Below are 116,111 nucleotides of genomic sequence, written 5' to 3' on the forward strand. Positions count from 1 at the left end.
CCACGACGCGGTTACACCACACGACGTGCGACCCGCAGTCGTGGAGCTGCTCCAGCGCCGCGGTGCCGCCGTGGTGGCTGCTCGACGAGGCGCCGCGGCAGCGCCGCCGCAGCGGAGACCAGCGGAGCGGCGCGACCCGTACGCGATTTGGCGCGATCGGGTTTCACGCTTCACGCCGAAAACAAGACCGTAAACCATGCATTTTACAGCCCCGGGGCAGCGGGCTGGCGGCCCACTGGCGGGCAGGCGGCGGAGGGGTCGGCGTCCGCCATGCGACCGCCAATGGCGTCGCAAGCGACGTCCGCAGCCCTGCGACCTGCGAGCCGAGCGGGGACGGAGACACACTGCAATTGCAGGCCTCTCGCCCCTCTAGCCTCGCACCAGTCCGCCTGCGAAGACACCACTCTTCAGCATCGGCGAAAGTCTTGGCTACGAACCCCCCTGAACAGGCTGCGCGTCCCGCCGCGTTTCGCGGGGTTTCCGACGAAGGGGGTTCCTTACCTCTCTGGAAGTCTCCGTCTTATTTGCGTACCGCGAAGAGCGCGAGGCCCGTCCGAGTTTTTCTGTGAGTGCCGCTGCCGGTGTTGCCGGGCCGGGAGTGTGTTTGCTGGACGGCCTGGCGGTGCCTGGATGGCGGCGGCGGCGTCCCCGTGGCTCCTAATATGGCCGGCCGACCCGCGGCCCGGCTGATTCGATGGCCGGCTCCCGGGCACCGCCACCGCCAGCACCGCCAGCAGCGCGCAAAAGGGCCGGACTATCGCCGCTCAGACGTGCCGGATAAGCACGCACGGCACTCAAGGCATCGTGGGACTCAATCTTTGCACGGTGGTGAACCACGGGGCGGTGATGGTGGTGACGAATCACCGGGGCTTCACCATCACCATGGCTGGCTTCCGGTGGATCGGCGAGGAATGCTGCCCCCGCTGCGTGGCGCCACCACCCTCTTTGGAAGTCACTTTGGCTGGGCAGTTGGCAGGCCACACACACACACACACTCACACACACACGTGCGCGCGCTCCGCCAGCTGCGATAAGCCTACTTGCCTGTGTTTCCTTTGCCCCCACGAAATAGGGACTCAGAGAGAGAGAGAGAGAGAGAGAGAGAGAGAGAGAGAGAGCATATTCGACTTTGTTGTTTGTTGTAGTTGTTTGTTGTTGTTCTGCTACGGGTCTAGTCTTTCCATTTTCTAATTTAGAAGCGTGCGACTCACCGCCCGCCTTCCTTGGTGGGCGCGCTGGGCTGCTGCGATCACCATGTTGTGAGGGCTACCGTACGAACGCTAACAAATTAGGCCCTCATCGCGTTGGGCCGGGTCTCTCTCTCTCTCTCTCTTCCCAAGGCGAGACAGAAGCGGGCATATTCGAACACGCCTCCGCGCGGTGGTCCCGCCCGGTAGCATGTTCGATTAATTACCCATAATGCAAGGCGATATTACCCTGAGCACACCTCGAGTGTGGTCCCGGCCTTCAAAGTCGCGGGGACGAGGCTGTCGAGGCCGCTTGCCACAAGCCACATATCATGCCGCTTGGCCCAAACGCATCCCTTGATGTTTCTCGCGAATTCGGACGTGATGGTCACACTCATCCCAAAACCCGCAAACTTTTCCGCATGTTTTTTTTTTCTCCGTGAATTTGGCTGACGAAGAGACCGAGTTGTCGTTGAAGCGCTGCCACTGGGCTCAAGCAATTTGTCGCCGGGCCGCTGCCCACTCGAGTCGCGAAGCACGGCCAGCACGGCCAGCACCCCAAGCACGTCGTTCTGGCGGATCAGTCCTCCCAACGACGGCCTGAGCGAGGCTAACGCAGGCTAAGCAGGCTAACGCCCCCCGAACGGGTCCGGCCGAACCCGAAGCGCGCCTGCAGGCTGATTCCGAACAGTGTTTGCGTCGCTCTGCCTTTCTCGCCCTCGTCCCGAAGGCACGCGAGAGAGACAGAGCGCTTCATCGGCCCGCTGGAAGACGGCCGCCATGTTTGTCGCCGCGCACGCGGTGGCGGTGGAACAAAGGACGATATCCGGTGGCCGTCTAGAGTGGCCGCCCCGCGCTAGCATGGCACTAGCCCGCACCCCAAGGCCTCGGAAGTGGAAAGTGGCAACCTCGCCGCCGCGCCGCGCCACGCCGCCGAGCCGCGCTGCGCTGCCATTGGCTGGCGCTGGCTGCCGCCCCCACCAATGGGCGCGCGGCGCGGCCGAGCGGCGAAGCAAGGCGAAGCTAGCGGAAAATGGCGAGTCGACCGCCACCGCCGCCACCGCCGCGGCTAGGCACGGCCGAGCGGCCAGCGCGTCCCATCGGACAGACTTTATTTCCGTCCCTTCCTGTCGCCACGATTAGCACTGTCGCTGCGACGTGACGCGGTGACGCGGGGCCCGTTCCAGAAAAAGCAATACGGACCAAACACTTGTCCGTCGGGACCTCGCAGGCCTCGCCGGGCCTCGCCGCCCGGCCGGCCCTGCCTCGATAAGATACGGAGCGCCGTTCAAGGAACCGAGGTGGCCGACGTAAACACGCACCGGCAGGGCCAGGCAGGGAAGGAAATTCCGTCATTTTCACGCAGGACTCGGCAGGATCGCAGCAAGTGCGCGATAACAAAGCAACAAAGCGCGATATTTCACCTACCGATATTTTGCCTATCTTTAAAATGGGGCAAAAAGGTTCACCTACCTTGCTTTTCGCCAGCCTGGCTGGTACTGTACAGACTGGCTGGTACAGACTATGCACAGCGCTCACCCCATCGCCGAAGTTATAATTTGTCCAGCATCAAGCAAGATGGGTGGCTATTCAAGTTTGGCGCTAGGTACGTGGCGTGCATAGCAACCTGGTAGCGCAGTGGTTAGAGTGCTGCGTTACTGACTGGCAGGTCTCGGGTTCGAGACTAGTACCTTGACTATATTTTTCGGCAGAGGCAACCGACTTCTTGACGAGGTCTATCCGGAGAGGATTGAGTACCAGCGCTGGCAATACGGGACCTAAGATCTTCCGGTAGCTCAGTGGTTAAGAGCATGATGTGGGAAGCGGAAGGTCCCGGGTTCGGGACCGGTAGTATACACAATTTTTTCGGCGACCAATTGCTTGGGGAGGTATATCCAGAGAAGATTGAGTACCAGCGCAGGCAGGGCGGGTGCCACGGCGTCCCGGTGGCTCAGTGGTTAAGAGCATGATGTGGGAAGCGGCAGGTCCCGGGTTCGGGACCGGTAGTATACACAATTTTTTCGGCGACCAATTGCTTGGGGAGGTATATCCAGAGAAGATTGAGTACCAGCGCAGGCAGGGCGGGTGCCACGGCGTCTCGGTGGCTCAGTGGTTAAGAGCATGTTGTGGGAAGCGGCAGGTCCCGGGTTCGAGACCGCTCCAGGTACCCTTTTTTCGGGACCAGATTTCTCGAACGGCAGCTCAAGAGGAGTTGCGACATCGCCGCCGACAAGCTGGTTCGGTGGCTGAGCGGTCAGGGTAGAGGAGTTGACTAGACTCGGCACTCGGGGTCGCGGGTTCAAATACCCAATGTGACCCCTCTGAGGTAAGGCCTCTGAATCTGGACTCTCACTGTACCACAGAAACCGCGCGCACTTCGGGTGGGCCAGCCCAATACGAACTCCACTAATCTGTCGAATTGCGCGGCAGGGATGCGTCGGATGAAGGCCCGGTTCCCATAAGAACACCGAAGCTGATCGGCGGGTCTCCTTGAGACTTTCGTATTGCCACTTTTTGCCGCCGATTTTTTCGTTTTTTTTTGTTGAATATTTTTATTTAATTTTTTTATTAGGTACGTAGGCGAAATATAGGCAGGCGAAATAGACAGGTAGGCGAACATTTAGGTAGGAGAAATGAACAACTCCCGCGAGGGCTGATTCATTCGGTCGGTTTCCTTCCAATCTGCTCCTCGCACGGATTAAAAGACAAGAGTAAATAAACGCGCGAAAGGAGACAGAGAGTGAGAGAGAGAGAGAGAGAAAGAGCGTTACGCTGGCGAAGGGCTTCGGGCCAACAGATAAGAAAAAGGAGTAAAATCCAAAGACTCCATAAAACTGAGTGTGACATTTAAGACGCCGTAACGTCTTTTACGATCTAGTTGCTCGCGGTGCAGTTAGGCCCTTCTGCCCAGTAAACTGCCAACATGTCGGGGGTCTGGACGTCCCTCGGGACGTCCGTCTGCATATTTGCCTGACCACTTTGAATGAGCCTGCTGTTTTCCGCCTCCCCCTCCCCCCCTTTCCCCCGGCAGCCTGGAAGGCCTGGAAGGCCTGGAAGGTGGTGGCTATGCGCGAGGCGCGAGCGCGAGCCCGCATGTGCTGCCTGGCTGTTAAAATCCTGTGCATGCAAACAAACCACCGCACACACACACACACACACACGTCGTACACATCCATACACACACACGCCGAGAGACCTTTAGGTACTTTTCCTGCCCCTCCTCTCCTCTGTTGAGTCCCTTACTCGCGCGTCCTTCGAACAACCAACGCTAATTTTGCAACAAAAATAAATGAAAAATGAATGAAGGGAAGCCACGGTGTAGGCAGCACGTATGCACAAAAAAACAACAACAGCAACAACAAGCCGAAGCAGAAAATAACAAAAACAATACTCGTGAGGTACCGGCCAGGAGAGAAAGGACGATGAGTGACAGCGAAGAGTGGTGAGAGTGAGGAGGAGGGGGGACGGAGAGGAGACGGAGGGGATGGAGCCACAGAAGGGGCCAGCAAGGAAAAGAGAGGGGGGGGGGGCGATGGAAAGATAAGTCTGATGGATGAACACTTCAAAGAGCTTAGGATTACACGCAGGAAACAGGGATAGCTGATAAAGAAGCCAGTTCATAGCAGCGGGAAGAAGAGGAGGAAGGAGGACAAGAAGACCATCAGAGTGCAAGCCAACTGAGGGAGACGGACTGCCGGCACTGCCGCGTCGCACCGCGTCGCGCTGCGTCGCGCTGACGATTCCCAGCACGCGCCATTTGAACGCACCTTGCGCCTGGAAGAGAGAAAGAGAGAGACTGGGAGCAAACGGCTCAGATTTCTTGCTTTGAATGCCGAACAAAAGACAACTGGGAAACGCGGGCAGCATGGCCAAGGCGGCAAGGAGTCTGGATCAGGCACGCCGAGGCACGCGGCGCTAGAACGCACTTCACTCGCGACCGAGTAGCAGAAACTTCCTGGTGGAAAAGGATGTTTTACTTTTGCGTTTTGAGGAGGCCGCCAAGAAGTGCCACCTCGTTTCGCGGTACTTCTCGCGGCAAAGTGATCTAATTTAGATTCCCCCGGGGCCCTTGAGACGCCGCTGACGCGCTGACGCACGCGGCTATCGGCAGCCAATCACTCCGAAGGAACCTTCGTTCCGGCCGCAATCTATATTCGCGCGAAAACAGCGCGAATCATCCTCGATAAGGACGGGCTGGATCAAGGCCCGCCGGATGTGCGCACTCGAGGGGCTCGCCGCGGCACGCCGAGGAGCTCGCGTAAAATTTGCCGTAAATCGGCATCGAGTGGTGCCGGGCCGTGCCGGGCCGTGCCGGGCCGCGGACCGCCGGGTCGAGGACGGGGCACATCCTGTATGGCCCGCGCGGCCTGTGCGGCCTGTATGGGGGTCCGAGTCATCTTTAAACATCACCCGCCAAGCCCGCCGTCCGTCCGGCAGTCACAGACGACGCCGGCGAAAAGCTTCTCCCTGTCGGTTTCGCTCACTTTTCTGCGGGACGAACGATTTTGAGAAAAAGAAAGACCAGAAAAAAATACGCCACCGGTGATGCATCACGCGCCTCGTCAAAGAGGATAGTGACGGACGGCGCCGTCCTACATTGTTCCGGGAAAGAGACATTCTGGGCAATACGTTAGTTTTTTCGCTCCGGGAGCGAAGCAAAGCAAGCAAAGCAAGCAAAGCGACGCAGCCCGTTCCGTTTTCGGGAGCTCCCTGGCCGTCCCGTCCCGCCATTCATTTCCCGGGACTCGCCAGGAATGCCGGGAGCCGATAGGACAACACTATAAACACAATCTGGCGCAAAAAGGGGAAATCAGAGAGTTTTCAGCAGCACGCTGCTCGCCGCTGTGTCCCTCTCGCACCCGCGGCGCGTCCAGTGGGGGTGCGAGAGAGACAGAGCGACGAATCAGTCCGCGACGGCCCGGCCGAAAGGTTATTGGCTTGTGGCGACACTGCTTGACTGCGTGACCTTTGGCGGCCTGCGAGGTCCGCGAGGTCCGGGGGGGAAGGCGGCGCACTGCCAAAACCTGCGGCAGGCCAACCAAGGGAAAAGGGGGACGCGAGCGAGTCCCAGACACTTCGCTGGCTTCACTAATCACTGCAGCCGTTGCCTCCCCTTTTTGTTTTGCCATTGTTGCGGACACTTACCACCGGAAGCAACGACCCATATATCACTCCTCGTTACTTTGCCTGCCAAATACCAGCAGCGCGCCACGCCACGCCACTACAAGGCGCCGGGCGGGGCTGTCTGGCGGGGACCCCCGGCTGGCGGGGGCTCCAGGGTGCGTCGTCCTTGTCATCGGGCCGGCCGGCGCGTGGGTGCGAGGGAGACGGAGGGCGGCGTGAGGACAATAAACTGCACAGCCCTGGCGCCTCCGCTGCACTGTAAGTACGGTGGCGCGGCCTGGCGCGGCCTGGCGCCACCCGCCCGGGGAGTCACTGCCCCGTCGACAAAGGCCGCTATCGAGGCGACACGGCGACACCGGCCGTCCGGCCTGTCCGAGCCGACCGGAGGAATAAGCCACCACCTCGGCGTCGACGCCACGACGCCGTCCTCGAGGCCGCCGTCGGCCCCCACTGTCGCGGCAATGCTACTCTCAACCCCCCTTTTGGGGACGTCGGAATGTCTCAACCCGTGATTCCACTAGTCCAACCCCCGCGCCATTTCGAATCTTCTGTCTCCCTCTTCGCAGCAGGAGCAGCCAGGCGACCAGAACAGCAAAGACCAATCGGGATTTTATTTATGGTCACATGCTCTTCCCTGGGCTTCGGCCACTACTATACGGTAGCAGGGAATACGAGGGCAGCCCGCTTAGGGCCGAGCCCCCTGACAGCGTGATCCTGTGTACCCACGGTGTACCCACAAAACATGCGACAACGTGCTCGACGGCCACGTACAAGTTACAAGCACTCCCCCCCCCCCTTTTCCAGGCGCCTGCGCTCATTGACTGCAGCATCCTGCGTGGCCCGGCGGGGCGGGGCGGGGCGGGGCGGGCTCGCGCCTCCCTGGCCCGCCCGGCTGCCCCCCGCGGAGCGCCTGTACGTGCAACAGGAAGAGATAGAGGGGCGCAGAAACAACCCGGGGAGACTCGGGCGACGCGAGGAGACGAGCTGATAAGACGGGTAAATATTTGAGATTGCGTGTGGAAACGAAACGCAGAGACACACGGGTCGAGTCCGCACGCGCGGACGCGCGGTGGCAATTAGTGTGCGAACCCTAACTGAAGCGCGCCGTGCCCGTGCCTCGGTGTGCGTGCGTGCGTGTGTGTTCGTGTGTGTGTGTGTTTGCGGACGGCGCGCCGAAATTTGAAATTCCCGCCCGGAGCGCGCGCCTTTGGTTCGGGGAGACGCATAACGGGAACGTAGAGGACGGCGACGCGTCCTGCAGGACCTGCCTGCGAGTCCTGCTGGAGTCCTGCCGCGAGGACCGAGTCATCAGTCATATCTCCCATCTCACTCCGCCGCAGCCGTCGCTCGGATGCCGTGCCGTGCCGTGCTATGCACCCGCCCTCCCCCGCCCGCTCTTGCCTGCTTTCGCACTGCGCGGTGCATACCACAGCGAAGTGCTCGTGCGTTGCAACAACACACAGACTTAGGGGAGACAATCATGTTCAAGTCGCTCAAACAAGGAAAACCGGTGTGCAAGCCAAAGAAAAATGATTTCAGTATCACGGTAGTTTCCCCGACCGACTCTTTGTTTACTTGAGAGAATTTCTTCCTCGCCCCCGCAGGCCGCGTGAACTAAGGCTTAAGATTAGTTATGGCGGTCGCGAGGACCCACGCGGCCGATAACTATCCGAAAGGCAATTACTTGAGGCCGTCTTCAGGCCGGCCCGAAGCGCTTCGCCGCCCCGCCTGCCTCAGGAGTGCGCTTCGACAACATGGCGCGTTTTTGGCGGAAAGGAAAAAAAAGGATGTCCAAAAGTCTCCAGATTAGTTTCCAATTTATTATATTGTAGAAAAATGGCACGTGCGGAGGGCAAGGTGGCAAGGCGCCAGGGTCCAATGACCCGCTAGGCTAGCCTTTACGAGTGTGCCAGTGTGTGCGTGTGTGTGCGTGTGTGTGCGTGTGTTTGCTCCTCCGCTGTATGTACCGTGCATTGCCGTGTTCTGCCGAATGGAAAACAAAACACTTACTTCGCCTTTCCAACGGCCCCGCGGCTCCCCAAGTCGGCCCTTGTCGCGGTGCTTGTCCAGGCAGCAGCGAGGCGCTGGAGTGCCTTTTCCCGGAAAAGCGGAGAAACCGAAGCAGCCGACCCAACGGGCCCGTCAGTGTCAGCAAACGCGGCACCGAGCAGTGCCGCGCTGCGCCGTGCGTGCGGGTAGGCAACCCTTCGGGTCGTTTCTGAATTTATTTCTGGAAGCCTTGTCGACGCGGTGCCCGGTCGGGCCGCGGAGCCGCGGTGACCTGTCCTGGAAAAAGCAGTCGTGCCCCCATGCGGCCATCGGCCAGCCATCGGCCAGCCATCGGCCAGCCATCGGCCAGCCATCGGCCATGCGGGTCCGCGGCCACGGCGGCGTCCAAACCCGAAGGGGTTTGAGTTCGGGTTTGAGCTGGAAGCTGGAACGAAACGCGGACCCGAGCCGGGTCGGCGGGGCGCGGGGCGCAGGCCGCGGGGCGCGCTACAGGTGGCTTAGCCTGAGTTCTCCTCTCGAGGGGCTCTGGTCTTTCTGAATGAGTTGGGAGAGTGAATGAGAGAGTGAACCGCGTGGCTGCCAGCTCGGCCGGCCCGCCTGGCGGCCTATACGCGCGTATACGAGTGTGCGAGCGGGACGGCGGGACGGGCCACCCGATAGACGAGTCTCCCTCTCTCTCTTTCTCCGAGCCCCGCCGTGGCCCCCGCCGCGGCCCCCGCAGCCCCGGCGCCCCTCCACCGGCCCGGCCGGGCGGCGCGCGGCGGGCCCGCTATGCTGTTGCCGCTGCGCGGCGCAGTGAGGCCCCGACCATCGCCGTGTCGCCTGTGCAGCGCGGAGTGCCAGCAGCCAGCCGCACGACGACCAGCACCTCGTGGAGGCACCTCGCGGAGGCACCTCGTGGAGGCCGAGACCCAGGCCGCGCCAAGCCAGAAGCCAGTGCAGTGCGTGTGACAGTGTGTGTGCAGTGCGGTGCAGTGCAGTGCGAACCCTCTCCCGAACGGACCTGCCCTCTCGCGTGTCCATGCCACGACCGGCATGGAGTCGGCCTTGGACGACGACCAGATAGTCCCTGGGCACCGCGTCAGCGCCCCAGCCTGCTCCTCCCCCAGCGCCGACCTGGATCCCTGGCTCATGCAGGTGAGTGATTGAGCAGCAGAAGCTCTGCAGCCCCGACGACACGAGTCCGACCGACACAGCGTGCCGACTGCCGTGTCGACCTTCCCGCGCGGTGCGGTGCGCGGTGCGCGGCGCGCGCGGCCGGCTCCAGTTTCCTCGCGGTCCAGGCGGTGTCCGGGGTGTCCGGTTACAGTGGCGCGCTAGACGCCACGCCGGCCTGCCTGCCTACCACCGTATCGCGCCGGGATGGAAGCAACGCAGGCGCGCGCGCTTACATAGCTGTGGCCAGAGAGCCAGAGCGAATGGCCAGGGCAGCCGAACAACGCCGCCCGCCGCGGTTTCGCCGAATCCGATACGCCGGGCCGGTCCAGCGGCGTAGGGCCGCGAGCCCGGCAACTCGCCACGCGCGCGGGGTGTTTGGACTCAGCGATGAGTGACTCGAGACCAGCCGGCGCGCTGGTCACAGCCCTGGTCTTCCCTGGGCGCGTGGAAATATGGAGCAGTGTGCACGTAATGACCGGGTTGTTGTCTATAGTGTAGGGCCGCGCGACGCCGCCGTCCGTAATGCGGGGTAATGTCGCCACTTACTATTCGGCTGGCGGTGCGAGACGAGACGAGCCCGGTCCGCGCCTCAACGGCGCCCTGCGTCCCGACGCCCGGACCCCCCGACGCCCCGAACGTGAGCCCGCTGCCAAGCGGCCAGCGTTTCGGGCGGTGCGCCCCGCGACGCCGCAACCTCTGCCTCAGTACCATTTAGTTGAATGTTTAAGTTTTCGGCGGCGTCCCTTCACGCCGTGGCCGCCGCCACTGTACCCACGACTGGCTATCTCGCTTGGAGACAGGCGGCCGGGGGTCGATGACTCGTGCTCGCCACAAAAGGGCCCCGCTGGCGCCGCCCCGCGCCGCCCCTGAGGGCTGGGGGAGGCCGTCCTCGAACGGGAAACGGACAACAGGACGTGCGTCGATGTGTACCCGGAACCTTTGGCGGCGAATCGCGCGCGTTTTCGAAACACCTCGCAGATAAGCGGCCAAGGAAACGGCCGCCTCATCCTCATCCGGCCGCTGAGCGCGCTGAGCCCTTTACGACCTCGCATCGTATCTCTCGCGCGACTGTACGGACGACACGTCTGAACACGTCGGGCGCCGCGTCACCGCTGCGTCGCGGATGAAAAATTCGGCTGCTAACTGGACCTTGATGACCAGCAGCGCGCGTGTGTGCGAACTGCGAACGCCGCCAACGCCGCCGACGATGACGGGCCGGTGAGAGGTCGTTAAGTCGGCAATAATAAAAATTAAGTTCATTAAAACGTAAAAACGAAAATCATTAGGCGCGCATCAAAAAGTTTTGGGGGCTGGTCGGTCCCGGTGCGCTGATGCCGGCTGATGGCCGATGCACGGCGATGCACGCACGGGACGCGCGGCTTGCTCAACACGCAACCCAATTTGCCGCGAGCGGGGCAGCGCCGGCAGCGGGCCGAATGCACTCTGATATCGTCGCCTAATTACACCAAGCATGTCGTCGGAGGGGAGGGCCGGGCCCGGCCGGCAGAGCGGAGGAGAGGAGAGTCCGGAGAGAGGCGAGCAGACGATTCGCAGAAAAACACATTATTCACGCTTCTTATGGCCCGTTTGCTCGGAAAAGAATGTCTCGAGGCTGCCGGCGCAGCGCATGGCCTGCATGAGGGAGAGAGAGGGGTTGTGCGGGATTAGGCAGAGAAAGGGAGAGACGCTGGTCGAGGAAACGGGCCAGCATGCACAAGAAGGAGAAGAAGAGGGAGAGAAAAAGAAGACGACGGGGTTGATGCCGAAATAATGCCAGAGTGTCACTTTTGCGACAATTACCCGCAAACACACACGCACTCACACACTCGCGTGGCAAAGTGAAAAGTTCCGAACACTGCGGCATTAACGAGCGTGAGAGAGCGAGGTGCAGCGGACTGGCATTTCCGCTGTATGTCATAATTACTCACTCTTGGTCGCTTTGCGAAAACACGGCGTTGGCGACCGTTTCGGCGTCCCGGACGACGCCTCGTCCTCGTTGGCGGCCTTCCGGACGAGGGCCCTGCCGTGGGCCGGCGCGGCCGGCGCGGTGATCTCACTGCGGTGCGTCGAGCACGTCGAGCACGCCGGGCGCCTCTCAGCAGGCGGCACGCGGCGGAAGGCGCCTCTTGAACCTAAATTCGGCCCGACGCGGAAAAAGAGCGTTGGCCTAAAACGAATATGCTGTGCCCGGCAAAGCTGATCTGGGCAAACTCAATTTTCTCGTTACCACCACAGACTCTTTTATTTTTGTTTCTCCGTGTCAGAAATATAATTGAGAGGGTAGCTCAGCAGATCGATCATCCGGAACAAAAACAACAACAAATATTTTTTGCGACGCTCTAAGCCGTGTGTTGGAGAGGTGATCTGCAGAGCGCGCCGGATAGTCGGATAAATGACTTGTCTTTATGTAACGCCGCGCCGCCCGAACCACTCCGTATTGCTGGGTATTGCTCTGGCGACGCCGCGGACGCATTTGCATCTTAATTTCACTCGCTGCGGTGGATCCACCTAACTTGACTGCGAGTGCGACAAGGACAAGGAGCCGGTGCCGGCGTCGACGGGGAGGCCATCCGCGGGGTGACGATGCTGGCCGAGTAGCAGGTGACCGATAGAGTGCTATCAGCCTGGGAAGCGGCCGCGCCGCGCCGCGCCGGACTCACGCACAGTGCCTATTCGCGGATCGCTCTCCGTTTGGATAAGGCGGTCAATGTTTGCCGGAGATACGGGCGGGGCGGACGGCGACGGCGACGTGTGTCGTGTGCGGTTCACTCTTCTGGAAGGCGGTGGACGCTCCGCGGCCCTAGGACGGCGACGACGGCGGCGGCGACGCCTATCGCGGAGTGATAGCCGCCAGTGCGGCGCAGGTGCGACGGGATTAGTCCGCGTCACCGCCAGATAGCGCAGCGGGCACCTTCGGCCCTTCGGCCTTCGGGGGGAATAACAAGGGGAATAGCAAGCGCGGAGTGGTGGTGACAAAAAATAAAATTACTATTTTTAAAAAAATAATTTTGCGGCGTAGTGACCCTTACCCTTGGCGGCGGCCAAAAGGGTTGTCTCCTCCTTGGCGCCGTCGCCGTGTCGTGCTGGGGGTCTCGGGCGCCACGGCGCGCACCCTGGGTTTATGGCGGCCTCGGCGGCCTGCTGGTCGGCGGCGGGGTGACTGCCTCCCCTGTCTCCCCTTTCTCCGGGCCTCGTTCGGGGCCTTGCACCTCGCCGCCGTACGCCGCCGCCGTCAGGCCGTCGGGGCCCCGGAAATTCTCCGGCGCCAAAGGTATGCCGCCTGCGCGCTTGCGCCACGCCGCGGGGCTGCCTCTACCTGCTCCACGAAAAGAAAGCCCCGGTGACGTCACGAATAGCTAACTTTTGGCGGCGATCGTTGGGATCGCTGTCTGTTTCCAGCGTGCCAGTAGTAGTGCCGGTCTTCATTCTTGAAGCGGGAAGGGCGTGAGGATGGTGCTGGCGCTCAGCTGCAAAATTGCGGCCAAGCGTGGCCCGGGGGGAAGGGGGGGGGGGGGGGGCTCAATAAGATGCACCGCACGTCCGGGGCTCGGTGCAGGCCGCGGCAGGCGGGGCCTACCAAGACCTGCAGGGCCTTCCAGCCTTGCAGCGCGCCCCGTGAAGACCGTGGCCGACTACGGCCGACTCCCGACTGTCCCCGCCATGTCAAACGCGTCCGACACGCCGAAACTCGCCGGGTGGTCCAGCCCCCCCCCCCCCCCCCCCCCTGCCCCGCCCACGCGCCGCGGCCTGCATGTGGGGCCTTGTGTGGGGCACGGCGATCTGCCTATACCCCTTTCCCGCCGCATTAAAAGCGGCTTCGCATTACCCCACAAAATTACCCCGGGTAATCAGGCGCGAGGATAATCAGAGCACCTACATGCAAATTTCTACCGCGGGGAAAAAAAAAATCGGCGAAAAAAATAAATACCACGGCAAGATTTAGGTTGGCCGGTTTGAATAACTTGCGGTGAGGCTGCGCTACCCGCCCGGTAAGTCCTGGAGTCCCGGAAAGTCTTCCGATCTGACGTGTCTGACGTGTCTGACGTCCTGCGGCCGGGCGGCGAGGTGGCGGCCCTGGTGGTGCCTCAGAGCGGTGCGAAGGCAGCGAGGCAGGAGCAGGCACGCGCACGAATGAATGTCCCCGACAGTGCCAATGCCAGACTCCGACTCTCTTTCCATAATTCGGGATTTAGAGTCAGCCGCGGCTCGGCACGCGATCGGGACAAGACGAGGAGGTTGCTGCTGCTGCGGGACAGAGGTTCGTCTCTCTCGCACCGTTGGAGCGACGAATCCCTCGTCGAGAACCAGCCCGCTGCTCGTCCGCCGTCCGTCCGGCGGCCCGGTGGCCTGCAGCACCCCGTCGACAATTTGTCGCTACACTGGCGGGCGGCCGGGCGAGGCAGGCGGCCCGCGAAACCATGGCGATGGATTATGCGGCCGCGTTGGGAAAGTCGGAACCGCGGGATTTATGCCTTTTCTAAATTCAGACATTTCCGTGGGTTTCGCAACGATCTTTAGGATGCTGTAAATCACAGACCGACAAGCGTTTATGCATGTCTTAGCTCCATAAAGGAAAATAAAAATCAAATTTTGAATTTAATTGGCGAAATCCTGATGGCTGGCCCGCAGCGCCTCCGCTTGGGGGTCTCGGGAGTAGGTCGCCGGTTCTCGGAAACAAGGCGAAAACATGAATGGACGTGGCATGAATGAATGAAGGCGCGTACGCGGCGCTTATCTCGCCCCGGCCGGTATTTGCGCGCACCAGTCATGCTTTTAATTAGGGCGAAGAAGAGGCTTATCACCGGATGGGCCTGTTTATTTCACGTGAAGGAGTGCGATAGCGATGCTCTTAGAACTACCGACTCGCCGTTCCAACATTCGTTTTCGCCTCCATTTCGCCGCCATTTTGACCACAGCACAAAAACCAACTGGAAAATTCATTTTATGAAGAAACGCCGAGGGTTTTTGTAGCGGAAAGAAAACAATGAGTCAAAATTTGGTCTGGCGGTTTCATTGCGACGTTGTTTGCGGATGACTTGTTTTTTTCCGCTGCGCTCCGCCGCGTGCGTCACTGTCGTGTCACTGCAGTCGCGGGCAAAACAAGCCGAGCGCTTTTCCTCCTTCGGCAGCCCTAAACGGAGATAGATAGATAGATTAAGAATACCCAGCCTAGCCGTTTTGCCAGGAACCGCACGAGTCGCACCTAGGAAAGGCATTGTCGAGTGCATGTTTGTGACACGGTTTGCTTTTCATCTGATGTCCAGGAAGCCACGATGGGGTTCGTACTACAGCCCGCGTTTTCGGGAACCTAGCGACGACCCGTCAGCCCCTTCCCCCTCTCCCATTGGCTGACGACAAAGCCCCCGCGCCTAAACACGCGATTATGCCCCGTTGCCGTATCCATTTGAGTCTGTAACATCGTCGGCCAATTAAAAATAATCACGTCGGAAGTGAGGAAGAAGTAGTACGCGCATTCCGTCTTTCTTTTGATGTCCTTTTCATCAGAATTTCCATTTCCCCTGGCGGACGACGTAGCGACGCAGCGACGTAGCGGCGCGATCGGTGTGCCCACTGCTGATTAGCGCCTCGTCTGGATGCGTGTCCGTTCACGCACGCACGCATCGTGCGCTGACTCCTTACAGCTCGCTGTCTCTCTCGCGGACCCAGGGACGCCCCGTCAGTGTGAGAGAGACAGCGCGCTGATCGGAAGCAGTCCGCTGTACGCAGTGGCTGCCGCAACGCCCAGTAATTATTCGCAGCGATGGGATTATCGTGCGAATAAGTCGCCAATCGTGTTTCCCTCCCTTGTTGGTGTCTTTCCTATCTCTCTGCTGCGCTGGCTCCGCCTGCTCCGGTTGCACCAGGTCCCGTAACCACGGCAGGAAGCCGACAAAGCTGTGCACTTCCATGTGACGCATTGTGTGCTGGACTTGACCAAAGTTCCAACAGCAGGCAAACTGTTAGCGCTTGTAATGCGTCAGACAATCGACGAACTCAATTTTTAAAATGCGTCATTTCAAGCCTTGCGCTTGCACCACTTTCCATTTATTGAAGATAAAAGACTTCTGCAGTCTGAACTTTGGCCAAGTCAGCACTCAAACAAGTTCGCGTTAATCCAGTTACAAGCCGTTGTTGCCGCGTGGACCGTTGATCGCTGCCGCGCCTCGCGACACTCGATGGGGCGCGCTAACGTCAACCGCTATCTAATTCGGCCAGTTTACGCAACCTTGCTCCTGTCCTTGGCGCGAGTCTCAAGTTCGAACGCAAAGTGTCAAATGTGTTTTGCACGGCGACGTTGGCAGGCCGCGGGGCGACGCGGCGCCGCGCGAGGTCGGAATCATTCCGATTTGCAATTGGCTGCGCGGCGCTGCGCGGGGCCTTCGAGTGTGGCTGCGACTAGCCGACTAGCTGCGGGCAGCCTGGCAGCGCCTGGCAGCCTGGCGGGATAACTGTTAGATTATAGAGGACTGGCGGCGGGCCTGACGGCTGCCTGCCCGCCTGCCTGCCTGCCTGCCTGCCTGCCTGCCTGCCCGCCTGCCGGACGGCATGGCGGCACCCACGCGGCCTGTCACCGGCAATACGCCGGCCTTTTTCAGGAGCCCATCTCCGCTGAGTTAGTGGGACACTTGCCAACTGGGAAACAACAACGCCGCTGCTGCCTCGGCACAAAAAAGTAAACAACGAAACTGGGGGGGCGCTAGAAATTGCGCGGGAAAACAGTTGGAAGCGCGGGGGGAAAAAACGCTGTCATCGCGGTCTGGCGGCGCGGCCTGCGCGTTCCGGCCATTCGCACGTCGCGGTTGGCCATCCTGGCCGTCCAGGCCGGCGGACTCTGCATGCCGCGCTGTCAAAATTTCCAGGCGGGAGGCACGCGCCGCCAGCGCCGCCAGTCCGGAGGTGTGAAGTGAATGCGTAAGCGGCCGCGTATTGTTTGCTGCCGGAATGCTCCTGCCTTTGCCGTCCGGGCGAGGCGGGGGACGGGGGTCCTCCAGGATTGGCTTTCGGGCCTTTTCGTCCTGGCGCTGCCCGGTCAGTGGGGCCGCAGCAAGCGAGCTGAAGCCCCACGGGAGGAGTCACGGTGCCCGTGTCGTTATTTCCAGACGGCGTGGGCAGAGTGTCTGTCTAAGCTAGTCCAGCTGCAGGCCCCCTCCCCCTCGCGGCCACGCCAAACACCTGCTTCCCTGGCGTGTTCTACACGGCGCTCGCTGCGCACGCGGCTGGCCGAGTGGCTGCGAGGCATTGAGCCTCTGAGCTCGAGAGGCGCTGCCAACAATTGAGTGTGGGCGCCACCGCAGCGCGCGAGCCGCGAGTGTCTGTCTGTCCGTCCGCCCGTCTGTCAGTCTGTCTGTCTGTCTGTCCGCCTGTACGTCTGTCCGCTCGCCCTGTGTGTGGCGCAGGGCTCCGAAAAAAAGTCACGTTAAAGAAGGAGCTGGGTGAAAGCGAATCGTGTAAAGCCCGCACGTGCGACTTGCTCATTTGTCTGCCTTTGGCTTGCTTTTGGTTGCCCTCGGCTGTCTGTAGCCGTCTCTGGGTTGCCGGTGGCTTGGTCGGCTTCCGTGGCCTGGAGCTTGGATCAGGCCGCCGAGTCGCGCCAGTTTTTGTCCCCCGCGGTCGCGGCGAGCAGCTGCGGAGGCTCGCAGCGAGACTAAAGCGCCGAACCGGACAGTTCCAATCTCCAAGTTCCGATCCTCGATACACTTGGCTTCGCACCGGGCGCCGCTATTCCTTCAGCACGGCGACAGCGGCGTGTTGCGCGAGGAAGCACGCCGCAGGAAGCACATGTTTTTCTGAATTCAGAGTACCGTGTGAATGAGCCAGCCGCCTAGTGAAAACGCGTCCGTTCGCGGAGAACCAAGTGCAAACCATGCGCGTCTGTGCGGCGCGGCGGCACGCCAACTTTTTTTGTCGCCTTTTTCTTCCCTCTTCGCGTCGAATTCTTGCGCGCGGAGTGTCTTCATTACCCGTCTCGAAAATGAGCGCAGCTTATCAAAATTCCATTGGCGGCATTGCGGTGTGGATGCGCTGCGCTGCGACGCGGCGTCGGCCGGCCGAGAACGCCCGGCAGGCAGGCCGCCCCGCCGAACAGGGCTGTCCTCGTGCGGCCTACCCCGCAGGCGCTCCCCGCCCGGCCGTCACATTGGGAAGCCGAGGCGGAGGACCGCCACTCTGGGGTTCCTTACTACTGTCACTATGGGTAGCCGAGGTGGAGGACCGCCACTCTGGGGTATCCTTACTACTGTCACTATGGGTAGCCGAGGTGGAGGACCGCCACTCTGGGGTATCCTTACTACTGTCACTATGGGAAGCCGAGGTGGAGGACCGCCACTCTGGGGTATCCTTACTACTGTCACTATGGGAAGCCGAGGTGGAGGACCGCCACTCTGGGGTATCCTTACTACTGTCACTATGGGAAGCCGAGGTGGAGGATCGCCACTCTGGGGGATCCTTACTACTGTCACTATGGGGAGTCAAAGTGGCGGTCCGCGTCTAAGGGTCTTACTACTCTTTTTCCTGCAAAGTGGTCTGGGCACACTGGCGATAAAGCAGGTGCACCCTTATCGCGCACAAAGGATGCGCCCCGGTTGCACCATCTTGCGGCCAAACACAATGAGTCACGGTGCGTCGCTGGCCTCGTCGCGGGCCGCGGACTGATTGGGTTGCAGTTATCGGCCGTGATCGCGCGGCCCGCGCGGCCTACACGCAGTCCAGTGGCGCGGAGTCAGCGCCACCACTAACTAGCCTCATGAGCACTCGGCCAGGGAAAGCGAGAGAGAGACAGACAGGCGGACGCAGCCGCCGGTGAGCGGTCCGACGGTTCCTCGCGCGGCGTGCCAGGCATTCCATCCTGACCCCCTCCCCCTCCTCCCCTCCGCGCGGTCCCCCAGTCCGCACGCGGAGTCTCCGGACAGGTCCCCAGCCGCATGGCTGCCAGCCGGGCTGCCGGGCTGGTGCGGGGTAGAGTCCTGGCGCGCTGGCGCCCCACAGTCTCACAGTCCCAGAGGCTGCAGCCTGGCCGCGCTGGGCCGCGCTCCTCGCCCATTCATTCTCAACAGGTTCTAGTCTTCCAGTCGCCCCCTGCAGCGCCTGCAGCGCGAGGCCCTCTGTCCGCCCTGCTCCGCCCTGACCCTCACCGCGCTCGCCGCTTCCCCGGCCAGCACTCATGAGATAGGAAAATATTTGTCGCCAGATATAGCTACGCCAGAAGCGTGACGCAGGCACAAGAATAGCCCAGTCTGCGCGCTGCTGCCGCCGTGGGGATGTTCACACTTCGCACCTGCCGATAGCCAGGCGATAGCCATACGTTTCTAATCCGGTTCAATTTCGTTCCCCGCCACCGAAATGAACATGCCGCCTTTTGTCGCGTTCGTGCGAGTGACAGCGATGGCGTCCCCATCCGGTTATCAGCGCCGGCTTATCATCCTTATCCTGTTCCACGGAGCGGGGCGCGCGGGCTGCCTACCCGCGATGGTGCAACGCACTTTCCAACTTGTCCGACCGGTACGCCGCGCTGCCGCGACGGGCAGGCGGCTGGCGGGGCTGGCTGGCAGCCGCGCTGATAGAGGAGCTTTTGTGACCCCGTGTTTTGCAACTTCCTGTTCGCGCCTCGCGACCGGCCCGGCCGCCTGACGGTGCCTTTGAGTCCTGGGCCGGCCGAAGCACCGAGCGACACGGCACCGACACGGCACCGACACGCCGAGCGGACGCTTTGATTGGCCGTAAAGCAGCTGCTGTCGCATTTCCAGATTACCAATCAGGATCTCGTTCGCATGGAGTCGCGTGCCCGCCGTCTCTCTCTCTGTCTCTCTCGCACTCTTTATGCCCGCGCTGTCCGCCCGGGCAACATGTTCGCGTTTTTGTTGTTCGGCCGGCGATCGAGTCGGGCGAGTCGTTCGGGCAAAAGCGGCGCCCGGTTCAAATTTTGGCCGCTGTGCCCTGGCTGTGCCGCGGTGTCCGGCCGGCCGATTTTGTGTTTGCTTTTATTGCTGGCGTGGTGCCGCCCCTGTCTATTCCCGTCTTTATGGCCGATGCGTCGTATCGCCGCGGCCCTGAGTCCCCGAGTCCCTGAGGAGCTCTTTGCCCGGACACCGATACCGCCGGGCCCCGCCGGGCCGAGCCAGGCCTCGGGCCCCTGGCCGCGTGGCAAACAACAGGTTCCGTCCCATAGCCAACGCGCCGGCCAGTCGCAGTGCGAATCCGATACCCCGATGGAGCATAAAGCCGCCTTTTATTGCTATTTTTATCGATCCATTTTTTTCGAAATGTGTTTTTAACCGGTTTGTTTCCACAGGTAAAAGGTTTTTTAAATTTATTTCTTGACGCTTGGTGCGCGCTCTCGGTGCTCCAGATAATTGCGGCGAGGGCCCTGGCGGTACTGGACTGCCTGGTGGACTCCAGGGTGCCCATTGTGTTGCGACAGACATACGGCTAGGAGACAGGTTGGCGACTAACCCGATTATTTGGGCGATAATTCAAAACGCGTGTCAGAATTCATCCGAGAGCGTCGTCGCCGTGCTCGCCGCTCCGGCGGACGGTCTGGCCGACGACGGCCGGGCCGCGGCGCACGCGTCGAATTGACTTTCACGATCACGGAGAGCGAGGGGGGCGGAGAGGCACGGAGAGCACGCGCACTTGCACCGAAATTAGGAGGCCGGCATAAATAAGAAACACCAGGCGCGGTGCCCGCCGCCCGCCCCGCTGCACGCGCGCGGCCTCGTCATCGAGTGACGCGTCGTCTCCGCCGCGGCGCTGCACCAAAAAACCATCATTTGCTCGGTTCGCCAAAAATGACGTGTGCATCTTCCCACGGCCCCGGGGCGGTGGCCCGCACGGTGCCCCGCACGGTGCCCGGCAAGCCAAGCCTTCCGCAGGATGCCGCCGTTGGCCCCGGGGCCTCACTCCGTCTCCGTCTGCGTCTCTGTCGCTCGCGGGGACGACACCGAGCGGCTAAGTGGGGAGGCTGACCGGAGCAGTGGCTGACCGGAGGGACCGGAGGGACCGGAGGGACCGGAGGCTGAGGGGAGGAGAGGAGAGAGGTTTGGCCGGCCTGCCGGAAGCCGCGCCGCCCGAGGCGATGCATTTGCAGGACACACACACACATTCACTCACTAACACACACATACGCACACACACAAACAGGTGTAGTTGTGTGCGTGTTCTTGCACCCGTTTTATGAATCGTACGCGAAGGAGAGTGGGTTCGAACCCCTGGCCGCTCTGCAGAATCCACTTCCGCGCAGGACGCGACAAAGCCCCGCGAGGGCCTCCGTGCCTCGCCGTGCTTCGCGGTGCTTCGCGCTCCGTGTCGCCCGGCCGGCCCATTCATGCAGGGATGCACTGATGGCAGGGATGCGGCCGAATGATTACCGATGTGCGTGTGTGTGTATGTGTGTGTGTTTTCACGGCGAGACCTGGGCGTGCAATCCCCCTGCGTGCGTATGCGTGCGTGCGTGAGTGTACTTGTGCATGTATGAATACGTGTGTGTGTGTGTGTGTACGCGCACTTGCGAATGTATGAATATACGCGTGTGTGTTTGTGCGTGCGTGTGAGCAGCCTCGTCACCGCACCAGCGAGGAGGAAGTGATCGATCAGCAAGGAATTGCGTTTGGCTCGGAGCGAACTGCATGCACTGTGTGGTCTGCCCGTCTGCAGCGTGTCGCGTGTCCGGGCACGGCACGGCACGGCACGGCAGGGCACGGCAGATCGGTCGCCGATGGCGTGATAATGGTGCTTGTTGACATCCCCGCCTGGCTGGCCAGCAGCGAGAGGGGCTCCAAAGGAGCTGCTCTCTGAGGGGCGCGAATCTGTGGCCGCAGAAAGAAGGTCCCAGTGGCCGTGGTGCTAGCGAGGTCCGCCTGGTTGCTATTCAGTGGGCGGTGGCCCGCGGTGGCCCGGGCGGCGGCGTGTGGGGCCCGATTAGGCTCTGCCTGGCACCCCGGTCCGTGCGTAGCCGCCACGGCCTAGCCTGGCGCTGCCTGGCGTGGCTGGCGTGGCCAATCAGAGGCCCACGGGGGCCGCGAAGCGAAGACAGCGGCGACAGCGGCGACCATGGCGGCGGCGACAGGACGCGGCGCCCAGGGACCATTATTTTCCCTGCTTGTTCCTCTCGTTTTCGGCCCACTTCACGCCGTCTTTGTGTGAGTGTGGACCAAAAAAAATTGCTTGCCACAAAAAAGTTTTTATTTTTCAATCAGAAAATCCAATAACGGAATAACAATCAAGCGAATGGTCCATTGCTTGTTTTCTTTCCACGCGGCGTCTCCGCAGCATCTTCCTTTTTTCCGGAAATGTCATAAACACCTCCTACTTCCGTTTGCGTTTACGGCATGAACTCACCTCGCGTGCGTGAATCACTCGCCACGTATTTATTGACCCCTCCGTCTCCGCGCTCCGTCTCCTCGCTCCGCGCCCCGCCACCTCGCCGCCGTGCCGCCGTGCCGGTTTCGCGGAATCCAGCGCGTGCGTGGCGCGAGGCGCGAGCCACCGCGAACCCGCGGTCGGGTCTCCATGAATGACTCAACGGATGAATGGGTGAACCACCACTGGTACCGCGAGGCGCACTTCAAATATTCCGAAGAAAGTGCCCTCCCAAAAAATTGCAGCCAGGACAAAAAGCACAAACAAGAAGTTTGCAAAGCAAAAGGGATGCGAAAAGAGACCTTATTTGTTGTTTTTCTAAACAAGAATAAAAATTGGCTCCACTTTCCCAATCAAGAGGCTGACGGCCTCAAGCGACCTGCCCGGCCCCGTGTCAGGTTTCCTCCGAAAACCGATCTCATTATATTTGGCCCGTCGCGAAATTTATTTATTGCCCCTCTTTGTCCGGTGGATGTGGACACACGCGCGTGTGCGGCTAGCCGCTAGCGTGACGTCACGCGGCCCCGCAGCCACGCGGACAGCGCCCATTTATTGACTTCCAGCCGGAAGGCGCGGACCGAGCCAAGCCAGCCGAGGGGCCGGGGCCTGGCCGGGCTATCGCCGCATCTCTGTCGCTCAGCCACTCGGATCGCTCTCGTTTCATTTCCCCTCCTTGTCCTGATTGGTTATTACGCACTCTGTCTCTCCTTTCTTCTCCTCCTCCGCCTTCTCCGCGGCCGCGTTTTCGGCTCTTTTTGCCGCCACACGACGGCCTGGCTCGGCCTGGCTGTGGCTGTTTTGAATGACGCCCGCGCGACGGACAGAGACAGGGAGCACGTTCCAAAGGCGTTTCAGGAACGGACCTCTCTTCTCTTCCACGAGAATCCGTCACGGCCCGCGCGGCGAGCCCGCCCGATGTTTTATGTATCGCCACAAAAGTTTCGCTGCACCGGGCCGCGGCGAGCCGCATCGTTCCGCGGGGCGCCATTCCTCAAATTGCCCGTCATTCAGCGAGTTACGAGGCGGGGCGGCTCATTTTGTCTTTTCGTCTTTTTGTCGCGGCGCCGCGATAGTGCTGTGCGCCGTTAGTTTGTTTGCAGGCTTGGTTTCTGTTTGCTCGGCACTGCCGCCTTCCCGACGACGGCGTCCTGGAGGTTTTTCTCTGGCGGACACGTGTCTGGCCGCGGCGCCGCGGCGTGGCGATGACCATCATTACGGCGGCCGCGAGCGCCACACCGCGCACACCCCGGAAAGGCCTGCTGCATGCTGCATGCGGCCCTCGCCGTCTCCCTCCCACTCGTCTCTCTCCGTCTCTCCTTTCCGTTTCCGTCGCGCACTCTGCATGCGGTGCACGCGGCGCGACATGGGCTTCTTCAATCACCTTAATACGACTCCACGCCGCGCCGCCATGAGCCGGCCAACAGAGGGGCCGCTCGAGCTCGGAGAGCTCGGAGAGGCGATACAGCGTGGGAAGCCCATTGTCACCGCCGGCAGCTGCGCGGCCTGCCTGCCTGCCTGCCTGCCTGCCTGCCTGCTTGCCTGCCTGCCTGCCTGCCTGCCTGCTTGCCTGCCTGCCTGGCGTGCATGGCCCGGTGGACCCCATTGTCCATGCCAGCGAAATCATGACTCCTATGGCGTCCGCGGCGTCCGCAGCGTCCGCGGCACGGCGGCGCCGTGACTAGGAAGGCGGAATGGCGACTCCGCGGCGTTTAATGACGCACTCAGGGTCAAGGGTGCCCCGCGGTGCCCGGGACAGATTTTAAGCAGCTGCAGGTGTGAGTGGCTGGCGCGCTGGCGCCTCGGTGCAGCTGCAGGTGGCATTGTGAGGGGCTCAGCGTGGCCGGCCCGGCGTGCCGGGGTTTAGGCAGGCCAGCCTTGACCTTTGCAAGCATCCAACGAGGACGGTTCTCCCAGCGCCGCGCTGCAGGTGTGTGGACTGCAGGCGGGGCCGTGTACGTAGTCGCTCGGCCAGGCAGTGTACTAGTTCGGTCGTGCCGCCCCGCCCGGGCCGCCCGGCCGGACTAGACAGCCTCTGACTCACCGCGGCCGAAGCAACGCGAAGCAGAGCGGAGCCAAGCAGAGGACGCACTTCGTACTTCGTCATCAATGCATCCTTGTGTTGGCGGCGCGAGGCGCGCGAGGCCGGCCGGCTCCTCTAGCGAAGGCCGCCGCATTCAGAGCACACGCACGCACTCACACACTCTCACAGGGCAGCGGAGGATCAACAGGGCCCTCTCTGACGGGGCCGGCCGCCCAGCGGCGTGGATCGTTTCCAAACGCGCGTCTTCCTCGTCGTCGTGTCCGCGGCCCGCCGGTGCGTCCGGATGGTCCGGATGCAGTGGTGCGCCGCGCTACGCCACGCCGCGCCAAGGCCAAGCAGTGCGGCGTGGACGTCGTGTACAACACGACGCGATTTTGGGCGCGCGCCAACCTCATTTACGGCGTACTCGTCGCATGTGCGAAGTGCGCGCTCGTCGGCCGGCCGCGGGGGGAGGGGGAGGGGACTTCCCCCGCCATGGCGGCGGTGGCGGTGCCTGCGCAGCACGACGCAGCAGCAACAGGCGGTTCGGGAAAATGTCACCTCGTCTCGTCTCACTTCCGAGAGGGTCCGCGATGGATTCCGAGGCGAGCCACGCCGGCCGTGCGCCGCCATGGCGCGGCTTCCACGAAGCGCCCCGTTATACTTTTAGCACGCCGCGCATGTATGAATTGGGCGCGTGTGTGTGTGTTTGCGTGCGCCTGTCTGTGTGCGTAATCGGCCGTGGGTATCGCACTTGGTGGCGGCAAGGAGCCGCGCGAGCCGCAGCTAGCCACTTCCGAGTTCATGGCTGCGTCGCTCCGTCTCTCTCGCACCCCTGCGAGGCGACCCACGAGTGCGGGAAGGACGGCGCGACGCACCACGCCCCAATTATTGGCTCGCTAACGACGCGTGCCGAGATAGCATCCAGCACACTGTTATGGCGGCCCCGTGCGGAAAGCGGCCAGCGGACGGCCGTGCGTTATTGCAATATCGGATTATCGGTCCGTTTAATTAAGTCGGACGCCAATTAAAGACCGCTTTAAAGAAATTGAATCTGCGTTATTGAATCCATTTTAAACAGACACGCGAAAACGTTCGCTGAAAATGGTGCGCTGGATTGCCCTTCGTGTCGTAGTCCGCCGTAGACTCGGTCGTAGACCGCGCACGCACGCAGTGCCACGCACACACACGCATGCCGATATTCGGCCATCCGCGCCATTAGAACCTCTTTCTCCGGCGCCATTCAATAAGGTGCGACTTCTTGAGGTTGGTGGGCATTGTTAGTGGAGAAAGGAGAGAAGTGCTGCTCGCTCACACGCGCACTCACACTCACACACGCACACACTCGGAGACGAACACATATCCAGGGGGCAATGACAATAGCTCATAGTGCATGTGTGTCGAGTCGTAAAATGTTGGTTAGCTTTTAACTTTATTGCGCTTATTACGCTGCACCGCCTCAGTGTGTGTGTGTGTGTGTGTGTGTGTGTGTGTGCGCGCGCGTGTGTTTGTGAGTGTGAGTGTGTGTGTGAGTCTTCCCCGCGGAGACGAGGCCACCGTCGCAGTATAGCGCCCCAGCTCCCCGTCGTCATCGAGTGTCTCTCTAACGAATCCATTCCATGTTGCAGGTAATTATCAGTGGGCCGTCCGGACGACGTCCACGGCGTCCGCGGCGTCGCGGTGAGTTTGTCGCCGCCGCCTCGTTCCTTCGTTAGGCGTTTTACTATCGCCGAGAATCGCCATCGTGCCCTCGTTCGCCACGCCGACGGCAGCAGCGGCAGCGGCCCGTGTCGTGTCCCCTAGCGCCAGGCCTTGCGCCGAGCCTTGCGCGCCGACCGCGGCCCTGTACGCACGGGCAGCGCGGGCACCTTGCGGTGGCGGGTGGCGAGGCAGGTGCGCGGGGCGGGGCGGCGCGGTGCAATTTCCCTAGACGCCTGGTCGCCGGCGGCGCTGTCTGCGTAGCTGATGATCACTATCCACTACCGTGTGTGTGTGTGAGTGAGTGTGTGCGCAGGCCTCCGCATGTCGGCCCACGGACTGTCAGAGGAAAGGGCGGCAGCGGCACGTCGTTAGGAATGCGCGGGAAAATGACGACTGCGAACGCGCGAACAAGGTGCCGCGAGCACCCGCCACCCGGAGCACCGCGTCGACGTCGTCGCCGCCACCTCGAGCACGGCGTCGACGTCGTCGCCGTCGTCGTGGCGTTCTTCGCAGGAATGCGAGTGTGCGTTGCGGCGGGGCAGCGCGACCGATGGCGGCGCGGCGGCCGTAAAAACGCGCTGCGGCGGACGGCGGCGCGGCCAAGGAGTGCGCAGTGCGTTCGCGGAAAACTTTCTCCGTGTACAGTGTAGTGTACAGACGCGGCTCGGGTGTGCGACTACTGGCAGCGCTATCGCGTGCTGTCGGTTGGGGCGCGGAGGCCGGCTTGGGGGCGGCGGGGACTGCAAAGTCCCTTCCAAGGACGAGCCGTTGGAGACTTGAACGCCCGAGCCTGGCCCCTGGTCGCCATCAGGGCCCGGTCTGCCGGCCGGGCGGCCGGTTCGTCGGTCAGCCATGTCGGCGCTGACGGGACGGACGCGAAGTGGAGCACCACGTCGAAGCGGACGGTCCGCGGCGACACGGCGACGCGACGCAGCGCTTCAATTTATTTGTCAGCAGGAATTCCCCCACATGGCATGGCCGCCGCCGCCCGCCCCGCCTTGCCTCGCCCCGCGAACACGCCAGCCAACACAGACCGTCCATCATAATATGCCTGCTGGTGACTTATTGACTGGGGTCGTCCCGGACCGTCCTGGTCCGAACACGTCCTCCAAGGACCACCGCCCGCCTGGACCCTGGGCCTGGGCCGAGTGCGCCGTGCTGGCTGCTGGTGCCGGCTGCCGTGTCCAGATGTCCAGATGCACGATATTGGGGGACATGGCCTTCGGCTCGGTCTTCGGGGAGGCGTTTGGTGTGCCGGCCACTGCCGTTACCGTTAATGCGTGCCTCTTGTTCTACGGGGGTTCGACTTCACTAGACTTGGCCGGGTCACGCCGGGGTTAAAGACTCCGAGGCCCGGGCCGACAGGCAGGCAGGCAGGCCCGATTCATTATGCCCCTTTACGACCCGAGACAATGTTGTGTCTCTCGTAAAGCCCGTGCAACAGAGACAGTGTCACACACTTGCCGTCCTTGTCGCGCGGCTTTTGTGGCTCTAGTTGTTGTTGTTGTTGTTGTTGCTGCATAGGGGTGCCAACCGCTCGGCCGGCCGGCCGGCACTCTCACGGACGCATACTCATGGTGACGAACAAAAGGGGTCGCGCACCGGATGACACTGGAGAGTGAGAGAGAGAGACAGAAACAGGAGGACCACCGCCGGTACAGCTCACACGTGTCCCATACACAATATGCGTCGGCCTGTGACCTACTGGAAGCAAAAGGCTGTTGTGTGTATGTGAGTGAGTGAGTGTGTGTGTTGCACCGTGTGTGGCAGCGCGCGTTTCGAAACCACTGCCGCCACTGCTGCAGCGCTACAAGTCCGTGGCGCTGCAGGCCTGCGCGTTCGGCTGTCGCGCGGAGGGATGGCACACGGCGCCCCGCCCCGCCCCGCCCCGCCCCGCCCCGCCGCGCGGGGAATGCAGTGTGAGTAGCCGCGGCGTGTGCGTGGCCGGGAAGGCGGGGAAGGCCGCGGGATTAGAACCACCTTCCGTCAGCCGCCAAACCGTTTAGCGGCGACACCGTAAAACTGGCGCGCGTCGTCCCACTTGCCGTCTTCCTCCTCCTCCCCGTGTTTGTGTTCGCCTGCCCCTTTTCTGTTCCACCGCTTTGACCCTTCCTCCGCCCTTTCCGCGTGTTGCAAAAGTGCGTGGAGTACACGAGCCTCAGAGAGAAATACGCTTTGTGGAAAACGCATTCCTCGGTGTTGGTTTCGGTACAAAGTGGTGGGGCGGGACGTGGCCGACATGAAAATAAAATGCGCCTCTTAGCCGTCGCCGCATTCAGCGGCACGCGTCGCGACGATGCCGGCTTCACCGGCACAACACCGCGGCACGCCACTGGCACGTCAGCGCTGCTTTACGGCTTTACGCACTTCTCGAAAACAGTTTCGAAAAGGACGAACAGAAACCGTCTCGAGTTCCGCAAAACGCGTCGTTGCGCAGTGTAATGATATGTTGGGTTGACACTGGGCACTGCATGCAACGGCGGCGGTGGGGAAAAAGGGCTTAAAGGAGGAACGGCGAGTAGAACGCGCGACTGTGACTGTTTGAACTGTACTCCCAGACCAAAAATTGGTGTCGCTCCGTTCCGCTAACAGCCGATAATGAATGGCCTGTTTTCGAGCGCGTGCACAAAACCCAACGGGGACGGGTGCTGCTGACGTTCGCGGGGAAGCCCTCACACACACAAACACACACACACGTACTCATACTCGCTCGTGGCGGTGCGGGTGGTGGTTTCGACACGTGGTTGTATGGTTAGGTCCTTTTCAGCGTGGCCATGCCAACGAGCCGAGCATAATGGGTTGTTATTATCGAGTAAAATGCATACTGACCGCGGTGGCCGCCCCGCCCCGCCCCGCCCCGCCCCGACCGCGCGGAGGCGATGCCATTCGGGTGTAGGTAATTAATAATTCTGCGTCCGCGTTAGCTGCGCTAGGCTGCGGTCTGGGGGTAGAGGGGAGGGGAAGGGAACCACTTGCCCAAATTGAGATTCTAAGCGACTGGCCTCCTCTAGGCCGAGGCCGCTGGGCTCCTTGTATCGATTAGACAACGAGCAGCCATCATCGTCGACGCCCACCCGCCTCGACGCGCGCTACGCTGGTACGCTCCGGGCGCCTGGGAGGTAGACCGCCCCGCCGCACCTCCGCGCGTGGCGGGCCGGCCTATGCTGCGTTTCGCAGGCGCTCCGCAGGCGCTCCGCAGCGGTAGGCGCATTCTTTCTTGTCTTTCCTCTCCGCTGCGATTCCCTTTTAGAAGCAAATGCGTTCTCGCGCGCCGAAGGCGGACGGCATTATCACTCGAAATATCGAGCGACATTTTACGAGCCACTTTGTTGGCGCTTTTTTTTTTTTCCTCTTCCTCCTTTCGCGCAACATGTAAGCAGCGCGGGCGCAGGGAGCCGCGCGGCATCGCGGCGTGGGCACTGCGGAAAAAGGGGGGGGGGCGTCATCGCCGCGTCACGCTCAGATCCTCGCTCGTTTGAAATTCAAATCCGCTGAATCCCGAATCCGCCATTGGTTGCCATCCTGGCCAATCCGGGGATGAGGATCCACCAGCCTCCCGTGAGACCGCTCCTCCCCGCCCCGCCCCGCCCCGCCCCGCCCCGCCGATACCACCCAGAGAACAAATCCGACAATTTATGGACAGCTGCAAATTCTTTCAATTTTGTTTTTAAATTTTTCTTTTGTGGCTGGGTTTCGCCGTACAAGGACGCGCGGCTCGCGCAGGCTCGCGCCCGGAGCGAGGCTAGCCAGGCTAGTGAGGCTGTAGCGAGGCTAGCGGCGAGGCGCCGTGCCGCTGGAACAATGGCGCCGGCGGAGCTAAAGCAGGCAAAAGTCGACTTGAATGGCTCAATTAGGAATTTGCCGTCCTTGAACTTATTTATCTCCGAGTCGTCGTCTTGGTCGTCGTCTTCATCGTCGTGGCGGTGGGAACACGCCGGCCTATGGTCAGCCAGCCTAAAGCGCAGCGGGAAAGAGTCAGTGTGTGTGCGCCAGTGTCGCAGTCTGCGTTGTCTGTGTGAGTGCCTGTACTGTGTTTTTCGAGCGTGCTTTCCTCGGCGCCACTGCTCGACAGGAAAAAGGGGGAGGGGGCGATGATTAGAGTAGCGAAGGAAACCCAGAGCGGCAACTGGGCTTCCCAATTGCATCAGCCCGTCCGCTCCGCGGCCCCGCGATACGGCTGGCCCACTGCAAGGCGGCGCGACGTGTTGTCGTCCTTTATTGAGGCGCGCGGGCCGGCCAATCCATCGCGTGTCAACCGGCCGGCGGACCGCACAGTGGGCCAGAAGACCGGTGGAGGTGGCAAAAACTCTCGACGCGTTTACAGCTGCAGAGTCGCTAAGTAGGACTCGAACCGAACGTGTGACCCCATCAATGGATTGCGCTCCGAACGAGGAATCCATTGGTGGGGTCACACGTTCGATTCGAGGCCTGTTTAGTGACTCTGCAGCTGAAAACGCGTCGAGAGTTTTTGCCGCCTCCACCGGTCTTCTGGCCCACTGTGGACCGCCGCGCGAGTGCGAGGGAGACGACGGCATGATGGAAGCGCCGCTTCCGTCCGGCCGGCGCGGTAATTGGGGGCGCCACTGTGGCAAGGCGGGCAGAGCGGGCAGCCCCGTCCCGCCAGTGTGGTGGTGGTTGGCGCGGGAAATATGGAGGCAAAACGGAGTGGAGTGGCGGCGGACCCGCGGACCGGGCGAGCCAAAGAGCCTGGCCAGCCTGCAACATTTAACGGCGCCTTGCATCATTTCAGATTAGCCGCGACGCGAAGCAGCGAGGCGACGAGGAGAAGGAAGGCGTCGCGTCGCGTCGCGCGCCGTCTGAGGACGGCCCGGCCTACTCCGCGGCGTGCGCGTGTGTGTGTGTGAATGTGAGAGTGAGTGCGGAAACCACTTCGTAGGGCAGTGGTTCTCAACTCAAGTGGGGTCGCGAAAAAATTTTAAGGGGTCGCGGCGAGGTAGCTGGGGTCGTGTTTTGGGCCGATTTTAAGCAGCCACTGCGTCTGATCCGAGGCGGGCATTTTGCTCCCTCAACCGGCAATTGGTCTTTGAACCTTCCTTTAGCATGCCTTTGTTACGGAGTGTGATTATCAGTCTTAGTTTGGGAGCAGTATTGTCTCAAAGTTTACCAAAACGGTCAGAAATGTCTTTGAAAAATCGTGTTTTGGGCCTATTTTAAGCAGCCACTGCGTCTGACCCGAGGCGGTATTTCGTCCTCCTTCAACGGGCAATTGGTCTTTGGACCTTCTTTTAGCATGCCTTTGTTACGGAGTGTGATTATCAGTCTTAGTTTGGGAGCAGTATTGTCTCAAAGTTGGCCGAAACGCTCAGAAATGTCTTTGAAAAATCGTTGTGCCTGTTTTGGTCAACTTTGAGACAATACTGCTCCCAAACTAAGACTGATAATCGCATTCCGTAACAGAGGCATGCTAAAGGAAGGTCCAAAGAACAATTGCCCGTTGAGGGAGCAAAATGCCCGCCTCGGATCAGACGCAGTGGCTGCTTAAAATCGACCCAAAACATGATTTTTAAGACATTTCTGAGCGTTTTGGCCAACTTTGAGACAATACTGCTCCCAAACTAAGACTGATAATCGCACTCCGTAACAGAGGCATGCTAAAGGAAGGTCCAAAGACCAATTGCCCGTTGAGGGAGCAAAATGCCCGCCTCGGATCAGACGCAGTGGCATGCTAAAGGAGGGGTCCCGTGGAGTCGCGAAACTTTTCCTGGGGGTCGCGGAAATTTTTGGCTACAAATTTGGGGTCGCGAGCCGAGAAAGGTTGAGAACCGCTGTCGTAGGGTGCTGCTGGCAACGGCGCGTGGCGAACTTTGAAGCAGCGCTTGCTTCTCGGCTTGCTTGCCCACGGTCTCTGGTGTCGCTCAAACCCAACCTAACCTCACCCAACCTCACCTCAAGGAATCTGGGCCGTGGAACGTCTGCCCTGCACCTGCATCTCGAGCAAGCGAGGCCCACGGCTGCAAGCGCTGCATCTGCCGCCTTCGCCGAGCCCTATGCATCATCGGGGTGCACCAACGAGCAGCTTTCACTACCCCCTGCGCCATTTCGATCGTATCTCGGCTCTCGGCGCGTGCGCGCGTGTGTGTGTGTGTATGTGTGTGCGTGCAATACGCAGCGTGTTTTATGCCCGCCAAATGCATAACGGTGTAGCGCTGCACCGCGCTGCTCTCGGCCAATAGCGTCGCAGTAAAGATAAGCGATCGCTAAAGTATCCCTGGACATATTAATCGCTTCGTCCTTCCGATAGGCCCATCACACACACACACACACACACACACACACACACACACACACACACACACACAGCCGCAGCGCGCCGGAAGTGCCCCGCCATGTTTTGAGAGTTTTGTTGTTTTCTCCTCGCAGTCGAATGAGCTGACTCTGGACGCGCTGCTGTGCCGGCCCGACCTGCGGCCCGACTTGGAGCGACTGCAGAGGCTGCCGCTGCCGTTCGACAATGACCTGGACAAGCCGAGGCGGCAGTCGGCCTCCACCATCGACGAGTTCTTCGAGTGGCCGCGACCCCCGCCAGGGCCTCGGCTCGCACCCCCAGGTACGGTCCGGCACCGCCAGTGCACCGCCACTGCAAAAGGGAGCGGCGCGATTTGACCGCCACGTTTGCCGCAGGTTCCTGCTCCACCAACCCGCAGCACGACGATGAAGTGTTCCTGCGGCCGCCCGCGCTGTGGGAGGACATCACCTCCTCCATCCAGAAGCTGGACCCGGACAACGCCGAGATGCTGGGGCTGCCCTCGCTCACCGGGCTCACGGGGCTCACCTCCATGTCCGCCATCAAGATGGAGGTGATGGAGGACCCCATGATGGGCGAGGTGCACCAAGTCCCCCAGCAGCAGCCCGCCGGCCTGCAGCCCCTACCACCCCCTCACCTGCAGCCGCAGCCCCACCCCCTCGCCGGCCCCGCGGGCGTGCTGCACCGGCCGCACCCCATGCAGTCGGTGAGGAAGAACGAAACCAAAATCGACGGCTCCGACTCCGGTATTCGAACCCGGCACTAATGGAACCCTTTCCTTTTCGCAGCCACACCCCCTGCAGCGGTTGCCCTTCCCCCCGCCCCCCACGCCGCCGGCCTCCGACCCGGGCTCGCCGAGCAACAGCGTGCCCCGGCGGACGCCGCCGCCCCCCTACCCCTCCAGCCTGCCGCCGCCCCCGCCGCCGCCCCCCGCGCGGCCCCCGCCACAGCGCGCCCCCGGCAGGGGTAGGCAGCCCGGAAGGCCGGCCGCCCCCGCCAGCAGCACCCCCGCCACACCAAAGTACAACAGGAGGAACAACCCGGAGCTGGAGAAGAGAAGAGTGCACCACTGCGACTTCCCGAGTGAGTACCACCTTCGTCTGCATTGTGCTTGTGACGCAACAGTGATGCTCGCCGCCACGCCGCAGCCCTTGCCGCAGCCACGCCACCGGAGGCGGATCGAATATCGAATGACATGTGGACTGTGTTGCAGGCTGCACCAAGGTGTACACCAAGAGCTCCCACCTCAAGGCCCACCAAAGAATCCACACGGGTGAGTATCATATCATGGATATGACTTGGACACTTCCGCCAGGCGCCTTCGCTCCGCCTGTCGCCCGCCTGCCTGCCTGCCCGTCTGCCCGGCGGGCTGCCTCCGAAGAGTGCCGTCTCTCTCGCGCACCCCAGAGAGGACGCAGATGGACGCGAGTTCGGAACGAGCGTGCTGTCGGTCTGGCCGCCTCCGATCCAATCCAATGCGATGCAGCCACTTCGGCCCGCGTCGGCCTTGCTGCTCCGCGCTCCGCGCCGCGCCGTGGGGCTCCCATTGGCAGTGGCGCAGCGGGCGCAGCCTGACATTCTGACAATGGGGCGGCAGAGGCATGGCCGAGGCCTGCACTTCGCCAAGCAGCCATGGGCCTGCGGCTGGATTCCGAACGCGGCGTTTGTCGCTCCGTCTCCGTCGCACTTTTGCTGGCCGTCGTGCGGGAGCGAGAGAGACAGCGCGAATCAGCCTCCGCGCGATCGTGGCGTCGGCCACACTGCGACCCGCGCGTGCCATGGCGGGCTGGCTAGCGCTAGGGCAGCAGCACAGGACGGGACGGGAGGAAGCAGTGGTCGGCGGTTCTGATTGAATAGAACCCTTGAAAGCCTTTTCACGGCCCGGCCGCTACGCTCCGACTGCTCCGACGACCCGTCCGGTCCCACTGGTTGGTAGTGGTACCGGGAGGGGGGGCAGACTGCTGCCGCGGTCCATGGTCCATTCATAGTCCGCGTGGTGTAAGTTGGCTCACTTGTCGCTGCCGTCCACTGCCGTCCAGCCGTCCCCTCCCCACCCCGACCCGTACCGTGAAGGGGCCGTAATCTGGCCCTGTTTTCGGGAAGTGCTCCGAGCCGCTTCCTCCCTGCGTCTGTGTGCGTGAGAGTGTCCCCTGTCCTTTGACCCCGCCGCGTCCCGCCGTGTCCCTCCACGCCCCGCCCTGCCCTCACCTGGTTTTTATTGGGCCCACCGCCGCGTCGCCGCGTCGCCTTGTCGCCGCGTCCGGCCAGGGCTGCGTTTCAAACGGCCCACACCGCGAGCGCGCGCTTTTATGAGAATTTGATGAAGAGGCGGCACCCTTTTTCGGCGCGACACGGACTGCGTTGCACTGCCCGGCACACTGCGACGCACTGCGTCAGATGATCCCTCTGGTCGTGAAATCCTCCCACCAAGGGATAGAGAGTGCGGCCCACGTCGTTCGTAGAGCGGGGAAGCCCTTTTGCCCACAGCCCTGCGGCTAGCCCCGCGGCTGCGCTGGCTCTTCTCGCTGTCTGCCTCGGCCCTCGCCTTGCCCTCGCCTCGGCCTGCAACGGAATGGAACGAGGAACGGGCCGATGCGATGTCAACTCGGCCAGGAACCTGTTTGTTTGGTGATACTACTCTGGCTTGCCCCTGGCCTGCCCCGGCCTGCCCCGGCCTGCCCTGTACGGTCAGACTCGCCTCCACCGTTCGGTTCGGTTCTCATCAATGAGACTGTCGTCGGCGCTGCCGTCCCGGAGTGGAGTGTTCCGGAGAGTGTCCCGACCGCCGCAACCAACGGCGGACCTTAATTTCGTCGCCGTGCTATTCGGCTCGCTCTGCTTCTAGAACGAGCGGCGCGGGTACCTCTGTCTCTCTCTCGCGCCCTCGCGGAACGCGCCTTGAGTGCGAGAGAGACTTCCTGTTCCCGTGTGGGATTATTTAGCACCGCCACCCTGGTATAAGTCGTCCGCGTTCGAACGAGCGTGAACAGCGACCCCCCGCACGGCCGCTAGTTGGACGGCTGGCGGCCAGGCGGGCAGGCAGCGGCCAGGCAGGCAGGCGGCCAGACAGGAGGCCAGGCGGCCTGGTCCTCTCCAACACCGACACACCGGCAGGCGAAGGCAGCCGCAGGCAGTGGAAGGCGGCCGGAAGGCATCCCACTGATCGAGGCGCGAAATCGGAATCGGGGTCGCGGCTGTCGCGGTCAGGCACCCGAGCACCTCGTTACTAGCCAAGGTTATGCGCGGGGGAAAGGACGACAGGGCGACGTCATCGGAATGGTAAAAATGTGTGCCCGTGTCTGTGTGTGCGTGTGCGTCGTTCGATTCAGTACTACTCCTGCTGACTCGGGAATGGCTTCGGGGGATGCCGGCGCTAAGCCCGTGCCAGTGGCGTGGCTTGCCAGTGGCGTGGCGTGGCGTCCGTGCCGCACATTCCTCGCACAGAGTACGTCGGCCGTCCAGTCCAGCGCGTTGCAGCCCCGTCACTTCGGCGCCCCGGTGGCGGCGGCGTGGCGGCTCCGCCTGCTCCGCGTCAACGCGATGCAGTTAGTGTCGTCGACGACGGCTCGGGACGAACACACTCTCCGCGACGTTCACCCGCGACCAACACACCGACGGACATCGGCTCTAAAAATGTTGTTGCCGGCGCGGTCCCGTTTTTCGTCGTAAAAAGATTGTTTTTCTCGTACGCCGTACGCGCGGCTTGTACGTCATCATCGCCGTGGTCGTCGTCGGTCCGCACGGCGCCGCACAGTGTGCTCCCTCGGCCGGCCCGTTACGCCGTTCGAAGTCCTCATCGGCTTGAACGCCTCCTCCCTCCCCCTCCCCGCCTCCGCTTGCAGATTGCCGGCAATGCGCCGTAAATCACGACGACGGGCTTCGCGTTGCCTGCACTGCCTCGCGCTGCCTCGCGCTGTCTCTCTCGCACGCACGGGGCGCGCCGCACGCGTGCGAGAGAGACAGCGCCGCGAGAACACCGTTCGGCCGGCGAGGCGGCCAGGCGGCCGGCCCGTGGACCCGTTTTGTCTACTTAGTTGCCGCTTTGCCTGCAAATGAGGCGGATTATCGGCCGGAAATGAAAATGAAATGGAAAGAAATGACGCGTGGCGCGAAGCCGAAATGCGTGGCGGTGCGTGGCGGGGCGTGGCGTGGCGGGGCGGCCAGTCGAATCGAATGCCGGTGTGCGAGGCCCTCGGCCAGGCTCGGGCCGCCCCGCCCCGCCACGCCCGAACCCTTGTTAATTGTTTTTGCCTTTCGAGAAAAGCCCCAACCCCGAATCCCGAATCAAGGGGCCATTCGTGCGCGGGCCCACGTCCGCGTCCACGGCCACGTCGTCCACGTCGTCCACCTCGCTCGGCGCAGCGCGGTCGGGCCGCAACAGCCTCCGCCGAAAACCTCCGGCCGGTGCAGCAGCCTCGCTCGGCCAGGCTCGGCCCCCCTCGGCTTTTTTCGCCAGTTTTCGACTGGTGGCTTGCCTGTTGCCTACCGCTGCCGCGCATGTTTGATATGCGGCGGCCGTCCCGCTGGCTGGCTACCGACTGGCCGCCTGGCTGGCTGCTGGCTGGCCGCCTCGGCCGTTTGGCCGTTCTCAAAACCGCAGCCACGGAATCGCTCGGCGCGCTTGGCTCCCTGAGGGAATGCCGCCCGCCCTAAGCGGTCACGTGCGCGTCGTCAACGCGGGGAAAGTCTTTTGTGTTCCGTTTTGACCGTTTTCGCAGTTTCGTGTGTTTTTCTAATCCTCTTCTTATTCGTTCGTTTTGCTTTTCCGCCCTCCCCATTCTGCGTGACGCTGGTTCGATTCCCAGCCGGCACTGCGCGATTTTCGTACTTTCGATTCGCCAAGGCCGCGCTACACTACACTGCGAATGCAACGACGCCGCCGGACAATGCTGGATGTTAATTCCGGTGTGCCGACAAAAGAAGGCCATAATCCTAATTGGCCCTCACGGTTGGCGACGTGGTGGCAGTGCTGCAGCGCAAGTGCGGCCCCAGCCCTTAATGGTAATGGTACCCCGCCGCAGCCTGCAGTGTAGGCCGCTCTGTCGCGGCGCGCGGCGTGGCGGGCTGGCCTATCCCCTCTTTGGCGGGCGCTCCGGCGGCTCGCCAGCGAGCGGTGCAGTGCAGCAGTGCGCTCGGCGTTCGGCGCTCTCCGCTCGCTGTCGGTCTATCATAAGAGGGCCGGCAAGCCGCGGCGAGCCGAGGACCGAAAGAAAGAACTGCAGAACGTGTTACGTGTTTCCGGTAAAGTGGCCGGGCTCATCAGATAAGCCGTCCTGCCGTATTGGCCGCCACGCCGCCAAGCTACGCCACCCACCATCGCCGCGCTCTCTCGCACTCGCAGCGCGGCCCGGCGACATAATTTATTTCACTTTACGCACACGTGTCAATACAATCCCAATAAGTGGATTAGGACACGGCGTACCGCCGTCGAGTGGGGCGAGTAGGCGATGGCTGGGGCAGCGGGGAGGCCGGGAGACGGCGCGGCACGGCACGGCGCGGCACGGCACGGGCGGCCAGCAAATAAATATCCATTTCCATTCATCCCACTTATGCAACGCTATCTAAACGCGGCAGGGCGGTAAGGCATCGGCGGTATCCCGGCTCGGCTCGGCCCGGCCCGCGCGCTCCCGGGCGGCTCGGCTCGGCTCGGCGGCCCCCTGCTCCCCTCGTCCGTCTCCGTCCGCGCAAGGGGCGGCTCTGGCGGCTCGAGGAGAGAGAGAAAAATACGGAGAAATATAAAGGAAAACCATCAGTCGGAAATTTACAACCGAAGTGATGCGGCCGCTCTATCCTACGTCGAATCGGAAAGCCATTCTCTTCTTCCCTTTGTCGTACATTGTGTCGGTGTGCGTGCGTGAGTGTGTGTGGGTGTGCGTGTCGGTGTAGGTGTGTTTTCGCCCCCACGCGGTTCATCTCCGTCTCCCCCAAATCCTCCTTTTATGGCGAACAGATTAGCGGTACAATCGACACATCCCACCTCGTTTCTTTTCCTTTACCCAATCATGTAGAATTTTTTTTTCCGTTTTTTGTTTCTGTTTTGTGAGTGTGTGTGTTGTGAGTGGAAATGTCGCTAAGCCGAATCGCGTGCTAGGCGTCGCCATATTTGCGTCCGTGTGTGTGCGTGTGTGTGTTTGCGTATGCATATGTGTGCGATGAATCCAAAAGCGCGGCGGTTATTTCGGAGGCGGAATTGTAATCCCCCTCTGAGTGTGTAATTTTCCATCGTTTGAGAAAAAGGCCTATCTTTAGGCGGTCCCGCATTCCTCGCTCTGGTGAGAGTATAATAAAATGTTATTGCTAATACACTTCACTTCTCAATCAGAGGCGGCGCGGCCCGACTGGCCCGTGCGGGGCGGGGCGGGGTGGGGTGGGGCGGGGTGGGGCGGGGCGGGGCGGGGCGGGGCGGGGTGGGGCGCGGCGCCCGATTCGGCCACTGGCGGGGGGCTTCCCTGTTAAAAACGCGCCGCGCGTCTTGGCTGTGATGTCGCCGCGTTGCAAATTAGCGTACACTGTTTTCATTCGATCTCTTTTCAAAATTAAAATACCCCGTCTGTTTGCAGCAGCCTGCCTGGAGTGACAGGCAGAAGGAAGGGGCATTTAAAAATAATAAGAGTGGCATCTGCAGGGCGGGGGCCGCGGGGGGCCGCGGGGGCTTCGGGTCACTTTGCAATCTGGAGCTCGCTGAATCGATGGCTTTATTGGGCGAGCCGGCAGAGCCGCTGCAGCCTGCAGCCTTTTGCCGCCAAGAGCCCCGGCAGCCCCGGCAGCCCCGGCGGGGCGGACCAGTCCGGAGCGCGCTCTTGTCCCTGTCTCTCTCGCACTCTTGCGGCGTCCGGCACGCGTGCGAGAGAGACGGGGCGACGATAAAGCGGTGTTTGGAATCGCGCTGCCGGCCCTGCAATGCCTTCCTGGAAGCTGGCGGCGTCTTGACGGCCGAGACGACGGCCTGGCGGCGCGCACCGCCTTGCGCACCGCGCACACCGTCCTCCCCGTCGCGGCGCTCGGCGGTCTCCGGCCGCGCTTTGGCGGCACCGACACCGCCGGCCCGCCCCGCCGCGGCGCCAACACTCGTGCAAACAACGCGTGTTTCTTACACTGGAAACGAAGGGGCGACTCTGCAGGCCCAGAAGCCCAGGAGGACAGTGTAGGCAAACAGGCATGAGGCCGGCGGGCTGCCTCGCTGCCTGCCTACGCCGCTGCTGTCGCCGCGCCGAAGCGAAACCGTACGATACTTTGGCGGTTCGACGGCCGGGTCAGGGCGGCCCCCTCGGCCCCCCGGCCCCTCGGGGCGTGGCGGCCGAGGCCCCACCGGGGGTCTGGGGCCCCGGGGGCAAACGGCAACAATGATGGACCGGTATCCCCAATTGGGCAGTGGCTGCCCGGTCCTGCGAGGGGAGGGGAAGGGAGGTAGCCGACAGGGGCCGCCACCACACCACCCCTCGCAGAAGCCACGGCAAATCCCCGCGACCCACGCGGCACCCTGCACGCCGCGGCGCAGGCGGTCAAGGCGGCCATGGCGGCGCGGACTTCCAGACTCGCGTCGTTTCGGCCGGGCCGTGTCGCCGTGTCGCGGCGTGTCCCGGCGCCCGTTTCGGCCGTGTTTCCTCACGATGCTTATTGTCCCGCCGTTGCCAAACTTTAAACAGAGCCATTCCCAGTCTTCGGAAAGGCTGTCGCTGGCCGCCGTCGCCGAGCGTACAGTCCCGGCCAAAAGGAACGAGAACAAAAACGGGGCGCGCGTCGGCCGTCGCTGCCGCAGCCAAACGGCTGTTGATGCAAGCGGCGCCGCTCCGCACACCGATTCCGAGAGTCGCTCTGTCTCCCTCGCACTCATGGGGCGTGCCGCGTCGGTGCGAGAGAGACAGAGCGTCGAAAACGACTCTTGGAATCGGTCCCCGGGACGAGGAAGAGTGAGGAAGAGGGGGGCAGGCCGGCATTTTAGCGGTCGATCGCCGGCCTATTAATTCGAAATGGCCCTACAACTGGACGATGTCCACGTCCGACTGGGCGGCCAGCGCGGCCAGCGCGGCCGGCACTAAGCAGGTGATGGAGGGCAGAAGGAGAAGGCGGACCGACACAGCCGCGCCGCCGCGCTGCTCCGGGAGAAAAATCGTTAGCGATAAAAGTTCCAAATTAGATGAGCCGGCCTGTCGATCGCGGTCGAAGAGCCGCGGTCGATCCCACGGACGCGGCGCGCAAAGCGGCCATTGGCTGCCATTGGCCGGGCGTGTAATTCGGCGCGGACACGTACGGGCCGTCTCTCTCGCACCCCTGCGGTGCCCCGCGGTGCCGCTCGAGGGCGAGAGAGACAGAGCGACGTCCGGCGCGCCGCCGCCGAGTTTGACGCCGTGCCGCCGATATATTGCGGTCCATTTCTGGCGCTGGCCGGGATAAACTCGCTTGTCGCCGCGCGGAATGGAACGGGACGGCGAAAGCATCGCACCGCGCAGCGAGCGGCGGCGGCGACGCGCCGGGGCGTCGTGGCGTCGGCGTCGTGGACTCGAGATGTCGCCGGCCGCGCTTGGAGGACAGAGGACACGCCGCCGGCGACGACGACTGCCCGCCTTTTGTTTTGAGAGGTTGCGGCCGTCGGGGGCCTCGCCAGGCCTGGCAGGGAAGGGGCGACTCGACGACTCCCGCCGACGACGCGAGGGGACGCCACCACTCCGCCACCGCTCCGCCGCCGCGCGGACTGTACAGTGTTGCACAGCCCCGCCTCCCCCCGCCCCTCGCCGCCGCCCCCTGCCCCCGCCGCCGCCTGCTTTGGTCCGGGGGGCCGATTGGTTCCTTGGACACAGACACCATTTGCATGTAAATGCCTAATCAAACCTGTTTTCGGAATGCACTATAAATATTGCTCTAAATTCTGCCCGCGCCGCCGGAGCCTGGCATACGTGCTTTGACTCGGCGTGTATGTATGCGCGTGTGTGTGAGTGTTTTCGTTTGTGTGTGAGTGTGTCTGTGTGCGAGTGTGTGTTCCATGACTATTTATGTGTGGTGCGAAGCGGTAGCCGGTCGGGCCAATATGAGTGCGTCACACACGTACGGGACGCGGCGGGACGCGGCGGCCAATATTCGCTTCCGCCATTCACCGGGCAGGCCGGGGCAGGCTGCCCGCCGACTGGCCAATGAGGAGCGAGGCCGCTATCAGGCGGGCCAATCGCAGCCAAGGCCGGACGACGCGGGGAATGACCAATGGCGGCCGCTGTCTCTCTCGCCCCCCTGCGGGGCGTCCCACGAGAGCGAGAGAGACAGTAGGATGAGCCTGCTGGGCCGCCAGGGCTCACTGGACCAATTAGCGGTTTAATTGACCCCGTAACGTTGCGTGAGACCGCGCCGTCACGCCGTCGCCTTATGGGCTCCCCGTTTCGTTATTTCTGCGCCGTTTGAGTGGGAAAACCCGACAAAAACTCAACTGACTGGCAACGGTCCTAGCCTCGTAGTGTGGTGCCGGGTTCGGCATCGCGTCTGATGGAGCACCGCCCGCGCGGTCGGCTTGCCTAGGCTTGTCGGGCCGGAGAGGCGCCGCGAGCGCGAAGCCATGGCGAAGCCCAGCCGAGCCAAGCAGGGACGATAAAGCATGCAGGTGAAAATTGGATAGAGCCTCTCTGGAGCCTCCCTGGAGCCGGGCGCGCTGACGCCAACTTTACGATATTATTTTCCTTGTTTATCTGCGGTTTAGCCGCGGAGCCGCGGAGCAAAGAAGGCGCTGTCCGTCCTCTCCATTATTCCCTTTGGGCAGTCGGGACCTACAATGGGAGGGTCCTGCAGGGCCATGGGAGAGCCACGCCAGACGCATCAATTCCAGGCTTATGAAGCCTGTAACGCGCGCCGGCTTCTGCGGCTCCGCCCGGCTCCACCCGCCTCCGAAGCGCGCTCTCGGCGCGCTGTCCCTCTCGCACCCACGGGGCCGGCGGGGCGCGGCGCAGGCATGCCGCGGGGGTGCGAGAGAGACGGCGCGACGACCAGCAGCCGCAGCCTCTTAGCGACGCGGCGCACGTCCGATGCATGAGGCAGATACGCCGGGCGATAGACTCCGCCACTGCGAGTCAAGCCGCGGTCCGAGGTGCCACGCTGCCGCGGTGCCGCGCGCTTCCCTGCCTCGCCAATTGTCATCTATCCTCGTCCGACAGCCCGACCCCGAGTCTATCCGCGAGTCAATCCGCGTGTCTATCGCCGCCGGCCTGACTGAGGCGCTCTATCTTCATCCGCGCCACCACCGCGGCGAGCCTCGGTGCCTCGGGGGGCTCCCGGAAGCACCGCGCCGCTACACCGCCAACATTTTGAACATTCGAAACCGCCGCCCCGGCCCACAATCCTGACGAGGCTGGCGTGTTGGCAGTGTGCTCTCCGTGTCACTGCAGGACGCGGGCAGGGCGGGCAGGAACGCGAACGTGCCTATCTCCGTGCAGCAGCGCGGCAGCGCGTCGGTTTGAAACCCTTTAGTTTTTCCGTCGCCTTGGCGGCACGCCGCACGCAAATCCTCGCGCAAACGCGCCTGGCGTGGCCTGGTTCCAAACGACTACAGTCGGCTCGGCGTAACCTTCCCCCGACGGCCCGACGGCCCGGCAGACTGACGGACACGGACGGGACGGGCACTGACGGGGTGCGATTTGTCCCGCTGCCGCGGACGTGGCGGACAGGTCGGACAGGTCGAGGCGAATGTGCTTCGCTCTGCACTGCTCTGCACTCGCGGCCACGGTGACGCCCTGCGGCGCGGGCCCGCGGGCCCGGGTTCGAATACCGTCTTTACGACGCGGGTGCTGTTGTTGTTGTTGTTTTCGGCCGTCTCTGTGACTGGCCGAGGCTGCGCCGGGCTGCGCGCCGAGCAGGTGTCTGGCATGCTGATCCATCTGGGAGGCGCTCGCGTGCGGAGTGCGCAGCGCCGAGCAAGCGAGCAGTGGCGGCATTCCCCCGGGCGAGGCGCCTGCACGCCCACGCCAAGCCACCCCGCCCCGCCCCGCCCCGCCGGCTAGTCGCTCGGACGACCGATCCGCCCCACTTCCGGGTGCCGACATTCTCATTAGGAGGGATCAGCACCCTGCGCGGCCACGGTGGCCACGGCGGCCACACAGGACTAGTGGAGCGAGACTAATTGATATGTCTACTCGCCACTGCTCCGGCTCGGCTCGGCTGCGCTCGGCTCTACTTGACTTGTCGCTACTTACTCGCTTCCTTTCACCTCGGGGCGTTATCGTCCGCGAGCCGATGCGGTCAACTCCCGTGTGGGTGTGTGCGTGCGTGTCTGTGTGTGCGTGCGCCGTCGCCGAAGGTTGCGCGCGCTGAGCCTAATAATAGTGAAACCGCTTCATCGCGCGTAGATTTATCTGCAGACTTATGGGAATTAAATCGTGTTCCCGCGCGGACGGAAGGTGGGTGGTGATTTAAGCCTGACTAGCGCCACCCGCGTCGGCGGCCGCGTCGGGCGGAGGAGGTCATCGCGTTGTTAGTCCGTTCCTGTTTCGACTCTTCTATTCGATTACTCGATTCGCCGCTGGAAGGAGTGGATTGGGCGAACTGGGGTGCCGGCAGTGGCGTGGCAGTGGCGTGGCAGTGGCGTGGCAGTGCCGGGGAAAGGGGTGGCGGGTCTGTGGGCGGGGCGGACGGAGTTGGACGGAGCTGGCCCAGAGGACCAGAGGACCAGAGGTGTCAGTCGGTCGACTCGGCGAGCCAAGCCGCCCGGCCCGAGAGTTACGACGTCGTTCCAGCCCAATAAAAACACGCAAATTAATTTTTAAGATGCTTGCCGGCGATGCGAGGCTGCGAGGCTGCGAGGCTGCGAGGGTTGACATATAGTGGCGCGGATGTTGTTTGGGCTCTCATAGGCGTGACCGAGCCGTCGGGCCGTGGCGCTAGATCTGGCCGAGATACGGTCGCCGCGGTCGCCCGAGCGGGGTGTCCCTGCTTAGTGCCTGTGCGGCTGTGTGCATGTGTGTGTGTGTGAGTGCGTGTGTGTGAGGTGGCCTGTTTGTGTCCACGGAGACGCGCTGCTTTGGTGACCTCGCGGATGAAAAATCGCGTCGCGACGCCGTGGTTTTGCTATGTAGAACACGCCGTGATCGCGCGTGCGACACGTGCTCCGCACACAGTGTGCCACACACAGACGCGAGCGAGGACCTAGGTGGCATCCCAACAACACGTACGTACGGTGCATAGTGCACACAGCGGGCCGTGCGGGTCACCACGCGCGCGCGTGTGTGCGTGCGTGTGTGAGTGTGTACACAACGCACACACTCACGCTGCAAGCACGCTGGCACGCGCAGAGCTTGTCCTTCTTCTTGCCGGAATGCCAGGCATGGCCCAGGCATGGCCCAGGCATGGCCCAGGCATGGCCCAGGCATGGCCCAGACGACGGGCAAGGCGGGCGCCTCGCAAAATGTCGGAGCGGCTTATTGAATCTGGGTTCGGGGCTTGGGCCTTGTCTCGCTGCCGGCTGAGTGCAGCACTCACTCGGTGTAGCCCGATCTAGGTCACACCTTTCCAGGTTCCGTTGGCTTCGGCGAGCTTCGGCGAGCTTCGGCGTGCCTCGGTTGGCCAGGCCAGGATACCTCCTGGCGACAGGTACCCGCATGGCAGGGCTCACACTCACACTCACTGGGCCTCCACTGCCGCACTGAGAGAAGGGGTCGGTGCCTCACGATAAAACTGTGTTTTGTGGAACCCCCCCAATGGCGACAGTTACACGAGTTCAATCCTTGCAACTGTTCAGCCGATGATCACAATAAGACTGCTAAATAGTGAGAGTGACTGAACCGCCAATAATAGTCAGCATGAAAGGACTCGATTAAACTGGCTTTAGTCATAGGCTTGATCGATGGTCAGTAGTCGCGACTAAAGCGTTTAGGTGTGGCACCGAAACACTGGCGATGCGACACTCAACACGGAAGTCGCGTTGCCATCGCCCAGCGCTCCGCCATATTCTCAACAGTGCGGTAGCTCAGTGGTCTCCGCGCCTGGAGGCTGGATAAGAAGCCGGGTTCGGGGGTTCAACTCCCCGTAGCGCAACCAGTTTCTCCTGGCATAGTATCTTTGTATACTATTGTGCTGTCAGGAGATGGACTGTGGGACACTTGGGACCCCAGGAAAGGGAGCGAGTTATCATTTTCTCGGTGCGTCCGCACACATTCGTCAGTCCAAGAGGCCCATCAATGCCGGCCTCTCTCAGTCAGCCAGGTGGGCGAGTTGGTAGAGCGACAGACTCGTAACACGTAGGTCCGTGGTTCGAACACTTGTTTTGCAGTCGTTTTTTCATCGGTTTACGTTTATGTGTCAGGACTAAACAGTCAATCGTCAGACCTTATCGCATTCAGTCACTGTAACAAGATTTGATTTAGTGGCAGTGGCTAAAATAGACAGACGACATGTTAGAAAAAGAGTACATCTCACAACTAAAGTAGTGCGACTAAACGATTTAAATGTGGCCATCGAACGTTTAATTGAACCCCCAGCGACCAAACAGATTGGTTGTCACAGCTGTAAGTTTAGGTGTGGCCCCAAAACATTTCCCTCAGTGCGAAAGGGACGAAGGGCCCGAAGGGGCCGAAACGACAGTGCCTCGGCGCCCAGCTGATCCGCGGCGGCCCTTCGGGTGACTGACCCCTCTCTCCCTCTCTCTCGCTCTCTCTCGCTCTCCTCGTCGTACAAGGAGACAATGCGACTAATGAGCTTATCCGGGGACACCACCTCCACCGAGAGCAAGGTGACAGGAGAGCGGACGCTCGAACGCGCGCGCGCTTGTGTGTGTGCGTGTGTGTGTGTGTGTGTGTGTGTGTGCGTTCTGTCCGTATGTCTATCGCTGTGTGTGTGAGAAAGCGGCATCAAAAGGCGATTGGGAAGAGCGAGAAATAAATCACACACCGCGTCCCCCCGCCCCCCTGGAGGGCCGTGTGTAGGTCCTCCACGTGCATGCACGTGGGCCAATGAGGAAAAAAGGATGAGGCAACGAATGCGCGCGTGCCCACGCACACCAAGTCGCACGCACGCACACACACACACACACGCACACACACACATTAATTCATTCATTCGTTCATTCACCATGTGCTGAACCGGCGCGCGCGGCCCGGCAGGCCACGTCGAGACGGTCCGGGACGGCCGGGCCCAATCAGAATGCAGCGGCCGGCCAAGTTCGTTAAATCTCGCTAGACGACGCCACCACGCCAGTTTCAAATTACGCGCGCGTGTGCGCGTCCGAGTGTTTCCGGTGGGAAAAAGGGGGGGTGGTCGGGGCGTGAGAACTAGCTGCAGTTACTGCACCGCACAGGTGCGGCTTGCCGTGCGGGTGACACCGCGGGGCGTAGCGGGGCGGGGGCTTGGGGGGCCTTGGGCGGGGGCTTTGGGGGCGGGGCCTTGGGGGCGGGGGCCTTGGGGGGGGGGGCCCTTGGGGGCGGGGCCTTGGGGGCGGGGGGCCTTGGGGGCGGGGGGCCTTGGGGGCGGCAGGAGCGACAGGGTGGTTCACGCGAGCGGCGACCAGGACGGCGATGGACTCGGAGCGTGCGGCGCCGCGGATCACGCTCGAGGGCCTTGAGCGTGTCCGCGTGTCAGACTCGGGCGTGGCGTGGCGTGGCGTGGCACGGAGCCTGGCGGAGCCTCGAGCACGCAATCCCATTGTCACGACCAATTTCTGGTCTGGATCGGCGCCTTGTTCGCGGCGTTCGCGGCGTTCGCGCTGGACGGCGAGGCGCACACCAAAAAAAACCTTCGCTGACTCGCAGCCTTCCGGACTGATTCCGGACAGCAGTGCTTTCGTAGGTCGCTGTCTCTCTCGCTCACGGCACGTCCCGTCTGGGTGCGAGAGAGACAGCGCGACAACGCTGCAACGGAATCAGCGTGCAGCCTGCCGCGGTGCATGTCGATCGCCACGCTTTCCTCGAGGCTTTCCATGTGCGCCGGGGCCGCGGGGCCGCGGGGCCGCAGGGGCACGGGGCGGTGCCGCCGCGTTGTTAGCACAATATTTCACACCCGGATGCCACGCCGCACGCAGCACGGCCACGGCGCAGCGCAGCGCGCGGATCCTGTTCAGGAAGTCGACCGCACTCGGAACACGCGGCCGGAACGAGAGGGGAAAACAGTGACCGCGGCGGGTATTTGAACCCGGGTGGTCCGCGCGCGCGAAAAGAAGCCCCCGACGGTCCGCGGCAAAGTCCAGCCAAAGCCCACGAAGGCAAAGTGCATTAGCTTTATCTGCATTGCTGTGGCGTGGCCTGGCGACGCTGCAGCACGTAGGCCAGCACGGCCAGCACGTAGGGCAGCGCGGCGTGGCTCTGGTGGTGCCGCGCATCGAGGTCTCCGCCGTGCAGTGCCTCTGGAAGGCCGCGATTGCCGAGGCTTGTCGGCTTGTCGCTACCGGAGTACCGGAGTACTACCGGAGTGCGGCGGCCCGCCCATTTACGCCACAATGGCAGACCTGCCCCGCGAACCACCGCCAAGCGGCACGCCGCCGCGCCGCGCCAAGCACTGCCAAAAGCTAACCAAAGCCACTCCATTCTCGTCTCCATCCCGCTCGAATAATTCATAGCGCCGCTCGACGTCGTGTGTGCACACTGTGCAGGCAGCAGGCTCGATCCGAATCGTCGCTGTCTCCCTCGCACTCGCGGGGCGCTCTGTGCGGGTGCGGGAGTGACAGCGCGACGTAGTACTACTGTTTCAGGCCGCTGGCAGTGCAGACGCGGCGGCGCGAGGGCACTCGTAGGTATGACGGTGCGATCTCGTTGGAGTTGGCAGCGTGTCTCTGCGTATGACTCGAGGGTCTTCACGTCGCGCGGCGTTCATTCAAATGGCGGTGCGTTGCTGCGTGCTGGCGGTGCGGGGCCGCGCGCCATTCTCACAGAGTGTGTGGCGGCTGGCGCAGGCTGGCGTCGCATTTGCATGCGGGCATTGCGGTCGGGACTCCCGGGCCGGGCCGCCGCGTGCTTTCGCCGCTCTGTCTCTCTCGCACTTGCACTTCCCGGCGGGGAGCGAGAGAGAGACAGAGCGGTGCTGTCCGGAGTCCGGCTGCTGCACGGCAAAAGTGTCGCAACTCGGTCCGTGGTGGTGGCGGAGGCGCGCGGCCTCCTGGACGTCCCGGCCGGATAGGATCCTCTCGGCCGCCGCGACGGTATGCTGGACGCCGTGCCTGGCACACTGTGCCTGGCACACTGTGCCTGGCCGCCGCGGGCCTCCGAGGGGTTCCGGCGGAAGCGGTCCGATAAGTAACGTCCCGCAAAGGCGCCAGCAGCCGGGGGCGCCGAAGGCTGTCGAAGGCCCGGCAACGCGCAGGCCGCAGGCAGTGATACCGTCAGCGACGCGATGCGGCTCGGGCCTCGGGCCTCGGCGTGGTCCTGGAGTGTCTCCGTGTCCCCGGGGCCTGGCGGCCAGCCTTGGCAGCCCCTCCGCACTCCGGGGTGGCAGCGCGGGCCGCGCTGGACTCCGGTGGCTCGGCTGCGGCATTCCAGGGCTGTTCTGTTCCGGGCTGTTCCGGGGGCAGTTGGGCCCGCGCCATGTGCACTACACCACTACACTGCACAGCGCTGCTCGCAGCCATTTTCTCCTGGTGGCACCGCTACCGCTACGCCGCGGCGACGCCGTGCCGTGCCGCCGTGCCGCCGACTTGCGCGGTCCTCGACCCCGCGCGCCGCGTCGCGCGTCGCTTAGTGCCAATGTGTGTTTTGTATACACGTCATGCCCGCACTGCGCGGCGCCGCATGGCACCGCCACACGGCCAGGACGGCCCAGGACGCCGAGGGCAAGCGCCACCGGCACCCCGCGTGCCAGTGCGACTCGTTGGAGCGTCTGACTGACCCCTTGTTGTTGTTTTTGTTGCAGGCGAGAAGCCCTACCGCTGTCAGTGGGCGGCCTGCGAGTGGCGGTTCGCGCGTTCGGACGAGCTGACGCGCCACTACCGCAAGCACACTGGCGCCAAGCCCTTCCGCTGCAACGTGTGCGACAGGTCCTTCGCGCGCTCCGACCACCTCGCCCTGCACATGAAGCGCCACATGCCCAAGGGCGCCAAGTAGGCCCGCCAGGACCTCGTCGCCGGGACCTTCAGGGTCCTCGCCACGATGTCCGCGACCCCGCAGGAGCATCTCGTCTGGAGCGCCACCCCGCCAGGCCGCCAGGCCTCCTCGCCCAGGCCATCTAGGCCTTGCTGGACAGGCGCTGCGTGGACGCGTCCTCGAAGTGTCCTGAGGACGATTGGTGCGTGCGTAAGGCGAGGCGCGACAGTGTATCCACACACCGTCACCTCGACGCGACACGGCGTGCGGCCTCCAGATGAAATCAAGCGAATGCTCACAAATCTCAGTATGTAGTGTGTGTGAATTATGAGTGTGACGGACGGACATGATTTACGATTTTGTCAAGGTTGAAGATGGCAGGTCACAGATTGGTCGATGACGAAATGTTTCGCCATGCTACAGTACATTGTTAATTTTTTTTTATCGTCATAGTTTGTAAATCTGTGTTTCTTCGCATGTGTGTCAAAGTATCTGTAACAGAGGTACGAGTAATTAAATGTGTTTAAATTATTTTTTTGTACAAATGCTAGTGTAGTATTCCTTAGTGAGAGCTCGTAATGAAAGAAAGAGCAAGGAGTTTGGCGTCCAGTGTGACGGATTGATCATGTCGCCAAGTCCCAAAGTGCTCCCTCTGTCGAGTCACTTTCGAAGCAAACATTTCAATTTGTCATCTCCTTCATTGCGCGGGACCAGGTCACGGGACCAGGCGTAACTTTAAAACTGAATTGTTCCTTTCCATAGAATTCAACGTGACTCACCACTTCTCTGATATGAAGTTGAGTCTCGATAAAGTCGCCTATCGTATCGCGATACACGATACTACCCTCTTAAAATTGTCAGAAATGTTATTTATTTTTGTAAGCTTGTGCGCGTGCCATTCCTAGATTAAGAGAATGAATGGTAAAAAAATGTTTAAAAACTGTTATCATAGTCGATTTTCTCAGATTTCTATGCAATATGTTGGCACTGTCACAAACTCCCGTCCCTAACGTTAAGTAGCTTAGAAAGGTATGACACCTTTGTTCTTTTTCCACTTTTGTTACAAAGACTACGATAAGTTTGCAATTTTTGTTGTATTACGTAATTTAATTAAGCATTCCTACTTGGGGCATGACGTGGCACCGGCCACCTGGCTGGCAAACGGAGTGAAAGGCCGAGGGGGAAAATAATGAGTGATCAGCATTGGAAGCGGAGAAAACAATAAGTCCTGCCTCGCCGGGCTGGCGGCCTGCTGGCCTGCCGGCCCATGGACTAGGCCCGGCCAGGCCCGCCACGGCCCGCCAGCACTGCAAACGTATTCCAAAATATTGCCTCTCGCTTATTGGTGGACGCGCGCTTCATGGCCTCAAGGCCTCAAGGCCACGCGCGCACTTGATTTATCGGACTGGCGGGAATACAAAGCGCCTCATGCAAAAATTTGATGTTTTTTATTTATTTTTTACTAAGAGGCCAAATTTCCTCTCCGGGCCATGCTATATTTGAAAAGGAAACATGTTGGATTCTGTTCTAGATGCACTCGCCGGGTGCTGGGTGAGCGATGCCACGGACCATGTCCACTAACAAATCTAAGTTAGTAATTTTGTTATCGGTTTGTTTTTATTGTTGTTTATTGTGAGTCGTGATCGACGGCATGCTTCTGCCATGTGGCTGTCCGTGAGGAATATCAAAGCGGATAGCGATGCTATCTCTATTTTGAATCAAATTTGTCGTGCCATGGGCTGCTAGCTTGTCGACTTGACAAATGGGAGTCCTCTACACATGTGCCAGATTGTGATGAAGCGTGTTGAAATCGTACCTGTACCTGCACCAACAAGTAATGCTTTGTTAACACCATTTTTTGCGAGGCAAATTAGTCTTTCATGTTCGGAGTGTGTAATGAAGACCAGTGTTTCTTATAATTGAATGTTGTTTTCTTGAATAGTTTGAACATACCAAAATGCCCCTACATATTATTTACGTCATATCCGATGTTTCTAGTAAGTTGTTTTTTTTTTTTTGTTTTTTTTTTTTTAACTATTGACTAACAATTTTCAAGATGACGAAAGTGCGACTCCTTCAGTATTGTTACCTTGATTTTTTTCAGCAATGTCAAAATATATTTTTAACGAAAGAGATATAGCTTCTGTCGTAATTGTTGCCTCCCCCCTTCCACACACACGCGCGCGCGCGCGCGGCACAATGCACGCCGATTTGTGGCTCGCACGTTCACTTTTCCGCATACGGCTGCACAAGTGCCTCCCGATCGGGGGAACGAATAATAACGCCTCTTTTATGGACCCTCCGAATGATGCGGCCATAAAGCGTTCGCGTAAAGCCAAAGCCAAAACGCGCACGTGACACTTGGCGCCCGCCGCGATCGGCGTCACACGGCGTCACACCACGGCGTCGCACGGCGTCACACGGAGTCACTCGGCGTCACTCGGCGTCACCGGCACAGCCGCACGGCTTGACTCGGTCCAATCACAGTCCAATACCAGCGATTGTGTCGAGAACAATGGGTGGACGACGGCTGGCCGGCCGACTGGCTCACCCTCCGTCCGCAGTACGCAGCCTCAGCGGCACGTCCTGGGCACGTCCGCCTGCAGTCCGGCACGGACCGACCGTCGTGGCCGGGTTCGAATCCAGCCTAGACCGAAACACCCCGTCTTTAATTTCTTTTGGCGGATGGAGACTCTTTGCGAACAACCGTCTTAGCTACAAGGGGCAACGTAAGCTCGGAAGAGCTATTCGCAGAAACTCGAATCTTTCGTCGACCTTCAATGGTTCAAAAACCGTGTCGACTCACCGCCCGCTCTGGGACGGCTGCCGCTGCGGGCACGTTGGGCTGCCTACCCCCACGGCGCTGGACCACCGCCGGGCCGTCGGCCCCGCGCACCGAATTCGTTTTCGGGCCGTGCAGCACACTGCAGCGCCCTTCCGCCAACTGCGGCCAACCCTCAAACACTCCGACGTCGGGGCAGGGCAGTGAGTGCAACGGCAACGCGTGTTAGTTATTCCGGTCATGAATATTGACATGCTGTGCCTCCCGACCGGCCGGCCGGCCGGGCCGACCCTGGAGCACTCATGGCGCTCTTGGCGCTCTTGTCTCGGTGCGCGTGAGAAGAGACACGGCGTGTCGCTCCTCGGAGTGAGTGGAGTGAGCTTCCCTTCGCAGAGAGTGACGCCCAGTCCACCGCCTTCCACGGGATTAGCGGTGGCGCGGGAAAAAGAGAGGGCGGCGAACGAGCAGCGCGTGTGTCAGCAGGTGGATTCCGACCAGGGTTTCCGTCGCGCTCTCTCTCGCACTCACGCCGCGTGCCGGAGGGCTGCGAGAGAGAGCGCGCGACGCAGAGTTGGAACGCAGCCCGCGGTGCCTTTCAATCAGTGCGCGGTGCGATTCCCACCCTTGGAGCGCCCCCTCCACGGGCCGAACGGCGGCCACTACACTACACGGACACGCCGCGCTCGGCGCTCTCATGGAAGGCTGCTTAATGGTGTACATCGCGGGGCGGGGCGCGGCGCGCCGCCACGGACGCTTGTCCAGTGGGCCTCGGTGCCTCGGCGGCCTGCACCCGGAACCGCACGGCCAGGGCCGTGTCGCTGCTTCGCCGCGAAGTTCGGGCCATTCGTTTCCGACATGTCACTCGGCGGCAGCACTGGCACTACACTGCCCACCCCCGCCCTGCCCGCCACTGCGATGAGCAAGACCGCACTCATTTCCGCCTCGGACGCTGTTTTTTCAACCGGCGGTTTGCTCCAGGCGAGCAGGAGGATGACGCGCCGCGCGGCTAAAATGACTTAATGCGCGCCGAAAGAGCGAAAGAGCGATGGCTGAGTCAGACTTATTTACATAACACACGCTTGGCTCGGCCGCTTCGTGACGACCGATCGGCCATCGCCTAGTACATGCCAATCACTGTTCGGCACCCCCGCCCACCCCCTCCCCCTTCCACCGTCTCTTCCGCGAAGTGCCGCCGACTGACATTATACGCCGGTACGAGTGGTGCGAAACCAGGCGAGAATTACTCGTCAAAATGATTTTGTTTGTGTTCATCATTTAAAATGATGATAAGTAAGCAGTCAAAACTATCTAGTAGTATTTTTTGCGTCTTTTGGCATCCCCAGGTCAGCTGCTCGCGTCCTTGACAGCAACGCCACCTTTGTCCCCGTAAACATTCAAAGTAAACAACGCAGTTGGTTTTGTTGTTGCTTTTGCACGAGGCGATATCGATAGCGAAAACACGCTCATTCATTTTTGAATTTGGCGCGTTCTGCGAATAAGCTGTTTACTGCGCGCAGCTTGACGTTGGTTGGGTTCGGTGGAGGGGGAAGGCGTTGCCTGCAAATAAGCAGAGGTTAGGGGCGGCAGGCAAACACAGGCAGAAGATTGGTGGTTCCTTCCACACTTAACTGTCCGTTGGGATTGATTTATCGTCGTTGATTTGCCTTGACAACCGATCCAAAATGGAAAAGAGCATTGAGCGCTGCTTGTCCGAAACGTAAGTATTTGATAATGTTCATTTTTCTGCACGGCAAAGTCACCGTGGCTGTGTTTTTAGGTTATCTGTCAATGTTATGACATAGTATTATTTACGTCAGTAAAATCTTATTTTTATGGTAGAGATTCTGTTGAAATTGAAACAACTCACTTGAATGTCAGAATTCACCACTTTTTTATATTGTGTCTCTCTTTTTTGCATCTTGAACTGTTATTAGGGCTACGGATTACTCATAGATTGCGGCCTTTGTTCCAGGTGTTCGATGGACGGTGTTATTGGAAGTGTTCTTGCTGACCAGCAAGGACTTTGTCTTGGAGGTAATTTAGAACATACCATGTTCCTTAACACAGAAGAATTTTCAACAAAAAGAAAATTGAGTAGCAACATGTTTTATTTATGTTTCAGTCAAAGGTAAAGCTAGCATCAGTAGCTCTGGTGTTATCACTGCCATCGCAGACCAGGTAGCAAAATTGGAACCGGCTAGCAAGAACCCCATCATTGTGTTAGAGAATGACACCAAGTAAGCATCACCGTATTAACTATTTCTTCCATTTGTGGTGCGTTTGTTATAATATTCGTCTGTTTTTCATTTCAGCCAATGTTTGATACAAAGAGCAGATAGGGCAACAGTAGCTATTTTCAAAACTAGCAATCCAGTGAACTGATAATTGTAATATTGTCTACATAAACTTTTTTTTATATATTGTTCATTAAAGACCTTTATATTTTTACTCTGTATCCATAAATTTGTAAATAAAATTTAAAATGAATGCATTGCTTCTTTGTGCTTGTTTCCTTCACCTCTTAAAAATCTCATCTAATGGTTTGGTTGTGAGTGAGGGAAAAATGTAGTCAGGTCCACAGGAACAAGAAGGGGGCTGATAACTGAAGTAAGGGGGGCTTTTTTCACTTGCACAGACTACAGGAAACGCAGGCCGCCTGCAACTGTGGATTTCTAGGTAAATTGATTGGCTTTCCTGTATCCCGACACAGTACACATGTCGCACACCGCACACCCTCTACTTCCGAGTAAAACCGCCCGACGCGGCGAGCCGGACCGATACGATTGTTTGTGTTCGCGGCCGGCCGTCCCCTTCCTAAGCGGAGCGCCGGGTGGGTAGGCCACCCAATAGGCGCGTCCGAGTCGCAGCACTTCGCACAGTGGCCGCCAGAGGGCACCGCCTTAAAGTCGCTGTTCATTCCATGTCCGCAATTTCGCCGCTGTGTCATGTCTTCGTTTTCTTTTAGACCCGAAAGGCCAATAGTGGGAAACACCTCAAAACAGCTTCTGCCGCGGACTCCGGTAGAGTTGTCATTCGCTCGCCCCGTCCATTGGCTGTTTCGGGGTTTGACGGCCCGGTCGGCCCGAGGGAGGGACAACGCAAGTGTAATCGCCTTGGCGATAAACAAAGCGTTCTCGCCAACCTGGCGGACGCGATAGAGGTGCGTGATAGCGCCGATAAGACAAGGCGAGCAACGCGGCGGGGCGGGGCGGGGGCGCCCTGACGCCACAAATTGGTAGGGCGTTCAGTCGCCGGTTCCGCTAGGCCCTCGAAAGCAAAGTCCGGCAGGGCGCTGCAGGACAGGGCAGGACCAAGGCGTCCAGGATGCACCCCGCGTCCGCGCACGCGTAGCACGCGTAGCAGTGTACCGGTGAGTAGGTGACGCGTCTCCAGCGCGTCGTGCGGCACCGAGCCACCTGCTTCGCCTGCTTCACCGCGCCCTCGCTGTCCTCCAGAATCGTCCCGAGTCCTCCAGGACGCGGCACACCGGGCAGCATGGTGTCCCAGACGGGGTGCCTGGGGCTGAGCCTGCGCGCCACGGCCAAGGCGGCCGGCGTCATCACACTGGTGAGCAGTGACTTGCGGGCGCCCCGAACGCGAGACGGAAATCAGAGTGCAAAATGTTCGAGTCGATTGACCCTTCTCCTCTTCAGCTGGAGGCGATCGTGTGGGTAGTCCTGTCAGGGTGGTACAACTTGGTGTACCAGTGCGTGATCCCCGTAGTCGACAAGGATACCGACCTCGGCCTGCGGCTCACCTACATCATCTACGGTTTCAGTGAGTGCGAGTACTGACCCCTGCCGGACCCGGCCGGGCTGACGCCGAGGCTGACGCCGATTCTGACGCACTGTTCAAACAGACCCGGCCTGCCACGCTGATAGGACGGACCTCATCCCCAGCGACCAGTCCGCCCCCCTGGGCGTGAGTGGCAGCCCCGCCACGGCGCAGCGCACCCACCTGCTGTCCGTCGTCTACCTGGCCGTCAGCGTGCTGTGGGTGGTGGCGGCGCTGCTGTTCCTGGGTGAGGCAGCCTGGCGATACTCCGCGCCTCATGGGCCACGGGCGCCACGAGCCGACTCCAAACAGTGCTTTCGCCGGTCTGTCTCTCGCTCACACTCCGTATGTGCGCGGGGGAACACCGACGAAAGCGCTCTTCGGATTCTGCCCGGCTGCGTATCGACATCGCGTGGGGTGGCGACGGCGACACTGTCCGTTACGAGGATAATGCCATTCCCGAGTCCGGGTGCAGTCGGAGAGGGCGTGCCTGCCTCTGGCTGCCTGGATTACGGGACTGTGGCTCGCGGCTTTCGTCGTTATCAAGCCATAAATAACAATCCCCGCGGTGCGCGGCGGCCTGACCGAGCCTGACCCCGCGCCGCGGCCGCGGTGCTGGATTGCTGGACTCCAACCGCTTTTCCTGTTCGGCCGCAGTCGGCGTGTGCGGCTGCACGCTGACCCGCCGCGCCGGCGCGCGCATGTGCTACCCCTGGGTCGCCGTCACGGCCGTCGTCATGGTGCTCGACCTGGTCGCCACGGGGTACTACGCCTCCGACGCATCCTCCTTTGTCGTAAGCAACTTGGGCACGGATTTCAGTGTGGCAGTTTGTCATTGTTGCTCATGTCGACTTGCTCACCTGCAGGACCTGGCCGCCGTCAACAAGGCGACGGATGCCGTGACCATCCCCGAGGACTGGTTCGGCAAGGCCGCCGACACCGCCATCCTGCTGAAGGCCGCCCCGTTGATGCTGCTGGCCATCGCCGTGCGGGGCGTCGTGCTGTGGCTCCTCAACGGCGTGCTGCTCGTGCACGTCGTGCGCTCCATCAAGGCCATGATGCACGAGGACTCGCCGATCAGACAGCAGCGAAGGGTACATCACCGTTACGCGGTTCAGCTGCCATGGCATTTTCGAAAGTTGTTGGGCGGTGCGAAAATCCGCTTCAATTTTTCTGTGAATTACGTAACTTAGGTGCGAATTACGTAACTTAGGTGCGTGTGCTTTAGTTCCAGGACAACCCGGCCAAGCGCTCCCCAAGTCCAGGGCCCCCACCGGCGCAGGCCCCACAGGGCGTGCCGGAAGCCGCCACCGCCCCGCAGACCCCGCAGAACCCGCAGTCGCCGAAGTCCCCGCGCGACGGGCATCTGATCGTGGTGCCGCCGACAACCGCCCCCGCGGACTCCGAACACGCCGCCGTCGCGAAGCCGCAGCCGTCGGCGCCCCCCAGCGCCCCCCACACCGTGACCCACACGACGGCGCACGGCCACGAGCTGGTGGGCGTGGTGCCGCTGCCCGGCATGGACGCCATGGCGCAGGCCGCGCAGGCCCGCGCCGGCAGCGGGAGTCCGCCGCAACGCAGAGACCCCGGTCAGCTGGAGGCGCGGTCGAGCAGCCAGTCCCTGCTCGCGCAGGCCGTCGCCAAGTCCCCCGCGCACGCCCACGAGCAGGCGGGCGCGCAGAACCGCGCCAGCAGCGTCAGTCCGCCGCCACCCCGAGACCCCCGTCGGCTCGAGGCTCGGTCGAGCAGCCAGTCCCTGCTCGCGCACGCCGTCGCCAAGTCCCCCGCGCACGAGCTGGCTGGGGCTCAGGCCCTCGCCGGCAGCGCCAGCCAGTCGCCGCCCCGGGACTCCCGTCGGCCAGCAGCGCCACCGGTGCGGTCCGGCAGCCAGTCCCCGCTCGCACACACCGCCACTGCGGGGTGGCAGCCCGAGTGGCCCGAAAGGGCGGAGAGACCCGTGGAGAGGCCTTTAGAGAGGCCTTTAGAGAGGCCCCTGGAGAGGCCCCTGGAGAGGCCCGAGAGGGTGGAGCGTCGTCTGGAGCGCCAGGACAGCCGCCCCGCCACCAAGGACGAGATCGTGGGCCGCCTCGAGAGGATGTCCCAGATCCGCACGTCGGGCCGCAGGGCCGAGATGAAGCCCGAGTTCGCCGCCGAGGCCAAGGTGGTCCAGCTGCGGAGGCACGGCTCCAACGTGAGTTCCACAAGTGTCACCCTCGTTCACATCGCGTGCCTTGGCGTCGGTTGACGCACACGAATGACGCGTTGTACTGCATTGCGCAGGTGGCGGAGACCGGGCATGACGGGTCGCGACGGTTGGAGCTGGCCCCGAACAGGAAGGTAGGCGAGGGGAGGAGGCTCGGCTCGAGTATGCAGTCCTGCATGTGCGCACGCCGCGCACGGCAGCAGTTTGATTAGCGAGAACACTGGTCGCGATAGCGCCGTCTACCGTCACTCTTCCCCTTTGCCTGTTTCAGTATCACGACGAGGATATCTTCCCTGACGACGATGTCTTCGGCCGACCCTACAGGGTGAGTCAGAGAGAGCGTGAGCGCTCCGTTGCAGCGTCAAGTTCAGCAGCCTTCTTGCACACCCTTCAGCGCCTGTGAGGTAGGCCACCATTCCTGCCTGCAACACGCCAGCGTGCAGGCGGTGGCCTACCTCGCCCCTGTGAAGACGACAGGGGCGAGGTAGGCCACCGTCTCGACAGCGGTGTCTTGCACGCGGGGCCGGCAGCCTACCTCACAGGCGCTAAAGACCACAGGGCACAACGTTTTGAGGCCAGGCACATGGATGCAATCCTCAGTCCACGCGTATGTTGGGCTGCCTACCTTAGGGCGGGCTCAGGCCTTGAAGCCGAGCTCGGACGCTCGGACGCTCGGGACCCACTTCGGCCCTGCCACTCACCGAGCCTCTGTGCCCCCAGGAGCCCCCGAGGCACCTGCCCCGGATGAACTCAGCCGAGTTCCCGCCACACTCGCGGCAGGGCTACGACCACGGCTACGACCATGGCTACGACCACGGCTATGACCACGGATACGAGCCGGACGACGCGCGGCAGCAGAACAGGCGCAGGGTGGATCGCACGCAGAGGTGAGGGCGGCAGTGGCACTCGGGTTTTGAGGAAAGTCGGGGTGCTCTCTCTCTCTTTTTTCTCACACAAGTCTCAAAACTTTTTGGTTCGCAGCCACCGAGTGATCGGCAGCGAGCGGGTGGGGCAGCCGCCATACGCCCTCGCCCGCCAGGGGTCCCGGGCTGCCGACCTGCAGGAGCTCAAGAAGGACCTGCCGTGGTCGTACCTGACAGGGGTAAGCAACGAGGCTACTTCGCGTCCACAACGGAACCCAAACTACCCGACTTGCGAGAGAAAGGTTTTCTTGACTTGTTTTGACTTTCCAGAAACCCGCGTCCTAATGGAGACGAACGGACGAAGAATGTTGAGCTGCGAGGAGACAAGGACGACCCACCAGCGATCTCAACTGTACCTACGTGATAACAGACTGAAGTGACCTGCAATTCTTGTTATCATTTTTATGTTGTGATGATTCTGGAATTCCTCTGGAACCAAGGAAGTTTTGACGAAATGTGGACATTCTGTACATATACGGGGGGAATAAAAATTTTACTGCATTCCAAGAGCATAATTTTTCTGCCTAACAATTTTCTGCCAATTTCTTTTAATGGCGATCCATTGGTAACACATATTTATTTGTACTTATTTTACTGGGTCTTCCAATGCGGTTGCCCCCTCCATAGATCAAAACCCCCATATATTTTTTCGTGGCCGTGAAGGTTGTGAACCTCCGTGTGGGGTGTGCAAAATTGAGGTTTAAACAAACACAATGAAAGTTTTCGACGTTATTTTATTACAAAAAATAATTGGTCACACAAATTAGGTGTTTTTTCATCCAATACTGATCATCAACCTATTATTCTACGCACACTTCGTCAGCAGTCTTCTCTATGTCTCTCATATTGTAGGATGTATACCATCCTACCGGTTAGAAAAAATCCACGCTCATATCACAGTCCAGTTTAACGGTACATCAACACATCATTGTGTTGTCTTACTCATGGTGCCGTTCATAAACAATAAAAGTTGTGAGATTTTGAGGGGGCGGCGGTACGTTCACGTTTCTGATTGGGAGGATCAAAAGACAAACAGTGGTCAAAAATCTTAGTTCGCGAACGGACTTAACATAGACAATCCAGAGACTGGAAGTGCAGAGAGCGTGTTGGAATGTAAAAACTTTTCCGTCTTTTCGGGTGCGTTCGTTGCGCCAATTTCGTGCTAAATGAAAGTTCGCTGTTGTAAATACAGAAGTACTCTGGCGAAACAGAATAAAATGGTGAAACCTGAAGAATTAGGTGCTAATACTGATTCATTTGCAGGAATGGAAACAGCTGAGAATTTTCACCCCGTCTATCACATATACATAGCTTTACAAAGTGACTTACAACTAAACAGCATTGCAGTGTCTGAATCAACTTTTTAAAAATTGTAAATTTGATTCTAGGTCGAAACCTAGTAGTTCCTTGACTGAACACATTAAAAAGGTAGGAGCCACTGCTTCGCTGTATGTATATACTAAAATTACAAAGTAACAGAAACTGGACAAAACTTCTGACAACTACTTCGATTTAAGGGACTCTTACCAGAGTATATGGAAATGAAGCCTTAGAAAAAAACATGCATAATAATGGACACAATTATGTTTACAATGGTTGTTGTGGTGACGATGAGCCCATAAAGGTGAAAAATAAATAATATTGATGAAGATGAGATTTTTCATGAAGCAGTGACGCTCCAGTGGCCGCGCAGGCTGTGCAGGCAGCGCGCCGGTCGAGCGCCTGCGGAGTCGCGGGTAGGCCGGCCCGCAAGACTGGCGAGCCGGGCGGCCCGGCTGCGCACCCTTGCGAGGGGCGATCATGAGGACACGACGTGCGAGAGGCCCAGGTCCGTGTTGACGATGGAGGGCTTGCGCCGCAGGGTCTTGTCCGTGGGCGTGTCCCACGATTGCTTCTCGCCCGACGCGAACAGCTGGTAGATGGCGGCCGTGACGAAGTACACGCCCGCGCTGATGAAGAACACCTCTCGCCAGGCGGCCTGCGTCGGCTGTGGGACGGAGACAGAGTACGTTAGAGACTACTTGTGAGTTTGGCGGGCTGGTCCCGGACAGCAATGCCGCGCTGACTCACCCGGTTGTGCGTGATCTGGCCCGCGATGAGCGGCGCCAGCAGCGCGAAGATGTTGGCCACGCAGTTGGTGATGGCCATGAGCACGCCGGCGTAGCGCGGCGAGATGTCCAGGTGGTTGATGCGGTACGCGCTCATGGTGGCGCCCATGAGGCCCACGCCGACGGACAGCAGCGCCACGGTGTTGGGGCCCGAGCAGCCCGTGTACGAGGCCCCGATCATGCACAGCGCGGGGCCCACCAGACCTGCGAGCACGCGAGCAGCAAACACTCAGACCGCTGTTCTTTCCCGCCGCCTTCGTCGTGCGACAGGGTTGCCGCCTTACCGATGGCGTTGAGCAGCTTCCTGGTGAAGGTGGCCGTCATGCCGCGCTTCCAGATGAGCCAGTCCGCCGTCACCGAACACACGTTGGAGAAGATCCACATGGTGAGGTAGGGCAGCGCCGACTGCCAGCCGTTCTGCAAGCCAAAGGCGAAGGCAAAGTCAATCAATGCTCCGGCCGTCCACGACTCGAGGGGTGTCCTCTCTCGCGCCGACTACTCACGTCCTTGATGTTGACGTGCAGGATCTGCTTCATGAAGGTGGGCAGCTGGGTGAGCAGCGTCTCGTAGCCGTAGTTCTGGCCCATGTGCGCGGCCAGGATGGCCCAGAAGGGCATGGAAGTGAGGATGGACTTCCAGGGCACTGCGCTGGGCTGCATGCAACAGGCGGTCGGGGTTAGGTTGGGTCAATGCACAGTGACTGGTCGGCTGACTGGCCGACTGCCCGGCCCGTCGTACTCACCTCCTCCACCACCTTGCCCCAGACGGCCTCGTTGATGTACCGCCGCTCAGCCTCGTGCATGGTGGGGTGGTGGTTGGGGTCCTCGTACACGGTGAACAGGAAGGCTAGCGACCAGATGGCGCCCACGGCGCCGAACACGTAGAAGATGGAGGGCCAGCCGCCGCCGAAGCCGTACCGCGACAGCAGCCCGCTGAGCGGCAGCGAGATGACCGTTCCGAGCTGGGCGCCTGCGGGGAACCGGGAGGCTGGTCAGCTCGATGCTGGTGTGGCTTGTTGCACCGCCACGTCGTCGGCCACGCCGGCCACGTCGTCGGGGAGGTGCACGTCGAGCACGCTCCGCGCGCAGATAGCGCTACTTTGTCGTCAAGTGCACCCGTCTACTCACCGGCGTACACGAAGGCGCCCAGCTTGCTGCGCTCGTTGGGCGGGATCCAGCTGGACAGCATGGCGTGCGTGCAGGGGACGATGGGGCCCTCGCCGAGGCCCTGGATGAAGCGGACGGTGATCATCCAGCCCTCACCCTGGTAGGCCGCCAGCGGCACCAGCACCCCGAACACCGAGTTGATGAGCATGCCCACGCCCAGGAAGTACTTGGCGCCGTACCTGCCAACACAAAAGTCACGGGTTCAAATACCAGCAGCACGTGCCGCGCGCAAACATTTTTTCGCTTGCGTTGTTATATCTCAATGGGCTGTGGAACCGCTGCAATCACGCGGCACGAGGCACAGAGCGGGCCGCCAAAGTCGAATGAGCCACTCTGAATGGGCCGGTACACCGTTTGGCTGCGTAGAGAGATAGACCGCGGGAGATAAATTTACTCCTCGCGGTTTTCGACCTGTTGGACGCTCACCTCTTGGCCAGGATGCCGAACGGGATCTGCGTGACGACGTAGCCGTAGAAGAAGGAACTGAGGATGATGCTTTGCTCGGGCGACTGCCAGACAAACGGACCGTCCTCTACGGTCTGCAAAATCACATAAAAACAGCGACTGTCACTTTGCTGCTGTTTCATGGTGCAGTTACAGTGCAGAGGCAGACTGCTTGCGCGCTGCGTAGAGAGCGGTAGCGAGGGTGCCGATGACCTCACCTCCTCCTCGGCGGGCTTCTCGACGGCCGGGCACTCGTTAAGGTTGACCACGTCCTCCCCGAGGACCGCCGTCTGGTTGACCATGGCCACGATGGCCACCGACATGTTGGTGCGCATGATGTAGGCGTTGGCCATGCCCAGGAACAGCATGAGCACGGTGAAGTGGCGCGCGCCCGTCCATTCTGCAAATCACGCCCAACCGTCACTGCGCTGCCTTTCGGTGCAACTCGCTTTCCGCGGACGACCCGGCGGCCACGCGCGGGCCACGTGGGGGCCATGCGTGGGACGCCACTGCAAGCCACATGGCCATCATCCGCGCCGGCTTAATTTGGCACCAGCGCGATGGCCTTCTCGAACTCCTCGCCGCGCATTAACAGGGAAGCCCCATCAAGCCCCCAGGCACGCCGCTGTAAACTGATTCCGCACCTCTCTGTCTCCCTCCCACCCACGCGGGACCCATGCGGGACGCCGGGGACGCCCCGCGAGTGCGAGAGAGACAGCGGCGGCAGCCATGTGCGCACTTGGCGGGCGGGGCGTGATAAACGGCGCGCTCCATTTCCACGCCGCGGCGAGGGATTACCGCGGCCAAACAGGGCGAATCAGGAGATTCAGGAGGGCGCGGCGGCATTTTACTGCACTGTCCTGCTCCCTTCTGCACTCGTTGCGACTCGGGACGACTCGGAAGCCTCGCGGGACTTCGGTGGAATTCCCCCCGACGCCCCCGCGCAGGGCCCCACTGATTAACGGGCGAGCGACAACGAGAGTCTCGAACCCCCCCTCCCCCCCCCCGGCGGCGCGCCGCACCGCCACACCTCGCGCCATAGGGCCAATGGCGAGGCTAGACGGCGTGCGTGTGCCGGCCAGTGCCTCATGCCTCACTGCCAGTGCCGTGCCGCCGTGCCCCGGCCCGATTAAGGGGGTAGTACACTTCGCAGGGTCAAAAAATCGCATTTATGGGACGTCTATTTGCGGACAGGGGAAGTGAGACACATCAAAATTGATGATAGGTCGTTATTATATTACTATTGAAGATCACAATTGTCAATTTTGAAGGTCCTCCGAGGTAGCTGCAGCGACTTTGGCCAATTTCCCCAAATCACTGCAACAAATACATAGTCCGTTGGTTTGCGTGATTGGGATCGAACGGTGCGACCTAGGGGGTCCAAACTCGGTATGGACCATCAGTACACATGTAATTCTGGTGTGAACTACGGAAAAAAAGTTTGGAAAAAATTTAGTGTCCCAAACTACACTGTAAAAAAAAAGTACGAAAAAAGTCCCTTTTTTCGCCCAAATTCGGCCCCGAAAAAGGTAGTAGTTTTTGTTTAATCGTATTTTCCGTAGTTCACACCAAAATGACGTGTTTTTGCCGTGTCCCTGCAAAATTTCATCGAAATCGGTTGAAAATTGCGCCTGGAATCGCGCTAACCAGTTTGAAAAATGGTGTTTCGAGATAATCGCGTTTAAAGTTTTAAGTGGGGGAAAGTTCCCCCACTCCGCCACTTCCCGGGCGCGCTTAAAAATGGGATTTCGGCCGCGCCCCTACCCAGCTCCGGTCGGAACTTATAAAGTAAGGTACTAGGGACCCGAAAATGCAAAAAAAAAAAATCGATTTTTTGAAAGTCGCGAAGTGTACTACCCCCTTAAGGAGCCAAGTAGCCGCCAAGCGCTATCTAGCCACAATGTATTTGCGCTTCCCTATATGATCGACGTGAGGCACTTGGCAAGATGTAGGGAAGTCGATTCCACTCTCCGCTCTAATTTTCCGTAAGTGTGGCTCGTCGGCCATTGGCCGCTGTGGCACTGACTCTGGCACTGCCGTCGCGTCGGCGGGTGCGAAAAGGCGGAAGAGGTGCGCGGTGTGCGGGGGGAGAGAACCCACCCCCTCCCCAACTAGCCAGCCCGCCCGTCTAGACCAGACTAGACCACCCGCATACGGCGTGTTGACGCCGTGCTCCGCCGCCAGCAAGCTGCCCGCGGGTTGGTCGCGCTGTCTCTCTGTCTCGCTCGCACCCCTGCGGACGGCCCGACGGCCCACGAGTGCGAGAGAGACAGAGCGACGAGAGACGCGTGAAAGTCCGCAGCCCTTTCGGCAGGCCGTCAAATCAAATCCCGAGGACCCGAATTAGCGCATTAGCGCAGCCGGGCGCACGAAAACGTGGTTAGAGCCTCTGACCAGTAGTGGCGAGTGAGTAGCGCGGGGCTGCGGGCTGCGGGCTGCGGAGACGCCGCGGGCTGTCACGGCGTCCGCCGTCGCGATTTGGCACTCGGGTGCTGCGGGAAAATTAGCGGTGCTGGCGAGTTGCACAACACAACGCCTTCCCCATGCGCCTCCCCACGTGTTCACGGTGTGCGCTCCGCGGTGACTTCCTCAGTCAAGGGAGAGACCCGCGTCGATACTCCACACACAGGCACCCGCCTGGCCGCGCCTGGGGCATGGAGTTGGAGTATCGCCGCGGCCACTTTTGTTCGTAACTTCGATTAGTTGAGTGGCAAGCTTTCTTGCACGCTCAGTCCTGTGCCTTTCGACACAAAATCATCTTTGCGTTAAATTTAACGATAAATTTTGCCACTGTCAACATGACAGTGGCAACCCCCCACTCTCCCGGGTCGACTGCACTGAGATCATGAAGCGGCACCTGGGCACTTGGAACCGGACTCAGGCCACAATCTGCTCTGCGTTTGAGGTCCATCAAGACCACTCGAGATTTCGGAGGACGACTTTGATACAATTTGTTTCAGCTTATTTGAACGTTGTCTCTTTGCGTTCATTTAGCTATTCAATTTCTAGTGACATTTCACCTTGTGAGGTTGTATTTCCTAATATTTATTTCGTCATCACCTTATCTGCTGAGCGCTTCTCAAATAGCGGCATGACAGTCAATCAAGGCTAGCTCCCAAACAATATCTATTAGTAAAATTTTAAGACATGATCGCAAGAAAAAGAACCTTGTCTATTACGCATAACTAACGCATCTTTTGCCAAAAGAGAATTTGTACATTTTAAAACTAAGTGCGGGGACCCGTTGCGCCCAAACGGTGCGACAGTCGCCCTCCCGCCGGCTACTTTTAATCGTCACATAATGTGAACCACGAAACGAAACTAATTGTCTACAATCATTGGCACGACGCACAAACATGCACAGACAGCACAAAATAGCGTTGTCGTAGCTATCCTGACACATCGTGGCAATGACAGTTCTTTCGGGTTTTTCGATTCGAGGCAACGAGGACATAGCACGTGTGGGGTCTCACTTGGCACGTTGGCACTGTCCTCGGTGAGCTGCTCGGTGCTGTCACCGTGCCGAACCTTGACGTCCACGGCGGTCTCCTTCTTCCAAGTCATGTCTGCGGCTCTGAGGCTCTGCAGCGCGGGGCGGCGTGGCGTCCAAGCGTGGCGTCGGAGCGCGCTCGGCGGTCGTTGGTAGCTGTCGGCTGCTGCAGGCGTCGTCCACCTTTTGAAGCTTCCATGCGGCCTCCCCGGGCCTGCCGGGCCTGCCCCCACCACCGCGGTCAATCGCTGCGGACGCGCGGACGCGCGGACGCCGCGGACGCCCCTACGATAAGTCTAGCGGGGCGGCACGCCGACGACCCCCCCCCCCTCCCCGCTCACCACACTCACTTAGACGCCCACACCCACGGCGCGGCGCGTCCTTTCCACGGTTCTGCCTTCTTCCCCGTCTCCCTCATCCTCTGCCTTCGCTTCCTGATCTCGCCAGCACGTGCGCCCCGCCCGGCCCTGCCCGCTAGCCGGCCCCGCCCCCGCGTCCAATTTTACTCTCGTTCCAGAGTGCCGCCTCAAGATGACCATTAGACATAATGGAAATAAAAGCACTTATGCGAGTGTTGCTCTTTTTTTCGTTCGGAGGTACTCTGGCCTTTGGCGGGACCTCTTTCTTTGTGGTTCAGGCGCGGATCTGGCCGTCCGTCCTAGGGGGGGCAAACATGGTGGGTTGCCTACTTTCAGGGGCCGCCGGACAAAGACAAACACGGCAATGAGGGTTGCCTCAGGGGTTATGGGGGTTCTGGGGGTCTCAGGGGGTTCTGCAGGTGCTTTTTTCAATTTTCAACACACGATTGAATGTATTAAAGGAGTGGTAAATGTAAATTGTGTGCGAGCGAAGCAAGCTCAGAAAATTTGCAGTTTTGGTACTAAACGTGTGCGAGCGAAGCGAGCTCAGAAAATTTGCGGTTCTTAGGGCTTTAAAGGGTGGCAAACGTTATTTGTTTGCGAGCGAAGCGAGCTCAGAAAATTTGCACCTCTTAGGACTTTTTAGAGTGGTAAACGTGTCATTTGTTTAAGCGAAGTGAGCACTGAAAAAATTTGCGGTTCTTACGACTTTCGAGGGTGGTCAGCGTTTGTTTGCGAGCCGAGAAAATTTGCGGTTCTCAGAGTTATTCAGGTTGGTAAAAGTGAATCGTTTGCGAGCGAAGCGAGCTGAGAAAATTTTCAGTTCTTGTCTAGTTCCACTAGTCAATGACAGGGCAAATGCGTGATTTTTTTTTTCAGCATGCCTTAGCTTCTGGGGGGGGCAAAACACCCTTTGCCCCCCCCGTGTATCCGCGCCTGTTGTGGTTCCGAGGCGACACTATCAGTTTTCCTCGAGAGCAATCTCGTTCCCAGGTGGCCAAAAAGAAGGAATGTGGTGATTCACTTACTCTAATTACCAATGTCGTGCTGTAGCTTTTAGGGAAGACATGGCCAGGTTGATTGGTTCCAAATCTCTGCAGGCCCCACCCCTTCCTCAAATTAAACATCGAGCAACGTTTGTGTCGCACCCCGCCCCGCCCCGCCCCGCCCCGCCCGTCCCGGCGCAAAGGGCGCCGCCTCAGGCCTTGCATTCCTGCCATGCTTGGCCGTGCTCCACTTTGCCCTCTGGCACCTCCACACTGACGCCGAATTAGTGGAGATAGCGTCGCAATAAGGATGCAAAGCAATTGAGTAATCTTCCCCTCTTGACAGTGCCCCTCCCCATCCATATCCCCTCCCCTCTCCCCCCCCTAGCCCCTCCCTATTCCCCCCTCTATCCCCCCTTCCCCTGCCCATCCCCACCCCCTCCCTTCCATACATACTCTGCAATCATGACTCCCCCCCCTCTTTTCCCCTCGCGCCCTCCACGAGACACGCCCGATCCATGTTGTGCAATCTAGACATCAGAAACATGACAAGGTAAATGATTAAAAACGAGAATAAACATGAGCACAAATCCAGAGGTCAAAAGTGGCTTAATTTCGGACCGACGTCTCCCTTGCAAACAACATGGCATAGAGCCGCGTCACGTGAGGCGACGAGAAAACAAGCGGCTGTGAGAGCATCCATCGGCCGTCCCCGTCCTGGGCCAGGTCCTGGGCCTACTCTGCGAGGCGCAACACCTCGCCCTGGGCCGGGGACGGCGGTCGCTCCGGCGTGAATTCGACACGGACGTGGAATACTCGTCGGAGCGACCAACACCCTTCGGGGCCGCCCCCCAGCGAGCGCACTCTCCCGTGGCCGGCATTTATTTTCGGCCGGCCCTGGGGGCAGTGGCGCAGTGGCAGTGCACTGCGGGGGGCGTCGTCCTGGAGGCCGTCCCGCTCGTCACCGCGCCCCTCTAGGCCGAGGCCGCGAGGCCCCTCCCTCGACGTGCTGCCGGCATGTTCGCCCCGCGAGGCGCGGAGGCCGTGCCGGGCCGTGCCGCGCGGAGTGAAGCCCGTTGCAGTCCGCGCGGGCCCTTTATACGGTGCGGTGACCGCTGCGCGACCGCGGCGTTCGGCATGCGCGGCGTGCTCGCGGGCGCGGCGGGTCCGAGGTTCGAGTGGCACACCTCGGCCGCCAATGGGTGCACGCTGCCGCCACGCTGAGCTCACCTGAGAGGCCGGGCCAGTGGCGGCGAGCCTATGGCTAACGTCGGAGGACGCCGTGATCCCCTTGTCGCTCGACGCAACGCGGGCCGCGGACGCCCATTGGCGGCGACCCTGACCGCGTCGACGGCGAGCTCGGCCAACCGGGGCCGCCCTCGGTGTTGCCAACGGGGAGGTGCACCAGGGCGGCCCGGGGCGCGGAGCGTGCGGCCAGGCCAAGGGCCAGGCCTCGCGGGAGTGCTGCAGTGTCTTCCGAGCCAGGAACGCGGCTTGCGTGTAGCGGTGTGCCGGCATGCAGCCTGCGGGGTAGGCCAGCCGGCCGGAGCGAGGCACGCGTGCGTTGCGATGGCCTACCCTCCAGGCGCTCCAGCGGAGACGCTTTGGAGTTCGTCGGAGAATGTTTGGCTATGTGTTGTGGAATTGGGGCTCAGGCTCAACCAGCGGCGAGTTGGGACTCGGTGACGCACGGGGGGACGTGCGAAGCACTCTCGCAAGGACTCCACCACTCGTACTTATGCAAATGTCTTTATTCGTCAGACTCAAATTAGTCGTCAGTTCGTCTCGCGCAGAGCAAACCCTTCGCGCTTTTTCGACAGCGTCGGTGGGGATGAATCTTCCATTGATTCACGCTTTCCCACGAAAAGAAGTATCAGTACAAATCGAAACAAAAACCATGAACGTACATCCCTGATAAAAATGAAGTGTTGGAACGAAGTGTTGACGAAGTGGGATAAAGTGCAAAATGGAACTTTAAAGTGTTCACATCCCCTTTGTGGATCCTTGCCAGACTCTTCCCAGACACTTCGACCACTGACTCTTCGGCTGCTCTTCACCAACACTTTATGAACTGTTCACGAAGTGTCGAAGGGGTGAGTGTTAGCAAAGGGTCAGCGTAGGTCCTCCGAAGTGCCAACCAAAGTTGGCATGAAGTGTCCTTAAAGTGTCGCTCAAGTGTTCACTTCATTCCAGTTCGAAAAGAAAGTGACATGTTTACGAGGTGTTCCAAACAACTTGCTACCAGAGCAACGGGCATGCGTATCGACTTGAACCTCGAAACCTCTGAAAAATAAGTGGAATAGGACGGGTACCGAACCCGCGCTTCAGAGTCACCGGCGCAACTGCGCTCACCACTGCGCTAGCAGTTCGTCATGACGTGGGTCGGGCCAACGCGAAACGGTTGGCAGACAACGCCTGATCGGTTCCAATTGGTGGTTGTTCTGCTTTCACGAGATGGCGCTGCAAGCGCTGCTAGGACGGCCGCTCGCGGGGTTTACTCCGCTAGACTGAGCGGTTGGTCGGCTACCCCGGTGTCACCATTTGCACAAGCGGGATGGTGTGACAACGGTCCGCGGCATATTACTAACTACCCGCGTCGTCCGCGGGCTGACCCAAAGTCCTCTCAAGGGTCGCCTTTCCTGCGTTGCGTCATTTGATCACCCACATACTGTCAAATTCCGCCTATCTCATACGTGAAGCGTACAGGGTACCTACGATCACATTACGTTTGAGGACACTTCGTCTACACCCTATGAGCACTTCGGGGCCACTTCCCTGACACTTAACCCCAGCCTTAGTGAACATTTCTTCGACTCTTTCAGGACACTTCAGAGTGAACACTTCACGGTTCCATTTTACACTTCTTGGAAGCTTCACCAACACTTCATTGACACTTCATCAACACTCCATGCGCACTTAAAAAGGGACACTTCCTCGACACTTCATTTTTACCAGGGATTACAATAATATGGCAGGATAATACTCGGCAAAACAAACGGGCAAAGTTTTCTGCCAAGTGCATTCAGTCAGGGGCTCGGGGCTCCGCGTCAGAAGCCCCTAATCAGCCTTTGTGACACTGTCGTGGTCCTCGATGACGAACTGGGCGGCGCGCTCGCCCACCATGATGGCGGGGGCGTTGGGGTTGGCGCTGACGGGCCCGGGCAGCACCGAGGCGTCCGCCACCCTGACGCCGGCCAGGCCGCGCACCCGCAGCCTGGCGTCCACCACCTCGCCCAGGGCGCACGAGGCCACGGGGTGGAAGGCCGAGCCCGCCAGGTGGCGCACGCAGCGCTGCCAGTACGCCGTGGAGCCCGGCGCCACGCCCAGCGCCTCGTCGCCCGGCAGGGGGATGTACCGCAGCGCCAGCCCCGCCTCCTGCAAGCAGAGCAGAGCAGGCTCAGCCTCGAGGCGAAAAGGAAACAGGAAGCGGAAAGAGGATGGTTGGGCTGCCCGCCCGCCAGGCTACGCGGACCCACCTTGAAGCTCTTGGTCTGCGCCATCTGCTCCACCATGCGCGCGCTCTCCACGAGGATGTCCACGTCGCGCTGCTCCGCCAGCAGCCCGGACTCGAACTTGATGGGGTCGGCGGGCTCCGCGGAACGCAGAGACAACCGTCCCGGCTTGGCCGGGTGCACCAGGAACGGCGAGACCACCATGATGTCGGACTCGGCGTTGATGCTCTTGAAGGCCTCCTCGACCTCGGCGGCGAACAAGGCGTTCTGGTACATGCCCTTCGGGTAGCGCACGTAGGTGAACTGCACGCTGGGCACGTCCCAGTCGCGCGTGGACTCGGTGCGCGCGAAGCCCATGAGCTCCATGAGGCCGATGCTGGCTAGCGGGCCGGAGCGATCCTTGAGGAAGGCGGTGAACGGGTCGGCGGTCGCTGGCGCGGGCGGCACCGTGAACACGATGCCGGGGAACATGGCGTGGTCCTGCAGGCCGCGGCCGACGGGGGAGTCCAGGACCACGGGCAGCCCCAGGGCGGTCAGGTCGTCACACGGCCCTACGCCCGACAGCAGCAGCAGCTTGGGGCTCTCCATGGCGCCGGCGCACAGCACCACCTCTTTGGCGACGCGCACCTTGACGGGCGTGCGCTCCGCCCCCACCACGGCCTCCACCGCCTGCACGCGGTTCTTGGCGTCGAAGAGGAGCTTGGTGGCGACGGTGCGCCGCGCCACGTGCAGGTTGGCGGCCGAGCCGTGCGGCGCCGCCTTGCTGAGGAAGGCCTTGGCCGCGCCGCAGCGCAGGCCGTCCCGCTGCGTGCGGGGCACGTCGCCCCAGCCCACCACGCCGGGGCCCGGCCCGCTCTGGTCGGCCACCTCCGCCAGGCCCAGCTCCCCCACCGCGGCGCGGATCACGCCCTTCAGGGGGTCCACCGCGTCGCCCTTGGTGGCCTCGATCGTCATCTCGCCGCCCTCGGCGTGCAGGCCGGACGGCAGGCTCTCCAGGATGCGCATGTCCTCGGACCGCTTGAAGAAGGGCAGCACGTCCTGGAAGCCCCAGCCGTCGATGCCCCAGCCGTCGTAGTCCTTGGGGTGGCCGCGCAGGTAGGGCAGGCCGTTGATGGTGCTGGTGCCGCCCAGAGCGCGGCCCCGGATCATGGTGGCTCCCTTGCCGCGGAGACCCTTTGGGGCACAGAGCAGTGACACTGTAGTAGGCCATCCGCAAGGGAACCGGCAAGGCCCTGCGCCGGGCCGAACATTACCTGGAATGCGTCCTCGCGCGTCTCGGAGCGGTACGACCAGATGAGGCCTTGCTGCCACAGGCGGAACCACAGGCCGGGCACCTCGGCCGCGATGGGCGGGTCGTCGCCGGCCTCCACGACGAGCACCTTCCAGTCGGCGCGGTGCGCGGCGAGGCGGGCCGCCAGCGCCGCCCCCGAGGAGCCCCCGCCCACCACCACGAAGTCGTACGTCGCCTCCCCCTCGAGCAGCGACGGCGCCGCGTCCGCGGGGTACTCGGCCGAGGGCCCCGCCTGCCTGCGGAGCTCCTGCACGAAGCTGGGTGGCAGCGCCATCTGGAAGGTCTGGAAGAGCACGTGAGTGGACAGAAGCTGCCACACTGGAAAAACACGGGCAGGGCAGAGACGTGACGCTGCACTGAAAGTTGATAGAGATTCCCCGAGCAGCGAGGCGCCTGGAAGGTAGGCCGCGCGTCGACGCCACAGTCTAGCGGCCGGGCGGTGGCCTACCCTTCGGGCGGACTTTCTCTGTCTGCCTCTCTCCGCACCGGCCCGACCGGCCCTGCCTCGCTCGCGGTAGCGTCGCAATTTGTTTATCCTTGGGCGTCCGCGTCGCCGCGTGGCTCGCGTGTCTGCCTCGTGTCGGGCAGTCTGGCCAGTCGCACGTCGCGGGCCGACCGGGCCGACCGGGCCGACCGGGCCGACCGGCACGACAAGCCGCAGACTTGCAAGGGTCCCGCCGACCCAGCCGCTCGCTGCTCGCTCGTGAGCGCGTCCAGCATCCAGTGTCGATGGAGACCACCGTCCACTCCGCTACTGCCCCCCTCCTCTTTTGCCCCAGGACCGGGCTCCTGAGTCGATGCGTGTATACCCCGCGGAGTTCAATGATCCGCCGGCGTCGGGCCAGCCAGTGATCCCCGACGTCATCTCGCCCGACCGCGACGTCCCTCCCCCCTCTTTTCCCGTCTCAACTCTCTCCTCCTCTCCTCCTGCCGGGGCCCAGCTCTGCTATCACAGCGGGCGTAAACATAACCTACAAAAGCACTGCGAAGACCGGCTGTCACACTCTGGGGCATTCGTCTTCGAGGCAGTGCGCCGACGTGAACCTCAACCATGCATTTGCCGGTTCGGCGCCGCGGCCGCGCTAAGACCTCACGCGGCGGCATCGTCATCGTCGCACGCAATGACCAACAGGGATTCCGTTTCGAGGACTTACTTGTCGTTCTCCCGGTCGCCCTGTTTATCCTGCCGCACGCTACGTGCGTGTCCGTCGGCCTGCCCTTTGGGAGTTTCTAAAGAACGCACCGAGTGCCGCCGAGTGCCGCCTCCCAGCGGACACGGATTGCGCGTGCGACAACGACAAGCTCTCTAAGCGAGCCGCCCGCCGCAGTTACCTGTTTAAGTAGCGCCGCGACGGAGAAAGTGTTTTTCCAGGATGGGTGCCGGTCGAATGGGAGCAACGCGATAAGATTTAACCTTTTCGCTGCAGTTTTGGAGCCCGACACGCCGTTTCGCTCGTTACCCTTCGTTCTTCCCTCTCCCCTCCACCACCCTCCCCTCCTAAGGCACGCCGGCACGCCGGCACGCCGGCACGGCAAGCTTGAGCAGTTTTATCTCGTTCTCGCCGGGGTGACGGACGATAAGAAGAGGCACGACGTGTCAGTCGAGAGCTCCCTCGGGAAAGACACTATTTTAACGCATCATTCCCCCGCGCGGCAGCATCGAAATTGATCGAAATGTTTGACCGCTGCCCCGTCCATTTCGTCCCGGGGTGTTCCGGGGAACGACACGACCCTTTCGCGCGCTGCAGGATTTCTCATACCACACAGGAAACGCGGCACCTGCAGCCGTGCAGGTGGCACCTGGTGAAAACAAAAGACGGCCAAGCCCGCCGCCGCGGTAGTCCATCGAAGACCCATTCGAATAAACCGTCAGAATACCGTTCTATTTTATTGACTCGCAATTGGAAATGGATGAAATGTTTATTACCCCCGCTAACAAGTTACCTGGTGACTCGATTGCCACCTCTGATTTTGCCAGTAGAAACCGGAGGATCTATGGTAATCCATAAGTATTTTGAATATTGTTATGTTGTGTCTGGTGCCTCTTCAATCATGCTGGTTGTTCCTTGCTGCAGACATTGATTTTCTGGATTATTTGTCAGTACTGAATGAGTTCAACTGCCGATTGTTGAGAGACTGTATGGTGCCTGGGACCTTGCCTTTCCTGGTTATTCCCTCTCCCACCGTCGAGCTTGTCTTTCAACTCTGTAGTGTGTTTCAGTTACCACCAGAGGTGAAATACTTGGCATTGGAAATATTTGACAGGTACTTTACCCTTGTTTTCAAGTATGTGAACTAGTACCTGCCACAATTAGTATTTGTGTGACCTAAATCAACATCTTTTCAACCAATTTCAGGTTCATCTCTCTCCACTACATAGATTTATGGGCTCATACGTATGGGTCTTCTACAGACCGATACACTCAGAAGAAGACATGGTTTCACACAGCATCCCGAGTTAAGAAGCAAACATTACTGAGAATCCTCAGCTCCATCCAAATTGCCTCCAAATTTGTCTTTCAACCATCGGTACCATAGAGACGCTAATATACCCATTGCGTAACTTTTTCTCCTTGTATAATTTTTGTTTTGATTTTTATTGCAGTCAATGTCACTAAAACATGTCCGCCAGTATTTACTGAAGTGGGGTCACCATTATTCTTTAATGAGTATGTACCTATCAGAATTGAGAGTCTTCTCCACACTAGATTGCAAGGTAAATGTCTAGCCGCAGGGAGTAAGGATTCCTTACGTTAATTAGTTGTTAGATTGCTCGTATGTGTAAAGGTGCCTCTCAATACAAATTTCAGGTACCTATGTACTCAATGTATGACTTTACAAAGGCCCTATTGGAAGGATTGCAGTACTGGGCAAATGTTAGCGAGTTGCATTATACCACAGAAAAGGTGCTAGAATTTTCTTTTCTTGAAAGAGATGAGATTTACCACCGTTATTTTCGTATGAGCACAAATCGTTGGGAGCCCATACCTCAGGAGAGGTCTGCTGTTATTTAGATTACCTACAATTATGCAACTAACATTCTTATATTTAACTTTTTTTCTTGTTAACAGATTACAGTTTGCCAACATGCAATTGAATAGGTTCTTGATGGCATCCTCAGTTGTTGTGAGTTCCTTGTACATTCATCACTTAGAGGGCCTTGGTCCTAATAAAGCTAGTGAGATTTTAAGTGAGCTTGGTTGTGTGAACAGCAATGACATCAGAGGTTTAGCCATAATTATAGTTGAATTAATATTGGGCAGCACAATTGTGTCCACAAGCTGTGGTTAGTATAGTACTTTAATCCTTGAGTTCTAGTATTAATTTACTTCAAATCGTCAACTTTGACGACTTCAATAAGTCAAACCAATGTTCATAGGTCAAATAGACAAAAATCAATACATTTTTATTCCATCTCAATAGATTGTGTTTATTTTTTTTTTTAATATCAAAATAAGTCGCACCTTACACTTGAGTACGGCATGAAAGGAAAGTATAAAAAATACAGCCTAGAACTAAGTTACAGTAATGACCTAATAAGACAGAAAATTACTGGACAATACGATAGATATATAAAATAGATACAAGTGCTCATTGGACCATTTTCTACAACATTTCAACAAAAAAATTAGATAAGAAACACATGTAAACTACCTAAAATATCACTGCACTACTAAGAGAGTTGGCAGTTGTTAGTGTATTCTAAAGATACAAGTACCGAAAGATGAAGTCACTCAATGAGCAACACATTCGTATCAAAAACACAAAACCAAATGTGTTGCTCAGTGAGTAAACAAACCAGAACAAGATCAAAAACTTCTTTCTCAGAGGGCTTCTTTTCAAAATTTGGCAAGACACAAGACAAGAAGAGACCTCTAACAAACAAAACAAGATGGTAGAGGAAGCATCTTAAGAGCGCCAGAAATAAAGATAGCAACTTGGATAATTTTGTAACAGCTAATAAATTTCTTACGGAGTAATCAAGTACAAATACATAACAGGTCAACTTGAAGAGGGCAAGAGGTAGATAAGGTACACTGTAAAATATATCTCAGAGGACAGTCTAAGTTTGGCATTTAAGAAGACCACCATATCAATAACATGGGTTCTATAAATTGTTGTATAAAATGGTCCAACCATCATCATTCATACTTTGCTCTCCTGTCCTGAAACATTACGAACCCCACCTCATGAGATCTTCAAATGCAACCAAAACTAAAGATAGACTTGCATTTTAATACTGATCGACTTCAAGAATGAATGATGCTAAGCTATATAAGGTACAGTGCCTATGGCAGAAGGCTCACTGGAAGATGATACTATTTCAAGAGAGACCATTTCATTTATGACAGATGCAGAAATACCAGTTTGTCTTATTGTTATATCATCTTATGAATGTCACAGCACACAAACACACACACATGAGGGAAATCTGAGTTTAGGTAAATATATCAAAATAATACACACAGGACTTATAACGATAAGATGAAACAGACAGAAAAAGATGTCACATGATAGCCTATGACATTGACCAAATATCACATTTAAAAAAAAGCTATCAAATCTAAAGAAAGTGTACAAACAAAAAAAGAAACACTTACTAGTAAGTTTTAAGTAGTAACATTGCTCTTTCAGAATGAGATTTAAGTCAAGAACATAAATACACTAATTTTGCTGAAACCTTTACCACCAACGTAAAGAGTTCCCACGACTTTAACTTAATTTTTGGCTCTAGACCATATTGTGATGAATTACGTATTATACTACCATTACAAACAAAATGCATTCTTATAAAACAAAAATACCAAAAACCAAGTCCTTTACAATAAAAGATTCAAGAAACTTGGTGCTAGGAGAAACATATGAAGAGAGGGTTTTCTTGGATGGCCTAAGAACGAGGAAAACATTGCAATAATCCCAATGCAGAAATCAGGCAAGCACTGAATTAGTATGAATGATTATATGAACTAAGATCACAAAATCAATTAGTGCTTAAGATCACAAGAAGAGTTAAAAACTGTAACTTAATATGACCAATAAAAAAAGTGAACAACCAAAAGCTTTCCTCTTTTTTTTTCCACTTCACATTTTTACCTAATTTTTGAAAGCCCATTTAAAAATTAAAGCTGACTGCACACCTTTGTACTCATGGCAATAAACTTAAATCATTCCAGTAAGTTTAAAACAATTAAAGAGCACATTCTTAACTCAATAGATTTTTTTTAATATCTTACTAGGACAGTAAGATGTGAAAATTAAGAATCACCAGAACCCAAATGGACAAACATACACAAGTGAGATTTCAATTCAGATGAGACTTCATCTTGTATACTGCTAACCTCACGAATGTATATGATAATACAGTAAATGAATAAGTTAGTGATGGTGAAAGAAAATACGGGAGGTGCCTGTTACATGACGCAAGACGTCCAACACATAAAATAAGCTCTTCCAAGTAAATGATGGGTGGCTCCCTAAGTACCATCATTACTACATTTTAAGTACAATTGACTGAATTAAGCAGCCTTCTTTGCATATGAAAGGAATGGAACAAAGCTCATTCCATTCACAAAAGTTTAAAAATTATTTCTCCTCCAACAGAAGAAAGGTGCCATAATTACCAGCATATAAGCAGTCATATTTTTCTCAACTGATCGAACCAGCTACAGGTGGCCCTTCTTGTCACCGTTAAATCGACCCCCTCCACCTCGCTTAACCGCCCGTACCAGTTCCCCCCTTCCCGTGGAAACGGTAGTTTCAAACAAATGCAAGAAGGGCTATCTTTGACTGGCTCAGCAATGTAAGGATGCTGAAAATCTTAATTCAATGAACACCCTCTGATGTCTAATTTTACCCTCCTTTAAAAGTAACACTTGGCTTGTATGTAGATAATTACAGTAAGAAGTGTAATGATTGCACTCACTTCCTGAATAAAAGTAAGATTACAATTTTTAATTCATTATGAAAATTGCAAAAAAAAAAAAAGCATTTAATTTAATTTAAACAAAATATTATGCAGGCATATAGCCTTCCAGAGATTCTATTTTTTGTTTTTCCTCATCAGTTTTGTCACGAGCAATGAAAAGTGTGTGGGTCATACCACATGAAATTTGTTCCACGTAGACGCCATCAAGAGCTTTCACCTCCAGGGGAGTAGTGCTTGATTTGCGCATCTCACCCAATCCCTGTAAACATGTTACAGCCAATATAAAACCATAATTGCAAAAACATTTTAGTGAGTTAACATGATTAACAAAAAAAAACTAGAACTCACCAGCTCTCCTGATGTGGGACTGGAGCCCCAAGCAATGACACTGTCATCTGCAGCACAGACAATACTTGTGTTGGCAACACCAACACATCGTACATTCCAGCCAGTCAAATCTTGGATGGGTTTAGGATACATGTTGGCTTCTCCAGTGCGTTTGTTTTGACCAAACATGTACATCACACCTATAAAGCAAGGTAAAATTAAGGTAAATCAAGGATAACATGCAAGCATATTTCACACATAAACCAATAAATAACATACCAAAATCATTAACAGCAAGGCTGTAGGATGATCCACACCAGACATTACGAACACCTCTATTTTGTGAATCAAAGAACTTGATTAGCCTCGGAACCATCTCATCTCTTTGCTCAGCATGTCCAAGACGTCCAAGTCCTCCGAAACCCCAAGAAAATAGACGCTTACGGGAATCAATAGCACACTAAATTTAAAAAAGGTAAAAAACGACAAATTAATCAAGCCTTTTAAAACTAATCAACTAGTGTATAGAGATATAATTTATGTTGTCCACATACCGTATGATTTGTGCCACAAGAGAAATCCCTTATTTCATCCACATCCACTGGTTTAATCTTGCCATCCTTTGTCCTCTCAATGAAAAACACAATACGCTTAGGAGCCATCTCACAGTGGAAGCCCATCTTTGTACTGGTTACAAAATACTTTCCATCAGTATTGTGACCTTAAAAGATGAAAATTTCGTTAAAAAATGATGTACCTACTGAAAAAAAAAATTATATACTTACTTTCATTACTCACCAAGTTGACCATATTCTGGCAGACCAAAAGAGTGCATTGCACCCTTACAATCCAAAATAATGCTGAATTCAGCACCACAACCAACCTTCACAATTGGTGCACCTTTGTAGTTAATCTGGATGATAAAAACTTAATAGAGTAACAATTTCCCAAAAAAAAGCTTATTTCTCTCACAACACTGAAAGCGCACTCACAGGAGTTGCAGTAGGGACAGTGGCTTGAGAGGAGTTTTTCACACCACATTGACCGTTTTTGTTGTCACCCATGGAGAACACCTCACCACGCACTGTAAAAGAAAATTACCCAAAGAAATGAGTGAAAACTCTGTATCTGTATGACAAAGGTTGTGTATGATCAACCTACCCGATACAAGGAGAGTGTGGTTCCTACCACAAGCTGCTCCAACAATGACCTCATCCTTGACGGCGTCAATAATCAATGGGATGTCTCGGCGGACTTCATCTCCATGGCCTAGCTGACCTTTCTCATTACGTCCTAAAATAAAATTTTTAAAATGTGTTACAGCAAACCATTATTTGTAGGAAAAATGTTGACCATCTCTCAAATCAAATTACCAAAACTATAGGCTTTCCCTTCTTCTGTAATGACAATGCTGTGAGCAGCTGTGGGCCCTGATGCAACCAGTCGCACTCGAATGTTGGCAAATGGGAGGAATCGATGAGGGGACCACAGGTTTGGCCCGGAATTCTTGCCTCCCTTTGGAGCAGTTTTGCGACCTGCTGCATCCCAGTTTGTTCCTCCACAAATGAGGACTACTCCGGTTCCTTCAGATGTGAGGACTTTCTAAAGAAACACAAAGTCAAAACAGCAATATAAGGGAATGATCAGAACAAGAACACAAGAATTAGGGTTTAGTGATGACACAGATGGTATTTCATGACATGAGACAAAAATTGAACGCAAAAATGATCTTTTGTCTCTCCACCAATGAAAGCCATTGAAAAGAAGGGGGAGGGGAGGGGGGAAGGGGTTCTTCACACAACTGAGTGTCATAGGCAAGAAGTTGACAACCCGGTGCGCTCTGACTGGCGATCAACTGACGCCGAGTTGCTGAAGATGGTCCACATGCCGAAAGACACCGACTAATTCAGAACAATGCTAAGCTACACGGTAGACGCTCGCGGGGGCAGCCTGGGCAGCCGGCAGATGGCCTGACGGGGAGAAAGCTAACCTCCAACGGGGGTAGCGTCGCGTCATGATTCATCAATGACAAACAGTGGAGTAGGTCGTTAAACAACTCACCCCCTTCTCCTTCTCGGGTATTTCGACCGGGACCGATGGAAGTTCGTCCTCCTTCTCGGTGTCACTTTTGTCTTCCTCGTCTTCGGCTTCGGCATCACTAGCAACGCCGTTCTCATCGTCAGAGTCTTTGGCCTTTTTCTTTTTCCCACCGTTACTTTCCGACTTTAAGGCCTTTGGGGCACTTGCAGACTCGACAGCATCTTCAACTTCATCAATTTCACGCTTCGCCGACATCGTAACACAGATTAATTTGAATTTGAAAGAATCTACGGACAAAGTATATCAATATCCACTATCACCACAGTGAACTTTTTTCGTACCGCTTTGTTTAATGTCACCTTTTTAAAAACGTCATTACCAACCATGAAAAGATTAAAAAATCTGAATCTGGTCTAGCTGTGCACCGCAGAGACGTAGAAAATAAACGAGACTAATTTTCGCCGCCTCAATAGTTATTTTTCTTTTGAATATTTGGGTACGTGCACGACTTTAATAATATGGAAGTTGGGCGACAATAATGCGAGAACTAGAAGTACACAAAGCACCGGAAACAGGGCAGCCTGTGAGCTGATGCGCGCGTTTTTGAACTTGAAGTTTGAGTAGTGTTCCCTTCATTCATGCCCGTCTTTATGAAACATTTAAGGCTCCCTCGACCAAAAAAGAAATCTACTCTCATTTCCAACTAATGAGAACAGAAAAATCTCCAAGAAATTATGGAAGTTACAATTTTTGTCTACAAGAAAAGATGACATTCTCCGGGAGGACGAGAACATATCATTAGTATTCATGAGCACTAAACCCAAATGGCTTTAACTCAAGTACATGCTGCAATGTGCGGGGGCTCGACTTGGCCTGATCGGCACTTTGAGGGCACGACCTCAGTGGCCCCCGGGGGGGGGGGGGGGGGCACTGTTAGCGCATCGGCTGCCTGCGATTCCCCGTTCCTGCTGATGTGACAAAACTGCAACCGGGCAATCAGTCCATTTCATCTTCTCTCGTGCTCCGTACTCCACGGACTCTAGGCGGACGACGTGGACGACGTGGTGCTTGCCACGGAGCCGCGGCAGCCCTTCCCCGCTAGAGCTCCAGGGCGACCGGCTGTGTTGGTGCGTCGAGCGTGACGGTGAGTAGTCGCCCGTCGGCCTTCTCACCCTGGCCGAGCCCGAGAAGAGCAACGGCCAGGTCCTTGCTGAGTCGAGTCTCCCCAGGCATAGATAGACAGTGTGTTGGCGCTCGCCGGCTCCCTCCGCCGCGCCGCCGAGCGTGCGGGCCTGTCCACGTGTTGGCAAAAACACGGTCGCACCTCGCACCGTCGAAGGGAAGTCCACGCAGGGGTGGTTGGTCCTTCGTTCATTAAAGAATAGACTTCATCAGAGTGACCCATGCACTGTACACATCTCCCTCTGTCCGTACAGTAGAAGCAGGCCCGGGAGACTGCTGCAGAATCAACCTGCCCCAACAGTGGAGGAGAGAGGGGGACTCCAGCGGTGTGAGCGTCAACGAACAACCCCTGCGATCATGTCGGTCTCCGGGAAGGCCGCGGTGCTGCTGCTGCTGGTGGTGGCCGCTGCCGTCCACGTCCACGGCCAGCAGGGTGGCGGCCAGCGCGGCAAGACGGTCAAGAAGCAGCTCAAGATGGAGCCCGAGCCCGACGAGCCGGAGGTGCAGCTGTCGCTGGGCTGGCTGAACGGCCGCTGGGTGCAGACCCAGAGCGGCAAGAGGGTGGCCGCCTTCACCGCCGTGCCCTTCGCCCAGCCGCCCGTCGGCGAGCTCCGGTTCAAGGTGAGGCCACGGCCTGGCCACGGCCACCTCGCTACCGATCCCACCCTTGTCGACGACTCTTTGAACGGGTGCGTCATTGTCGCCTACACTTGCAGGCCCCTGTCGCCGTGGAGCCTTGGGACGGCGCGCGGGAGTCGCCGCCGCTGCAGCAGGTGCCGGTGTGCATGCAGCACGAGGACACCGTCACCACGCAGGGGCTGCCGCGCTCCGAGGACTGCCTCTACCTCAACGTCTTCACGCCCAGCGTGAGCATCCCCGCTAGAGCCATGAGTTGCTCTGCCAGTCGGCTGTCAACAAACTGTCTCTGTCGCAGCCCGTCAACGGCAGCAACCTGCCCGTGCTCGTGTGGCTGTACGGCGGGGGCTTCGTGGAGGGCGGCGCGTCTGTGTACGGCCCCGAGTACCTGCTGGACGGCGGCGGCGCCCGGGACTTGGTGCTCGTCACGCTCAACTACCGCGTGGGCGCGCTCGGCTTCCTGAGCACGGGGGACGCGGCCAGCACCGGCAACTGGGGGCTCAAGGACCAGCAGCTGGCGCTGCGCTGGGTCCGGCAACACATCGCTGCCTTCGGCGGCGACCCCGAGCGCGTCACCCTCATCGGCCATTCCGCGGGCGCCGTGAGCACGCACCTGCACCTCATGGCGTTCTCCAACAGGGGTGAGTGACACTCCGCGACGGCGACGTTCTTCCAGGGCATCCGCATCCACAGCCAGGTCACAGCTTTGTCCCGGCCGCCAGGTCTGTTCCAGCGCGCGGTGTCCCTTGCCGGCAGCGCGCTCACCCTGGGACTTCCCCAGACGGCGGGCACGGCGCGGCGCCACGCAGAGAAGCTGGCCACGCTGGTGGGCTGCCCGACGACGGCCTCCGCCGAGATGGTGGCCTGCCTGCGCGGCAAGTCCGCCGCGGAGCTGGTGGCCCACGAGGCCGACCTCAAGAACGACGGGCTGTGCCCCATCGTCACCTGGGGCCCTGTCGTCGAGGACTTCGCCGACGCGTCGGACCCGCTGAACCCGCCCTTCCTGGAGCAGCACCCCGTCGACGTGATGGCCAGCGGCCTGTCCCTGGACGTGCCCTGGGTGGCGGGGCTCAACCTCAACGACGGTGGATTCTGGGCCGGTCAGTGTGACGGGGACGGGTGTCTTTGTCTTTCGCCAGTGTGCGTCGATTCCCCAGCTACCCCCAGCCCGTCGGGTGTTGTATCAATGCACAAAAACGATTGTTTTTGTCCTTTTTGCAGCTGCGATCAAAGCATCCAAACAGTTGGAGGCGTTCGACGCCAACCTGGACACTCTGGCACCCGTGTGCTTCGGCTTCAACGAGACGGCCAGCCCGGAGGACCTGCCCGAAGTCATGCAGGAGATCCGCGAGTTCTACTTCGGCAGCAACAACATTTCGCAAGAGAACATCAACGACCTAGCTAATGTAGGCCGTGCCGCGTCATGCCGGGTCATGCCCTGGTCTGGCCAGCAGCAGCCAGGGGGCCTCTGTCAGCGTCAGCCGCAAGTCTACTGTCGTTTTGTTTTTGCCCCCAGCTCTTCACTGACGGCGTCGTGCTCTCGAGCCTGGACGAGGCGATGCGCCTGCACGCCGCCTACTCCACTGCCCCCGGCTACCTGTACCTGCTGAGCCATCGCGGCCAGCGCAGCCTCACGGACCTCTACGGTGGGCAGGGTCAGGGCCGCGGCGGCACCAGCGACCTGGGTGTGGTGCACGGCGACGAGCTGCTGCACCTGTTCCCGATGGCCAGCATCCTGCCCAAGGGCTCTAGCCAGGACGACCCGGACGACCGCAAGGCCTCAGAGCAGTTCATCGACCTCCTCGTCAACTTCGCCAGAACCGGGTGAGTTGTTCTCATCGGAGTAGTGGAGGTGGAGGCGTGCTGCGCAAGTGCTGCGTGCCCCCTCGGACGCCAATGAGGCGTAATGCTGCTCTTGCTGTCCCTCAGGTCCCCGACGCCGCCCGGCGACACGCGGTACCCCTTCCCGTGGAAACCGGCCGAGAACGACGACCTGGAGTTCATAGAGATCGGCCAAAAGGGCCGCCTCTTCAAGGGCGCCGGACTCCTCGGGAACCGAGCCCACTTCTGGGCAGCACTACCTCTGTCAGAAAGGAATGTGAAAAATATGCAGGCCTCAAGCTTTTCCAAGGGCCATGATGAGTTTTAATTATTCAATATCATGACGATGTAAACTTGTGCCAAGTTTCGACAAATTTGGGTTGGTATTTTATTGAGCCACGTATTACTCTACTATCGATGCCATTGCACAATGAGTGACATTGTGCGTTTTGAAGTTGGCATGACATTTACAGACCATCTGAAACCTGAGTACACCATGTGAAATAAAAACTTTAAAACGATGGAATTGTAATATTTTATTATTGCCCAGATTGGAGAAAATACCGAGTAATCTGCATTTAATTGTTACCATTGAAATACATGGCCAGGCAGAAAAAATTCTGAGTTCGATACAGTTTGGTCTTAAACTAAAACTATAAGCTACACTGGTTATCTGATTATGTCACACTCTAGTAATAGGCAAGCATACAAATTAAAGTTAAGTGTTAACTAACTCAATAGACAATCACAACCTTACAGAATCATGTTTGGAAATTCTGCAAATACAGAATCAGAAATCAGGATTGGTCTGCATGTTGCAGCAAGAGAAATGGAAAAGATTCAACTGAGATAACACCACAGCAGAAATGGCTTTTGCTTTCAGATGAATGGAAAGGCATAGTGGATGATTTGTATGAATTGTGTGGAGGTGATATTTGATTACAATTGCAGACATTCACGCAACACATGGTAATTGTTTTTTTTTTTTTTGAGCAATTAAATCGCACTTTGTTACCCTTTCCAAACTGTACAACAATGACCTTTCTACGCTCACAAATGAAAGCAATTGTAAACTTGCGTCAAAGCAGCGAGGATACAAGCAAGCTACTTACTTACAATATGACACATGCAATATTGGTGCCATGAATTTCATCACTTAAAGCCTCACCCTCACACCTCCCGTACACCATTCATGTCATGAAAATAGGTTCTGCCTACAAGAATAAACTAAAGTACATGACAAAAGCACATCGCTTTTAAAGGGTGGCTTCCATAAATGATGTGGTTTATGTGTTTTTAAAATGCCTCACTTTAAAATAACAGGCAATTTAATAGGATTTTACAGTAATAAAATTGATAGGAAAAACATATTTAATACAACACCTCATAACAACTTTTCAAGAAAATGGTAATGCTGATTAATGTTACTTGTTATATCTTACACTCTAAAAACTGTCCTACATGGTGTGCATGTTCTTACATAGTCGTACACATAATATTGCTTACAAAAATCACCAGTTTTGTTGTATTACAATTAAAATGAAATTTTTATGTGCACTAATACACAAAGAAATTGAACTGTGATGGGTATAGATTAATAAACCCTGTCAAATGCCGACTGGCCTTCAGTCAGCCATAAGTTTCCTCACTCTTTGTACAAACTGGCAGAGTCAAAAATTGGATGTAAAAAAATCAAGCTTAAATTGGATATTCTCCTTGATTTTACAAGGAGAAAAACAGTTCCAATAACATTTGCAATATAAGTTACTTTATACCTGTACATTATACCTACCAACCAGCTTTTTCTCCAACTTGGCAGTGAGAACAGAAACACTTCATAGAGTACTCCATGCGGCGCTGCAAATTCATTGTCATCAGGCCCACACTAGGTACATCCATATAAACGACTCATTATGATGACCAATCCATCTGGACATTATGCCAAACTGATCATCAAACATAGATTAGAAGAAAGAAGAAAAAAAAAGTCAGCAGAGAAAAACAGAGGAGGGGAGAGAGCCAAGTTAACAAGTTCAAAATTACTAGCTGCCTTAAGAACCAGTTTCTAAAAGCAGTTGTGACATAAAAACAAAAACAAAACAAAAAACATGTCAAACTGATGATCTAAAAAAGTCAAAAAACAATGTAATAAAATCTTTTTATAGGTACTGTTTTTGTCTTTCCTATTTTAGTGCGATTAGGGGCACAACTTACAAACCGATCAATCATACCTATCCCACACTTTAAAGCACTACATTATCAAGCACAATTCACCAAAGTGAACTTATAAAATATGCTACATTCCTACCATCCTTTCATCCCAAACCAATCAGCTATAAATACCACTGACTCAAAAATAAATTACAGATTTTATATTCATTTTGAAAATATAATAAATTAGGAAAGAAATTTCAAATGTACTTTCACAAAGAGAAAAAAAACAACCAAAAAAACAATACAATTTATGCATTGTGCAAATGCATACCTGATCGAAGAAACAAAAATTACATCACAGAACTGTTACAGATAAGAGGTATTGCTACTTTGACAATCATATACGGTAATCACTTCGCTACAACAGGCGCAAAGCCCTTGCAAATTTCTAACAATAACAAAGTTGTGTTGCTATCACAAGCACTTCTTTCATTTGCAGACCCTAATTTGAAAATGAGTTGAGTTCGTTTATTCCACAGTTATTGAAAATATTTAAGGGCCGGGGGGGAACAAGGTTTTGTTGATAAACGGCAACGTAAATTAAAGCCAAACAATAGGAAGTTTTGATGTTTAGCTCCTCTATCACCACGGTCACCCATCACATCATACAGCACTCCAGAAATTATGATAAGTCAACACTTCATACACCATAATTTTCTATCTGTAATGTGTCAGAAAGTTTCACAATACATAATCTACCCTGTTATATGTCTATCCAGTTTCACAAAATAAATCAGGAGAAGAATGTTGTAGCATACAGCAGTATCACTACTAATAACAGACCAATCTCACAATTTGTCTAGAATCTGCACTTTCAACAAGCAGTCTTCACCATAAAATATTCTCTACATTAACAAGTTCCAAGATCTTCATTGATGAAAGAAAATTTTAAGGGCAGTTCTCAAATAAAACATTATATGATTTGAAAAGATAAGGTAGCATGAAACACATCAAATAAATTAATTCAAGTTGCAAGAGATTTACCTAGGAAAATATACGAATGGGCCTCTAGTTTTTGTGCAACAAGGATCAGAACAAATTTGCAACTCATCATATAGAATGCATAGACAAGAAGAATAATAGAACAGTTCTGTGACAGAAACATATGTCCAAAGCAACACAAAATATTAAGAAAATTTCAAGAGAAATAAGTAAAACATAACAACATATGAATAAAGGTATCTACAAGCCATTTAAAAAAAAATGTCTGTTCTGTGAGTATATAAAAACATAAGTATATACACATAGACAGACAGACACATAATCACACATGCTCATGTACGTCAATGTAGAAGTAACAGCCAAAATGATGACACTGTACTGCAACATTTGATAATATATAATTCAAAAATTTTACACACCGCATGATTTCACTTAAGTCAATATCACAATAACTTTATGTCAGGTCATCATCATAACTTGTGATGAGTGTGACATCTGGCCGGGAAGATCTGAACATTTCAGCACCATGGTGAGTAATTTGAGTTCCTTTAAGGTCTAGGTAGCGCAAACTCTGAGCAAAGTGAAGTTCATTAAGGGTAGAGTCAGTTACAAGGTTGAAATTTCTTGCAACTAGGGTATGGAGTTTGCACAGAGACACCTGTAACATGCAATCAAAATATCATGCATTATTCAATCAATCCAAAAAAGAAGAGTTACAGAGGCCAATCAAATACTTTACCCTGTCTTTCACAGGAGCCATGACGTGTATTTCATCACTGATAATGCCAAACTGAGCATTATTGAAAAGGACATGAGGTTTATCTGATATGACAAGAGACCTCAATCCCAAGTCGCTGATGATCCCGGGGAGATGACATGCTCGTGGCCCTCCAGGTTCACCATTTTCATTGCTAATACCATTACTGTTGGGATACTCTAGATAAAGGTGAGTGAGGCGATTGAAACGATTCAGACAAGATAATTCACTATCAGAAACTCCAGTTCTTCGTAAGTCTAAAACCTGTGAGAAATTCAAAATACAGATTTGAAAAAAAAACTGCTTCACGTATGGTAGATAAATCAAAAGGAGAATTTCAGAAACAGTGTACCTTCAGTTTCTGAAATCCATAGTTGAATGCCAAGCTCGCATATGCAATACAGTCTCTGATTAAATAGCAGCCATCCAAATGGAGCTCCTCTAAGTATGGAAGCTTACTAAGTGCCATTATAGAATGAGAAGGAAGCCATGTGCAGTCTGAGAGCTCCAGAATCTGAAAGAGAAAAAGACAAAAGGTTCACTTTAAAACTTAACAGATCATTAGAGATAGTCACAAAAAACATAAGGGCAGATGATAAGAAGTATATACCTTCAAATGTGGCAAATGGCTTATGATACTGTTGAAGTAAGATGAATCTGTTGGTGGGTTCACAATTTCACAACCTTTCAGTGACAGATGTTCAATTGATGGAGGAAAAGCCGAAATTTTCACCTGAGAAGAGAGAAAATAATAGAAACTTAATGTTTTTGCTGAGGAGATACATTTTGTCAGACTCGACAAATCCATTTTGGTCAAAATCATTATTTGATTGTCTTATTGATGAGGAACTTTAACAACAATATTACAAGGTTATGCAGTACCTTCTTAGCATCAATACAGTGTTCTTCTGCAACAAACGAGCGAAGCTCAGGGCACTCAGAGGCAAACGAAGAAAGAAGCTCGCCAGATAAGCATTCTGTTCTCCATCGTGGCTGAGGCTTGCTTGCAACGAATCCTCTAGTTGCTATTCTTTCTGTTGTATTGCTTAAAAAGGGCAAAAAACGCTCCAGCTGCCTTTCAAGCAGGCAGTGAGGCCTGAAATCTACTTCAATCCATAAGCTCCAGTCACTAACAACTCGGTTCAGACGTTGACAGCATCTAGAAAGCCACAAAACCATCACATATTCACACCAACCAGAACAAAGGTGACAACTAAATTAAATAAGGTAAAATACTCACGAGCTGAGATTCAATAAATCTGAAGGTTTGAGATTAGACATAATAATAAGCAAAACATCATCAGAGAGGTTCATAAGCTCAACTGGAGCAGAAGATTCATCGTCTGCATCCTGATTGTTTGCCTGTTTGTCTGCTGCACACGTTTCACTTTGCTCAAGATCATTACGAGAAACTTCGAATCCATATAAATATGGGATGTAATCTTTGGAACACCCTGGCACAGGCTCTGGATGAAAACTTGCAGAAGTTTTACTTGAAGTTCTGCAGACTTCATCGTCCTCTGGTCCACCAGATGGAGAAGTGCTATCAGTTGGGCTGGATATTCTTGCAACTTTCAAAGGTCTTGGATCTTCATCATCTGAGGCACAGCTCCGCTTTAAGCCACGCATGTCATCAGAGTTTGAAGACGGGCTAGGAGCAGAGTCAGACAAGTTTAAGCCTTTGGACTCCTCAGAATCTACTGATTCAACAGAATCTGCTGATCCCTCCTTCATCCTGAAAAATAAAACATTCCTCACGGTGAAATAATGAAAAACACGCGGTGGAAGGAGCACAAGAGCCTACAGTAATATGTTGAGGTGGAGAATGCCAAGTAAACAACATTAAGAGGACATAACTTCTGAAGGAAGATGTAGGTTAGTTTCTTGACGAACAAATGCATTTTGTAGTTCGTGAGCTCGGTCGATAGTATAGAGCGGGCTCTGATAGTTGACTGAAGTTAGAAAAGATTACCTTGAGAGGAAACCGAAGTTTGCTGATCCAATATGAGTTTCGCTTAGGGGTACATAGGTACATATAGCAACTTTGTTACCTCGGCCTGCCTGACAGCCAACCTGATTTATTCCATATGATAACAAAACAACAACAGCGACAGAATCAAGTTTATTGATGTTGTTTATAAAGGCTTTGAAGGAAGAGTATAGTTCCAAGTGAAAGCTGAAAATCCATGTTTCAGTTCCCCATGTTTGCGTCGTAAGAACTCTAGCTCAAGGAAAGGCCCAGTAGATCACTAATCTTTTATCAAAATTTCTTTACAATTCGTTTTGAAATGATTGGATATTTTTGGGTAGTTGGGATGGCAGCCATGTTTAAAAGATCGTTCTGCATTAAGAACTTCTCATATTCTATTTGCTGTTAGCCTCGCTCCACTCCTCTCTACGCGAACCTCGATTCGTTCCCATGAGCTCTCGCTGTGCTTGCTGCTGATTCAGTCACTGTTTTGCTGTTTTTGTAGGGTCTCCCTGTCTCTTCGTTCAATTCTAACTTTTTTAGTAAATCGTGCTGCACGGTTCACGGTTTGCTTCTGTATCTAGTGCATTCTGCGATTTTCTTTGTAAAGGGCCGAATTATTTTCGGAACCCCTTAACCACTGAAGTGTGCGCTAAAAGGTATGCCCGTACGTTGGTTTTGTTGACTGATGTCTCTCAGATAAAGTCGACCATTAGTTCTGAACGTTTCTCTTCCATAGCTGTTATGACTGTAAAATTAGCTCTTATAAATTTCCATAACTATTTTCCCCGAGGTATAGGCAGTTTTAATGTGTGGGGTTATGTTTGTTTCATGTTCAACAGCTTATACAGTCCTTCTGATCCTACTTGTTGTAATCGTACCTATTTGTTTTTTCCTTTCTAGAATGAATCACTCCAGTCCATTAAATGAAAATCCAGATCCAAACCAAGCAAGCCAGTGTGTAAAGGTATTCGTTCAACGAGATTATAGTGATGGCACTATGATCAAATTTCAGAATCGGTTTCCAGCCGAACTGGAGGACAAGGTGTGCATGAAACTTATTTTAACCATTTTTTGTCTTTGTTTGTATGCGTATGTGGGTTTACAGTCCATCTAATATTAATAAATGTAATTTCTGTTGTTCCAGATTGAGCGGCAAGCATTTGAATACACAATCAATCAGATGAACGCATATTTTATGGAAGCAGAGGAAGCTTCTTGTGGTACCTATTGTGAAGGATGTATAGCATGTCTCACAGCATATCTTATGTACATGTGTGTTCAAACACACTTTGAGAAGGTCTGTCTTCTGTTTTGAAAATATTGCTTGATTTGCAATGAAATTATCTTGACATAGCAGCTTTCTTTTTGCAGTGCTTACGAAAAATTGCAAAATTTGTGGTGGAACAGAATGAAAGAGTATATCAGCCTCGTGGCCTTCTCCTCACAAACCCTGTTGATAGAGGATTGAGAGTTGTATCCTTTCAAGCATCTCAACTGTTACTTTTATACATGTGAATAGATACTTGTGAAATGTTATTTAACCTTAACTCTTTCTTTAGATTGAAATTACAATATTGGATCAGGCTGTGGTACCAAGAACATGACTATCATCTTCAGTTTCTAGGGAAGAATTCTTCATGTAAGCGCTTAAAGGTAAACCCATCTACCATACCATCGGTTATTCTGAAACTGTCCTGGTTTCCTCCTTAAATACCTCCATACTTGAATATTGACAATGCCTTTTTTTCATGTTACAAAAAATATAAAAATATTGCGTTTTTTTTGGTTTTTTTTTTAACTTTTAATATTAAGAACATTTGATTACTCTCAATGAGAGGATGCTCCAGTCTTCAGTTAGTTTATTAATGCTTCTTGGTGGCCTCTCCATTCTAAGTTATGCTTCCCATTATTTTCTTTGTGCATACCACTTTAAAATATGATTTTATTTGTAATGTTTAGACCTATTGAAAGTGGAATTCAATAATTTAAGTCAAGGGGCGCCTCTGTCATTGTTTCTGTGCTTTACCTTGACATTATTCCTTTGTAAGTTTATAACGGGTAACATTGTGCATTACTATACATTCTTAAATGTTTTGTGTGTTGCCCCTCTTTCTCTTAATAACTAAGTGAATATTGCCATAGCTATCTCCAGAGGGATAATTCTTCATCAACCTTGGAGTTCAGATGGTAGTACATGAGACTCAAAATAACGTGTCTTTGATTGTGAAGTTGTTTTGTATATTTTTTTATTTGACATGCTAACTATTTATTTTAGAGTAACTTGTTCACTCTTTAAACCTGAATGTTGTGCAATGTCTTTGATTCATCCTGTGAAAGTGTTGACCTCTGTTAAGATATTGACATCAGTTATTATGCATTGACTGAATGACATTTGAGGCAACCATAGTAATGTGTTGTTTAGGATTTGTAGTAGAACTAGTAGGTGGAAGGATGGTTTATGAGTTCTGTTATTGTTTATATTGTATTGTACTGTTTTAAATTCATAGTATATTTATGTTTTCATTTACAATAGTAGCCCTGCCATTTTGCAAAGACTTACTACTAATGTTATCGTGTGCTAACTGTGTCCAAAGCCAAGAACACTTAATCCTCTCTAAAAGTGCTAAACATCTCTATAAGTCGTTAATATGAAATTACCTATTGTAGGGGTTCATTTGGTCCCCCCCCCTCTTCCCCCCAATTGTCTTTTTAACCAATTTAATGGAAGACTTGTACCTCATCCTTAGAGCATTTCCAAAATTCTGACTTGTGAGAATACAGTCTGGCATCAATGAGGACATAATCATGAACAACACATTACATCTCACTTCCATAGAAGTTGAACAATATTAACTGCATCATGAAGTTCAAGAAAATTGAAAACATCACATAAAAACATTAAGTCAATTTGTTTCATACTCTGATGTCTTCATCATGCCTAATAGTGTACCTCTACAAATAGGATCCTGGCTTTTGCCTTGAAATTATTTGCTTGTTTTGTACTGCGTGTTGTGCAATATGGGAGTGATTTACAGATGAATTGCTTTTGATTGAAAGCTTAAGTACCTGATTTAGAAGAAAAAAATGTTGCTCATTATGAGTTTGCTGTATTTCAGAAACTGCACTGTCTGAGAACAACAGTTGATCAATTTAATTTTCAAGCTCATTTAAGTCTTCATTGGTCTATCATTGTCATTAAAACTGATAGAAAACATTGTTTCACCATCAGACATTGATAAATGTGGATGCAATTACTCTTTTAATCAGAAATGGTAAATAAATAACATGCTTAAATTTTAACCAACTTCTTTAAATGTCGACCCACTTTCCCCCTTTTCCTGTGATTCAAATGCCCATCTCTTTCAGAAGGGAAAAAAGAGAAAAGATTCTTAAGACCTTAAAATTATATTTTTAATTTATTTAACCTTTGGGCTGAGGATAACAATAGTGGTGTTCTTAATTTCACTAAGTTTGTCCCTTTTTCTTCTGCTGTGCAATTTCCTGTTCATATTCTATTACCTTTCCAGGGAGACAATCACCCCATTTGGTGTGCTTGGCACATTTATAGGCATTGCTGTAAAGGAATGAAAATAATGATGAATTCTTTGAGACCAACAGAGAGTAGACAATTTGAATCTACCTGCAATTATATGCCTTCTGAATAAGGACATTCTCCAATGTTCCTTCTGCAGTGCACAGCCTCAGGTGAATATGTTTGTTCCGTATTAATGTCTCTCTCACACATCGAGGCCACTGCGAATCATCCTTGGGCCTCGGACCTGTAATGATTTGTTCAAAATTATGAAAACATCTCTTCAGCTATTAAGAGAAGAGGAATTTTATGTTTTTCCTACCCTTTTTAAGTACAATATATGAATAGAGATGTTTCATCCGATCCTGTTTATTGTTAAGAAACCTTGGAGGTAGGTAAGAAACCTCAAAATTACATGGAGTGAGGTCATGAACAAAGCGAGGACATACTAGCTCATGCATACACTGAAACCAAATTAAATTATTTGATCATTCTTATCATCATTATTGCATATGTACTTTCTAATGAAAGATCATAGGAAAAATACCCTTAACTAAACTTACTGGTGCAACCACATGGGCGCCTACTCCTTTGGAACTCTTGTTACTTTCCATGTGAGTTATAAGGTTTCTAGCTTCAATAACAGCCTATTAAAATTGATTTTAAAAACACAATCACTAAAACTTTGAACAGAAAAATCAGCGAGTTCTAGAAGCTTAGCAAAATGTTACTAACTTGATAGCCTGCATTGGTTCCATCTTCCACAATAACAAGATAGTTTTCAGTCTTCGCCCATAAAGTTGATACTGCCTCCATTCGATCTTTAAAAGAGGGGAGCTCCAAGAGGGTGAATGAACTCAACGTAATGTCATATGTACGCTGTAAAGTATACATTTCTTGTTCAGTTTCTGGCTAGTAAGTACATGTAAACAATTGAAGAAATGATTTAACAATTGACTAACATCTGAAGATACCGGAAGAAACTGCCTGAAATATACACCATCCTTGGGTGAAAACGATGTGTTTGTCATCTGCAGTATTTTACTAGCCAATTCATTCATATTTACATTGGTGTCAACATTATAAATTTCCTTCAGAGAGTTTTGCCAAACTTCCTTTGCAGCCCTGAAATAATAAACATTGGTATAGTAATGGGTCAGACAAGCTTCAGTTTAAGGATTACATTTTTGCTTACCAATATCCTGAGCCAACACCAGATCCAAAATCAAACAAGGTACTAGGCGTAAACTCTGGATTAGACAGCTGTATCTGATGGAAAATTTTGTGAAGAACACAATATTCAGCAGCAGTTCGAGAAACAAAATAATGAAGACAGGTTTCTTCTGAAACACCCAGGGGATGCCAAGGATGGATCACGTCTTGTAAGCGCCTAATGGTAACTTTTTCCTGAACCTTACTAGCCGCCTCTTCATTTAAATCCAAGTCCATTTCTTTGTTTATAGAAAAAGGGATAAAACTGATTAGAAAAATACTCAATAAATACTTCCACAAACCCAATTTTTTGACAAACCCACCCTGCAAAGTTGCCTGTACTTTTTCTTTTTGTGCTCGAATCTTCTCTATGTAGTCACGTTTTTCTGGGGGCATGAGCCTACCCCAGAGTCTTGCACGCATCTCATCTGCTTGTTTGGATAGTTGAGACTTCTTCTGCTCTAGAATCCAAATAATATTGAATAAACAATGTTATCATAACAAGAAGAATCCTTAAATTAAAAAGTAATAAGGTGGAGCATTCTTACTCTCGGTCAAAATTTCCATGGCATTCACGACTTTTTCAGGGAGTTCATCAACTTTTTTCTTACACACTCCTGGATGATTTCTGGGATGAAATAGTCCATTTGTAATGGCAGAGCTGACTTTAGGGTCCAGCTCCAAGACTTTCTTTGCTTTAAATCCCCTCTCGTCAAGAGCATCTTGAGGAAATGCTTGAGAATACTGAAATTAAGAATAAATAGAGACTTGTTAGCGTAAATGTCGTAATTACAAACAACCGCACACGAAAACATAACCATAAAAATGCGTGGCCAACTGTCCTTTACATTTCGAAAATCAATCAATGATCTTCTCAGTTGAAGAAATCTGGCAGACGTATTCATTTTTATCATCAATTTCCAATTTTATGTGAATGCTTCAGTTTGATTTCAATGCCTCAACAAAAATAAAGTTGCAAGAGCTTAGCAGAACAAGAACACAGAGCAGAAAATGTAAACACTGTCAGGTGATAAAACTGTACGATACGAAGACCGAATGGAGTTTTCCGGGGAAGGAACTGATTAATGAAGACTGTAAAACGTTACATACTAGAAAAACACCACACAATCAAAAATTTGGTTTCCGCTATGGTTCTTGACTAAAAGGAGACAGGACACAAATGGTTGTTGTACATAGCGTGCTGAGAACATCGTCACACATTTTAATTGAATTTTGTCTCACACACTCGATTGCTCTTAGTAACATCCCGAAAAGTGTTCACATGTCTTCACTTTATGTTCATCACACAGGAATTGTTTCTCAATTAAACTGTGACCCCTTTTACTGACCGTAAAGTTAGACAAGCGTAAGGTTGGCCAGCCTCCCCACGCCTCAATAAACAGCTGGTGTCGTCTGCTGCCATCGTCTGCTGGGACGATGTGCGATTATGAAGCTTGTGTACATAGAGCCATGGTCTATCGGAGGTTTTCAAAACGCATAGGACTATTGACACATTAAGGGGAGGCCACGGGTAAGTGACATCTTTACTCTTTTGCTGTTTTGTTACGCTCGACTGCGGCCCCTTCTTGCCTGACCAGTCTAACCCTGATATTCTATCAGGCCACCTGAGCCGAGGCAAAGGTTTTTGTTTACGGGTGTCAATATAGTTTACGATTCGTTTACCTCACTTAATTCTCGCCTCTACTACTGCTTCATTTTGTGAAATGAAAAAAAAATCGTATTGAAATCGGGCCAGACATAACCCGATTGCTAATTGTTGTTCCCCGGGGACCGAGCTCAGCTCGTTTTGAACCCTTGCCAAAACTCGCGCAGCGAGCACTCTCTTTTATGCAAGGCCCAAATAGAATGGGGAATAACAGTGTCGAAAGGCCGTGCCGAGCCACGGCAACCTCGACAGGCGGGGTGCACGCCCTGTGCACGTCTGGGAACCGGTTATGGACCGGTTGGAAACCAGTTCTGTCTAGATCCGGATTTGCCTGGCCTCAGCCCTAGCAGGGCCTTTCAGGGCCCTGGCAAAGGGTAACATCGGTCGGTGCGGGCTGCGGGGGCTGCGGGGGCTGCGGGGGCGTGCTCAATGGTGCCGCCGACCCACCATGCCCTCAGCCTGCGGGGCACTGCGGGGCACTGCGGCGCGCGGGAGCGTGATCACCGAGCTGTTGCATCGCCTACACCGCAACAGTTATTTGATCGTTGAATTGACTGTTCTCCATAATTTTTGACAGTCTGACCGAAAATGAAGTTCGCCGAGCACCTCGGGGCGCACATAACGCCCGAGTGGCGCAAGCAGTACATAAACTACGAGGTGAGTTTCGTGTTTGGCTGCAAATGAGTGAAAGTTAAAAAGAGAATTGGTTTCAATGAGTGTCGTTCGAGCAGGAGATGAAGGCCATGCTGTACATCGCCGTGGAGCAAGCACCCTCCGCGGAGGTGGTGGAGCCTGCCGTCCTCCGCGCATACTTCTCCCAATTTGACGAGAAATTCTTCCACTACTGCGACAAGGAACTCGCCAAGATCAACACCTTCTTCTCAGGTATGCACCATAAAAACTGACACCCTCTGGATTGGACCCCCTTCCCCCTAAAACGTTTGCCCTGTCTCCGGGTTGGCAGAGAAGCTGGCCGAGGCGCAGCGGAAACACAGCGCGCTCCGCAGCGAGATGCTGGAGGCCCAGACGGCGGAGGGCGAGGGCGGCGCGTCGGCCGGGGGCTGGAGCGCGCGCTACCGCTACCACCTCAAGCACGGGCCCCTGCGGCGCGCGCCCGTGCGCAAAGTGCAGGACCTCAAGCTGGCCTTCTCCGAGTTCTATCTCGGACTCATCCTGCTGCAGAACTACCAGAACCTCAACTTCACAGGCTTCAGGAAGATCCTCAAGAAGCACGACAAAGTGAGTGGAGGAGTGGGGTCGGGTCCACTCGCCACTAAGTGGCTCCACGCCGAGGCCAGAGGCCCGCACTGACGCGTGTGTCCGCTTGGCCCTTGCAGTTGCTGTCCGTGGAGGTCGGGGCGCGCTGGCGGCGTGACGTGGTGGAGGCGAGCCACTTCTACACCAACAAGGACATCGGGCGGCTGATCGCCGAGACGGAGGCCGCCGTCACGCAGAACCTGGAGGGCGGCGACAGGCAGCGCGCCATGAAGCGGCTGCGCGTGCCGCCGCTCAACGAGCAGCAGAGCCCCTGGACCACGTTCCGCCTCGGCCTGTTCCTGGGCTCCTTCGCCGTGCTCTTCATCGCCGTCGTCTTCGCCGGTGAGTCTGAACGTGGCGGAGCGCGGCGGGACGCCTGCCAGGCGGGCAGACCCGGCGCACACGCGCGGCGGCGTGCGGCCTACCTGCCAGGCGGCCTCGAGGGCGTGCTGCGGGCCACCGCACCCCGCCCCGCAGGCGGCCTTGACGGCGACCTCCGTGTTGCAGCCGTGTCGAGCTCCGGGTCCACGGACTGGCGCATCGTGTTCCGGCTGTACCGCGGCCCGCTGCTCGTCATCCAGTTCATCTTCCTGCTGGGCATCAACGTCTACGGCTGGCGGTCGTCCGGCGTAAACCACGTGCTCATCTTCGAGATGGACCCGCGCCACCATCTGTCCGAGCAACACATCATGGAGCTGGCGGCCATCTTCGGCGTGGTGTGGGCGCTCAGCGTGCTGGGTGGGTGTCGTGGCCTGGCGCCCCTTGCCCTTGCCGTCCAGACCGCTCCGCCCCGCCCCGCCCGTCTAATACGAGTCGGCCGCAGTGTTTCTGTACAGCGACGCGCTGGGGGTCCCGCCCTTCGTCAGCCCCCTGCTGCTGCTGCTGGTCATGATGGGCTTCCTGTTCAACCCGACGCGCACGCTGCGCCACGAGGCGCGCTTCTGGATGATCCGCATCATGGTAACGACCGCGTCGCGCCGCGTCGCGCGGCACGCTTCGAGTCACTCGCATGTCGCATGCATGCCGCTGCTCAGTGCCTGCAGCCTGCAGGGTACGTTACAGTTTGGTTCGACCCCCTTGCCCTGCTAGAAATAAAAGTGCAACGTTTTGTGACTAATAATCTCAGTCTCTAGGTCGGCCTTGTAATTCCTTGAAACGGCCCCGTATTTAGCATGACGTAAGCAAGATGTGTTCGCCTGGAAGGAGCTCTAGTTGAGTAATCACTAGCTAGCTCCGCGGCTTGTGGGAGACCTACTGTCGGTCGCAAGGGACGCGGACTGTGACAGTGGACTGACCCGCAGCTTTCGTAGACTCAGCCGGCGGAGAGCCAACTTTATAACATAGGCCCGTCCTGCTCGGATCTTTTGCGGCTTATTTTGTTTCTCTCTGACAAGTTTGTAGACTTCTTAGTAGGCCTCGATAGATTTTTGGCATGTAACCTTCTGCTTGACTAGGTTTGTTTAAAATGAACTTAGACTTGGCGCGGTAGTCTCCCCCTTTTTCTCTGGCCGTTCTCCACGACTTCTCGGCCGGCCGCGCCCCGAGTGACTCGGTTCTGCCCTCCAGTTCCGCGCGCTGTCGGCGCCCTTCTTCTTCGTCAACTTCGCCGACTTCTGGATGGCCGACCAGCTCAACAGCCTCGTGCCCGCGCTCATCGACTTCCAGTACACCATCTGCTTCTACATCACCAACAACAGCCTGACCATGGCGTCGGATGGTGAGTGCCTTCAGCATTTCTCGGTTACTGTTTTGCAATGTTGTTCTGACGGGCCCTGTGCTGCCGTCACCGCAGACGCCAAGCAGTGCGTGGAGCGCGCGTGGTTCCGGCCGGTCATGGCCGTGCTGCCCGCCTGGCTCCGCTTCGCACAGTGCCTGCGCCGCTACCGCGACACCCGGGAGGCCAACCCGCACCTCGCCAACGCCGTCAAGTACTCGACGGTGTTCGTCGTCATCATCTTCACCTCGCTGGCCACCCACTACGAAGGTAAAGCTACTACAGCAAACTTTCAAAATAACTCTTTTTCAACAACTTAAATTTTTTAAAAAATTTCTTTTTTTTAAAGGCAACTATGAACACCAGTACCAGAATCCGTACTTTTACCTGTGGATCCTGTCGAGCGTGTGCAGCTCCCTGTTCGCCTACATCTGGGACATCCGCCTGGACTGGGGGCTGTTCGACAAGAACGCGGGCAACAACAAGTTCCTCCGCGAAGAGATCGTCTACTCGTCCGTGGTGAGTGCGATTCCCCTACGACGGCGTCCTGGCGCGCTCTTGTGGCGCCTCTCTGACCCACTGCTCCACTGCTTCGCCCCACAGTGGTACTACTACTTCGGCATCGTGGAGGACCTGCTGCTGCGGTTCGGCTGGGTCTTCTCGCTGTCCTTGTCGGAGCTGGGCTACGTGCACGGCGAGCTTATGGTCACCATCCTGTCGCCGCTGGAGGTGTTCCGGTGAGTCCCCCATTCCGCCACGTCCTCGCTGCGCGCTCCGCGGCCGCCTGCCGTCCACCGGGTGGGCAATCCGCCCGCACGGCTGCGCGCCGGGTTGCCTACCCACCGATTCACAGGCGGCCAGCTGCCGCCTGCGGACGGCAGGGTAGGCAACCCGCCGCGCAGCCGTGCGGGCGAGTTGCCTGCCTTGCCAGGCTGCGAGGCGCCCGCCCGCGGCGGCGTAGGCAACCCGGTGCGCAGCCGTGCGCTCGCGTTGCCCGGCGGCCCTGGACCGTTCTGGACCGCCCTGGACGCTGGACGGCGCGAGGCACCGCGAGGTACTCACGCATGCCCGTTTCACCGCGTTTCGCCCTGTGCAGGCGCTTCGTGTGGAACTTCTTCCGACTGGAGAACGAGCACCTCAACAACTGCGGCAAGTTCCGCGCCGTGCGCGACATCTCGGTGGCGCCCATGGAGACGTCGGACCAGGGCCTCATCCTGCGCATGATGGACGAGGAGGACGGCGTGCTGAACCGCAACAAGCGCAAGGCGGTGGGCAGCACCACGGCCAGCACCAAGCGCCGCCACCGCAACCTGCTGGAGGACGAGTCCACCGACACGGAGCAGGGGCTGCTGCGGTGAAGTGCCGTCCCGTACCGTCCCGGACCGTCCCGGACGACGCCTAGGGGCGTGGACCGCTAGGTGTCGCATTTTCATTTCTCCATTTTTGTTTTTGTCTTTTTTTTACGGCGGAGCTGGGCCGCGGTTTCCTACACTGTTCGTAGTTTGTGTCTGTTTTTTTTTCTGTCGCGTCCTTTTTTGTGTAGCCCCGATAAGTCCCCCCCCCTCCCCCACTTCCACTCCTCCCGCCTTGATTCCTGGACGTCCTGGGCCGACAGCACTAGTCGCCTCGACGCCCCCCTACCTCTCTCCTCACTTCCCCTAACTGACTGTGATTTAGATTTTACGACTTGTTTTTAATGTTGTTTATGTTAATAATTCTTGAGCTTGGTTTTGAGGTACTGACCTATGCGGCAATTTGTGCTGGCGTATTTGGGCACATTTGCTTGCTTCCTTACTGAAGCTACTCTCGCTGTGAAAGTCTAGTCTTGTCAACGTTTATTTTTAAAAAACAATGTCAATTTGATGCGCAAATCTAAAAAAAAACAAACTAAAACAAACTAAAAAACTATCATGTAGGTGTAGGAAGAACCACTTGATTATTTTTCTCCCTTGGTGGCATCATCTCCTCATCGAGCTGATCACTGACTTGGTTGTACAAATGTGCGGGCGCTGCCTTCTGAGTCTTCCCTCTCTCTGCGTTTAGAAACACCAAGGTTGTGAGCTTGGCAGCGTGACGGTGAACCGAGACTTATCTCATGTGATTAAGTACCTGCGACCTCGTTTTTATTGCTGGTCAATTCTCGTTGTTGTGACAGTTGCTAATTTATTGTTCTTGTTGGAGTGTTTGTATTGTTGTTGTTCTTGTTGCTGGCCATCAATAATTTCTTGTCGCAATAAAATGATTGAAACTTACATCCGACGGCCTCCATTACTGCGCGCTCCCTAAAAAGTGCGGCGGGGCTTTTAGGCGGCAACGCGGGGCAACGGCGACAATGCGGAACGAGACGGGATTTTTTGGGAGAGGAGGGGGCGGGGCTCCGACGGAAAGGGCTGGCGAGGGCACAGGGTGGTCCAGAAGCCCTCGTTCTCTTTCCGTATTCATGCTGCTGTGAGCCAGCCAGCGAGCCCGAGACTGCATCCCCCCTCCACGCCACGAGGCCATGGCAGGCCATGGCAGGCTATGGCCGCTGGGCAGCACAGCCCCCACAGCGAGCCTTCATGGGGCTCGCGGGCCACGCTGTATGCACATTTGGAAAAAGAGTCGGGCTGGCATCGCGCGTCGTATCGACGTTGCACCCCACTGCGGGCGCACGGCGTGTTCCAGAAGGCCTGATTGAGAGCAGAGGAGGAGGGAGGGGAGGGGGTGACCTGGTGGCAGTGGGGTGGCGACGAAATGTAACCAGCCAGCCGCCGTCCCTCCTCCCTCCCTCTTTCTCGACGGTTCGCCAGTGTAGGGCCGGCCCAGGCTGGTCGCTGGCGTGGAGCGAGACTGCGGTTCGAACGGTGGCGCGCCCTTGCGGCGTCGCCCGCAAGCCTCCCGGAGCGCTGGGGCCGCTGTGCGCTCTGCCTGGCCCTGGGCCCTCGGCCCTGGGCCTTCGGCCCTCGGCACTCGGCCTCCCCGTCCCGCTGCCCTGCAGTGGCGTGGTTGGGCCGTGCCCACCCAGCCTCATCCCCCGCCTGATCAATGGATCAATACCGTTAGCGCCTCCGACGGGCCCGACGGGTAAACAGCGCCCGAAGTCACCCCGCCGAAGTCCGCCGAAGCGACTCGGGCGCGCTCGGGTCGAGACGAAGTGCGGGGCTGGGGTGGGGCTGGGGCTGGGCCGGGCTAAGCCACGGCCTGCGGCCCACTGCGGCCCTCCTGGCGCGCGCTGCCTCGCTGCCTCGCCACACGGCGCATGGAGGCCCAGTGCTCAGCACTGCTGGGCGCGGCGACGCTCCGCGGAGCTGGCGGAGCTGGCGGAGCGCACGGCCCTGGCAGCGCTGGCAGCCTCCACCCTTGAGCCTCGGCTCTCGGCCATCCATCGGGCCATCCATCGGGCCATCCACCGGGCCAGCGGGGCCGCTTCACCACGGCCTCGAGGACGACCAGCAGGGCCTGCAGCATGCGGCTTGCCGCCTACTCGCCGTCCACTGGGCGATGAAGGTGAGTCTCCATCGAACCCGCAGGCCATGCCCAGTGCCTCGGCCATAGGCCTACCCCTGGAGCCACGAGCCTGGTTCCCCCTGGCCATGGTGCCCTTCCATGTATGCCTCTTGCGCTGCTAGCGCGCCGCCGTCTCCGTGCTTAGGTCCATTTCTAGGCGCCCCGTTTCGGTTGGAGGCCATCAGGCCTTGAAGGGCATTGCCCTCCGACCTTATATCGATGGCCCTTGGGCTGTGCGACCTGGAAGGCCTGGAGGGCCTGGAAAGCGTGCAAGGCTTGGGCACGGAGCCTTTTACCCTCGTGGTACTCGATGGCCCAAGTGGATGGTGACCTACAGTGCACACGGAAAGTGGAAATATTCGAATCATTTTCGTCTTATCGAAAATAAAGTCTACGCTGGACACGTTCTGTGAGTCTCCTGCCTGGACGGCGTAGGCTGTGAGCCCATCTTTGTGGGGCACCGTTTTCTCCGGGCCAGTAGCTCTCTGCGGCTCTTTGGTAACGAGGAGCTGAATTGTCATAGATGTCGCCTATGGATGCTCTTTGACTTTCTTTTGTTTGCTGTCCTTCGAGCCTTCAAGGACAATTCATCATCAGGCCCTGTGGCTCTCGTGGTGGATTCAGCTTTCCTGGACTTGACTTTTGCAGTTCATAGCCTGGAAAGGTTGGAATGAGAAGCGGAACGGAGGTGGGGGAGGCAGCCGCGTAGCCGCGTACGGCATGGCCAAAAAAAATGAGGGAGAAAGGGCTGTAGGCCGAAGCAGTGGGAGGGAGTGTAGGGCCGCCAGCCACCATCGAGCGACGGCGCCAAGGCGGGGGCAGGCGGGGGCAGGCGGGGGCTGGAAGGGGCATGCGGGGCCCCGTGGGGGTGGCGCCCCGGGTCGGGTCGGTATTGGGTGGTGGGGGGCCTTCTGGGGGCACTGCGGGGCCACCGTGGCGCAGTGACACCCCGCCTGGCGTGCCGCAGGGCACGTCGCGCGTAGCCCCTCCGCGTAGCCCCTCCGCGCAGCCTTCGCGTAGCCTTCGCGTAGCCTTCGCGTAGTCCTGCAGCTTGCTAGGCGAGTCTCAGAAGCCCCCTCGAAGCTTGCAGCCTTGCAGCCATCGCAACTGACGACCGCGGCTTTCTTTGTGTGCAGGAGGATGAGTTGCGGACGCTGACACCGCGCCGTGCCGCGCCGAGCCGCCTCCACACCCCTCGCACCACATCGATGGGTCGACCGCTCCAGCAATAGCAGCAGCCCTTGCTTCATCCTGGTCTCCGACATGATCTCCAAATTGATCTCCGACTTGATGTCCAACTTGATCTCCAAATTGATCTCGATCTCCGAATGATCTCCAACTTGATCTCCGTCGTGGTCTGCATGGCCTTCGACATGGTACCGTGAGTTTGTTTCCCTGCACCCTTCTCCGCCGCGCCTTCGTCTGGTAACCCTGCAGCAGGGCCCGTCGTCAAAAAATACGTGCAACAATAGTTCAGGTGGAAATTTGCGACATGACATAGACCAGGGCAGGCACGCCGACCGTCGTAGTTAGAGCATGCCTTCTCCGTCTGGTGATCAGCGCACGTGTGATAGATACCAAACACCTGATTCATGTACAAAGTTTGGGTTTACCGTGTCACAGATTCCTTCACAAGGCTGTGGCTCAGTTCCTTTAGTTCACAATAACCGTTCAAAAGCCTTCAAACTCCTTCACCAAAGCAACTTAAAATGTGATGTTTAATGTGTTATTTAACTTTATTCCCTTCAAAAACAGCGTGTGTCTGCTCTGCAAAAAGTATTGACATTTTAAAAGGATTTTTAGTGGACATGCATCTCAAAGACGCTACTTCCTCTTAGAGACTCATCGTTGTTTAAACTGCAACCGTTGTAATTAGTGATGCCACTACGCTGTAACTATGTTCATTAAGTTGTAATTACGTAAGGATGGTGTTTCACCGCGGTTTAAGTTGATATTTGCAGCCCAAAGCGGAAGTACGACTTTGTCAACAAGTCGTCCGTTCCTCTTTGGGCTTGTCCGTCGACCCGTTATGTGTGCTCCGACGTACTTAGGTATTCAGCTCAGAGGCTTCCGCCACCGCGAAGCCATTTCTGAACCGGCACAGAGAAAACGAAGCCGTATATAATTATTTTACATTGTTTGCGCGAATTCTAAGAAATGTGTCTCCCCAATGTTCCTCTCAGACCGTTGTAGTTTTATTAAGGCACCTCCGCGGCGTAGTAAGTTAATGCCATGCTATGCAGCGAGGCTAAACATGTGTTCAGAAATACTGGTACTAACCGTTACTTAAGTCTATAAGTAAATACTATGACGTATTCTAAAATGTTACTACATTAGTAAGTCCGCAAGTAATGATATTAGACTGGTGCTCTGTTACACATTCGAAAGTGATACTTGCTTCATTTGGAATTGAAAAACCAAGGTCAATAATATTCAGAGCAATATTGTTTGCAACAAAAAAGAAACAAATCAAAAAACACCGTTGTTTTGTTGGTTGGTGAATATTTATTACTGCAAATCCAACCAGCTAAATACGGCAGATGGTTTCAAAAAGTAACCGTGCATGCGCGTAAGACGATGCTTTATGCTAAGCAGGGCACAAGGTGAACACTAGTTCCGATTTCACTTGCCAGTTATTCGTCGTCATTTTATGCCTTATCGGGGTAAAGTCACCGCAGAGTTATGTCGAACGCGGAACACAGCGTTCATTTTTCGAAAATTACCTTTAACGAGAAAAAATCCTTACTTGGTGAGTGGCTAAAAGCGCTTCTCCTTGTTAAGTTGAGCCAAATCTAGGTATCGCAAAGCATCGAAAAAATATGCTAATAGATCGAAGTGTACAACACATGCAAATAATACAAAGATTAAGGACTTATGATAAAATAGAGAGTATGATTGTAACAGTAGCTGTACTTATGCAATGTATCTTACGACGCAAACACAGTTAACAAATTATTACTTTCTCACTCCCTCTGCATTGTCAGTTAGCAGGGACGAAGTGACTCACCACTATGTCCTCACTTCTGACAGTCGCCGACGCAAGTGGTTATACCGGAGACCTGTCAGAAGTGTTTGCTGTAATTCTGACTCACAGTCAATTTTGAAATGGGGCCAACTCGGTCGCATCTCATATGATGGAAGCTTTCAAATGGCCTTGATACAGCGAGAGCTTTCTGGTCTGCTGTTAACGACGTATCGACATGTGGCCTTCTGTTTCAACTATTTCAATGAGTTCAATTTAACCAAATCCTGAAAAAATCAACATTCATTCAATAACTTTTTTTTAATTAGCACACTGGGATCCTGCTAACAATGCACGTCTGGCGTCCATGGCTCAAGGTTCGTGGTTATTGTTGAAGGTTGGTCTCTCTCTCAATGGAGCTGACACAAATTTAATATGAAAAAGATCATAAAAAAATATCAAACGAACAATGATATTTGCCTTCTGTATCGTTAAAGCACTTGCTCTCAATATTAAAGGACGCGATGTACACATGTCAGGTAGTGTGAAAGCAACTAAATTCGCTCATATTAATTACGCCCATGTATGCCTATGATTTGTTTTTGCCCGCGATGTATTGATCACAACAAATAGATCACATTTAATCATATTCGATTCTAGAAGTGTGCTAATGAATGTTTATTTCTTCAGAGTGGCTTCTTACACCATAGTTGTAGGTGTACTTACCATTGATATATAGATCTAGATGAATTGTCACTTTGATGTCTTTCTCGTATTCTCAGCCAAAAAAAGATAAAAAAAAATTATACGCCTGACCAACAACTGTTCGTACATATCTTCGTTGAAAATGTAACAGACGTGTCCGCTAATCAAAGGTGCTGAAAATTTGTAACAGAAAATTATGGCGATATGTTATGGCATTTATTGCATTCGCAATCACCAAGGAAGGCTTGGTTTCTTGTCTAAAACAAAAAAGAGACAACATTCGTTTCTTGTTCTCATGTGGTGCTTTCGAAGTAAGAAGTACGTCAAAACGTTGTACGACGACTGTGACAAATCTGTTACATATGTCGGCTAGAATAACGGCCTACCTTCTATTGTGGTGGAACTTGTGCGAACCACTGAAGGCTCCATGTTTCATGGTGACGTCTAGCGGCGCTCGCCTTGTTTTATAGAATGCATGATCTGCTCGGGTAAGATTTCGTAGTCGCACTGTGTGGTCTTAGTATACTAGGGTTATTATTATTACGATTATGATTTGTTTCCGTATAATCCGGGACATTGGCAGAATGTTCCTTTTTTTCAAACCCTCTATTGCATAAACCACTTGGTGGTATTGACCACCATAAATACAAAATCGCACAGTGTAATTCATGCAGTTGAACTATACACTGTTTTTCATTCATGTTGATGCAATTATTTCGATCCCCAGTTAAGTACAGAGAGGGTTCATAAATTTCTGCCACTGTTTTTGGTACCTACCGTGTTAAAAACAATAGCTCGTTGAATGTGTCTTAACATTAATCGGCTTTTGTCTTTTAAGTACCTTCCGTACAATCTCAAGTAAAATTCCACTGTTATATTTGCAGGCCAAAGGCTTCAGGTAATTATTTCCTGCATATGTGTGATACTTGCTGAGCTGTGATTCCAACTATTTTATTGTTGTAATATATACTTATTTCGGGTGTTAAAACAGATATCTTGTGTTCCTTTGGAGTATCTGTTATTACCTTCAAAACAAGATGTTTCTTTACTTTAAAATGCCAGAAACGCGTGAATGAAAGAATCAATCTAATGTAATTTCATAAAGTCGATTGCACTTATAAAAAAAATCAAAATCCAATCCAGTGTTCAAAATTACCACGAAAGCATTCAATGAACGCATTTGTTTAGTGTTGTATTTGTAACACATTGCGTGTAACTGTGTGAGTAAAAATGTCGAATGACACACAAACGCAGTCACTCTTTAGAGGTAGCGTCGATGTAATGATTCGGTATAATTTGCCTTCATTGTGCTTTTTCATTTATCGTTGTCCTGTTCTCCAGAACACGAGACGATACGCGCGACTTAAAAAAGGGTTTTGTTTAAAAGCGAGCTTTGGGTTGTCAGCGAGTAGAAACTGTAGAGGCTCTTGCCATCAAATCATAACGGGTCAAGGTAAGGTATTCTTATAAGTGTCACATGTTTCGTGTCGGTGTAGGTCATTCCCCCTTTAAATTCCTTCCCTCTCCCCTTTTGCTCACAGTTCCCGCATAACCCTTTAAGTATAAAATAAAAACTCGTAGTGGATAAAGTTTTATTTACATTGTGCGTGGTTCTAAACCCTTTTGCTTTATTTTTGGACCTATACGTGCAAAGTAAATTGTGGACGGGCTGCTGAGCGTTATCTCAGGATTGACTTGCCGTTATCGGCTCAAAATTAAAAAAAAATCAGAGATGCATTAGGTATGAGCTCTTTGCTATGCCCTTGCTTTGACTTATTCGCTTAGTCAGATCAGGGGCAAATCTAGCGAGAGATTCAGAGAGATGTATAAAACCTTTTGCAATCGTTTCTGGACATTTCCCTAAAGTTTCTAAATTTTAAAAAATGTGTGTATTTCGGACAATTTAAGGCTTTGGTTACTGAAAATTTTTATTTTTTCATTAAATAACTGGTTGCAAAAGGTAGCCTAGAACGTATGATCGTAATGAGACTTAAAGCCACTTCAGTAAACATAGTTAAATGCAGTAATTTAAAAAATATGCACTGGATTTAATAATTAAAGAAATGGATATATTCTAACTCTAGTTTATTTAAGTTCAAGTTTAAAGCGAAGTTTCCTAGGTTACTATATTGGGGCTGTGTTTGCTCCGAGGTGATTGCTAGGCAAGTTCCTGCACTGTCTTAAATTCTGTATTTAATATGTTTACTCGTTAGTCGTCAAAATCTGGATTTAGGCTACTCCAATGATAGAAGACGTTAAAATGTAACGATGGCACTGTCATAAAAATTGAACATAATAGGCATCTTGGTTTGACGACCAATCAAAAAGCCGTCTTTTTGAAAGATAACAGTGTAAGTAATATCATTATTATCTTTTATAGGCCATAGATCGCACTTCGCGAACAAATGACTTGTTTTATTTTATTTGCATGCTTGAGAAGCAAGTGAAATTAGCGACGAAGTTCAAATAATTTCACGTTTTCCTGAAAAGGTAGAAGTGGTTTTTGGACTTTTCGAGTTTAGGCGTCAAGCTCCAGTACACTTGTAATTGTTTAAAAGGTCCCGAAGAGGTCATGAAACTAGCTCATTTTACTAGTCAGCGGACTGTGTGTCTTCGTCTCTTGCCCTTACTGAGGAGCGTGAAATACTGGAGGTGTGTGCTGTGTCCTGGGTGTTGTATTGTACCGTCTATATATGAGTGTCACAAATATTTAAAGGTATAACGTGGTCTGTTTCTAGGACAGACTTTATTTTATTTGTATAGACAACTACTATGACACATACCATTGGTGCCTAATTGGTGGTGCCCATGTGGGGAGCTGGGAACCAGGGTGCGAGGTTTCGAGCATTCATGTTTTGAAAACCTTACCACCCCATTTTCAATTTTTATGTAAATCACTGTTTAATGGCAGTGAACCTGTCTCGGTTAGCGGCCGTTTGATGCGAATTTCACTCGGCCATCGTTTATGTCATTAACTGTCATACAACGATGCCCAGGGCTTCCCAAAAATATTCTATTTTAGAGACACGACCCATAACGTACCGTAACAGTAAACTGTTTATTTTGGTTCAACTACGTATTTCAAATTGTAAATTTAGAAATGCAGTTCAAGCTGCGCGAAACTTATAAGTAACTCACTGGTCATTGGATGAAACGTAACGTTAACATACAAACGATTCGTTTTATTGTCGCCTCTCTGCATTTATGATAGGCTGTGAGAGGATCTTAGGAAAATTATTCTATGCGGATGGTGTAGCGTTGATTATTAGGTTTGTGTGAGTTTGCGAGAAGTGTTTCGAGTGCGTTGCAAATTGTTGTCTTTTTCACTCATCTATTTTTTCCGTACATTTTTCTCCGTTTTTTTTTGACATACATTTTATCTCATTTAGTCGTGTGCTTTTGTGTGTGTAGTTTCTGTGTGATCATGCTTCTATGTAGAATAGTTGAGTATTTATTCATTATCAATTTACCCTGGCCATATTCCCTTTTCACCTTTTATTAGACAGTTGGTCAGCCTGTCACCCAGGCTGTCAAGCTCATGTCTATCACGGTCACGGGGCTCAAGATACAGAGGCTCAATAGCTTTTCAGCCATTATACAAATTTCTTCTCTTATGGATGTCTTAATTTTTTGTGTCTTTTTTCGGTCATAAGACGTTAATTTTACTCGTCCAGCCGTTTTCCATTTACTGTTTACTTGTTGTCTCGTTTATTACGCAGGTTGGTTCCATATATGTAGATTAGACAGGAGGGTTCAAATATTTTAAATATATCTGGCGCCACTAGCAAGACTGTGTGGCAGTCGGGTCATTTTTATCTTTTGCGTCCTATATCTCTCTTTGACCACATGGCAAGGCTTGGCTTTTCCCTGATTATAAAACTTGTTGCATGTCATCACTCGTTATCTATCTTCAAACTATTTATTATTCGTTCACATTGTACGACTGTTATAATTTATTAGTTAGTTTTCTAAAGTTAATTTCTATTTGGATTACTTTTTTCTTACTTAAAGTTACTTTTGGCCACTTCTTTAATGTACATGTATTTTAGGCCATCTTTTCGATATTTTCCGTTTACTTAATGTGTTTTTTTAACGTTTTGTCATTTCATAAGGATCATTGTTGTGTCTCGAATGCTACAACACGTAAAAGCATTGACTTAAAATGTTTATATGAATGTTTTAAGTCTTCATAATAACTCGCAACTTTGATTTATAGAAAACGTTCACTGTGTTATAAGTACGATTCACGTTTTTTCTAGTTTTTGAAACGTATGTAGGCTTATCTTTGATCAGCGTACGTGTACGCGTGTGTGAGTGTTTGCATGCGTTAACGTGTATGCGTGTGTGGGTTCGCGGCGCGTGCATGTAAGTCATATTAGGGTGGATTTCGGATTTATCCATTAAATAATATTTTGTTTTCATCTTTATAATAACACAAACTAGTTTCGGCTTCCAAAGGCTCCAAAAACGCATTCAAACGAAAAAGAAGAGGGATTCATGATGTCCAAATTCATCAAAAACTAAAACATTCCCGACTGCCCCCATTTCGGCTCCGTGTGCCTCTAACATTGCGCATTCGACAATTAAATTATCCGGTAATCGATGGCGTCACTTTGTAAATTGACAAAAACGCGCCCACCCAGAAAGGATGGGCTGAGTTGGTAGTGGGCTGTGGAGCATTTTCGAAAAGACAGTGGCCATGGACCAAGATACAGTGGCCATGGACCAATCGATGGCAGGGATGGACCAAACGACGAAGGCCATGTGTGGACCAAAAACGATGCACTCATGTTTTGATTACGGACCAAGCGAAGCAACTTATCAACCAGCAGCCAAGAAACCTACTGGCAATGCCTGACGGCAGCCACTGATTGAATTTCCCTTATTAACGAATGGGCATCTAACATCGTTGGTTCAACTTGAATGATAATTATTTGTTAAACCTTTACCGGAAAACAAAAAAATTATAAAGCAAAAATTCATTTTTTTAAATGTTAATGGAGTGCTTTTTTATTAGTAGCTTTAATCTTATTCTCTTCGTTTTTGAGTGGATTTCGTCTCAGTTCTTTTCCCTTTCCTCGTGTTATTCCTTAATGTTCAAACTCTCTTCGCTTCTCTTTTAACTTTTTCGACTAAATATTTTGCTAGGTTTTGGTGTTTTTATTCTTATTTTGGAATTTGGCATTTTCCTATGCAGTTTTATCTATTTTACTCATTTTAGAACTTCACGCTTTGAGATTTTCTTTCATATCTCACTGTTCATTTCAAACACCCGTTTCACCTTTCTAATGTCAAATCTCGTGCGCCCTGCATTAGCTGGTTCGATTGCATGGCTTTTTTTCCTCGAAACGTATTAAGTATTTGTGTATTTGGGGCTGAGTGAAAAGGGTAACCTTTAATCAAACACGATTCAAATTCAGCTCCTCAAATTCGGATAATGCACCTCTTTCTCGGGCATCAAAATCATTACCTATGCACAAGAATATCACTTACTGACAATAATGTAGTATAAGAGGCAGCAAATATCTGCACATCATGACAATACTCTGGTTGTAACATTCAATACGTTTCGCCTGGTCACCCTTTCTCACTCAAAACCAAAGCGTTTTTTCGTGTCTCTGTGTTTTCGTGTGTTTGATCGCGTAGTGTGCGTGTTTGTGTGTGTGTGTTTGCGTGTGTGTCGTGTTCCCGGCATTAGTTTGTTAACTAGACGTTTGAGTTCTCGCGAAGTTTGATTGCACTCGTTGAACGCGCCCCGGCCGCGGCGGCGTGTCGGCGGCCTGCGCCCTTGCCCCACGTGGCGGCACGGCGGCGCGGAGGCGCGACGCGGCCGGGGCCACCAGGCACTTCCCTCTGGCGGCAGCCCCCTCGCGGCGCGACGCGTGTGGCCCAGCCACTGGTCTCTGCCGCTCAAACACCCGACGCACCCAGCAACTTGACTTGCGCAAGCGGGGCCTGCATCGGGTGGGCGTGAAGCTGCTTGAAGCGAGCGGAGCGCCAAGCCGCGACCGCGGGGGAGCCAGCGGCGCCCTGCCCCTCTCTGCTCCCTTCCCCCTCCCCCGCTCCTGGAGCAGCCAGCATGCAGCCTGCCTGCAGCTCATGTAGGCCCCCGGCGACGAAGGCGTGCTACCGCCGGAGCTGGGGGCGGCCCTGTGGCCATGTGGCCGAGGCGTGGCTGCGCCCGGAGTGCGGCGGGGGGAGCGACGGGCGTCGAACGCGGGAGCTCGGTGGCGAACGTGCTGCACAAGCACGGGAGCCGAGTGTCGATCGCGGGAGCCCGATGAAGCTGCGTCCGTAGACCGACGGCGTCCTGGAGGAACGGCCGAACGTCCCCCAGACGGACTCTGGCAGAGGGAGCATGGCGAGGGGGGCACGGGCGCATCCTCGGCGGGGGCGAGGACGAGGGCCCCTTGACAGGTCCTCCAAGCACGCATGAGCGTGGAAGGATCCTTATGGAGGAGCCCGCGAGCCGCCAGAGGGCCAGCACGTTTACCCGCCGCATACAAAAAAAAATAAATAAAAAAAATAACAAAATATATGTATAAAAAAAGGCTCACAGTTGTCCGTCCGGTGCGAGTTGAGTTGACCGGCGGCAGCGGCAGTGTCGACGGCCTTGTCGACGGCCTTGTCGAGCGGCCGGCAGCCTCGGCACAGGACGCAGCGTCGAGTGCGGGAGTCCAGGCATCCTGGCCAGGGCGGCGATCGCAGGAGCTGCAGTTGTCCTGTCCGCTGCTCGGCTGCTCGGAACGCCGCGTGTTGGCGTGTTCGCGTGTCCGGCGGTGCACCGCGCACTGCGCGCCCAGGGTGACGAGTGCGGGAGTCCGACAGATCGGGCCCGAAGGGGCGTCGAGTCGGGCGGCGATCGCAGGAGCCCGAAGGGGTGTGCGAAGGGACACGTGCCCGAAGGGGTGCCCGAAGGGGTGCCCGAAGAGATACGTGCCCGAAGGGGTACGTGCCGTGCCCGAAGGGGTACGTGCCATGCCCGAAGGGGTACGTGCCGTGCCCGAAGGGGTACGTGCCATGCCCGAAGGGGTACGTGCCATGCCCGAAGGGGTACGTGCCGTGCCTGGAGGGGTACGTGCCCGAAGGGGTGCCCCATGAGATTCGTGCCCGAAGGAGTACCCGATGGAGTGCCCGAAGAGGCGACTGAAGGGTTACGTGTCCGAATGGGCGACCGGAGGGGTACTTGCCAAAAGGGGTACGTACCCGAGTGGGTACTTGACCGAAGGGAAGCCCGAAGGGTTACGTGCCCGGAGGGGTGCTCGGAAGGGCACGTGGGTGCCCGAAGGGTCGCCCGAAGAACCGGAAACGCGACGGCAACGCCGAGGCAGAGGCCGTGGTGATCTCATGCTGATGATCTCATGTTGATGATCTCATATTGATGATCTCATGTTGATGATCTCAAGAAAATGATTTTTATGAAGACGGGGGTGATTCGATGCATGTCGATCACACCTATTTTCATAACGCTTTAAAATATTTAATGAAAAACTTTAAAAAAAAAGAAAAAAAAATAAGGAAAATATGATTAAGACAAACAAGAGTGAACTGTGACTTACTTTAAATGAGTGCATTATTCGGAGGGACGCTCGAGCGCGTTGCTCGCGTCGGGACTTGAACCAATTCAGTCCTCAACGGACGGGAAGACAGTCTGGACGTCGCTTCGTCGCTTCGACTCGACGGATCAGACCTCCCTGGACGCGAATCGAGATTCACTTCGAGAATCGCTTCGAGAATCGCTTCGGTGCTAGCCACCCGCATAGCCACCCGCAGCCACCAGTGCCCGTTGTTGCGTTGAGAAGCTCAAACTTTGTATTCCTCTAACGGTTCCCGTTGAACGTGTTTCAACGTCAGACAAGAGAGGCAGTGTCACTAGGGAGCTTGAGGCGACAGCGGGCCAGCCCGGGCGGGGCGCCCTCAAAGGGCCCCCAGGGCCGGCGCGGGGCCTCCACCGCAGCCCGGCCGCGACCCCGTGGAGCACGCCGGTAGGTGCTCGGCGGGCGGTCGCGGGGCGGTCCTGGACGTTGGGCCGCTGGGCCGCGCAGCCCGGCAGAGTGCATGTGCACGTGCACGGCCGGCGCGGCGCGGCGGGGCGCGGCGGAGCGGAGCGGCACGCGGTGGCTGGCCGACGTTCCAACCCGCAACCAGTGAGGGGGGCGCGCTGCCGCGGAGTCCGACCCTGCGCGCTGCGGACCCTCTTCGTGCCCCATGTGCTCTCGGTGCGCACCTCCTTGCCCTTGCGGCCATCCATGCGGCCATCCTCGCGACCTTCTTCGCGGCGCCTCGGCCGAGTCTCCGTTGCTGCGCCGTGCTGCACCCTGCTGCACCCTGCGCCCAGTGCGCCGCGCCGCTCGGGGGTCCGACGCGTCCTCGGGGCGCTCTCGCCCTCGGGCGCCGAGGCCGAGCCCCGCTAGCGCACCGCCCACAATTATTTTTCATTTGTTGCTGTTGTTGTTGTTGTTTATATTTTTCTAAAAAGCAGTAAAATTAGTTTTTAAAAAAACAGAGTGTCGAGTTGTGGCGGTTGTCGCTGTCGGGCTGCTCTGCCCGGGGGGTGCCGGCGGGGCGCGGGGCGTGAGGCAGCTGGAGCTTCTGGTGCCTTACCAGTGTACTTAGGCCGTGCCAAGTGCAGAGGCCGGCAGAGGCCGGCAGAGGCCTGCGCGTTGCTTTCGAGCGCGCCGCTCAAGCACGTGCTTGCGGCTTGCCCGTCGATGCGCGTCACAAGACCCTGAGGAGGACCCCCGTGCTTCAGAGGGAAGTCCCGCGAGCCGCTCGTCGCTTCCCAGACACGGTCGCTTGCGTATGGCGTGTGCGTCATTGAAATAATATGAGCATATATATTTGTATGCACAAATATATTTGTGCATACAAATATAATTTTTGCACACATGTACATAATGGGCGCACTGCCCTTTTATATATATAGGATGCAAATGTATACATTTGCATCCTATATGCATCAAAGATTCAGTGCGCGCATTTTTGTGCTTGTGTGCATTATGAGCATGTTTTTCTCTACGCCCACGCCATGCGTCATCGCGCACGCTGCCTGGGACGCAGCGCTGGGGTGCTCGTCTGCGTGTCCGCGTGAGTCCGCGGCGCGCCCGTGGAGTTGCCGCGGTGCGCGCGTGGAGCCGTCCGTCGCGCAGTCGGTGCCCTCTTCCCGTTTCCCCGCGCAGTGTTGCTGTGCCGTCGCCACGGGCGTCGCCACGGGTGCGGTACAGTTTCCTTGGGCGGCTGGGGCGAGAAGACGCCTGGCGGGGGCGAGTGCGGCTGGCGGCCAGCTTGGACCCGGTGCGCGCACCGCGGTCCGAGTGGCGCGCTGTCCCCTCGCCCCGCCATGGCGCAGGTGCGGCGGTCTTCCCTGGAGAAGCGCCCCCCGCAGCCCGACGCAGCCCTCTAGCGTCGGCATGCTCGTGGTAGCCCGACCCGACCAGCCCCTCCTCCGAGATGATGCGCGTCGTGCTCCCCGCCCGCGCCTTCGCCTTCGCGTTGTGCGACTGACCCCGATGGCGCCGAAGCCAGGCGAAGCCAGGCGACCGAATTCCGCGCGCCTGAGCGCAATCGGAAGAAGAAATTAAAGCGCCTTTTGCCCTTTCCGCCGTTGGTGCGACCAGGACGACTGGCGTGCCCGGGCGTGCCTCCCCGCGTTGGGAGACAGCTCCCCGAGGGGGGCCCCAAAAGGGAAGTCCCTGGGCCGGAGGGCCGCAGGGTCGGACCAGCCTGCAGCGCGTCGCCCTCACTGAGTGACCTCCCGTCCTACCCACCCCGTCCCCGCCCCGTCCCCACCCCGTCCTGCCTACTTCCTCCACCCCTTCCGGACTTCCGATCCACTCTCCCGTTCCCTCCTCCCTCCTCTCCTCATTCCCTCCCGCCCGCTCGTCCACTCCACCCATCCGACCGTGGGGCTGGTGGGGCCCGCCCCGCCCGCCCCGCCCCCATCCTCGTCCCTCCATGTTCGTCCGCGAGCCGCTGACCGCCATGCGATTC

The 116,111-nt window shown here is 55.8% G+C and overlaps 12 protein-coding genes and 1 long non-coding RNA gene across 23 annotated transcripts; 8 read left to right on the forward strand and 5 right to left on the reverse strand.

Moving 5' to 3' along the window:
* Positions 1 to 9,127: 9,127 nt before the first annotated feature.
* On the forward strand, positions 9,128 to 49,323 carry LOC117653183 (Krueppel-like factor 5). Its single transcript, XM_034398651.1, has 6 exons — positions 9,128 to 9,458; positions 31,936 to 32,122; positions 32,197 to 32,483; positions 32,770 to 32,902; positions 33,033 to 33,092; positions 48,623 to 49,323. The coding sequence occupies exons 1-6, from the start codon at positions 9,357 to 9,359 to the stop codon at positions 48,811 to 48,813; spliced, it is 960 nt and encodes a 319-aa protein (XP_034254542.1). The 5' UTR covers positions 9,128 to 9,356; the 3' UTR covers positions 48,814 to 49,323.
* A 3,799-nt stretch (positions 49,324 to 53,122) lies between these two features.
* Positions 53,123 to 54,065, forward strand: LOC117653407 (ragulator complex protein LAMTOR5 homolog). The gene is made up of 4 exons (XM_034399058.1): positions 53,123 to 53,291; positions 53,547 to 53,608; positions 53,697 to 53,811; positions 53,887 to 54,065. The coding sequence occupies exons 1-4, from the start codon at positions 53,257 to 53,259 to the stop codon at positions 53,954 to 53,956; spliced, it is 282 nt and encodes a 93-aa protein (XP_034254949.1). The 5' UTR covers positions 53,123 to 53,256; the 3' UTR covers positions 53,957 to 54,065.
* Positions 54,066 to 54,783: 718 nt separating this feature from the next.
* On the forward strand, positions 54,784 to 58,981 carry LOC117653405. The gene is made up of 12 exons (XM_034399056.1): positions 54,784 to 54,944; positions 55,030 to 55,141; positions 55,228 to 55,351; positions 55,434 to 55,595; positions 56,006 to 56,142; positions 56,215 to 56,442; positions 56,577 to 57,539; positions 57,629 to 57,685; positions 57,823 to 57,876; positions 58,272 to 58,438; positions 58,533 to 58,653; positions 58,745 to 58,981. Exons 2-12 carry the CDS (start codon positions 55,070 to 55,072, stop codon positions 58,757 to 58,759), a joined length of 2,100 nt encoding a protein of 699 aa, XP_034254947.1. The 5' UTR covers positions 54,784 to 54,944; positions 55,030 to 55,069; the 3' UTR covers positions 58,760 to 58,981.
* Positions 58,982 to 59,190: 209 nt separating this feature from the next.
* Positions 59,191 to 65,866, reverse strand: LOC117653406 (putative inorganic phosphate cotransporter). Its single transcript, XM_034399057.1, has 9 exons — positions 65,666 to 65,866; positions 62,411 to 62,592; positions 62,175 to 62,287; positions 61,710 to 61,927; positions 61,325 to 61,551; positions 61,086 to 61,235; positions 60,867 to 60,999; positions 60,545 to 60,786; positions 59,191 to 60,461 (listed from the first exon to the last, which is right to left on the reverse strand). The coding sequence occupies exons 1-9, from the start codon at positions 65,754 to 65,756 to the stop codon at positions 60,273 to 60,275; spliced, it is 1,545 nt and encodes a 514-aa protein (XP_034254948.1). The 5' UTR covers positions 65,757 to 65,866; the 3' UTR covers positions 59,191 to 60,272.
* Positions 65,867 to 68,760: 2,894 nt separating this feature from the next.
* On the reverse strand, positions 68,761 to 73,248 carry LOC117653459 (glucose dehydrogenase [FAD, quinone]-like). 5 transcript variants are annotated; one of them, XM_034399133.1, is made up of 4 exons: positions 73,103 to 73,248; positions 71,733 to 72,053; positions 70,504 to 71,652; positions 68,761 to 70,402 (listed from the first exon to the last, which is right to left on the reverse strand). In XM_034399133.1, the coding sequence occupies exons 2-4, from the start codon at positions 72,042 to 72,044 to the stop codon at positions 70,085 to 70,087; spliced, it is 1,779 nt and encodes a 592-aa protein (XP_034255024.1). In that variant the 5' UTR covers positions 72,045 to 72,053; positions 73,103 to 73,248; the 3' UTR covers positions 68,761 to 70,084. The 5 variants fall into 5 exon arrangements, with proteins under 5 accessions (XP_034255024.1, XP_034255026.1, XP_034255025.1 ...); XM_034399135.1 differs by having other exon boundaries at positions 71,733 to 72,088; XM_034399134.1 differs by having other exon boundaries at positions 72,925 to 73,248.
* A 38-nt stretch (positions 73,249 to 73,286) lies between these two features.
* On the forward strand, positions 73,287 to 75,190 carry LOC117653464. 3 transcript variants are annotated; one of them, XM_034399142.1, is made up of 6 exons: positions 73,287 to 73,768; positions 73,846 to 74,035; positions 74,128 to 74,299; positions 74,376 to 74,486; positions 74,581 to 74,768; positions 74,842 to 75,190. In XM_034399142.1, the coding sequence occupies exons 1-6, from the start codon at positions 73,678 to 73,680 to the stop codon at positions 75,059 to 75,061; spliced, it is 972 nt and encodes a 323-aa protein (XP_034255033.1). In that variant the 5' UTR covers positions 73,287 to 73,677; the 3' UTR covers positions 75,062 to 75,190. The 3 variants fall into 3 exon arrangements, with proteins under 3 accessions (XP_034255033.1, XP_034255034.1, XP_034255035.1); XM_034399143.1 differs by having other exon boundaries at positions 73,873 to 74,035; XM_034399144.1 differs by having other exon boundaries at positions 74,581 to 74,676; positions 74,842 to 75,017.
* On the reverse strand, positions 75,174 to 80,435 carry LOC117653462 (protein RCC2 homolog). The gene is made up of 9 exons (XM_034399138.1): positions 80,085 to 80,435; positions 79,397 to 79,625; positions 79,185 to 79,316; positions 79,016 to 79,107; positions 78,822 to 78,936; positions 78,578 to 78,744; positions 78,303 to 78,483; positions 78,045 to 78,223; positions 75,174 to 77,955 (listed from the first exon to the last, which is right to left on the reverse strand). Exons 1-9 carry the CDS (start codon positions 80,316 to 80,318, stop codon positions 77,782 to 77,784), a joined length of 1,503 nt encoding a protein of 500 aa, XP_034255029.1. The 5' UTR covers positions 80,319 to 80,435; the 3' UTR covers positions 75,174 to 77,781.
* A 541-nt stretch (positions 80,436 to 80,976) lies between these two features.
* Positions 80,977 to 84,223, forward strand: LOC117653458 (venom carboxylesterase-6-like). Of its 2 annotated transcripts, none has more exons than XM_034399131.1 (8): positions 80,977 to 81,207; positions 81,503 to 81,866; positions 81,962 to 82,111; positions 82,180 to 82,522; positions 82,604 to 82,981; positions 83,103 to 83,287; positions 83,398 to 83,705; positions 83,811 to 84,223. In XM_034399131.1, the coding sequence occupies exons 2-8, from the start codon at positions 81,603 to 81,605 to the stop codon at positions 84,028 to 84,030; spliced, it is 1,848 nt and encodes a 615-aa protein (XP_034255022.1). In that variant the 5' UTR covers positions 80,977 to 81,207; positions 81,503 to 81,602; the 3' UTR covers positions 84,031 to 84,223. The 2 variants fall into 2 exon arrangements, with proteins under 2 accessions (XP_034255022.1, XP_034255021.1); XM_034399130.1 differs by having other exon boundaries at positions 80,978 to 81,207; positions 81,500 to 81,866.
* Positions 84,224 to 84,225: 2 nt separating this feature from the next.
* Positions 84,226 to 89,883, reverse strand: LOC117653460. Its single transcript, XM_034399137.1, has 7 exons — positions 89,588 to 89,883; positions 88,856 to 89,350; positions 88,498 to 88,774; positions 88,226 to 88,348; positions 87,968 to 88,129; positions 87,598 to 87,879; positions 84,226 to 87,516 (listed from the first exon to the last, which is right to left on the reverse strand). Exons 2-7 carry the CDS (start codon positions 89,347 to 89,349, stop codon positions 87,313 to 87,315), a joined length of 1,542 nt encoding a protein of 513 aa, XP_034255028.1. The 5' UTR covers position 89,350; positions 89,588 to 89,883; the 3' UTR covers positions 84,226 to 87,312.
* LOC117653465 (golgin subfamily A member 7) lies at positions 89,471 to 92,887 on the forward strand. 2 transcript variants are annotated; one of them, XM_034399146.1, is made up of 5 exons: positions 89,471 to 89,490; positions 90,488 to 90,629; positions 90,732 to 90,884; positions 90,959 to 91,060; positions 91,147 to 92,887. In XM_034399146.1, exons 2-5 carry the CDS (start codon positions 90,489 to 90,491, stop codon positions 91,189 to 91,191), a joined length of 441 nt encoding a protein of 146 aa, XP_034255037.1. In that variant the 5' UTR covers positions 89,471 to 89,490; position 90,488; the 3' UTR covers positions 91,192 to 92,887. The 2 variants fall into 2 exon arrangements, with proteins under 2 accessions (XP_034255037.1, XP_034255036.1); XM_034399145.1 differs by lacking the exon at positions 89,471 to 89,490 and adding an exon at positions 90,040 to 90,243.
* A 93-nt stretch (positions 92,888 to 92,980) lies between these two features.
* Positions 92,981 to 95,544, reverse strand: LOC117653463 (methyltransferase-like protein 17, mitochondrial). Of its 2 annotated transcripts, XM_034399139.1 has the most exons (11): positions 95,442 to 95,544; positions 95,180 to 95,313; positions 94,880 to 95,075; positions 94,655 to 94,792; positions 94,315 to 94,570; positions 94,082 to 94,244; positions 93,855 to 93,998; positions 93,683 to 93,766; positions 93,442 to 93,583; positions 93,228 to 93,366; positions 92,981 to 93,161 (listed from the first exon to the last, which is right to left on the reverse strand). In XM_034399139.1, exons 2-11 carry the CDS (start codon positions 95,243 to 95,245, stop codon positions 93,053 to 93,055), a joined length of 1,437 nt encoding a protein of 478 aa, XP_034255030.1. In that variant the 5' UTR covers positions 95,246 to 95,313; positions 95,442 to 95,544; the 3' UTR covers positions 92,981 to 93,052. The 2 variants fall into 2 exon arrangements, with proteins under 2 accessions (XP_034255030.1, XP_034255031.1); XM_034399140.1 differs by lacking the exon at positions 95,180 to 95,313 and having other exon boundaries at positions 95,442 to 95,543.
* A 180-nt stretch (positions 95,545 to 95,724) lies between these two features.
* LOC117653457 (xenotropic and polytropic retrovirus receptor 1-like) lies at positions 95,725 to 101,222 on the forward strand. 2 transcript variants are annotated; one of them, XM_034399129.1, is made up of 12 exons: positions 95,725 to 95,862; positions 96,575 to 96,654; positions 96,729 to 96,882; positions 96,962 to 97,236; positions 97,335 to 97,596; positions 97,762 to 97,992; positions 98,078 to 98,214; positions 98,821 to 98,971; positions 99,047 to 99,238; positions 99,318 to 99,487; positions 99,572 to 99,705; positions 100,065 to 100,326. In XM_034399129.1, the coding sequence occupies exons 2-12, from the start codon at positions 96,586 to 96,588 to the stop codon at positions 100,324 to 100,326; spliced, it is 2,037 nt and encodes a 678-aa protein (XP_034255020.1). In that variant the 5' UTR covers positions 95,725 to 95,862; positions 96,575 to 96,585. The 2 variants fall into 2 exon arrangements, with proteins under 2 accessions (XP_034255020.1, XP_034255018.1); XM_034399127.1 differs by having other exon boundaries at positions 98,821 to 99,238; positions 100,065 to 101,222.
* Positions 101,223 to 102,211: 989 nt separating this feature from the next.
* LOC117652971 lies at positions 102,212 to 109,936 on the forward strand. The gene is made up of 2 exons (XR_004588198.1): positions 102,212 to 102,454; positions 103,591 to 109,936. It is a non-coding gene; the product is annotated as an uncharacterized LOC117652971 (long non-coding RNA).
* The last annotated feature ends 6,175 nt before the right edge of the window (positions 109,937 to 116,111 follow it).

This window comes from Thrips palmi, unplaced genomic scaffold, assembly GCF_012932325.1.
Source record: "Thrips palmi isolate BJ-2018 unplaced genomic scaffold, TpBJ-2018v1 HiC_scaffold_8, whole genome shotgun sequence".
Classification (NCBI taxonomy): Eukaryota; Metazoa; Arthropoda; class Insecta; order Thysanoptera; family Thripidae; genus Thrips; species Thrips palmi.

Coding starts and splice junctions, on each gene's coding strand:
- LOC117653183 (XM_034398651.1), top strand. CDS start 9,357: ATGGAGTCGGCCTTGGACGACGACCAGATAGTCCCTGGGCACCGCGTC. Junction 32,484..32,769: donor CGCAGCCCCACCCCCTCGCC/GGCCCCGCGGGC, acceptor CCCCCGCCACAG/CGCGCCCCCGGCAGGGGTAG. Junction 33,093..48,622: donor CCACCAAAGAATCCACACGG/GTGAGTATCATA, acceptor TTTTTGTTGCAG/GCGAGAAGCCCTACCGCTGT.
- LOC117653407 (XM_034399058.1), top strand. CDS start 53,257: ATGGAAAAGAGCATTGAGCGCTGCTTGTCCGAAAC. Junction 53,292..53,546: donor GAGCGCTGCTTGTCCGAAAC/GTAAGTATTTGA, acceptor CCTTTGTTCCAG/GTGTTCGATGGACGGTGTTA. Junction 53,609..53,696: donor GCAAGGACTTTGTCTTGGAG/GTAATTTAGAAC, acceptor TTTATGTTTCAG/TCAAAGGTAAAGCTAGCATC.
- LOC117653405 (XM_034399056.1), top strand. CDS start 55,070: ATGGTGTCCCAGACGGGGTGCCTGGGGCTGAGCCTGCGCGCCACGGCC. Junction 55,352..55,433: donor CTACATCATCTACGGTTTCA/GTGAGTGCGAGT, acceptor CTGTTCAAACAG/ACCCGGCCTGCCACGCTGAT. Junction 56,143..56,214: donor CCGACGCATCCTCCTTTGTC/GTAAGCAACTTG, acceptor GCTCACCTGCAG/GACCTGGCCGCCGTCAACAA.
- LOC117653406 (XM_034399057.1), bottom strand. CDS start 65,756: ATGACTTGGAAGAAGGAGACCGCCGTGGACGTCAAGGTTCGGCACGGT. Junction 61,928..62,174: donor TTCGGCATCCTGGCCAAGAG/GTGAGCGTCCAA, acceptor TTGTGTTGGCAG/GTACGGCGCCAAGTACTTCC. Junction 61,236..61,324: donor GGGGCAAGGTGGTGGAGGAG/GTGAGTACGACG, acceptor TGTTGCATGCAG/CCCAGCGCAGTGCCCTGGAA.
- LOC117653459 (XM_034399132.1), bottom strand. Junction 71,653..71,732: donor CGCGCGAGGACGCATTCCAG/GTAATGTTCGGC, acceptor TGTGCCCCAAAG/GGTCTCCGCGGCAAGGGAGC. Junction 70,403..70,503: donor CGCAGACCAAGAGCTTCAAG/GTGGGTCCGCGT, acceptor CTCTGCTTGCAG/GAGGCGGGGCTGGCGCTGCG.
- LOC117653464 (XM_034399142.1), top strand. CDS start 73,678: ATGGATGAAATGTTTATTACCCCCGCTAACAAGTTACCTGGTGACTCG. Junction 74,036..74,127: donor GCATTGGAAATATTTGACAG/GTACTTTACCCT, acceptor AACCAATTTCAG/GTTCATCTCTCTCCACTACA. Junction 74,300..74,375: donor AATTTGTCTTTCAACCATCG/GTACCATAGAGA, acceptor TTTTTATTGCAG/TCAATGTCACTAAAACATGT.
- LOC117653462 (XM_034399138.1), bottom strand. CDS start 80,318: ATGTCGGCGAAGCGTGAAATTGATGAAGTTGAAGATGCTGTCGAGTCT. Junction 79,626..80,084: donor TACCCGAGAAGGAGAAGGGG/GTGAGTTGTTTA, acceptor GTGTTTCTTTAG/AAAGTCCTCACATCTGAAGG. Junction 79,108..79,184: donor CCACACTCTCCTTGTATCGG/GTAGGTTGATCA, acceptor TTTCTTTTACAG/TGCGTGGTGAGGTGTTCTCC.
- LOC117653458 (XM_034399131.1), top strand. CDS start 81,603: ATGTCGGTCTCCGGGAAGGCCGCGGTGCTGCTGCTGCTGGTGGTGGCC. Junction 81,867..81,961: donor TCGGCGAGCTCCGGTTCAAG/GTGAGGCCACGG, acceptor CTACACTTGCAG/GCCCCTGTCGCCGTGGAGCC. Junction 82,982..83,102: donor CGACGGTGGATTCTGGGCCG/GTCAGTGTGACG, acceptor TCCTTTTTGCAG/CTGCGATCAAAGCATCCAAA.
- LOC117653460 (XM_034399137.1), bottom strand. CDS start 89,349: ATGAAGGAGGGATCAGCAGATTCTGTTGAATCAGTAGATTCTGAGGAG. Junction 88,349..88,497: donor ACTGTATTGATGCTAAGAAG/GTACTGCATAAC, acceptor CTCTCTTCTCAG/GTGAAAATTTCGGCTTTTCC. Junction 87,880..87,967: donor ATGGATTTCAGAAACTGAAG/GTACACTGTTTC, acceptor AATTTCTCACAG/GTTTTAGACTTACGAAGAAC.
- LOC117653465 (XM_034399146.1), top strand. CDS start 90,489: ATGAATCACTCCAGTCCATTAAATGAAAATCCAGATCCAAACCAAGCA. Junction 90,885..90,958: donor TTCAAACACACTTTGAGAAG/GTCTGTCTTCTG, acceptor TTCTTTTTGCAG/TGCTTACGAAAAATTGCAAA. Junction 91,061..91,146: donor TTGATAGAGGATTGAGAGTT/GTATCCTTTCAA, acceptor CTCTTTCTTTAG/ATTGAAATTACAATATTGGA.
- LOC117653463 (XM_034399139.1), bottom strand. CDS start 95,245: ATGATAAAAATGAATACGTCTGCCAGATTTCTTCAACTGAGAAGATCA. Junction 93,367..93,441: donor ATATATTGTACTTAAAAAGG/GTAGGAAAAACA, acceptor AAATCATTACAG/GTCCGAGGCCCAAGGATGAT. Junction 93,162..93,227: donor CAGAAGGCATATAATTGCAG/GTAGATTCAAAT, acceptor ATTCCTTTACAG/CAATGCCTATAAATGTGCCA.
- LOC117653457 (XM_034399127.1), top strand. CDS start 96,586: ATGAAGTTCGCCGAGCACCTCGGGGCGCACATAACGCCCGAGTGGCGC. Junction 96,883..96,961: donor GATCAACACCTTCTTCTCAG/GTATGCACCATA, acceptor CCGGGTTGGCAG/AGAAGCTGGCCGAGGCGCAG. Junction 98,215..98,820: donor TCTGGATGATCCGCATCATG/GTAACGACCGCG, acceptor TCTGCCCTCCAG/TTCCGCGCGCTGTCGGCGCC.